Here is a 144,179-nt window from a genome sequence, read left to right on the forward strand (position 1 = left end):
GTCAGATCAAACACGAGAGGGGGGAGGGGCGAGTTATGGGGGGGAGGGAAGGGGGTTTTGGGGGAGAATGCCGCGGCTTACCCGTCAGTCTGACGGTGTCTTCACCCTGAAAATCAACTCAACCCGACGCGGATGTAAAATGTACAAATAGAAATATTTATTACGCGATGGAAGAACTAAAACGTTGATTGGGATCCCACTCACAGACTTCAAATACAGCACAGGGGAATGAAGAATAAAATAAAACGTTGTGTCCGTGTTTGTGTTGGGCTTATCTCGGTCTGTGTCTCGGGTCGATCATGCTCCGTCCGACGTGGCTCCGGTCGGCACGAATCGCTTGGCTCGTCTGCTGGTGTTCCACCGGCCCTCCCAACGACTAGAACGAGTCGACTGCAGCTCGCTCCTCCGGCTGTGCCCGGACTCGTCTAGCGGAGTCGCCCCCTTGTCTGCCTCTAAATCTTGTGTCCCAAATCCATCCCTCTCTTTACCCACCGTACGCAGTCGTACCCAGCTGCTCCTGGACTCCGTGTCCTTTCCTCCTGACAAGGTGGAAAAGTTTCTGTCAACCCTCGACTCTGATTCTGCAACTGGACCTGACGGCATCAGCCGACGGGTCCTAAAATCCTGTTCTTCCACTCTTTCACTCCCTCTCTCTGTTCTCTTCACCCTCTCTTTTGCTCAAGGTCAACTGCCATCTGCTTGGAAATCAGCCAACATCACAGCTTTGCACAAAAAAGGTGAAAAAACTGATCCTAGCAACTACAGACTAATCAGCCTTCTCCCAATTATCAGCAAAGTCATGGAATCCATCATTGCTTCGGATATGAAATCTTTCCTCTTCTCCAATGGCTTGATCTCTGATCATCAATTTGGTTTCAGACCAGGTCACTCTACTCTGGACATGCTGCTTCTGCTGTCTCAACAATGGATGGAGGTCCTCAATGCCAAACAGGAAATTAGAGCTGTCTCCCTCGACATATCACGTGCCTTCGATACGGTCTGGCACCCCGCTCTGCTCACCAAACTCTCCTCCTTTGGTATCCATGGAAATCTCCACGCATGGCTGGCGTACTTCCTCTCTCGTCGTAGTCAACGTGTGGCCCTGAATGGGTTTCTCTCATCTCCTATTCCTGTTCAGGCTGGAGTTCCCCAAGGCAGTGTTCTGGGCCCTGTGCTTTTTCTGGTCTTCATCAATGATCTCTCTGACTCTCTTGAAAATCCTCTCTATCTCTTTGCTGATGACTCCACTCTCTGCCGCTCCATTCCTCATCCCTCAGATCGGCAGTCTGCAGCCTCCTCACTCTCTGCAGACCTGGACAAAATCACAGACTGGGCAAACAAGTGGAACATGTCTTTCAATCCTGACAAATCTCACACTCTTACGATGTCTCTCCGAAAAGACCGACTGGACAACCCTCCCATCTACTTTCTGAATAATCCTCTCTAAGAAGTTCTGTCACTCAAGCTTTTGGGTCTCACTATCTGCCATGATCTTTCCTGAGAAAACTACATTTCCAAGCTGGCCTCCAAAGCCAGTCGCCGACTGGGCATCCTCCGTCGTGTGAAGTCCTTCCTTGGCACACCTGAGCTCCTCACCACATACAAGGCTTTCATCCGCAGCTCAATGGAATACTGCTGTCCCCTCTGGGCTGGTGCTCCTGCCTCACACCAAGTTCGTCTTCACGCTGTTGAAACCAAAGCGTTTAGAATCATTGGAATCTCCCGCGATGACGCTATCTCCGAGGGCCTTTCAGTTACTCACCGCAGGCAGGTTGGTGGTCTTTCCATCTTCTACCGACTCCTCTCGGGCCTTGCTCCCCCAGCTCTCTCTGGGCTCTGTCCCCCAAATATTCCTGCAGGTCGCACAAGATCTGCCAGCAACCCTCTTCTGGTGAAACTGCCAAAATCAAGACTCTCTGCTCACCTTCACTCCTTCACTCCTCTTTTCTCCCGCCTCTGGAACAAACTCCCTCACTCTCTTCAATCCCACTCCTCCCTCCAGGTCTTTAAAACAGCTGTTCACCACCATCTCTTATCTTCCCCCATCCAAAACCTTGATCTTTTCTACCCCTGTTAATTCACCCCATACCCACTTTTTTGAAATACCGACTTCTTTCCTGGAAGACCTAGCAGTGTCCATGTGTTTTTTATTACCTCTCCCACCCCCTCCCCCACCCCCTTCCCATGCCTCCTCCCCCCAAGCCTTCACCCTCCCACAGATCTCCCGATATCCCTGCTCTCCATGTTGTCTCCTGCTCCCTTTATCATACGTTTTATGTGTCAGTTTGTCTTTTTGTGATGAATGTTAGCTCTTACACGAACCTCGATCTTGTACACAAAAAAAATAAAGAAAATAAACAGTCAGGTGGAGGTATGTGTGCCCTTCCTTGTGATGATCTCGTTTATTATTGTGATTTCATGACTGTTCGGATGAAGATTCATCAGAAATGAATATTTGCTGCATCATTGAACAGACAATTGATTTAACCTTTCAAATGATATGCAACAATCAACGAAAGGTTTATTCAAATTGAGGCAGGAGGTTGCTGAGCAACCATATTGCCGAAATTTCAGAGTATGAAGTTCACGTCACGTGACTATGGGCACCTATCAACAAGGTACCTGAAGTACAAATATCCAACCCAAGATATTTTATGTTAACATCGTATTACTCACGCAGGACATCCAAAGGAATCAAAAGGTGCCACCCAGGTATGGTACTGGGGGTGGGGGTGCACGACCAGCCGGCGGACCATGTGGGCCTCAATTCCCAGGGTGTTCCGTTAGCAAGCAGCTCGCTTACCGCTCGCCAAGCGGCTCGCTTGATTCAAAGCGCTCAAGTGAACACTCCAAGGTAACAGAGCGGAGTGTTCGACACCTGTTATTATCGTCATTACAAGCGGCTTGCTGATGGAACACGTCCCTGCTGCTCACATCATTCTTTCATCCTTCACTCTTCTCCCTCATTCCTTCGAAGATCTGTCTCAAAACCCGTTGCTCGGCAACGGCAGAGGCGGAAGTGGAGGGCAAACGATCAGGGGTGAAAGTGGAACTTGGTCAAAGAAGAAATGTGAATATTTCCGCAGACAGAGAGCAGAATGGCTGAATTATGAATGAAACATTGTTAAAACCAGGACGACTTTACTTCTCTATAACACAATAATTCACCTTTTGGGCGTGGTCAGCACTCCAAGCACCTGTGGATCGCATGAAATGCTCGTCCTGGCTTCTTCCTCAGCTGAGGTAAATGTTATTTTAAAATCAGTGGAAGATAATAACAAGAGATCGCTTGAGGATTACTCACCGGAGCTTTCAGATTAAATCATTTCAATTAATTTAACTCCTGCTTGGTCAAAAGACACGACCAGCGGCGGGAGAAGTTCAAGAGAAAACACACAACGGGCAAGAAATCTAAACGGTGTTTCCTACGACGTCCGCGTTTAGTTGTTAAATGTTGTACATTTCGCTTTTCACATCAGAATATAGGAATCTAGTTCAAGTGAACGGTCGCAGGCAGAGATGTCGCGTTTGTGTCAAGGACGAAATGATTAGATTTTGGTAAAGATCTGGATTCGGTGACTAGAATTTTTAAGTGATTCTTCACCATTGGGAGATGGGGCCAAAAACGATACATAGCAGGATATCTCAAAAAGTTGTGGACGGATTTGGACGAAACTTCGGGGACCGGTTGGGGGTCCGGCAAGGTCAAATAGATTCGAAGTTAAGCCTTGACTGGTTATTCAGTTGAGGATTCTGTGTTTGGGGTTCACAGATCTGCGAACGTCCCCCATTACATGGCTTGTTTGTTTATTATTTTTAATACCTCAGCAGATGCCCCCTACTATACGCCCTGAACTTGGCCCTCGAGTGTCCATAGTGGTGTATAGTAGAGGATTGTGAAGCGCCAACCCATTGCTTTCAAGGGCATTATCTGCTTATTTGGGGCTTTTGTAATTCTTGTCAATAAAATGAACCCAAGATTTCTTCCCCATTCAAATCATATAATTTATAGGTCCAAGGGACGGTATTCATTACATCAACGATTTTAAAAGTTAAATAGTCCATTCATTCATTCATTTCGGTTTATTGAAATATTTAAACACTGGGCAAGGCAGTTCGAATACTGAAATTTGTCAAGTTTACAATAATAAAACTGTTTCATAAAACTTACAAATGTACATAAAAATAATATTAATCATATAAAATTACATTCATAAATTTAATAAATAGAAAATTAAATCAATCAAAATGTCAAAATAAGTATATGGAATAAATAAACATGTGGTATGTTGGTTGGGTCAGGCATATATAGATCCAGGTAGATCTGCATAGGTCGGTGCTTCGCCTGTCGGGAAAGGGAATCTCGATGTAATACGTTCTGTAGCCCGAATGTCGGATTAAGTGTGCAGCTGTGATCATGCGAGGATGATCGGGTGATAGGTAGAAGAGGGATTAGGCTCACTCCCCGGTATGTCAAACCTCTGTGATCATTCGGTGTCCCTTATGGCAACACATCACATGTGTTGTTAGATCCATTAGTGCACACACGAATTAAATTCCCCTCCGCCACAAGACGATAAAACTGACCGGAAGAGCAGACAGCAACACATCACATGCATTAATTAGATCCATTAGTGCACACACTAATTAAATTCCCCTCCGACACAAGACGATAAAACTGACTGGAAGAGCAGACAGCAACACATCACATACATTAGTTAGATCCATTGGTGCACACACTAATTAAATTCCCCTCCGGCACAAGACGATAAAACTGACTGGAAGAGCAGACAGCAACACATCACATACATTAGTTAGATCCATTAGTGCACACACTAATTAAATTCCCCTCCAACACAAGACGATAAAACTGACCGGGAGAGCAGACAGCAACACATCACATACATTAGTTAGATCCATTGGTGCACACACTAATTAAATTCCCCACTGACACAAGACGATAAAACTGACCGGGAGAGCAGACAGCAACACATCACATGCATTAGTTAGTGCTACGGGCTACCCCCCCTTGCCCCTGGTCTCGGTGGACCTCCAAACCCCGAGAGGGTCCCCAGCAGAAAGATGTGTTATCCTTGGTTGAAACCCAGCAAATAATGTCCCTCAATGGAACCAGCGAATGAAACAGTCGAATCAATAATGCAACCACACCAGGTAATAAACAAACCATAATATATTGTAGATCACACCCAAAGAGCCATACAACAATGGGGGCAATCACCCCGACTTTCAAATCTTACGATAATATCCTTGTCAAGCCCCTTAACCCCACACTCACGGCACCTCCCCCAATGTCTCTGCGCCCCTCCAAGGCGAAGTTCCAATGTCTCTGTGCGTTCCCGCGATCGGGGAGTCAAAGCCCGATGGTCAATTGAGGCGCAGATGAGCGAGACGACCCCGAGGTCACATGCTCAGCCCCCAGCAACACAGCGGTGGAGAGGAACCTCACAAAGACGCCCTCCGACGTACACGTTGCGGTTCAATCCGTGAGCCTCTGTATAATTTTCACGTGCCCCTTTCTTGCACAGCCATCCCCGGCAAACCACCAGGGAATAATGCCCAGCCGACACGACAAAAGCCTGTCCACTGCAGGTTGCTCGCATGGCGAAGATGGCGGACGGCTTTCGCTCCAACCTGGACTTTGAGGCCTGGATCCTCCGGAACCTCAATGAGAATACCCGACGACACAGGCTCCATGCACTCCGGCGATATTTCTCATCGCCCGAACTTCCCTTCAAGGACGCAAAGTTCACTCGCACTGTACGTCGAACGCTCGGGCCGGAGCTTCAACAAACACGTCTCTTTTCGATGTCCTCCCACCTCTTTTTTCCTCGCTCCACCTCTTCCGGACACGATTCGGATTTCCGGCCACATTTTACCAGGAACGCTTTTAAATCTTTTCACCACAACAACGCTTTCCCTTAAGTCACAATAAGCATAATATCTAGAACCAACAATGAAAACAACAACCATAATGAGGGCCTAATCCGTAACAGTTAGATCCATTAGTGCACGCACTAATTAAATTCCCCTCCGGCACAAGACGATAAAACTGACTGGAAGAGCAGACAGCAACACATCACATACATTAGTTAGATCCATTCGTGCACACACTAATTAAATTCCCCTCCGGCACAAGACGATAAAACTGACAGGAAGAGCAGACAGCAACACATCACATACATTAGTTAGATCCATTGGTGCACACACTAATTAAATTCCCCTCCGCCACAAGACGATAAAACTGACCGGAAGAGCAGACAGCAAGCGACCGCACACTACGGCGCCATGGCAAGCAGACATCGCACAGGCTGGCTGAGAGTCACGCCTCGGAGAACTCGTGATTGACAGGAGGGGGAGGGGCGAGCAACAACCTGAGCACCGGTTGGAGAATAGGGAGGATGAAGGACGCGCAACACTGATTGGACACCACAAGGACGTGCGACCGTTGCACGGTCGGACGAGCTTCCAACAAACGACGCGCTGATTGGAGGAAAAAGACCAGGACGTGAGGAAGGCGCAAAAAGCCGCAAGGAAACGACGCACTGATTGGCAGAGATAGAGAGCTGACATCAGAAGACGTCTGATAGAGGTAAACGGAGACGGATATTTTTTCCTCTTCTCGCTTCCCTCTTCGCCTCTGCCTCTTCCTGCCTTCCCGCAATGGAGACCATTCCTTTCTTATTTTGTTGCCCTTTGCGCGTTCCTGTGCTGGCGGACCTCTCATCTTGGTTCCGGACAAGGGGGCGACTCCGCTAGACGAGTCCGGGCACAGCCGGAGGAGCGAGCTGCACTCGACTCGTTCTAGTCATTGGGAGGGCCGGTGGAACACCAGCAGACGAGCCAAGCGATTCGTGCCGACCGGAGCCACGTCGGACGGAGCATGATCGACCCGAGACACAGACCGAGATAAGCCCAACACAAACACGGACACAACGTTTTATTTTATTCTTCATTCCCCTGTGCTGTATTTGAAGTCTGTGAGTGGGATCCCAATCAACGTTTTAGTTCTTCCATCGCGTAATAAATATTTCTATTTGTACATTTTACATCCGCGTCGGGTTGAGTTGATTTTCAGGGTGAAGACACCGTCAGACTGACGGGTAAGCCGCGGCATTCTCCCCCAAAACCCCCCTTCCCTCCCCCCCATAACTCGCCCCTCCCCCCTCTCGTGTTTGATCTGACATTGCATTGGAAACGCCTCATCTTACTATAATTCACCAAATGTCCATCTGTCTGTTCGAAGGTACCGCAAAAACTGCTGAACCGATCGCAAAGATATTTTGGGTGGGTAATCCTGGGACCCCTGGGAGTAAAATAGACCATTTAGTTTTCCCAATTTCAGCTTTCGTCTCCAGCATTCTCAGGTTTGGACTCCCGCATAACATACACATAACGTTCGTTGTGACGACGTTCTCGTTGTGACGATGTTGTGGCGATGTATGTGTTCACGGTCGTGTTTGACGTGATGGTGTGAACGTAATTTCATAATGTTTTTCGTTTCGTAATCCTTTAATGAACGTTTAATGTTTAATGAACGTTTAATGCCCTTCGGTGTCCGGGGCCGCACGCGCGCTACACTGGACGGGCCTGTGTGGACCTTGCCCTTCGCCGTCAGACTCGGGTAAACCGCTGAGCCCCATCCGTGATGGGGACTGGGGCTTGAGACAGTGTCCCACGAACGAGGAATTCCCAGTAAGCGCGAGTCATCAGCTCGCGTTGATTAAGTCCCTGCCCCTTATACACACCGCCCGTCGCCGCACAAACATCACAATGAAACAATCACAATTCACATATTCGTGCAATTCGAGAAAAGGAACTTTTATCAGCAATGTCGTCTATCCTGAAGTTCTAAGCTGAAGAAGAGGTACAAAATCATGCAATTATTTTCCCTAAAGAAAAGCGTACAGTTGATATTAAAGCGCGGCGTTACGCGCGCTGCTTGCGAGCAAGGAGGAAGCGGACAAGCGGTAACTTATAAGCGTCTTTATTTCAGGAGCTCACTGTAACACTGGCGCGCTCCGGGCTGCGCGCCCGGTGTATATCATGAGGCCACGCCTACCCCTCGGGCGTGGCCACCGCCCACTTGGTGCGTGGAATGATGTCACCACGCCAGTGGGCTTTTGTGTCCGCCACACGCGCCCCCCCAGAATTCCAGCGCACCTGGAGGGCCAGTTTGCGGGGCAGACGAATGACCCGGCCGAAGCGCCCCCTGGCGATCGGCGGTGTCCGGGGTGCAGGGATGCCAGGTGGGATGCCCCTGGCTGCCCCTGGGATGGGTGCAGGACCGGGGGGCGGCGTGGCGGTGGGGCTGGGCAGTGCCGGGGGTCCGCCCGCAGGAGGGCGGCCCCGACGTGGGGGTCGGGCCACTGGCGGTGGATGGTCCACGTCGAGGTGGGCCGGCTTGAGGCGGTCTACCGAAACGTGGTCAGGAGTACCGCCGATGTCCAGGGTGAAGTGCTTCGCCCCGGTCTCCAGCACGCGGAAAGGCCCATCGTACGGGGGCCGCAGTGGTGTCCGGTGGGCATCGTGGCGGACGAAGACGTACTCCGCCGTGCGAAGCTCCGGGGCGACGTGCGTCGGTGGGTGCCCGTGGCATGCCGTTGGCACCGGGGCGAACCTCTGGGCGGTCTCTTGCAGAGCGGAGCGCTGCTGTGTCGCGGACCATGGTGCCGTGGAGTCGGGGAGGAACTCGCCCGGCACCCGCAGCGGTTGCCCGAAGACCAACTCCGCCGCGGATGCACGCAGGTCCTCCTTGGGCGCCGTCCGGAGGCCGAGCAGGACCCAGGGGAGCCTGTCGACCCAGCCGCCGTCGCGGAGGGTGGCCCGGAGCGCGGCCTTCAATGAGCGGTGAAATCGCTCACACAGGCCGTTAGCCTGGGGGTGGTAGGCCGTGGTTCGGTGCAGCGGGACCCCGAGCCCCTGCGCGACCGCCCCCCAGAGCTCCGAGGTGAACTGGGGGCCGCGGTCGGACGAGATGTCTGAGGGGGCGCCGAACCGGGCGACCCAGGTGGCGATGAAAGCCTGCGCGACATCGGCCACCGTTGTCGACGCCAAGGGCACGGCCTCCGGCCACCGGGTGGTGCGGTCCACCATGGTGAGGACGTAGGTGAAACCCCGCGAGGGGGGCAGAGGTCCCACCAGGTCCACGTGGATGTGGTCAAACCGGCGTTCCGGCACCGTGAACGGGGCCAACGGGGCCTGGGTGTGCCGGTGCACCTTGGCGCGCTGGCACGCGAGGCACGTCCTGGCCCAGCCGCGGACGGCCTTCCGGAGGCCATGCCAGACGAACTTGTCGGCGATCAGCCTTTGGGAGGCCCTCGCGCCCGGGTGGGACAGGCCGTGGATGGTGTCAAACACCTGGCGCTGCCAGCCCGCGGGCACGATGGGGCGAGGACGCCCGAGGGAGACGTCGCACAAGAGGGCCGCGCCCGCGCCGTCGAACGCCACCTCGGTGACGCGGAGGCCCGTGACGGTGGTCCGCAAGGCCTGGACGTCGGGGTCAGCGGCCTGGTCCACTGCCATCCGGGCATAGTCGATGCCGAGGTGGACTGCGTGGGCGACGGCCCGGGAAAGGCAATCCGCCAACGGGTTGTCCTTCCCCGCGACGTGCTGGATGTCCGTCGTGTACTCGGACACGGCCGAGAGGTGACGCTGCTGCCGGGCCGACCACGGCTCGGTGACCTTGCCCATCGCGAAGATCAGCGGCTTGTGGTCGACGAAGGCAGTGAACGCACGGCCCTCGAGCAGATGGCGGAAGTGCCTGACCGCCAAGTGAAGCCCGAGCAACTCGCGGTCGAAGGTACTGTAACGTCGTTCGGGCAGGCGAAGCTGCCGGCTAAAGAACGCCAGCGGTTGCCAAGCTCCACGCACCCATTGCTCGTGCACCGCCCCCACCGCGTAGTCCGAGGCATCGGTGGTGAGGGCGATCGGTGCATCGGGCGCCGGGTGCGCGAGCATGGTGGCGTTAGCCAAGGCGAGCTTCGCGCCCGTGAACGCCGTGTCCATCTGCTCGGTCCAGGTAACGTCGCCTTTGCCCGGCTTACCTCGGAGAGCTTCGTGCAGGGGGCGCAGGAGCTGGGCGATACGGGGCAGGAACCGATGGTAAAAGTTCACCATGCCCAGGAACTCCTGCAGCCTCTGATCGTGCGGGGGCGCGGAAACCCCTTCACCGCCTCCACCTTGGCCGGCAGGGGGACGGCTCCGTGCCTGGTGACACGGTGCCCCAGAAAATCGATTATGGTGGCGCCGAACCGGCACTTTGCGGGGTTCACGATCAGGCCATGCTGGCCCAGGCGTTCGAAGAGCGTGCGGAGGTGGCGTAGGTGCTCTTCGCGGGACACGCTGGCGACGAGGATATCGTCCAGGTAGACGTAGACAAAATCCAAGTCACGCAGGACGCTGTCCATCAGTCGCTGGAACGCCTGAGCCGCATTCTTCAGACCGAAGGGCATGCGCAGGAACTCAAAGAGTCCGAATGGCGTGATGACCGCCGTCTTCGGGACGTCCTCCGGCCTGACGGGGACCTGATGGTAGCCGCGTATGAGGTCCACCTTCGAGAAGAAGGACATGCCCGCCAAACGGGCGGAAAAGTCCTGAATGTGGGGGACGGGGTAGCGGTCGGGAGTCGTGGCGTCATTGAGACGGCGATAGTCCCCGCACGGTCGCCATCCCCCGCCGGGCTTCGGCACGATGTGCAGCGGCGACGCCCAAGCGCTCTCTGAGCGCCGAACGATGCCGAGTCGCTCCAGGGTAGCGAACCCCGCTTTTGCCACCGCCAGCTTCGTCGGCTCGAGGCGGCGTGCCCGGGCGTAGACCGGTGGCCCGACGGTGGGGATGTGATGGGCCACCCCGTGCTTGACGGCCCCCGCCGAGAAGGTGGGCCGCGTGAGGGCCGGGAAGCCGGCGAGGAGGCGGGTGAATGCGTCCGCTGCCGGAAGCGTACAGACCAACGTGGCCGGAACCGAACCGTTCGGCAAGCCGCTTGGCAAGCCGCTCGTTGAGCTGGGCAACGCACAAGCGAGCGAGCTGAACGTCTCGGCCTGGACAAGACGTCTGCGCTTGACGTCGACCAGGAGCCCATTAGCGCACAGGAAGTCCGCGCCAAGCAGTGCCATGGGCACGTCGGCGGTGACGAACGTCCATCGGAAAACCTGCTCTCCGAACCGCAGAGAGAGGCAGCGTTTTCCGTACGTACGGATGGGCGTCCCGTTCGCGGCAAGCAGCGCGGGGCCCCCACCCGCGGCGTGCTTGTCTGACGTGCCGGCGGGAACGACACTCACCTGCGCTCCCGTGTCGCACAGGTAACGGCGCCCGGAGAAGGTGTCCGTTATGAACAGCAGGCTGCTCGAACGGCCGGCGCTCATCGCCACTATTGAGCGCCGGCCCGGGCGTTTCCCGACCTGTTGAAGGAGCATGGCGGATGACACTGCCGAGCTTCGTGGCCGAACTTGGCGTGGAACCAGCACCAGGTGGTGGAGCTGGAGGAGCGCGGCTGGCTCCACCAGGCCGGTGGAGTTGGCGGGTTTCCCCGCGGTGGCGGTTTTCGCCGCGGCGGTGGGCGGGGCGTGGCGGCGGTCACGAGGTGCGTATCAGCATGCTGCGTATGCTGTATAAGCTGATGCTGTGGATCAGCAGCATCAGCAGCAGCATCAGCAGCATCAGCCACGAGGGCCGTGACGGCCACGCCGACTCTCGCCCGCGTGTCCGAAGCGGCGAAGTACTTGTCCGCCTCGGCTGCCAATGCTCGGGGTTCCGTTAGCCCGGTCCCGGCCAACGCGAGGCGAACCTGCGCTGGGAGTTGGCGACGGAAAAGCGCCCGGAATAGAGAACCGGGGGCTTCGTCGCCCAACAGTGACAGCATATGGTCCATTCGGACCGACGGGCGCGTGTCACCGAGCTCGGGGAGATCCAGGAGGCGGTCGGCCCGTGCGTCGTCCGTGAGGCCGAACGTGGCTAGGAGTAGCCGCTTGAGTGCCTCGTACTTGTGGCCGTCCGGTGGGTGGCGAAGGACGGACACAACTCGAGCGGCCGTGCCGGGCCCGAGGGAGGCGACGACATGGCAATAGCGCGTGTCATCGCCGGTGAGGCGCCGAAGCTGAAATTGGGCTTCGGCCTGGACGAACCAGACTTCGGCCTGAGCCTCCCAAAATTCGGGAAGTTTGATTAAGTTGGCCATGGCAATGGCGTCGTGTGTGGAAGGATCGCTCCGGCAGATCCAACGTCGAGGGTCACCAGTAAAGCGCGGCGTTACGCGCGCTGCTTGCGAGCAAGGAGGAAGCGGACAAGCGGTAACTTATAAGCGTCTTTATTTCAGGAGCTCACTGTAACACTGGCGCGCTCCGGGCTGCGCGCCCAGTGTATATCATGAGGCCACGCCTACCCCTCGGGCGTGGCCACCGCCCACTTGGTGCGCGGAATGATGTCACCACGCCAGTGGGCTTTTGTGTCCGCCACAATATCATGATTTGAAACACGATGGAATAATATTTACCGATATGAACAGTGATGTGGCTTTTAATGAAATTCTAAATACTAGGGCATGCCCGTACTATATATATATCTAAAATTATATCCCCCCCCCTCTATTTACATGAAATGGTTTGGTCCAAAGCGAACGGCTTGCGAGTACGGTGACAATCCCCCCCCCTCTATTTACATGAAATGGTTTGGTCCAAAGCGAACGGCTTGCGAGTACGGTGACAATCCCCCCCCCTCTATTTACATGAAATGGTTTGGTCCAAAGCGAACGGCGGAGTTTGGTAAAGAAATCGCCATAGCGTGCACAAATGCGCAGGAAAGCGAAAGAATCGCAAATTAGTTTTAATTAGTTTTAAAACATAGTTTAACGCCAACATAGCGGCAACATAGTTTGCCAACGTGAAATAAATGAATACGCTCTCAAATGTGCCGTCCGAGGCAGAGTCTGTTCGCCACGTTCGGCACACGTGATAACTCGCTGCTCTCTGATTGGTTGAATCGTTTTTTGGACATAGCTCGGTAACTACTTGTCCGATTAATATGAAACCTTGAAAAGGCACATCCTCGGGTCCCCAGCAATATACCTGGCAAGTTTCAAGTATATCGGACCGGTAGTTGTCGAGAAACAGCGGTCGCATACACACACACACACACACACACACAGAGATTACTGGAATTATAGATAGATACTGTTTTGATTTTGATGATTTAGGTGTGATATGATTTGACGGATGTTTATATGAACTGGCAACGGCACCCGCCCAATGGGCGGGGCTTCAATTGGGAAGGCCAAATGAAAAGGAAAAAAAATATCAGAAATTGAAGGTTTTATTTTATTTTAAACGATTCATGTAAACATCCGTTGAATCATATCACACGTAAATCATCAAAAATTTAACAGTATCTTTAGAATTTCAATAAAAGCCACATCACTGTTCATATCGGTAAATATTATTCCATGGTGTTTCAAATCGTGATCGATACACTATGATCGTGATGATCGTGATCGTGAATCGTGCTCGATAATAGTGTTCACAATCGCTATGTCATATGTACTCCCGATACGTGTACCAAATTCCCGATACGTGTAACTGTACCAAATCAACAGTTAAAAGGATTTTGAGCCGATAGCTGTTACGGCCTTGGCAAGATCGATGGAGACAGCGTTTATTGTCCTCCGTCGCACCACGGAGCGAAAGGGGTACTATGGTTTTCCCCTCCTTCCGTGTGTCCGTCCGTGCGTGCGTATGTACATGCGTGCGTGCGTAGGCGAAGGACCGAATTCTAATTTGGTGTGTGGGTGCAACCCACGTCAAAATCCAAGATGGCCGCCGCCATTTATGTCTGACCCCATGTATGTCTGAACCTTGTGAGCGGAATATCTTGAAAAATAAGCGAAGTACCAACTTCTAATCTGGTGTGTGGGTGTATCTATACACAAGGGAGAACGCTATTGAAAATTGGGTCGCCACGTCAAAATCCAAGATGGCCGCCTTGTTATACTTTTAATGAAGTACACTGTCTCAAGCCCCAGTCCCCATCACAGATGGGGCTCAGCGGTTTACCCGACCCTGACGGCGAAGGGCAAGGTACACGCTGGCAAGTCCACTGTAGCGCGCGTGCAGCCCTGGACATCGAAGGGCATTAAACGTTCATTAAACATTAAACGTTCATTAAACATTAAACGTTCATTAAACATTAAACGTTCATTAAAGGATTACGAAATGAAAAACATTACGAAATTACGTTCACACCTTCACGTCAAACACTACCGTGAACACATACATCGTCACAACATCGTCACAATGAGAACATTATCACAATGAACATTACGCGAACGCGAATGTTATGTGGGAGTCCAAACCTGAGAATGCTGGAGACGAAAGCTGAAATTGGGAAAACTAAATAGCCTATTTTACTCCCAGGGGTCCCAGGATTACCCACCCAAAATATCTTTGCGATCGGTTCAGCAGTTTTTACGGTTCCCTCCGAACAGACAGATGGACATTTGGTGAATTATGGTAAGATGCACCTACGTAACAGAATTAAGCATTTCAATCAAAAAAGGAATTGTTGACTTCTTGTATCTCTGAGTCTTACACCGAGGTAGGTCAAGATGTTGAGCATTCCTGAGTTGCATATGATATCGAGACACGGATTGTCGGGTCGGAGGAAGAATGTCACGGTGACGATCACATTTTAAAAGACCAAGACCAAAACGCAAGAGAAGACAATTCCTGCGTTTGCTCAACAACTGTAAACCAGAATGACGAAGTTGTTGAGCATAGGACTGAATAGATGGGTACGCAATAAAACGATTGGGTGTAGTACAAACGCAATCCTCCCCATCTCTTTGCTGATGACTCCACTCTCTGCCGCTCCATTCCTCATCCCTCAGATTGGCAGTCTGCAGTCTGCAGCCTCCTCACTCTCTGCAGACCTGGACAAAATCACAGACAATTCTATCCCTCTCTTTCATTGACAGACATACACACACACACACAAACACACACACACACACACACACACACACACACACACACACACACACACACACACTCGGACACGAGTGAATGCATTACTCCCTGGCGTGAGTAAAAATAGCCTTTGCAGCCAAATCACCTGGTCATTGGCATGTCCAAATATCAGCTTGTTACTTGCTCCTCCCCAAACCCCTTTCACGGTGTACCTCCGAGCCCCGAGAGGAGTCACGGCAGAAAGATGTGATATTCTGTGTGTCAAAGATCAATGGTGAAACCACACCAATTGCTACCAACAAACAAGTATTGTGTTAAGGTCACACAAGAATAACAGCAACAACAATATTAATCAATTGTACAACCAATATATCATTCCTATGATGGTACCATCAGTTTCGTACAATGTAACTCACTGTGCTCCAAGTGAGCGAAAAGAACATTCCCAATGTCTCTATCCCGCATCCTGGCATCAAGCCAAAGTCGATGTTGAAGCGATCGTCAGAACGATGTTGTATCGAGACCAGAATCCCGCTCGGTTGACAGTCACACTGCCAAAGATAGGCAAAAGTGTCCTCAAGAGGCGACTGGGAAATCACTCCTTCGGGTATGGACGTTCGATGGCTCACAGACGGCGAACCGCAAATTCCCACTCAAATTCCACGCTACACACACACACAACAGATTAACGTCTGGATGGTTGTGAAAATGGTTGAAGCGAGGTGAAGAACCTGGATCGATGAGAAATCAGGCGCAAGGTAGAATGGCCAACAGTCCGTTCTCGGGACATAACGGCACTCTAATGATTCTCTTCGGAATCAACTGCAAAACATGTCACGCAGGTTTATCTGTCACAGCGATAACAACTCTGTCGCAGGAATCCTTTTCCCAGGAAACCCCAAAGTTCGCTAGTGACCTCCGTTCGCCAGCGTTTGCTCCAGACCTCCAAACAGCTCGGCTCCTTCTCCGACCTCACTCGCTCTGCCTCATTCTCCTCTTCTTCTTCCTCGTCTGGTTCCCGATCCGGTTTCCGGTTTCTTTTAAAACACTAACTTTTTTACCTTTTGAAAACAGTTATTTCTATCTCACTTAAACAATAACAATAATAGTACATGCAACCAAAAATGTTTACAGTGGATGAGAGCCACAACAACAGAAGTGACGAATCCGTAACACTTCCCCCCCTTCAAGAAAGAAAGTTGGAACATAGTGAAAACTTTGTTTGCATACAAAAACACTTTTAACAAACAAAAGTAAAACTCACCCCCAAATTATCAATTCACGTGAGCAACAATAATTAATATTCCCCAAAATAAAGCAACAAAACTTCCAAACAACCTACAGGAATTTCCAAAGTTAGTTCACTCTGGATAAAGCATCAGCAACGATATTGTCCCTGGCCTTTACATGCTCAATTTCCAAGTTGAACTCCTGCAAAGCCAAACTCCATCTCATCAACCTCTAATTTTTATTTTTCATTTTGTGAATGAAGGTTAAGGGGTTGTGATCAGTGAAGACTTTTATAGGAAAGGTTCCGAGATACACCTCATAATGCTAAAGTGCTAGCAGGAGAGCAAGGGTCTCTTTTTCCATGGTGGCATAATTTGCCTGGTGTTTGTTAAACTTTTTGGAATAGTAGCACACCGGGTGATCCACTCCATCCTCATCTTCCTGTTATAGAACTGCCCCAGCCGCCACATCACTTGCATCAATGGCCAACTTGAAAGGTGCTTGAAAATCCGGGGCTGCTCGGACAGGAGAGCTCATTAATATTGCTTTGACGTGGGCAAAGGCAGCTTGACATTTGTCATTCCAAATAAACTTGGTCTCTTTCCTCAGCAAATTCGTTAAAGGGGCTACCACATCAGAAAAATTCCTGCAGAACCACCGGTACCAACCAGCCATACCCAAGAATCTCATAAGCTCCTTCTTCCCTTTTGGAACTTGGAAGTGATCAATGGCTTCTATCTTGGCTGTCACTGGTTGCACCTGACCCTGACCTACTACATGGCCTAGGAACACCACTTGTGCCTTTACAAACTCACTCTTAGATAAGTTGATGGTCAACCCTGCCTCGGTCAGTTTCTTGAAAAATGCATGGATTTGTTTAATATGATCTTCCATGGTCATGGTGTGGATGATGACATCATCCAGATAAGCCTCCACCCCCTGAAGGTCTGCAATGAGCTTATTAATCAGCCGTTGAAATGTAGCAGGCCCGTTTTTCAATCCAAAGGGAAGAACCTTGTACTGATACAACCCATTTGGTGCGACTAAAGCCGAGATTTCCTTGGCTCTATCAGTAAGAGGAATCTGCCAATGCCCTTTCAGCAAGTCAAATTTAGTTACAAATTTAGCTGGGCCTATTCTATCAATACAGTCATCAATCCTTGGGATGGGATATGAGTCGGTCTTGGTCACTCCATTAACCCGTTTTAAATCCGTACAACAATGAAAACTGCTGTCGGGTTTTGGAACCAACACACATGGTGAGCTCCATTCACTGCTGCTTGGTTCGATGATGTCATTCTCCAACATATACTGAACCTCCTTCCGAAGATACTCCATCTTCACAGGGTTCATCCGATAGGGGTGTTGCTTCACAGGAGTGGCTTCCCCCCGCCTCAATATCATGATACACCAAGTCAGTACGACCAGGTACATCTGTGAACAAATGTGCAAACTCAAAAATTAGGCTGGATAGTTGTCCTTGTTGTTCCCGAGTCAAATGACCTAATTTCTCATCTAAATGACTCAACACTTCCGTGTTCGTCAATCTGGGACAAGCCTGGTCATCAAAGTTATCAAACTTCAAACTGGCCTCAACCTCTGGATTCTCTTGCACCCCGACTACAGGCACGACAGGTGAGACAGGAACCATTTTTCCCACAGGCTTCCTCTCATAACATTTCTTCAGTCGGTTGACATGACCCAGCTGCCGCTTTTTCCGTCGGTCGGGAGTTGTCACCACGTAATCTGTTTCATTAACCCTCCTTTCGATTGCATCGGGACCAAAATATCTAGCCTGTAGTGGCTGACCTGGAACAGGAAGCAACACTAACACTCGGTCCTCAGGACTGAAATTTCTTACCTGAGATTTCTTGTCATGTCTCACTTTCATTTTATCCTGTGTCACTTTCAAGTTTCTTCTTGCAACTTCACAAGCCTTTGCCAATCTGTGCCCAACCGTTGACACATACTCTACCACTGTTGACTGTGACTCCTCCTGTAGCCACTGTTCTTTCACTAATTTCAATGGTCCTCGCACTGCATGTCCAAACACAAGTTCAAAAGGACTGAATCCCAATGACTCCTGAACAGATTCCCTCGTAGCAAACAACAATAAGGGTATTCCTTCATCCCAATCCTTGTCACATTCAAAACAATACCTACTGATCAAATTCTTCAATGTCTGGTGAAACCTTTCCAAGGCCCCTTGGCTCTCGGGATGGTAAGTACTTGATCTTACTTGCTCCACTCCCAACAGGTGTACCACTTGCTGAAAAAGCGTTGACATCAAATTGGAACCCTGATCAGACTGGATGACCTAAGGTAGGCCAACGAAAGTGAAAACTTTAATCAAGGCCTTCGCAATAACTGCCGCAGTAATTTTTCTAAGAGGCACTGCCTCTGGGAACCTTGTGGAAGTGCACATTATGGTCAGCAAATACTGATGTCCAGCCTTAGTTTTAGGTAAAGGGCCGACACAGTCAATAATGACTCGGCTGAATGGCTCTTCAAAAGCTGGAATTGGTTTTAAAGGTGCGGATGGGACTTTCTGATTAGGTTTTCCGACCAGCTGGCAAGAGTGGCAAGATTTAAGGAACTCCGCCACATCACGTCGCAATCCTGGCCAGAAAAAATGTACCAATATTCTGTCACAGGTCTTGTTCACTCCAAGGTGCCCGGCCAAAGGTGTCTCTAGCGCCAAACTCAATATCTCCTTCCGGTACGGCGGTGGCACCACAATTTGGTAATGAACTTTCCAATCATCGTTTGCTGGCACCTCCGGTGGTCTCCATTTTCTCATGAGTATTTCCCCTTTCATGAAGTAACCAACAGGTATCTTCATAGCCTCTTCCTCTGTAACGGCTTTAACAATTAAACTCCGGATCTCCGAATCTCCGTGTTGTTCTTCAACAAGTCTCTTTCGGACCAGCACTGTTTGTTCAACCTCGTTCCCAGATGTCTCCGACGGACACTCCATTTCCTCTTTTGTTCCAGATGCCACCTTTTCCTTCGGTTCCTTGATGTCACTCCCTTTCCTATTACCTCTTTCAGAATTTTCCTCCAATACCTCAAAGGAACCCAAATCCACATCGCCCTCCTTTTCCTTCTCTTCAGAGCGCTTCCTACCCATAGCACGAGTCACTGCACAGGATGGAAAGATACCCGGAATCTCCTGTTCTAACTGTGCGGTGTTATTTTCCATACTGGGCTTTTCAACCAACATCGGATTAGCAGAAACTCGACCACCGGCCAAATCATTCCCGATAATAAAAGAGATTCCCTCGACAGGAAGAGTGGCTTGTAACCCCACAGTGACCGGTCCCGACACCAAATCAGACTTCAAATGGATGACATGAAGAGGAGCTTTAACATAGCCACCAACGACCTGTAAAAGAACACTAACACCAGTTGCCGTCTTCTCTGACAATGACAAAATGCCTTCAAGCATCAAAGATTGATGTGCTCCTGTGTCCCTCAATACCCTAACAGGTCTCTGGTTCGTTAAGTCTCCATCCAGTGACACAAACCCCCCCTGAAATAAAAGGTTTGTAACCCTCTTGAACAAGGTCGTTCTGTGATGCCGTAACTTTGGTATGGGAACCTTCACAAGGCACTGTCCTCCAAGGACGATTTCTCGCATTGGCCAATGCATTCGGAGTTGCACTAGTTTGACTCAGCTCCTGATTTTTCCTTTTCAGGGCGTAACATTGGGACATCAAATGCCCAGGTTTCTTGCAAAAAGCGAAAGTCGGCCCGGAGGAAAAACTCGTGGTCTGCCTCGGGCCCCCCGGAAGATAAGTCTGTCTTGGAACTGTAGTCTTCTGACCCCTAAAAGTCGCGGTATCAGATTTGTCCCCATAGTCCTCTCTAGGCCGCCTCCATGAAAATCTGTTCTCCAAATCTGATTTACTATATCTCCCCTATAAAACTCTAGGTGGGAAGTTAGGTTTGTGGAACCCCATCCTGTGTGTCATGGCATAGTCATCTGCCACGGTTGCTGCCTCATACAACTCTGGTACTTTCTTCTCATCCAGATGTACTTTAATGTCCACGTGGACACACTGTTTGAATTCCTCCACCAAGATCAATTGTCGTAACAGGTTGAAGTCTTTCCCAATCTCCTTCGAGTCACACCACCTATCAAACATGGTTTCCTTCATTCTGGCAAACTCCACATGGGTCTCACTCTCCCTCTTCCTGGCATTCCTGAATTTTTGCCGGTAAGGTTCAGGGACCAATTCATAGGCTTTGAGAATGGCTTTCTTCACTATCTCATAATCTGCATATTGATCAATCGGTAAAGCCGAATAGATATCTTGAGCTTTACCCACCAGAACACTTTGCACTAACATAGTCCAGGACCTCACAGGCCATTTTAGCATTTGAGCCACTTTCTCAAAATGTAAAAATGACTTGGCCACCTCCTTTTCATTGAAGGGTGTAACCAGCCTCACATGCCTACCAACATACCAAGAGTTCTCAGTAGTTGTCGAACTAGCCGGCATGGATACTACTTCTCTCCGTTCTCCCAGTAATTCCAGCTCCTTGAGTTTAAGTTCCTTCTGATACTCCATGTCACGTTCCTTTAACTCCCTTTCGGCTCTCCTTTCCTCTGCTCTTCTTTCCTCGAGTTCTCGTTCCTGTTCTGCTCTTTCCTTTGCTCTTCTTTCCTCGGCTTTCCATTCCAATTTCCAATTTCGATTTCACCAAACCCTCCTCCTTTGGTATCCATGGAAATCTCCACGCATGGCTGGCGGACTTCCTCTCTAGTCGTAGTCAACGTGTGGCCCTGAATGGGTTTCTCTCATCTCCTCTTCCTGTTCAGGCTGGAGAGTTCAGGCTCTTCCCATGTTCCTTGTCCCACTAGAGACTCTACCACCAATGTCTGCATCTCTGCTTTCTTCATACTAACTCGGACCTCCAAGTTAAAATATTTGGCCAATATCATGAGTTCCGATCTTTTTAATGCCTGGAACTGTGCCTCATTAGGGGACGCTGAAAACTTTTCTGCGTCAAACACCATGGTGACTATCAGTTAGCACCTATTAACCTTCACACAAAAATTTTCAATTTTTTAGAAAAATTTGGGAATGTTAGAAAATTCCAAATTTGGGAATTTTGGGAATGTTGCGGAATTCTATCCCAGACGAGCCCTAAATTTCTGTTACGTGCTCCTCCCCAAACACCGGTCACGGTGTACCTCCGAGCCCCGAGAGGAGTCACGGCAGAAAGATGTGTTATTCTGTGTGTCAAAGATCAATGGTGAAACCACCACGGATTGTCGGGTCGGAGGAAGAATGTCACGGTGACGATCACATTTTGCCGCTTCCGGTCTTGCCGGCGAGGTTTTCGTTTATTCGCAGCTGTCCACACTCTCCATCGAAATCGAAGTTAAGTAATTGTTCCCATTTGTATTTTCGTTATAACTGTATTTATTTTATGGTGTTGTACGTATCGTGTGTCCCGAGGAAGATTTTCGGTGCAAATCTTTCATACCTGTATAGAAAATCGTGTTAAATCGTGCCGTGTCTTTTGAGGCCTTGTACAGTGTCCAACCTTGAGGCTTCGTTTTTCTCTCAGCGGTCCGTCTTTTGTGCTCCAATAACTTTCGTTCTCTGCTTTTCCCAGTCTTTTCACCCCATAGCCTACTTCCTTGTTTAAAATCAACTAAAAAAACAAAAACAAAAAAACATTTCCTTCTCTGTTCTTATTCTTTGTTCTCATTCGTTTATTCATTCTTATTCGTTCGTTCGTTCTTCGAACGACGTTCACTGTTATTACTGTTACTGTAATAACAGTTATTACTGTTCACTGTTAACGTTCACTGTTATTAACCTTATAATGTTTACACTTTCCCCTCAAGTTCTGTATTCCATCATATATTATAACACCTTTTTCTTCTTCTTCTTTAAAAGGTTGCTTTCGACTTGCTCACCAAATCTATCCATCCCCCCAAAAAATTCCATCTCTTTCAGTGCCTCTTTTCTACATTCCCTAAACTCTCCTGCACTCCATCCTCCCTCCAGCGTCCTTAAACGTATTTTTGACTCGAAGGTCACAAGAAACTCATTTTGCAATAAATGTTCGTTTCCCATTAATCGTACACTTTCTAAAATCCAATCTCACCCCTCCCCTCCAAATCTTCCCCATAACCCCTCCCATCCAAATCTTCCCCATCACCCCGCCACCCCAAATCTTCCCCCTGGCCACTCCCCTCCTAATCCTCCCCATCACGCATCCCTTTCAAATCTCCCCCCCTTCCCCTTCTCTCCTAAACTCCCCCCACACCCCTCCCCTCCAAGACTCCCCCTCGCCCCTCCCCTCCTTGACTCCCGCCTCACCCCTCCCCTCCAAATCTCCCCCATATCCCATCCCTTTCAAATCCCTCCCCTTGTGCATTCCCTCCTAAACTCCCCCCTCGCCCCTCCCCTTCAAATCTCCCCACCCTCATTTCTTCTCAATTTCCCCCCTCTCACTCCCCTCCTCAAAGCGTCCTCCCCACTTCTTCCCTCTTCCAACTCTCACCTCCATCTCCCCCAACCTTCTGCCTCACTCTTCCCCCTCCTCAAATAACACCTTATTGTGCCTCACCCAATCACCATCAAACCTTTTGTCCGCCCCATCCTTCCCTTTCTCCGAGCTATTCTGAAATCTCTGACACACCTTCAACAGCTCTCCCTACCTCTTCCACCTCTTCCACATCTTACCCTACCCCTCCTCCCCCCTGTTCTGTATCCGATGCTCCCCCTCCCTCTTCATTAACGGTATGGACCTCAAACATCCGGGGCCTTCGTTCAAACTCAACTGATCTCTCCATACAGGTTGCTTCTGTCAAACCAGACGTGATCTGCTGAACAGAAACTTTCCTCCTTCATGATGTCTCTGATTCCTTAGTATCTCTCCCGGGTTACTCCCTCCTCCGGTATGAGACCTGAGCCTCGTCCTGGAGGTGGGGTTGCTATCTTTATCAAAAACTCTCTTCCTCACTCGCCCTGCACTGCACTCTCTCCACCTCACCCCCAGGAAAACCTCTGGCTACGGCCTCCCCTTCGCTCCCACCTCTTGTTCATATGTGTGTTGTACCGTCCACCAAACAGTGATGACTCCATCTACATCTCGCTGTCTGATAATATGGACCAACTTCTGTCTACTCATCCTAACTCTCTCTTCCTCATATGTGGTGATTTCAATTGTCACCATGCCAGTTGGCTGGGTGTGGGTCCCTCTCTCACCAGCCATGGCTCCTCAGCAAAGGACTTCTGCGACTCACTGGGACTGGCACAATCTGTCAATTTCCCGAACCGGATCTCAGTCAACGGAGCATCTTCTCTTCTGGACTTGGTTATGACTAACTTCCCTGAAAATGTCTGCTGCTCTTCTTCTGCTCCAATCGGCTCATCTGATCATGTGCTTGTTAAAGTGGGCATCTCACTGACCATTCTCAGGGCGCCTCCTCAGCATCGACGAGTCTGGCATTTCACTCAGGCCAACTGGCACGGTCTTCAAGCAGCCATCAATCATCTGGACTGGTCTCCCATCTCTACCACCTCTGACATCAACTCATCCTGGGAATTCTTCCAAAGTAAATTGCTCTCTCTCATGCACAGATTTATCCCATCTCGTCTTCAGTTGTCATACCCTTCCTCCCATCCATGGTACACGGAATCTTGTGGTGAGGCTGTTGCCCAGAAACAACTTGCCTTCGTCTCCTGGAAAGCAAATCCAACGGAAGGAAATCTCATTTCCTTTCACAAAGCCCGAAACAAGTGTGTGTCCACCCTCAGGAGAGCCAGGAAACAATATCTCTCCGTTCTCAAGACCGAACTCTCTTATCTGTCTCCCTCTTCCAAATCCTGGTGGCGTCTGGTCAAATCTGTTTCTGGTGTTTGTTTCCCCCTCCATCCCCTCCCTTACCTCAAACGGCTACACAGCTGACTCCGCACGTGAAAAAGCTGAATGCCTAAACTCTGTGTTTGCCTCTAAATCTTGTGTCCCAAATCCATCCCTCTCTTTGCCCACCGTACGCAGTCGTACCCAGCTGCTCCTGGACTCCGTGTCCTTTCCTCCTGACAAGGTGGAAAAGTTTCTGTCAACCCTCGACTCTGATTCTGCAACTGGACCTGACGGCATCAGCCGACGGGTCCTAAAATCCTGTTCTTCCACTCTTTCACTCCCTCTCTCTGTTCTCTTCACCCTCTCTTTTGCTCAAGGTCAACTGCCATTTGCTTGGAAATCAGCCAACATCACAGCTTTGCACAAAAAAGGTGAAAAAACAGATCCTAGCAACTACAGACTAATCAGCCTTCTCCCAATTATCAGCAAAGTCATGGAATCCATCATTGCTTCGGATATGAAATCTTTCCTCTTCTCCAATGGCTTGATCTCTGATCATCAATTTGGTTTCAGACCAGGTCACTCTACTCTGGACATGCTGCTTCTGCTGTCTCAACAATGGATGGAGGTCCTCAATGCCAAACAGGAAATTAGAGCTGTCTCCCTCGACATATCACGTGCCTTCGATACGGTCTGGCACCCCGCTCTGCTCACCAAACTCTCCTCCTTTGGTATCCATGGAAATCTCCACGCATGGCTGGCGTACTTCCTCTCTCATCGTAGTCAACGTGTGGCCCTGAATGCGAATGGGTTTCTCTCATCTCCTCTTCCTGTTCAGCCTGGAGTTCCCCAAGGCAGTGTTCTGGGCCCTGTGCTTTTTCTGGTCTTCATCAATGATCTCCCTGACTCTCTTGAAAATCCTCTCTATCTCTTTGCTGATGACTCCACTCTCTGCCGCTCCATTCCTCATCCCTCAGATCGGCAGTCTGCAGCCTCCTCACTCTCTGCAGACCTGGACAAAATCACAGACTGGGCAAACAAGTGGAACATGTCTTTCAATCCTGACAAATCTCACACTCTTACGATGTCTCTCCGAAAAGACCGACTGGACAACCCTCCCATCTACTTTCTCAACAATCCTCTCCAATAAGTTCTGTCACTCAAGCTTTTGGGTCTCACTATCTGCCATGATCTTTCCTGAGAAAACTACATTTCCAAGCTGGCCTCCAAAGCCAGTCGCCGAATGGGCATCCTCCATCGTGTGAAGTCCTTCCTTGGCACACCTGAGCTCCTCACCACATACAAGGCTTTCATCCGCAGCTCAATGGAATACTGCTCTCCCCTCTGGGCTGGTGCTCCTGCCTCACACCAAGCTCGTCTTCACGCTGTTGAAACCAAAGCGTTTAGAATCATTGGAATCTCCCGCGATGACGCTATCTCCGAGGGCCTTTCAGTTACTCACCGCAGGCAGGTTGGTGGTCTTTCCATCTTCTACCGACTCCTCTCGGGCCTTGCTCCCCCAACTCTCTCTGGGCTCTGTCCCCCAAATATTCCTGCAGGTCGCACAAGATCTGCCAGCAACCCTCTTCTGGTGAAACTGCCAAAATCAAGACTCTCTGCTCACCTTCACTCCTTCACTCCTCTTTTCTCCCGCCTCTGGAACAAACTCCCTCACTCTCTTCAATCCCACTCCTCCCTCCAGGCCTTTAAAACAGCTGTTCACCACCATCTCTTATCTTCCCCCATCCAAAACCTTGATCTTTTCTACCCCTGTTAATTCACCCCATACCCACTTTTTTGAAATACCGACTTCTTTCCTGGAAGACCTAGCAGTGTCCATGTGTTTTTTATTACCTCTCCCACCCCCTCCCCCACCCCCTTCCCATGCCTCCTCCCCCCAAGCCCTCACCCTCCCACAGATCTCCCGATATCCCTGCTCTCCATGTTGTCTCCTGCTCCCTTTATCATACGTTTTATGTGTCAGTTTGTTTTTTTGTGATCAATGTTAGCTCTTACACGAACCTCGATCTTGTATACAAAAATAATAATAAAAAATAAACAGTCAGGTGGAGGTATGTGTGCCCTTCCTTGTGATGATCTCGTTTATTATTGTGATTTCATGACTGTTCGGATGAATATTCATCAGAAATGAATATTTGCTGCATCATTGAACAGACAATTGATTTAACCTTTCAAATGATATGCAACAATCAACGAAAGGTTTATTCAAATTGAGGCAGGAGGTTGCTGAGCAACCATATTCCCGAAATTTCAGAGTATGAAGTTCACGTCACGTGACTATGGGCACCTATCAACAAGGTACCTGAAGTACAAATATCCAACCCAAGATATTTTATGTTAACATCGTATTACTCACGCAGGACATCCAAAGGAATCAAAAGGTGCCACCCAGGTATAGTACTGGGGGTGGGGGTGCACGACCAGCCGGCGGACCATGTGGGCCTCAATTCCCAGGGTGTTCCGTTAGCAAGCAGCTCGCTTACCGCTCGCCAAGCGGCTCGCTTGATTCAAAGCGCTCAAGTAAGCACTCCAAGGTAACAGAGCGGAGTGTTCGACACCTGTTATTATCGACATTACAAGCGGCTTGCTGATGGAACACGTCCCTGCTGCTCACCTCATTCTTTCATCCTTCACTCTTCTCCCTCATTCCTTCGAAGATCTGTCTCAAAACCCGTTGCTCGGCAACGGCAGACGCGGAAGTGGAGGGCAAACGATCAGGGGTGAAAGTGCAACTTGGTCAAAGAAGAAATGTGAATATTTCCGCAGACAGAGAGCAGAATGGCTGAATTATAAATGAAACATTGTTAAAACCAGGACGACTTTACTTCTCTATAACACAATAATTCACCTTTTGGGCGTGGTCAGCACTCCAAGCACCTGTGGATCGCATGAAATGCTCGTCCTGGCTTCTTCCTCAGCTGAGGTAAATGTTATTTTAAAATCAGTGGAAGATAATAACAAGGGATCGCTTGAGGATTACTCACCGGAGCTTTCAGATTAAATCATTTCAATTAATTTAACTCCTGCTTGGTCAAAAGACACGACCAGCGGCGGGAGAAGTTCAAGAGAAAACACACAACGGGCAGGAAATCTAAACGGTGTTTCCTACGACGTCCGCGTTTAGTTGTTAAATGTTGTACATTTCGCTTTTCACATCAGAATATAGGAATCTAGTTCAAGTGAACGGTCGCAGGCAGAGATGTAGCGTTTGTGTCAAGGACGAAATGATTAGATTTTGGTAAAGATCTGGATTCGGTGACTAGAATTTTAAAGTGATTCTTCACCATTGGGAGATGGGGCCAAAAACGATACATGGCAGGATATCTCAAAAAGTTGTGGACGGATTTGGTCGAAACTTCGGGGACCGGTTGGGGGTCCGGCAAGGTCAAATAGATTCGAAGTTAAGCCTTGACTGATTATTCAGTTGAGGATTCTGTGTTTGGGGTTCACAGATCTGCGAACGTCCCCCATTACATGGATTGTTTATTTATTATTTTTAATACCTCAGCAGATGCCCCCTACTATACGCCCTGAACTTGGCCCTCGAGTGTCCATAGCGGTGTATAGTAGAGGATTGTGAAGCGCCAACCCATTGCTTTCAAGGGCATTATCTGCTTATTTGTGGCTTTTGTAATTCTTGTCAATAAAATGAACCCAAGATTTCTTCCCCATTCAAATCATATAATTTATAGGTCCAAGGGACGGTATTCATTACATCAACGATTTTAAAAGTTAAATAGTCCATTCATTCATTCATTTCGGTTTATTGAAATATTTAAACACTGGGCAAGGCAGTTCGAATACTGAAATTTGTCAAGTTTACAATAATAAAACTGTTTCATAAAACTTACAAATGTACATAAAAATAATATTAATCATATAAAATTACATTAATAAATTTAATAAATAGAAAATTAAATCAATCAAAATGTCAAAATAAGTATATGCAATAAATAAACATGTGTTATGTTGGTTGGGTCAGGCATATATAGATCCAGGTAGATCTGCATAGGTCGGTGCTTCGCCTGTCGGGAAAGGGAATCTCGATGTAATACGTTCTGTAGCCCGAATGTCGGATTAAGTGTGCAGCTGTGATCATGCGAGGATGATAGGGTGATAGGTAGAAGAGGGATTAGGCTAACTCCCCGGTATGTCAAACCTCTGTGATCATTCGGTGTCCCTTATGGCAACACATCACATGTGTTGTTAGATCCATTAGTGCACACACTAATTAAATTCCCCTCCGGCACAAGACGATAAAACTGACTGGAAGAGCAGACAGCAACACATCACATGCATTAGTTAGATCCATTGGTGCACACACTAATTAAATTCCCCTCCGGCACAAGACGATAAAACTGACAGGAAGAGCAGACAGCAACACATCACATACATTAGTTAGATCCATTGGTGCACACACTAATTAAATTCCCCCCGGCACAAGACGATAAAACTGACAGGAAGAGCAGACAGCAACACATCACATACATTAGTTAGATCCATTGGTGCACACACTAATTAAATTCCCCTCCGCCACAAGATGATAAAACTGACAGGAAGAGCAGACAGCAACACATCACATACATTAGTTAGATCCATTAGTGCACACACTAATTAAATTCCCCTCCGCCACAAGACGATAAAACTGACAGGAAGAGCAGACAGCAACACATCACATACATTAGTTAGATCCATTGGTGCACACACTAATTAAATTCCCCTCCGCCACAAGACGATAAAACTGACCGGAAGAGCAGACAGCAAGCGACCGCACACTACGGCGCCATGGCAAGCAGACATCGCACAGGCTGGCTGAGAGTCACGCCTCGGAGAACTCGTGATTGACAGGAGGGGGAGGGGCGAGCAACAACCTGAGCACCGGTTGGAGAATAGGGAGGATGAAGGACGCGCAACACTGATTGGACACCACAAGGACGTGCGACCGATGCACGGTCGGACGAGCTTCCAAAAAACGACGCGCTGATTGGAGGAAAAAGACCAGGACGTGAGGAAGGCGCATAAAGCCGCAAGGAAACGACGCACTGATTGGCAGAGATAGAGAGCTGACATCAGAAGACGTCTGATAGAGGTAAACGGAGACGGATATTTTTTCCTCTTCTCGCTTCCCTCTTCGCCTCTGCCTCTTCCTGCCTTCCCGCAATGGAGACCATTCCTTTCTTATTTTGTTGCCCTTTGCGTGTTCCTGTGCTGGCGGACCTCTCATCTTGGTTCCGGACAAGGGGGCGACTCCGCTAGACGAGTCCGGGCACAGCCGGAGGAGCGAGCTGCACTCGACTCGTTCTAGTCGTTGGGAGGGCCGGTGGAACACCAGCAGACGAGCCAAGCGATTCGTGCCGAACGGAGCCACGTCGGACGGAGCATGACCGACCCGAGACACAGACCGAGATAAGCCCAACACAAACACGGACACAACGTTTTATTTTATTCTTCATTCCCCTGTGCTGTATTTGAAGTCTGTGAGTGGGATCCCAATCAAGGTTTTAGTTCTTCCATCGCGTAATAAATATTTCTATTTGTACATTTTACATCCGCGTCGGGTTGAGTTGATTTTCAGGGTGAAGACACCGTCAGACCGACAGGTAAGCCGCGGCATTCTCCCCCAAACCCCCCTTCCCTCCCCCTCATAACTCGCCCCTCCCCCCGCTCGTGTTTGATCTGCCATTGCATTGGAAACGCCTCATCTTACTATAATTCACCAAATGTCCGTCTGTCTGTTCGAAGGTACCGCAAAAACTGCTGAACCGATCGCAAAGATATTTTGGGTGGGTAATCCTGGGACCCCTGGGATTAAAATAGACCATTTAGTTTTCCCAATTTCAGCTTTCGTCTCCAGCATTCTCAGGTTTGGACTCCCGCATAACATTCACATTCACATAACATTCATTGTGACGATGTTCTCGTTGTGACGATGTTGTGACGATGTATGTGTTCACGGTCGTGTTTGTCGTTATGGTGTGAAAGTAATTTCGTAATGTTTTTCGTTTCGTAATCCTTTAATGAACGTTTAATGTTTAATGAACGTTTAATGCCCTTTGGTGTCCGGGGCCGCACGCGCGCTACACTGGATGGGCCAGTGTGTATCTTGCTCTCGGGTAAACCGCTGAGCCCCATCCGTGATGGGGACTGGGGCTCGAGACAGTGTCCCACGAACGAGGAATTCCCAATAAGCGCGAGTCATTAGCTCGCGTTGATTAAGTCCCTGCCCCTTGTACACACCGCCCGTCGCCGCACAAACATCACAATGAAACAATCACAATTCACATATTCGTGCAATTCGAGAAAATGAACTTTTATCAGCAATGTCGTCTATCCTGAAGTTCCAAGCTGAAGAAGAGGTACAAAATCATTCAATTATTTTCCCTAAAGAAAAGCGTACAGTTGATATTGTGGCGGACACAAAAGCCCACTGGCGTGGTGACATCATTCCACACACCAAGTGGGCGGTGGCCACGCCCGAGGGGTAGGCGTGGCCTCATGATATACACCGGGCGACCAGCCCGGAGCATTTCAGTGTTACAGTGTAGTCTTACAATAAAGACGTTTATATGTTACCGCTTGTCCGCTTCCTCCTTGCTCACAAGCAGCGCGCGTAACGCCGCGCTTTACTGGTGACCCTCGACGTTGGATCTGCCGTAGCGATCCTTCTGAACACAACGCCATTGCAATGGCCAACGACAAGGCAATGGCGATTAAACTTCCCGAATTTTGGGAGGCCCAGGCCGAAGTCTGGTTCGTTCAAGCCGAAGCCCAATTTCAGCTTCGGCGCCTCACCAACGACGACCTGCGCTACTGCCATGTCGTCGCCTCCCTCGGGCCCGGCACGGCCGCTCGAGTTGTGTCCGTCCTTCGCCACCCACCGGACGGCCACAAGTACAAGGCACTCAAGCGGCTACTCCTAGCCACGTTCGGCCTCACGGACGACGCACGGGCCGACCGCCTCCTGGATCTCCCCGTGCTCGGTGAGACGCGCCCGTCGGTCCGAATGGACCATATGCTGTCACTGTTGGGCGACGAAGCCCCCGGTTCGCTATTCCGGGCGCTTTTCAGGCGCCAACTTCCAGCGCAGGTTCGCCTCGCGTTGGCCGGGACCGAGCTAACGGAACCCCGAGCATTGGCCGCCAAGGCGGACAGGTACTTCGCCGCTTCGGACACGCGGGCGAGCGTCGGCGTGGCCGTCACGGCCCTCGACGCTGATGTTCAGCAGCATGTTCCACAGCATCAGCTTCTACAGCGCGCTGATGTTCAGCAGCATGCTGATACGCACCTCGTGAACGCCGCCACGCCCCGCCCACCGCCGCGGCGAAAACCGCCACCGTGGGGAAACCCGCCAACTCCACCGGCCTGGCGGAGCCAGCCGCGCTCCTCCAGCTCCACCACCTGGTGCTGGTTCCACGCCAAGTTCGGCCACGAAGCTCGGCGGTGTCATCCGCCGTGCTCCTTCAACGGGTCGGGAAACGCCCGGGCCGGCGCTCAATAGTGGCGATGAGCGCCGGCCGTTCGAGCAGCCTGCTGTTCATAATGGACACCTTCTCCGGGCACCGTTACCTGTGCGACACGGGAGCGCAGGTGAGTGTCATTCCCGCCGGCACGTCAGACAAGCACGCCGCGGGTGGGGGCCCCGCGCTGCTTGCCGCGAATGGGACGCCCATCCGTACGTACGGAAAACGCTGCCTCTCTCTGCGGTTTGGAGGGCAGGTTTTCCGATGGACGTTCGTCACCGCCGACGTGCCCATGGCACTGCTTGGCGCGGACTTCCTGTGCGCTAATGGGCTCCTGGTCGACGTCAAGCGCAGACGGCTTATCCAGGCCGAGACGTTCAGCTCGCTCGCTTGTGCGTTGCCCAGCTCAACGAGCGGCTTGCCAAGCGGCTTGCCGAACGATTCGGTTCCGGCCACGTTGGTCTGTACGCTTCCGGCAACGGACGCATTCACCCGCCTCCTCGCCGGCTTCCCGGCCCTCACGCGGCCCACCTTCTCGGCGGGGGCCGTCAAGCACGGGGTGGCCCATCACATCCCCACCGTCGGGCCACCGGTCTACGCCCGGGCACGCCGCCTCGAGCCGACGAAGCTGGCGGTGGCAAAAGTGGGGTTCGCTACCCTGGAGCGACTCGGCATCGTTCGGCGCTCAGAGAGCGCTTGGGCGTCGCCGCTGCACATCGTGCCGAAGCCCGGCGGGGGATGGCGACCGTGCGGGGACTATCGCCGTCTCAATGACGCCACGACTCCCGACCGCTACCCCGTCCCCCACATTCAGGACTTTTCCGCCCGTTTGGCGGGCAGGTCCTTCTTCTCGAAGGTGGACCTCATACGCGGCTACCATCAGGTCCCCGTCAGGCCGGAGGACGTCCCGAAGATGGCGGTCATCACGCCATTCGGACTCTTCGAGTTCCTGCGCATGCCCTTCGGTCTGAAGAATGCGGCTCAGGCGTTCCAGCGACTGATGGACAGCGTCCTGCGCGACTTGGATTTTGTCTACGTCTACCTGGACGATATCCTCGTCGCCAGCGTGTCCCGCGAAGAGCACCTACACCACCTCCGCACGCTCTTCGAACGCCTGGGCCAGCATGGCCTGATTGTGAACCCCGCAAAGAGCCGGTTCGGCGCCGCCACAATCGATTTTCTGGGGCACCGTGTCACCAGGCACGGAGCCGTCCCCCTGCCGGCCAAGGTGGAGGCGGTGAAGGGGTTTCCGCGCCCCCGCACGATCAGAGGGCTGCAGGAGTTCCTGGGCATGGTGAACTTTTACCATCGGTTCCTGCCCCGTATCGCCCAGCTCCTGCGCCCCCTGCACGAAGCTCTCCGAGGTAAGCCGGGCAAAGGCGACGTTACCTGGACCGAGCAGATGGACACGGCGTTCACGGGCGCGAAGCTCGCCTTGGCTAACGCCACCATGCTCGCGCACCCGGCGCCCGATGCACCGATCGCCCTCACCACCGATGCCTCGGACTACGCGGTGGGCGCGGTGCACGAGCAATGGGTGCGTGGAGCTTGGCAACCGCTGGCGTTCTTTAGCCGGCAGCTTCGCCCGCCCGAACGCCGTTACAGTACCTTCGACCGCGAGTTGCTCGGACTTCACTTGGCGGTCAGGCACTTCCGCCATCTGCTCGAGGGCCGGGCGTTCACTGCCTTCGTCGACCACAAGCCGCTGATCTTCGCGATGGGCAAGGTCACCGAGCCGTGGTCGGCCCGGCAGCAGCGTCACCTCTCGGCCGTGTCCGAGTACACGACGGACATCCAGCACGTCGCGGGGAAGGACAACCCGGTGGCGGATTGCCTTTCCCGGGCCGTCGCCCACGCAGTCCACCTCGGCATCGACTATGCCTGGGTGGCAGCGGACCAGGCCGCTGACCCCGACGTCCAGGCCTTGCGGACCGCCGTCACGGGCCTCCGCGTCACCGAGGTGCCGTTCGACGGCGCGGGCGTGGCCCTCTTGTGCGACGTCTCCCTCGGGCGTCCTCGCCCCATCGTGCCCGCGGGCTGGCAGGGCCAGGTGTTTGACGCCATCCACGGCCTGTCCCACCCGGGCGCGAGGGCCTCCCAAAGGCTGATCGCCGACAAGTTCGTCTGGCATGGCCTCCGGAAGGCCGTCCGCGGCTGGGCCAGGACGTGCCTCGCGTGCCAGCGCGCCAAGGTGCACCGGCACACCCAGGCCCCGTTGGCTCCATTCACGGTGCCGGAACGCCGGTTTGACCACGTCCACGTGGACCTGGTGGGACCTCTGCCCCCCTCGCGGGGTTTCACCTACGTCCTCACCATGGTGGACCGCACCACCCGGTGGCCGGAGGCCGTGCCCTTGGCGTCGACAACGGCGGCCGATGTCGCGCAGGCTTTCATCGCCACCTGGGTCGCCCGGTTCGGCGCCCCCTCAGACATCTCATCCGACCGCGGCCCCCAGTTCACCTCGGAGCTCTGGGGGGCGGTTGCGCAGGGGCTCGGGGTCCGGCTGCACCGAACCACGGCCTACCACCCCCAGGCTAACGGCCTGTGTGAGCGATTTCACCGCTCATTGAAGGCCGCGCTCCGGGCCACCCTCCGCGACGGCGGCTGGGTCGACAGGCTCCCCTGGGTCCTGCTGGGCCTCCGGACGGCGCCCAAGGAGGACCTGCGCGCATCCGCGGCGGAGTTGGTCTTCGGGCAACCGCTGCGGGTGCCGGGCGAGTTCCTCCCCGACTCCACAGCACCATGGTCCGCGGCACAGCAGCGCTCCGCTCTGCAAGAGACCGCCCAGAGGTTCGCCCCGGTGCCAACGGCATGCCACGGGCACCCACCGACGCACGTCGCCCCGGAGCTTCGCACGGCGGAGTACGTCTTCGTCCGCCACGATGCCCATCGGACACCACTGCGGCTCCCGTACGACGGGCCTTTCCGCGTGCTGGAGACCGGGGCGAAGCACTTCACCCTGGACATCGGCGGTACTCCAGACAGCGTTTCGGTAGACCGCCTCAAGCCGGCCCACCTCGATGTGGACCATCCACCGCCAGTGGCCCGACCCCCACGTCGGGGCCGCCCTCCTGCGGGCGGACCCCCGGCACCGCCCAGCCCCACCGCCACGCCGCCCCCCGGTCCTGCACCCATCCCAGGGGCAGCCAGGGGCATCCCACCTGGCATCCCTGCACCCCGGACGCCGCCGATCGCCAGGGGGCACTTCGGCCGGGTCATTCGTCTGCCCCGCAAACTGGCCCTCCAGGTGCGCGGGAATTCTGGGGGGGGCGCGTGTGGCGGACACAAAAGCCCACTGGCGTGGTGACATCATTCCACGCACCAAGTGGGCGGTGGCCACGCCCGAGGGGTAGGCGTGGCCTCATGATATACACCGGGCGACCAGCCCGGAGCATTTCAGTGTTACAGTGTAGTCTTACAATAAAGACGTTTATATGTTACCGCTTGTCCGCTTCCTCCTTGCTCACAAGCAGCGCGCGTAACGCCGCGCTTTAATATCACGATTTGAAACACGATGGAATAATATTTACCGATATGAACAGTGATGTGGCTTTTAATGAAATTCTAAATATACTGTTTTGATTTTGATGATTTACGTGTGATATGATTTGACGGATGTTTATATGAACTGGCAACGGTACCCGCCCAATGGGCGGGGCTTCAATTGGGAAGGCCAAATGAAAAGGAAAAAAATATCAGAAATTGAAGGGTTTTTTTTATTTTAAACGATTCATGTAAACATCCGTTGAATCATATCACACGCAAATCATCACAATCTAAACAGTATCTTTAGAATTTCAATAAAAGCCACATCACTGTTCATATCGGTAAATATTATTCCATGGTGTTTCAAATCGTGATCGATACACTATGATAGTGATGATCGTGATCGTGAATCGTGCTCGATAATAGTGTTCACAATCGCTATGTCATATGTACTCCCGATACGTGTACCAAATTCCCGATACGTGTAACTGTACCAAATCAACAGTTAAAAGGATTTTGAGCCGATAGCTGTTACGGCCTTGGCAAGATCGATGGAGACAGCGTTTATTGTCCTCCGTCGCACCACGGAGCGAAAGGGGTACTATGGTTTTCCCCTCCTTCCGTGTGTCCGTCCATGCGTGCGTATGTACATGCGTGCGTGCGTAGGCGAAGGACCGAATTCTAATTTGGTGTGTGGGTGCAACCCACGTCAAAATCCAAGATGGCCGCCGCCATTTATGTCTGACACCATGTATGTCTGAACCTTGTGAGCGGAATATCTTGAAAAATAAGCGAAGTACCAACTTCTAATCTGGTGTGTGGGTGTATCTTGGCATAAGGAAGAACGCTATTGAAAATTGGGTGACCACGTCAAAATCCAAGATGGCCGCCGCCATGTATGTCTGAACCTTGTGAGCGGAATATCTTGAAAAATAAGCGAAGTACCAACTTCTAATCTGGTGTGTGGGTGTATCTATACACAAGGGAGAACGCTATTGAAAATTGGGTCGCCACGTCAAAATCCAAGATGGCCGCCTTGTTATACTTTTAATGAAGTACACTGTCTCAAGCCCCAGTCCCCATCACAGATGGGGCTCAGCGGTTTACCCGAGCCTGACGGCGAAGGGCAAGGTACACGCTGGCAAGTCCACTGTAGCGCGAGTGCAGCCCTGGACATCGAAGGGCATTAAACGTTCATTAAACATTAAACGTTCATTAAACATTAAACGTTCATTAAACATTAAACGTTCATTAAAGGATTACGAAATGAAAAACATTACAAAATTACGTTCACACCGTCACGTCAAACACTACCGCGAACACATACATCGTCACAACATCGTCACAATGAGAACATCACAATGAACATTACGCTTACACGAATGTTATGTGGGAGTCCAACCCTGAGAATGCTGGAGACGAAAGCTGAAATTGGGAAAACTAAATAGCCTATTTTACTCCCAGGAGTCCCAGGATTACCCACCCAAAATATCTTTGCGATCGGTTCAGCAGTTTTTACGGTTCCCTCCGAACAGACAGATGGACATTTGGTGAATTATAGTAAGATGCACCTACATAACAGAATTAAGCATTTCAATCAAAAAAGGAATTGTTGAATTCTTGTATCTCTGAGTCTTACACCGAGGTAGGTCAAGATGTTGAGCATTCCTGAGTTGCATATTATATCGAGACACGGATTGTCGGGTCGGAGGAAGAATGTCACGGTGACGATCACATTTTGCCGCTTCCGGTCTTGCCGGCGAGGTTTTCGTTTATTCGCAGCTGTCCACACTCTCCATCGAAATCGAAGTTAAGTAATTGTTCCCATTTGTATTTTCGTTATAACTGTATTTATTTTATGGTGTTGTACGTATCGTGTGTCCCGAGGAAGATTTTCGGTGCAAATCTTTCATACCTGTATAGAAAATCGTGTGAAATCGTGCCGTGTCTTTTGAGGCCTTGTACAGTGTCCAACCTTGAGGCTTCGTTTTTCTCTCAGCGGTCCGTCTTTTGTGCTCCAATAACTTTCGTTCTCTGCTTTTCCCAGTCTTTTCACCCCACAGCCTACTTCCTTGTTTAAAATCAACTAAAAAAACAAAAACAAAAAAACATTTCCTTCTCTGTTCTTATTCTTTGTTCTCATTCGTTTATTCATTCTTATTCGTTCGTTCGTTCTTCGAACGACGTTCACTGTTATTACTGTTACTGTAATAACAGTTATTACTGTTCACTGTTAACGTTCACTGTTATTAACCTTATAATGTTTACACTTTCCCCTCAAGTTCTGTATTCCATCATATATTATAACACCTTTTTCTTCTTCTTCTTTAAAAGGTTGCTTTCGACTTGCTCACCAAATCTATCCATCCCCCCAAAAAATTCCATCTCTTTCAGTGCCTCTTTTCTACATTCCCTAAACTCTCCTGCACTCCATCCTCCCTCCAGCGTCCTTAAACGTATTTTTGACTCGAAGGTCACAAGAAACTCATTTTGCAATAAATGTTCGTTTCCCATTAATCGTACACTTTCTAAAATCCAATCTCACCCCTCCCCTCCAAATCTTCCCCATAACCCCTCCCATCCAAATCTTCCCCATCACCCCTCCACCCCAAATCTTCCCCCTTGCCACTCCCCTCCTAATCCTCCCCATCACCCATCCCTTTCAAATCTCCCCCCCTTTCCCCTTCTCTCCTAAACTCCCCCCACACCCCTCCCCTCCAAGACTCCCCCTTGCCCCTCCCCTCCTTGACTCCCGCCTCACCCCTCCCCTCCAAATCTCCCCCATATCCCATCCCTTTCAAATCCCTCCCCTTGTCCCTTCCCTCCTAAACTCCCCCCTCGCCCCTCCCCTTCAAATCTCCCCACCCTCATTTCTTCTCAATTTCCCCCCTCTCACTCCCCTCCTCAAAGCGTCCTCCCCACTTCTTCCCTCTTCCAACTCTCACCTCCATCTCCCCCAACCTTCTGCCTCACTCTTCCCCCTCCTCAAATAACACCTTATTGTGCCTCACCCAATCACCATCAAACCTTTTGTCCGCCCCATCCTTCCCTTTCTCCGAGCTATTCTGAAATCTCTGACACACCTTCAACAGCTCTCCCTACCTCTTCCACCTCTTCCACATCTTACCCTACCCCTCCTCCCCCCTGTTCTGTATCCGATGCTCCCCCTCCCTCTTCATTAACGGTATGGACCTCAAACATCCGGGGCCTTCGTTCAAACTCAACTGATCTCTCCATACAGGTTGCTTCTGTCAAACCAGACGTGATCTGCTGAACAGAAACTTTCCTCCTTCATGATGTCTCTGATTCCTTAGTATCTCTCCCGGGTTACTCCCTCCTCCGGTATGAGGGACCTGAGCCTCGTCCTGGAGGTGGGGTTGCTATCTTTATCAAAAACTCTCTTCCTCACTCGCCCTGCACTGCACTCTCTCCACCTCACCCCCAGGAAAACCTCTGGCTACGGCCTCCCCTTCGCTCCCACCTCTTGTTCATATGTGTGTTGTACCGTCCACCAAACAGTGATGACTCCATCTACATCTCGCTGTCTGATAATATGGACCAACTTCTGTCTACTCATCCTAACTCTCTCTTCCTCATATGTGGTGATTTCAATTGTCACCATGCCAGTTGGCTGGGTGTGGGTCCCTCTCTCACCAGCCATGGCTCCTCAGCAAAGGACTTCTGCGACTCACTGGGACTGGCACAATCTGTCAATTTCCCGACCCGGATCTCAGTCAACGGAGCATCTTCTCTTCTGGACTTGGTTATGACTAACTTCCCTGAAAATGTCTGCTGCTCTTCTTCTGCTCCAATCGGCTCATCTGATCATGTGCTTGTGTCGAGATCATGCCTTTTATTGTGCCTTATGTAATTGTGGTTTGCATTTAATAATGCTTGCTTTGTGAAAAGGATTAAGCTTACTATGTTCCCTCTTGTTTTGAACTATGTTTTATTGTCCAACTGTGCCAAAAAATGTAGAAAGATAGTGAAACCGCTTGCTCTGTTAGACCCCCTCGTGAAAACGCATCTGTCTGTCCTTGACCAAAAGCCAACATGGAAGATAAGTTTTGAGAATGTCACGGTGCTCTTGTGCTCGTTCTCCCCATGCCAAATAAGATAGGGTTTCGGTGGGAGATGTCGAGCCAGTTTTCCTTTGTTCGTGCTCATTTTTCAGCGGAGATTTTTTGTATAATTCTGTGTATATAAAGAAACTCTGGGTTGCCAATTTTCTAGGAGTGTATGTGGCCATGCTGTTCAATTGTGAATGGTATGACTCTTACACCCTCCACAGCGCTGTGATATTGGTTCATCATTAAATCTTGTTATCTCTTGAACTCAAGGTGTGGAACATGGTTCTATTCTCCTCAGTTTGGTGTCAGAAGTGGGATCCGACTCTGAGCGATATTTGGGAGGCAGACCCTGTGGGGACACAGCGGAGAGGCTGGCCAGCACTGATTCGATTAACGTGAGCTTTCATACTGAGGGGTCTTTCCAAATTGAGCTCCGTTTACTCACTCAGGCTGTCTGTCTTCCATTTCGTCGTTCCGTGCTTGGATCACGAACAAAATTGGAATCTGGTGTGTAAGTACAGGCCTATTTGGCTCGGGTAACAAGTCGTCTATTGATGAACCAAGAAATGGGGGTCAGTTAGCAAAAAGGGGGGACTTCTTGGTAAAGCCAAGAACTTCCCAGGCAGGGCAGTCTAGAGACAAGATGGAGTTGATGGGGTTGATAGTAACCAGAGAAAGTATTGGCTGCGGGCTAACGAAGACCCAAGGAGGATGGCCAGGATAAGCTAGATAAGTTAGAAGCGCTATACAAGCATTGACCGCGAGTTAGCGCCGCGGGAGGACCGGATTAGTAGTGGGGCGGCTTAGCCCAAATATTCAAAAGAATTGTGCATTTTGTGATACAAGCACCAAATTTGGCACAAATGTACATTAATATGTTGCGAACATTTTCAGATATTGGGCCACTTGAAATTCTCTCTTTATGTCCGCCATATTGGATTTCAAAATGGCCGCCACTTGAAATCTACATTTGCTATTATCTCTGGACGTAATGCAGCTATTGACTTGATTCTGGTATCTAAATGTATGTTTTTGGGGGCAAGGAATCCAATGGTACCAATTTCAACTTAATATTATCTATCACAGTCTGTTATATAATTTTATTTGGAAATTATCTAGGCAAATATTGGATTCAACACAATACTTTGAAAAGAATGTCTTAGTTCTGTAAATATAAATAAATAAAAAAACTATACTAAATCACTAGTAACAACTCAGACAAGCTCATATATACTGGCAGTCTAAAATATAAATTCATATCCCATTAGGAAACAAAGTGACCCATTCATTTGTGTTTTTCATATGCATATTTTATGTAACATTACATTCATATTGTCAATAAATACCAAACATGCATAATCCCCTTTTCCTAGACCCTTTAAGCCATCTTTTGTGTTTCTAGAGTACAGAAATTTCTTGTATAGGTTTCCATCTGTCTTGTTTCCTTAACAATGCACTGTAGCATGTCTTTAACAATGTTTACAAACATGACTCCACTACATGTCTTTAATCACAGCCCTGACCCAAATAAAAGAGTAGAGAGGCTGCATGTGTGTTGACCCACATCAACTGTGTTCTTTGTGTGTGGCTGTGTTTAAATCACCTTGTGACTCCACATAAATGAGTTAATTACATACAATCTGGGCTCAGCTAGACAACATTGTGTGGTCAGCAATGAAGACGAGAGTCTGAATTACATGTATGCAAAAGACTTTGTGAACCAGTGAAGCAAATACACGGGTAAGCATGAATTAAATCTAGGGCATGATATAATTTCCATGATGTTTACCTCTACACTCAATGGTGGAAGGAGGTAATGTTTTGATCCCAGCTTGTCTGTATGTCTGTTTGTCTGTTAGTCCACAAAATTCCAGACAAAGCTTGTAGTAGTGGTAGTTGTAGTGGTAGTGGTGATAACAGAAATTGTTATATAGAACTGAACTTATATTATTATTATATGCAGAAAATAACTTCATTTCTACATGCCCTGCAGTGGACAGGTTAATTGGTTTATGCACTGAAGGGGTCACCCTGGAACACCTGAATCCTGGACAGACACCAGTGGTCACCGTTGATCAGCCACTGTTTGCTTTGGCCAAGCAGATACAGTGGAAGTGGCCAGAGAGCTATGGTGAAGACCAGATAGTGGTGATGTTTGGTGGCCTCCACATAGAGATGGCAGCACTGAGGACACTGGGGGACTGGCTGAAAGGGAGTGGTTGGGTGCAAGCACTTGTGCAAGCCGAGATTGCGACAGCAGGGACAGCAGACTCATTCCTGCGAGCATCCCATGTCTTGCGCACAAGAAGAGCACATCAAGTGACTGCAGCAGCACTGTACATCCTGCAACACCGTGCCTACAACCACTACTGTCTGGGAGAAACCAGGGATGCAGAGGACCTTCCGGAGTTTGAAGACTGGTGTTGCCAGAGAGGAGAAGACATCCCCCAGTTTCACTACTGGGCAACCGTGCTGGAACTAGAACTGTTGGTTCTAGTGTATGTGCGTTCTCTCAGGCAGGGATCGTTAATGATGTACCTCGATGCTCTGACAGAGCTGGTCCCCTGGTTCCATGCACTGGATCACACCCACTATGCTAGGTGGATACCAGTGCACCTGAAGGACATGGCCGAACTCACCATCAAACACCCAGATGTAGCCAGGAAATTCAGGGAAAGCCACTTCACCGTTCAGAAAACACAGAGGGTGTTCTCTTCAATCCCGATTGACCAGGCACATGAGCAGAATAATGCCTGCATCAAAGGAGACGGTGGAGCAGTTGGGCTCACTGACAACCCTAGTGCCCTACGTCGCTGGATGGTTGCGGGACCAGAAGTTGCCAGGGTGATCGAAGAATTCCAGGATGGGAACCAACACTGGAGACGGCAAACAGCAGACACACGTCATCATGATCAGACGCCAAGTGTACAGGCCTCATTTGTGAAAGATGTTCGCTCTCTCGTCGGTGTCATAGAGGAGATGGGCAACCCATTCGAGGAGGAGAGTCAGGATGTAGTCAAACTGGACACAAAGGAGATCGCATATCCTGCTGCTGTGGAGACCGTGATGAATGCCAAGAGGATTGGCCAAGAGCAGTTCGAGGCTTTCACCAGAGAGTGTCTGTTGGACAGAACAAAGGCAGTGGACGCACCCATTCCTCGTAACAAGCTGAAGGTGTTCAGCACTTCCACTCCAAGAAGCCAGAGCAAAGGTCAGCAACAGCTCGCCTCCATCAAGAATGACTGTGAACTCTTCGCACGCCTGTACATTGGCTGCCAGACGAGGGATGGAAACCTTGAGGAGTTCTTTTGTCACGAGAATCAGGCATGTCCTCCTGCATTGTCTGATGGTGGAAGCCTCTGCACTGGTACCAAGAGTGATCTCCTCACATGCTTGGAAGAAGTCTCCGACGCAAAGACAGAGACTCCTGTCACGACCTGTATTGTGCTTGATGGAGCAGCCATCGTCCAGATGCTGAAGCCGGCTGCATCAAAGACCTTTGAAGAGTATGCACAACAGATCTTCATCCCATATATGTCCACGAAGCTGCAAACAGTGTCACGCCTGGATCTGGTCTGGGATACTTACCTTGCTGATTCACTGAAAGGTAGTACACGTGCAAAGCGGGGACAAGGTGTGCGGAGACGTGTGGTGGCTGCCGCAGCCATACCAGGAAACTGGCAGAACTTCCTACGAGTGGACAGCAACAAGACCGAGCTGTTCAGGTTCCTCTCAGCAGCTCTCATGGAATGGTTTGACCAGGAGGACAAGCAACTCGTCATTACTGATGGAGAGGCAGTGCTCAGCAAGCCACTACTGCCAGATCTGACCTCACTCGCCCCATGTAACCATGAAGAGGCTGACAGTCGGATGTTGCTGCATGCATCTCACGCAGTCCAGCATGGACACCATGCAATACTCATCCGGACTGTAGACACCGATGTTGTGGTGCTGGCAGTGTCCCTGGCACAGGAGTTGCAACCAGAAGACAAACTGTGGCTGGCATTCGGAACAGGCCAGAGTTTCCGATACCTAGCAGCACACGAAATAGCAGCTGGATTGGGACGAGAGAAGGCTCGTGCACTGCCAATGTTCCATGCTCTAACTGGATGCGACACTGTGTCTAGTTTTCATAGACATGGCAAGAACACTGCGTGGGCAGTCTGGACGGTACTGCCAGAACTCACTGAGGCGCTGCTGCTGCTGTCCTCTGCACCTCGTGACATACCAGACGATGCAATGCGCATCATCGAGAGGTTCGTGATCCTGTTGTATGATCGAACCAGCAAATGCACAGACATTGACAAGGCCAGGAGGAAACTCTTTGCAAGGAAGAACAATGTGCAGCTCATCCCTCCAACGAAGGCAGCTCCGGAGGAACATGTCAAGAGGGCAGTGTATCAAGGTGGACATGTGTGGGGTCAGATACTGCTGCCAGCACCAGAGCTCCCTCCACCAACCAACTGGGGTTGGTCAAGGACTGGAGAAGGACAGTACACACCTTACTGGACCAGGCTAACTGAGGCAGCTCACAGCTGCATTGAGCTGGTTTCTTGCAAGTGCAAGAAAGGGTGTGTGAGGCGCTGCAAGTGCAAAAAGGCTGCCCTTCAGTGCACAGCCCTCTGTGTGTGTGAAGGGGACTGCACATGACGATGAGTCAACAACATACATGTACTTGTGGCAATGCTGAACTTGTTAACATGACACTGTTTATGTACACGTATCTTCAGTACCGGTATATACCTAGCCTCAGATACCAGTACACCTAGCCTCAAATACTAGACCATGTAGCATGTCAGTATTATACCTAAGACATTTACAGAACTAAGACATTCTTTTCAAAGTATTGTGTTGAATCCAAGATTTGCCTAGATAATTTCCAAATAAAATTATATAACAGACTGTGATAGATAATATTAAGTTGAAATTGGTACCATTGGATTCCTTGCCCCCAAAAACATACATTTAGATACCAGAATCAAGTCAATAGCTGCATTACGTCCAGAGATAATAGCAAATGTAGATTTCAAGTGGCGGCCATTTTGAAATCCAATATGGCGGACATAAAGAGAGAATTTCAAGTGGCCCAATATCTGAAAATGTTCGCAACATATTAATGTACATTTGTGCCAAATTTGGTGCTTGTATCACAAAATGCACAACAGGTTTGCTATGCTGCTACACTATAGGGAAATATCGGCGCGGTAAATTAAAAGGCAGGATTTTTCGGTGGATGGCCTCGGGGCGCTTCCTTGCGCCTTGTACGCATCACGAGCTGCTTCTTGCAAATGGGGGTCGTGCTGCCGTGCGCTGGGAGCGACCGCCTGGGCGCATGGACGGGAAAATGTTCCGTGCACGTTAATTAAATATCTTAAGGGAGATTAAGGTATGTCGGAGTAATACTCAATCTGAAGTAAACTAGAATGATTTGAGTTCTGGAGACGGAGTGCGTGTATTCGACGCATTCGGGTGGCCGAGTCAGGCGAATAAAGGATTAAAATGAGCCAGGTAAGAAAATGATGCGACCAGCCGCATCGGGTGGTTGCACCTTTATGAAAAACTGAAGATGAGGGAAAGAATAACGTGCGGAGTTGCCGCATGGGGATGCAGCCCGGCTAGCATGGAGGCCGGCGAGATAAGCAGAAGATTGGGAGAGACCCAAAAATCCTGTGAACAGGTGCAGTTGGGATTGAGACGGACGAGTGTGGGAGAGCCGTCTGGAGAGAAAGGCGCATTATGGAACAGGAAGATGCGTGAGTACGGGGGAGAACCCTGCTATGAGGTTGCTTGGAGGATGTGTGCCCAAATGCATTGTGGGCCACTTCAACTTTCCTACACGTGAGTCGTTCATGCCTTGCCAGCAAGGTGCTTCATGCGGTGTGCTAAGCGCCATGTCGGTATAGTGGTCGCCTGTGAATCCTGCCATGCAATATCATGAGGAATACATTGTTTGATAATGGAATTATAAGAGGAATGCTGAATTAACGTTGATAGTAACGCGAAGTATATTAAATGAGGCGATTGACGTGGTTGAATGTAGGATTTCAAGACAATAATGAATTTCCGGTGCCAACAGGAAGTCTTGTTCTTGTCCATTGTCCATACAATGAATGATGTATAGTGTGGATGAGGTCTCTCTGAATGAGGTGAATGAGGTTGTCTACAGCGGATGAAATAGAGAATGGCAGTTACAAGACCGAGGTACGGATGAGATGCGGAATGGCAGCTGGACGATGCATCGGCACATTTGTGTTGATCAATGCGCCGGACAACGGCTTTCCAGGCAAGCGATGGTGGTATGATTTAGTTATGAAAATGCATATGGGTCTCAGGGCAGATAATGCGAGACAAGCTGCCCCACAGGCGGATGGGGGAAAGTATTGGAGAAGATAATGTGGGTCGAACGCTCATCCGAGGGATGAAAACGGTCGAGGTTTCAACTGTCGGTATATGATGTGGCTCACACCGTGCGAATGATGTGTGGATGGGTTGCGTAATGCATCCTGGAGATGCATTGGTGCAAAGACACAGGGAAGGTGCTGAGAGTGGCACGGAGTACGAGTTGGTTGTGGCAGGTGAGAAGGAATGCACACCTGGAATGGAGTGTGCGAACGACGAGTGTGTGCGGAAGGTGTGCACCAGGTAAAGGGTGCTGCATGATAGAGCACGCCTCCCTAGGAAGGCTGTGGGGAAGTTATTGGTTATTTTGAGGTCCATTTCGCTCCATTTCGGATTTTAGTGAGACCCCTCTTGCATAGGCAAGTTGTATTTTTTAAGATGACGTCTGTTTTAATTTGTTTTGGGATTTGACTTGGGATTGCGGAATGCGTTGAATAAAGGTAAGAATGACATGTGATGCTGGCGTGTGCCATTTATGGGTGCTGAGTGTACATGACTGGTGAGCGGGCGGCATGTGTGCTGAGTCCAATCGGAAGGATGGATGGTTATGGTTTCACCCGGTCTGTTTATCTGTCTGTCTGTCCGGAAACGGAGCTCTTGGGAGAGCCAGGATGGGTTGAGGTGACCAAGATGAATGTGGACAATATATTAATTGTTTGCCATTGTGAAAATTTTGCCCTCGATTTGAGACGAAGACATATGGCATTTGCTGTCCGGCTCAAGTTGGCTGGTTTCCTCAGCTCTGGAGGATCAGAGCGGGTGGATATTTTAAGCTGATACTCCTATGACAAATGTTGATACTCCTATGTGATGCGGGGTATGTGTGTGGTGATGGTGTCTGGGGCCTCGGGGTTTGCCCCTGCCTATTTGCCGGTCTGTCTGTCTGTTACATTTGACCCTCAGAAAAGGTTTCGTGAGATTTCAGAATTGGACAGCCCATGTGTTATGACATGCTTGGGTGTCTCAAAAATTTGCTGAACAGACGTGGTGCATCAGACAAATCGATTACATTTTCGTGGGAAAGATGACTGAGAAGGACTTCAAGGGCAGGTGGGTGGTCACCTGCTGTGAATTGTGGTGGAACATTCGAGATGTCCCCTAATACAACGAGGGGACGAATTGGTTTGTAAATGTGTTGTGCAAGTACTTTCTCTGTAGGTAGCCAAATTCTACCTGGGGTAAGTCCAGGTGGAGAGGGGAGTTGTCTCTGGTGCCTTGCTCCACGGAGCAGTCCTGGTGTTGAGTCTCATATAATCGTGGTTAAAGTACATGTGCAAACAAAAGTGTACTTTGGTTTTTATGACTGGAAAAAAAGACAACATGGGTTTGTTTTTGGGAATGCTAGCTTGGTGGGGGTGTGAAGGTCACGGCGTGCTGGGATATCTTTGTGTACTGTTGCTGGCTTGGACTGACTTGTGTGCGGGGGAAAAAGAAAAAAATTGGAACTGTTTCGGAGAAACAGTGGCTTGGTTGGAGGTTGGGATCCAGTATTCTGTTGGGAGCACGCAATCTGAACAGAATGGATTGCCATTGGCTATTTTTCAAATGATTTTATCAAAATGATGGCTCCTGAGTAAGGGGAGGGGGCAGGGGAAATATATTCACTGTAACAGGTGCATGTGATGCTGTAGGGAGGAATTGGAGGAAATCGGGTTAAATTTAAATTGAAATAAAGATTGAAAAATCCAGATGGGGCCATAACAGTGTATGGGGAAGCGTCGTTAAATGGTAGTAGGTTTAGACAGGTATTGAAAGGGTTCGTGCAATGTCATTTTGGGGGGTAACCATGCTCCAGGTGATGGGGCAGCCGGGATACAAATGGGGGTCAGCCAATTTAAGGATGTGGATGCGCACACACCTGGAACAAGGCATGTTCCTAAAGCTTAGGTGTAAATGTTGGTTAGAAAGGGGAATGAGTTCTGGGAAAATGAATTCACTTATTGGATGTTGTTGAATCTGTCTGTTTAAAAACATTGGGGCTTGTGGCTCGCCATTGTCTGTCTGCCAGTTATGGTGGGCAGAGGGAAGAGGGAGTAATGATGCTCCTGCCTCTTGCTTGGCAGAAGGTAGAGGTGGTGGTGGGCCAAGATGGGTCAGAATAGGCCATGGAACAAAATTGAGCTCTCAAGAGCTGAGGTGATTTTAACCTGAGGATGCATCTCTCAAGGGACCCCTGGCTGGTCCGAGGTGTGAAATATGGTGACGTTGTCTTGTGGACACTTTGTGAGTGGCTAGACACGCGCCTGAAAGGGGAAATTGTATTCATAACTCATGTGGGTTGTGTCTGAAGGAAAGGTTTGGGAGGAAGTGTGAAGAAGGTCGTGGAAAGTGCAAAGATGATTGGATTGGAAAGTCGACTCAGATGGATTATTTGTCAATGACAGGTGACTGCAGGAATTGTTGAGGAAGTAGAGGAAAAGGTTGTAAAAAGTTAATGGAAAAGACAGGAAATAAAGGAAAGTGGTTAGTTATGGACTGTTGTTTTTGTGATAAGAAGGTGATACAAGGGGTTGGCTTGCACTGGGGGGACCAATGAATGTAAAGTTGTGAATTTCGTTTAATAACGTTGCGTTAGATTGCTACATGCAGAATGACCCCAATCGAGGAGGTGATTGGGGGCTGGTGAAGATTGGATCACGGCTCTGCAGACCAGGTGAACAGAACTCCACCAGGTATGTGGGAATCACATCAATTGAATTATTGCTCAAAGGGAGGTGATAGAGCAAAATGAAGAAGATTGTCATGGGGACCGCAAGGCTAACCCCCGCCCTTGCAGGGAAATGGCTTTGGGAGGCTAGTTGTTGTTGTTTTGGTAGACTCTAGGTTCTAAAACCTAAGGGAAAATGCACAGGAGGGTAGAGTTGGTGATTGCGGATGGAGATTAGCGAGAGAACTTGGAGACGATTTCGTTATTTTTCAGATAATTTTTCCAGTGGGTTTATACTGGTGTGAAATTCGCGTATCTAGGAAGGAAGGGAAAAAATGTCCAGGTATTGATAGGATAACAGTGAAATTTTGAAGGGGAGAATACCGATTATTTCCATTGACCGATTATGGTTGGGGGGGAAATGGTTGGTAAATCATGTATTATTAGATGTAGGGAAGATGATTAAAAGGAAGGTATTTTCGGAAATTGGTGAAAGTAAATATGGCATTTGAATTTCCAGACACGACACAGGAAATGCGGCTATGAATAAGCCAACCATCTGAGAGATAAGGTAACTAAATGCCAATTGGTGGGACGGGGGGCTAGGAATTTGATCATGGTGTGTGTAAGAAAGTATTTTTCAGGATGGACGATGAAGAAACCGCCGTCGGAAGACCATGATCTTGACCGCCGAGGCCGTCGACCTGAACGAGCCCCTGGGCGATGCCGATGTGACCGGCGCATCAGAAGACTGTTGATTTATTTGATTTATTGTGATGATTTTGTTGTAAATCCCCTGCGGGAATTGGCTAATGCTTCTTATGTATTATAAGCACACAGCTGCACATCTCCGCTTGATTCGACTATGGATCTGACTGCAATGCTGGGTCTGGCTGCCAAAGGACCTGCCACAGATACTCTGGTTCCACAAGCTGATTATGCGTCCATGAACGTCTTTGACACAAAAGGAAGTCTCTCTCTTTACTTTGAATTGTAATGCTCTGTACTCTGACCAGGAACACGTGACACAAGATATTAATTACATTATGTATTCTTCAGAACAACAGCATGGACGTCGATTAACTTCGAAGATCGGCAAGGACCGGGTCTGTGCGAGGACGGGGAGCCCTTCGATTGGGGGGGATTTCAGCCGCACCTACGCTGCTCCAAGGGTGGGCTGTCAGACCCCCCCCCCCCCCCCCCCGGGCAACATCCTTGGCCGGACCAGGCGCCTTCGTTGCGGATCTGAAAAGTTAATAGATCTACATGTTCTGGACCTTCATGTTCCAAACACGCACAACATGACACCTTTCAAGCGTGCATGCGAGGTACTTTATGTGCGTGGCATGCCCTTGGAGGACACACATACAACACTCAATAAAGCCCGATGTGGCCACATATAACACTATTCTCTTTTGCTTTGCAAATAAAGCCGATGTGGCCTGGTCTCTGTGATACGTAGTCTCGTAGAGACCAAATGGGGGAATGTCGAGATCATGCCTTTTATTGTGCCTTATGTAATTGTGGTTTGCATTTAATAATGGTTGCTTTGTGAAAAGGATTAAGCTTACTATGTTCCCTCTTGTTTTGAACTATGTTTTATTGTCCAACTGTGCCAAAAAATGTAGAAAGATAGTGAAACCACTTGCTCTGTTAGACCCCCTCGTGAAAACGCGTCTGTCTGTCCTTGACCAAAAGCCAACATGGAAGATAAGTTTTGAGAATGTCACGGTGCTCTTGTGCTCGTTCTCCCCATGCCAAAGAAGATAGGGTTTCGGTGGGAGATGTCGAGCCAGTTTTCCTTTGTTCGTGCTCATTTTTCAGCGGAGATTTTTTGTATAATTCTGTGTATATAAAGAAACTCTGGGTTGCCAATTTTCTAGGAGTGTATGTGGCCATGCTGTTCAATTGTGAATGGTATGACTCTTACACCCTCCACAGCGCTGTGATATTGGTTCATCATTAAATCTTGTTATCTCTTGAACTCAAGGTGTGGAACATGGTTCTATTCTCCTCACTTGTTAAAGTGGGCATCTCTCTGACCATTCTCAGGGCGCCTCCTCAGCGTCGACGAGTCTGGCATTTCACTCAGGCCAACTGGCACGGTCTTCAAGCAGCCATCAATCATCTGGACTGGTCTCCCATCTCTACCACTTCTGACATCAACTCATCCTGGGAATTCTTCCAAAGTAAATTGCTCTCTCTCATGCACAGATTTATCCCATCTCGTCTTCAGTTGTCATACCCTTCCTCCCGTCCATGGTACACGGAATCTTGTGGTGAGGCTGTTGCCCAGAAACAACTTGCCTTCGTCTCCTGGAAAGCAAATCCAACGGAAGGAAATCTCATTTCCTTTCACAAAGCCCGAAACAAGTGTGTGTCCACCCTCAGGAGAGCCAGGAAACAATATCTCTCCGTTCTCAAGACCGAACACTCTTATCTGTCTCCCTCTTCCAAATCCTGGTGGCGTCTGGTCAAATCTGTTTCTGGTGTTTGTTCCCCCTCCATCCCCTCCCTTACCTCAAACGGCTACACAGCTGACTCCGCACGTGAAAAAGCTGAATGCCTAAACTCTGTGTTTGCCTCTAAATCTTGTGTCCCAAATCCATCCCTCTCTTTACCAACCGTACGCAGTCGTACCCAGCTGCTCCTGGACTCCGTGTCCTTTCCTCCTGACAAGGTGGAAAAGTTTCTGTCAACCCTCGACTCTGATTCTGCAACTGGACCTGACGGCATCAGCCGACGGGTCCTAAAATCCTGTTCTTCCACTCTTTCACTCCCTCTCTCTGTTCTCTTCACCCTCTCTTTTGCTCAAGGTCAACTGCCATCTGCTTGGAAATCAGCCAACATCACACCTTTGCACAAAAAAGGTGAAAAAACTGATCCTAGCAACTACAGACTAATCAGCCTTCTCCCAATTATCAGCAAAGTCATGGAATCCATCATTGCTTCGGATATGAAATCTTTCCTCTTCTCCAATGGCTTGATCTCTGATCATCAATTTGGTTTCAGACCAGGTCACTCTACTCTGGACATGCTGCTTCTGCTGTCTCAACAATGGATGGAGGTCCTCAATGCCAAACAGGAAATTAGAGCTGTCTCCCTCGACATATCACGTGCCTTCGATACGGTCTGGCACCCCGCTCTGCTCACCAAACTCTCCTCCTTTGGTATCCATGGAAATCTCCACGCATGGCTGGCGTACTTCCTCTCTCGTCGTAGTCAACGTGTGGCCCTGAATGGGTTTCTCTCATCTCCTCTTCCTGTTCAGGCTGGAGTTCCCCAAGGCAGTGTTCTGGGCCCTGTGCTTTTTCTGGTCTTCATCAATGATCTCTCTGACTCTCTTGAAAATCCTCTCTATCTCTTTGCTGATGACTCCACTCTCTGCCGCTCCATTCCTCATCCCTCAGATCGGCAGTCTGCAGCCTCCTCACTCTCTGCAGACCTGGACAAAATCACAGACTGGGCAAACAAGTGGAACATGTCTTTCAATCCTGACAAATCTCACACTCTTACGATGTCTCTCCGAAAAGACCGACTGGACAACCCTCCCATCTAATTTCTGAATAATCCTCTCCAAGAAGTTCTGTCACTCAAGCTTTTGGGTCTCACTATCTGCCATGATCTTTCCTGAGAAAACTACATTTCCAAGCTGGCCTCCAAAGCCAGTCGCCGACTGGGCATCCTCCGTCGTGTGAAGTCCTTCCTTGGCACACCTGAGCTCCTCACCACATACAAGGCTTTCATCCGCAGCTCAATGGAATACTGCTCTCCCCTCTGGGCTGGTGCTCCTGCCTCACACCAAGCTCGTCTTCACGCTGTTGAAACCAAAGCGTTTAGAATCATTGGAATCTCCCGCGATGACGCTATCTCCGAGGGCCTTTCAGTTACTCACCGCAGGCAGGTTGGTGGTCTTTCCATCTTCTACCGACTCCTCTCGGGCCTTGCTCCCCCAGCTCTCTCTGGGCTCTGTCCCCCAAATATTCCTGCAGGTCGCAGAAGATCTGCCAGCAACCCTCTTCTGGTGAAACTGCCAAAATCAAGACTCTCTGCTCACCTTCACTCCTTCACTCCTCTTTTCTCCCGCCTCTGGAACAAACTCTCTCACTCTCTTCAATCCCACTCCTCCCTCCAGGTCTTTAAAACAGCTGTTCACCACCATCTCTTATCTTCCCCCATCCAAAACCTTGATCTTTTCTACCCCTGTTAATTCACCTCATACCCACTTTTTTGAAATACCGACTTCTTTCCTGGAAGACCTAGCAGTGTCCATGTGTTTTTTATTACCTCTCCCACCCCCTCCCCCACCCCCTTCCCATGCCTCCTCCCCCCAAGCCCTCACCCTCCCACAGATCTCCCGATATCCCTGCTCTCCATGTCGTCTCCTGCTCCCTTTATCATACGTTTTATGTGTCAGTTTGTTTTTTTGTGATCAATGTTAGCTCTTACACGAACCTCGATCTTGTATACAAAAATAATAATAAAAAATAAACAGTCAGGTGGAGGTATGTGTGCCCTTCCTTGTGATGATCTCGTTTATTATTGTGATTTCATGACTGTTCGGATGAATATTCATCAGAAATGAATATTTGCTGCATCATTGAACAGACAATTGATTTAACCTTTCAAATGATATGCAACAATCAACGAAAGGTTTATTCAAATTGAGGCAGGAGGTTGCTGAGCAACCATATTCCCGAAATTTCAGAGTACTAGGACGTGCCCGTACGTGGCGTACCCGTAACCGTACCGTACCCGGTACCGTACCCGTACCGTACCCGTACCCGTGACGTGCCCGTAATGAATATGTACAAAATATAAATATGTATGTACTACAATCGATCGTACCTTACAACAATCAACACAGATTGCAACGTCAAATAAATGAATACGCTCTCAAATGTGCCGTCCAAGGCAGTGTCTGCTCGCCACGTTCAGCATCAGTTCAGCGTCACTATGACTATCCGTAAGTCCGGAAGTGACGTCCTCATTTGACTGTCCGGAAGGTCGCATATCGCAGGAAAGCGAAAGAATCGCAAATTAGTTTTAATTAGTTTTAAAACATCGTTTAACGCCAACATAGCGCCAACATAGTTTGCCGACGGGAAATAAATGAATACGCTCTCAAATGTGCCATCCGAGGCAGAGTCTGTTCGCCACGTTCGGCACACGTGATAGCTCGCTGCTCTCTGATTGGTTGAATCGTTTTTTGGACATAGCTCGGTAACTACTTCTGCGATTAATTTAAAACCTTGAAAAGGCACATCCTCGGGTCCCCAGCAATATACCTGGCAAGTTTAAAGTATATCGGACCGGTAGTTGTCGAGAAACAGCGGTCACAGACAAACATACATACAAACATACAAACATACAAACATACAAACATACAAACATACAAACATACAAACATACACACAGAGATTGCTGGAATTATAGATAGACTAGGACGTGCCCGTACGTGGCGTACCCGTAACCGTACCATACCCGGCACCGTACCCGTACCGTACCCGTACCCGTGACGTGCCCGTAATGAATATGTACAAAATATAAATATGTATGTACTACAATCGATCGTACCTTACAACAATCAATACAGATTGCAACGTCAAATAAATGAATACGCTCTCAAATGTGCCGTCCAAGGCAGTGTCTGCTCGCCACGTTCAGCATCAGTTCAGCGTCACTATGACTATCCGTAAGTCCGGAAGTGACGTCCTCATTTGACTGTCCGGAAGGTCGCATATCGCAGGAAAGCGAAAGAATCGCAAATTAGTTTTAATTAGTTTTAAAACATCGTTTAACACCAACATAGCGCCAACATAGTTTGCCGACGGGAAATAAATGAATACGCTCTCAAATGTGCCATCCGAGGCAGAGTCTGTTCGCCACGTTCGGCACACGTGATAGCTCGCTGCTCTCTGATTGGTTGAATCGTTTTTTGGACATAGCTCGGTAACTACTTCTGCGATTAATTTAAAACCTTGAAAAGGCACATCCTCGGGTCCCCAGCAATATACCTGGCAAGTTTCAAGTATATCGGACCGGTAGTTGTCGAGAAACAGCGGTCACAGACAAACATACATACAAACATACAAACATACAAACATACAAACATACAAACATACAAACATACAAACATACACACAGAGATTGCTGGAATTATAGATAGATGAAGTTCACGTCACGTGACTATGGGCACCTATCAACAAGGTACCTGAAGTACAAATATCCAACCCAATATATTTTATGTTAACATCGTATTACTCACGCAGGACATCCAAAGGAATCAAAAGGTGCCACCCAGGTATAGTACTGGGGGTGGGGGTGCACGACCAGCCGGCGGACCATGTGGGCCTCAATTCCCAGGGTGTTCCGTTAGCAAGCAGCTCGCTTACCGCTCGCCAAGCGGCTCGCTTGATTCAAAGCGCTCAAGTAAGCACTCCAAGGTAACAGAGCGGAGTGTTCGACACCTGTTATTATCGACATTACAAGCGGCTTGCTGATGGAACACGTCCCTGCTGCTCACCTCATTCTTTCATCCTTCACTCTTCTCCCTCATTCCTTCGAAGATCTGTCTCAAAACCCGTTGCTCGGCAACGGCAGAGGCGGAAGTGGAGGGCAAACGATCAGGGGTGAAAGTGCAACTTGGTCAAAGAAGAAATGTGAATATTTCCGCAGACAGAGAGCAGAATGGCTGAATTATAAATGAAACATTGTTAAAACCAGGACGACTTTACTTCTCTATAACACAATAATTCACCTTTTGGGCGTGGTCAGCACTCCAAGCACCTGTGGATCGCATGAAATGCTCGTCCTGGCTTCTTCCTCAGCTGAGGTAAATGTTATTTTAAAATCAGTGGAAGATAATAACAAGAGATCGCTTGAGGATTACTCACCGGAGCTTTCAGATTAAATCATTTCAATTAATTTAACTCCTGCTTGGTCAAAAGACACGACCAGCGGCGGGAGAAGTTCAAGAGAAAACACACAACGGGCAGGAAATCTAAACGGTGTTTCCTACGACGTCCGCGTTTAGTTGTTAAATGTTGTACATTTCGCTTTTCACATCAGAATATAGGAATCTAGTTCAAGTGAACGGTCGCAGGCAGAGATGTAGCGTTTGTGTCAAGGACGAAATGATTAGATTTTGGTAAAGATCTGGATTCGGTGACTAGAATTTTTAAGTGATTCTTCACCATTGGGAGATGGGGCCAAAAACGATACATGGCAGGATATCTCAAAAAGTTGTGGACGGATTTGGACGAAACTTCGGGGACCGGTTGGGGGTCCGGCAAGGTCAAATAGATTCGAAGTTAAGCCTTGACTGATTATTCAGTTGAGGATTCTGTGTTTGGGGTTCACAGATCTGCGAACGTCCCCATTACATGGATTGTTTATTTATTATTTTTAATACCTCAGCAGATGCCCCCTACTATACGCCCTGAACTTGGCCCTCGAGTGTCCATAGCGGTGTATAGTAGAGGATTGTGAAGCGCCAACCCATTGCTTTCAAGGGCATTATCTGCTTATTTGGGGCTTTTGTAATTCTTGTCAATAAAATGAACCCAAGATTTCTTCCCCATTCAAATCATATAATTTATAGGTCCAAGGGACGGTATTCATTACATCAACGATTTTAAAAGTTAAATAGTCCATTCATTCATTCATTTCGGTTTATTGAAATATTTAAACACTGGGCAAGGCAGTTCGAATACTGAAATTTGTCAAGTTTACAATAATAAAACTGTTTCATAAAACTTACAAATGTACATAAAAATAATATTAATCATATAAAATTACATTAATAAATTTAATAAATAGAAAATTAAATTAGAAAATTAAATCAATCAAAATGTCAAAATAAGTATATGGAATAAATAAACATGTGATATGTTGGTTGGGTCAGGCATATATAGATCCAGGTAGATCTGCATAGGTCGGTGCTTCGCCTGTCGGGAAAGGGAATCTCGATGTAATACGTTCTGTAGCCCGAATGTCGGATTAAGTGTGCAGCTGTGATCATGCGAGGATGATCGGGTGATAGGTAGAAGAGGGATTAGGCTAACTCCCCGGTATGTCAAACCTCTGTGATCATTCGGTGTCCCTTATGGCAACACATCACATGTGTTGTTAGATCCATTAGTGCACACACGAATTAAATTCCCCTCCGGCACAAGACGATAAAACTGACCGGAAGAGCAGACAGCAACACATCACATGCATTAATTAGATCCATTAGTGCACACACTAATTAAATTCCCCTCCGGCACAAGACGATAAAACTGACTGGAAGAGCAGACAGCAACACATCACATACATTAGTTAGATCCATTGGTGCACACACTAATTAAATTCCCCTCCGACACAAGACGATAAAACTGACCGGGAGAGCAGACAGCAACACATCACATGCATTAGTTAGTGCTACGGGCTACCCCCCCTTGCCCCTGGTCTCGGTGGACCTCCAAACCCCGAGAGGGTCCCCAGCAGAAAGATGTGTTATCCTTGGTTGAAACCCAACAAATAATGTCCCTCAATGGAACCAGCGAATGAAACAGTCGAATCAATAATGCAACCACACCAGGTAATAAACAAACCATAATATTGTTACGGACACGGCTGATTAAGATGTTATGATGGGCCGAGCGGAATGGCCGCCGTGTTCGCACAGTTTACCCGATTCCACCCGACGTTGACCAAATCGCGCTATGCTAAATCAATGAAGGAAAGGACACAACGGCTGGGATAAATGAAACGACACAAGGGGTACAGTTCTCAAGACCTCCGGAGGAGGATATAATTGGTGATGCAGAAAAGGGGTAGATTACAAGGTATGAGGTAAAGCACAGAAAAGATGGGCACTTAGTTACAGTCTTATCTTATCCCCGACAGACCACAGACAAACGGAACAAGACTGACTTACACAGGGATTGATGGCAGGGAAGGACAGGCAGTCGATAGCACAAGGTGCACCTTGGCTCAGGGACAGGATACAGCTCGGTCCAGTCCAGAGATGCGGGGAGGTATCGCAACGCTCGGAGGTGGCGTCTTCTCTCTCCAAGCTGAGGGCGCATCTGACGTCACCTCCCTCTTCCTGCGCATGCTCAGCGGGGAGTGACACGCCCTCGGCTCGTTGGCTCCGCCCCAGATGGGAGCGGTCCGCCGCTTCTATTGGGTGCGGGGGGTTACCGGGCTCCGCCCTTGACGAGGAGCTGACAGCGAGCCCCTACGTGGTAACCCCGTCGAGCACATGTTCGATGGCGGCTAACCAAGCCGGAGTGAGGACGCGCACTCCCCGCGCCGCCGCCGTTGTTGTTGCTGTTGTTGTTGTTGTTGCTGAACCGTGAGGAAAAGCTGCGGGGAGGTATTGGGAGGTCCTAAACTTCCTAACTGTGCCATACAATCACATTCTGGTGCAACGAAGAGTCAGAATTAATGGAAACGAGTCCTTAACTGACATAGACTAAGAATAACTAGCAAGATGTCCTATAGTTGTCTACGTGAGATGCGGTGGACCTGGATGCGACATTTAATGGGGGGTAATAGGGGAAGGTCGGGTCTACAGAGTGTTGTTTACAGAAAATGGGACTAGGGAATGGGGAATTGGGGATAGTTGGGAAGTACTGAGGAAATAGGGGAATATTTACAAGCGGATATGGATGGATGCCAATCTCATATCCGCAACATTGCACCCTTCTCTACCTCGGGGCGTCCCGACCCGATAAATTTTTATTTTACCTACGTTAGTGTGGCACTCAGATGTAGTTCCCTCTACTATTAACTCAACCCTGAGTGCGACAGTTTTACAGATGTTCACAAATGAGTAAATATGTCCCCCTGCGACGTTGCACCCTTCTCCTCACAGAAACACACCCACAGGATAACCGAATCGCGGAAAGAATCCTCAAACTAAACATACAGCCGGCAGGGAGCATCATTTATACAAGACTACACTGATATTTACACTACGATCCAGGACCTGTTCTTTGAGGAACACATGCAGATGTTATGCATAGAGAGAGAGCACGCATGCCAGCATCGATACACCAACCCACGAGTGCTCTGTGGCCTTACGGCCTTTAATAATGTGCAGAGCACCCCATCCAAGCACCAAAAGCACCACCCCATCATGTACAGTCAGCACCATCCGGTGCACCAATAAAGTGTTCATAGTCACCGGTGGTGTCGCAGCCGGCCGATGTTCTGCCGCTGGTCTTGCCTTCTTGGAGTGCCTTGGCCTTCTGGCTTCTTTAGAAATAAAGAAAGGCGCCAACCGCGTCCATTTCTAAACTGTGGCCGTCAGGGGGGCCAACTATAAGTGGTTCACCTGTATGGCATAGGTGCCACGTTGACCCAGAGGTCCATCAACGGGTGGTGCTTGCCCGCAAAAGAACTGCGGTCCATTGTGGGCGGCCACAAAAATTGCGGTCCATATGGTGTATCGATCCAGGCAGCAAGCAGCGAAAGTACAGGCCCACAACTGCGGAGCCAGCACCCCTCTCTCCTCTCTCTCTGCCCCAAAGCCAGATCCTCGGAGGTGGGAGACAAAAGAAAAGACAAGTGAGTAAGGTGGTAAGGGCGCAAAAGTGCACGCAATATTAGGTAATGCACACTAGGGGCACATGGGAACCAGGTGAGACAGGTACGTTCCTACCGTACGCCCCCCCCCCCCACCAGGTAACCTACATTGCTCCTCCCTTACCCCTTACTGTATCCACAAAACACAACACTACCCATAAACATCTACTTTACACATCAACAAACGTCCCTACTGTCTTCCCCGTTCCTCCCATAAACCAAATTCGTCTTCTCTCCCTCCTAACCAATCAAATTTGCCATTTCCAACTCTCATCAAAATTTGCCATCTCCAACTCAACATCAAAATTTGCTATCACCAATTCATCATCAGTCCCTCCTAAGGAGGAAGAGATGGAATCACCCCAATGTCTTATCCACGTCGTGATGCGTCTCACAAATCCACACAGCAATTCTCCTTTCCTGCAACACAAAACAAAGAAAACACAGGTGTGGAGTCATCATCACCACAGGTAAGTGGCTGCGTATGGTGCGACAGGTTCATCAATCCTAACTATTTCCTAAATGACTTTAACAACTTTACATTACCCGGGGTCTTTCCCTGCCAATCCATTGGCCAACTTACACTATGGGTTCTAAAAACCAATTCCCATTGACCAAACTGTGGTGCTTCTCAATTTGGGGTCTCACTCCCCGATTCATCTCCCGGTGCCCTCGCACAATTTCTGGGCTGCGACGTGTAGCTCTCCCAGCAGGTCTACCCACCTGCACACCTCCACCACTGTAGTTGCCACCCGAGCTTACCTGCTCCTCACCCTAACCTAACTAACTGGGGAAGGCCCTCTCGCACTCTCACCCCCTCAGTGCCCTCTCTGGCACGGGCTGCCCGATCCACACCCGGGATCCTCAGGCACCCACTGACACTAACGGCTCCCAGAGCCCACCTGCGGCCTCACCTGGCCGACATCCTCACAGTGGTGGAGTGCCCAAACCAACTACACACACTAACAGGCTACACGCCGAGTCATTTCCACAACACTAATGCACCCATCCACAATACCATTCTGCAACCGCACCACAAATGCCAATATCCAACCACAATTTACCTATACCCTCTACCTAACACTTACACTACCCGCCCCGGGTACTCGTGAAAGGGGTCCACTCTTCCCCCATCCACACCTTCGCACCATGCACACCACTCCGTACCACTTACTCCAACTCTCTCCACACACCTGTACTTGCACACCTGTGCTCTCATACTTGGTGCCGCCTGCACCCTTCTCTCCCCCAAGCGCATTTGCGCTGATCCACAACACTCACTACTCATACACTGCTCCACACACCTGTCCAGTTCTCACACAGCATCATCTCATCTAACTACTCCCCTCTGAAACTTGCGCTTCCCAGTCGTCCCTTTAAACTATTGCGCTCCCTCGTCATTATCATCCACTCTAATCTACCTGCATCCCCACTACAGGTATCAGTCACTATCTAAACCTTAACGTCACCTAATGTCATCTTCTAGGTCCCTACACACAATATAACCTAACCCACCCGGGCTAGTTTTCACTGCCATACACCCCATAAACTATAGCGCATTTGCCCCCACATGGGAAGGGTGGCAGGGATGCCACCCTTACCCACCGGGCCCATCGCTCATCAATCCCCCAGTCCTCTGGCACTAATAAGCCCCCCTTATTCAGAGGTACTGGGTCCCGCCTCGGCATCTAAAGCCGAGGCAATCCACGGGGGCGCCTGCTCGCCGGTGTAAGGCCTTCTAGTTTCCCGGGGTCTGGCGGGGGGGTGTCTGGGGTCGGCTAACCCGCTCCCCCCTGGGCGGAGTTGAGGACCTCCACCGCCGGGGATCATCCCGGCGCGTGGCTCGACAGTGCCACGCCAGGTGACCCAGACGGTTGCAGGTATAGCACCTCACCTGATAAGGTGCTTGTCTCCGGAATTCCAAATTTTCCCCCCTGAAGGTCCGAATTGGATTACCCGCTCGTGGTCCACCGCGGGCCACCTCCGGGGCCACCTGCCATGGTCCAGGTCCCGCCAGGCGCTGGTCCAACAGCCTCCGGACCATGCTCGCCAGGTCAGGACTCACGTCGGGGGCGGGCCCCCTAAGGGGTCCGTGCTCCATCGGGGGTCCCACCTGGCGGACCGCCATTGCGTGACGCTCGCTCCCCCGGGCCAGGGGCCTCGCTGCTTCCCAACGGGCCGCAGCGTCAGCCGCCTGGCTCAGAGTCTGCGGGCGCCACATGGCGAGCTGTTGCCGGAGCTCAATATCCGGGAGGGCCTGGATAAAATGGTCCAGCGCCAGGCTTTCCCGGGAGTCCGCTGCCATGCTAGCATGTGCGATCCCCACTGCGCGGCGAATGTCGTGGGTAAGTTCCCCGATGGCTTCCTGGGGCTTGCGTTTTCGCAGCGCGAGCTGAGCTTTAACAAGCTCGCTCTGCTGTTCAATGCTGAATCGATTAATTAGGGCGTCGCGGAGGGCTGGCAGGGTGAGAGCACCCGGTGGTAATGCCGTCAGCACCTCCACCTCCGCCGTCGCGCCGCGCAATGCGGCCACCAGGTGTACTCCACCTTCGTCTTCACCCCAACCGTTGCCCTTACACACACAGTCAAACTGCGCCAGGTACGCGCGTAGATCACTCTTGCCGTCATACGGCGCGAGTGGGACCTTGTGGGACCACCTCGTATGCGAGTCGTTGCCCGCCTGCCGGACCCCGTGCGTCGCCCCTTGCGGGGTCAGCGCGGGGCCGAACCGGCCGAGCCCCCACAGTACATTACCCCCAAGGGGCTCTCGTGCCTCCCCTGTCCCTCTAAAAACTACCCCTGTTGGTGTCGATGCATGGGTCACACTTCCGCAACCCGCTACCCATTCCATACCACCACAACCTTGCTCACCCACACCTCGCACCTCTCCCATCACCGGAACCTCTTGCTCGCACCCTCGTTCCATACCCTCCGGACCAGCCATACACCTCACTCTTGGCCTCTCACGAACATCCAGGTCTATCTCGACCCCCAAGCTTATTAAATCACCTGGCGCATCATACGCACGACCATATTGGTCACCACTTACACCGGGTCCTCTTTCTCTTCGCTTCTCCTCCATCACCTGCGAATCCCTCATCCGGTTAATGAGCACATCATCACGATCCGAACACAGACTTTGGACCAATTCTTTTACTTCCTCCTTTATCTCTTTCTAATCCTCTCTCCGTCGCTTCTCAATTTCGCTCACCCCTTCTTCCACTTCTTCTAATTTCTGCTTCACCTCCTTCATCTCCTCGTGCGCCCCCTTAAGTTCTTCCTCTAACTCCACCTTATTTTTTTCTATGTGCTCCCGCACCTCCCGCTCTTTAACCTCCATCACCTCTACCACCTTGTTCATTTTCCTCGTCAGGTCCTCATGTACCGTCTGACACTCTTTTTTAATTACCCCTACGTCCTTTTTCATCTCCTTCTGTGTCGATTTTAAACCCTCTATTACCGCTGTGTTCTTCTTTACCTGGTCCCCCAACTCCTTTTGTCCCACTGTCAGTTGTTCTACTCCCAGCGTCAACTCCTCTATGCCACCTTGCAATTTTACAGTCCCCTTTCTCACCTCCTTCTGCATGCGCTCCTTACAGTGCCTCACCTCCTCGCGCACTCCTCCGACCTCCTCACTCACCCCTCTTCTGATCTCTTCTCCCATCACTTGCATCTCCTGCCCAGATGCCACCCTCATCTGCTCCATTTCCTCCCTGTGAGCATCCAATTTAGTTTCTACCCCCATTCTGACCCCCTCTATCTGCTGCCCCATTTGTTTAACTTCCCTTTCCGCTTGGTCCCTCATGTCCCTCAATTTGCCTTCCATACTGTTTTCTAACCCCTCTAACCCCTCTTTCATCCCTTCCATTTGATTCTCCTGAACGGCCATTCTGTTTTCTACCCCCATTAACCCCTCCTGTATTTCCCCTAATCTATTGTCTAATCCCTCTATTCTACTCCCTAACCCTCCGATCTGGGCCCCCATCCTTTGTTCTAACCATTGGCTATTGGCCCCCATGTCCTCCCTCAATTTCTCGCTATTGGACCCCATGTCCTCCCTCAATTTCTCGCTATTGGACCCCATTACCCACATTTGGCCCTCCAATCGCTCACCCTGAGCATCCATCCGGTTCCCCATTACCCCCATTTGGCCCTCCAATCGCTCACCCTGAGCATCCATCCGGTTCCCCATTACCCCCAATTGCTCACACTCTGCAGTTTGAGGGACGCCTGCATTTGCACCATAAATTGCTCCATGAGGGCCTGCATTTGGGCCATCCCTCCCACTTGTGCAGCGGGTGCGGCCGCCGCAGCCATGTGCGAGGCGCCATTTTGCGAACCTGCCGCCCTCACTGCTTCGCTCTCCTCTTGTCCCTCAATTTGGTCCTGGATCGACCCTGCCTCACTCTCCTCTACCGGAACCCAGCCGTCTTGATCTGCCATAGCGCGACTTTCAAAATTCGGGTTTTTATTTTTGTAAAACAAAATCAAATTTCGCCGTTAATAATTTCGAGTGCGTGAAGCGCGCTTCGGGTCCAATCCCACTTCCCGACACCAATTGTTACGGACACGGCTGATTAAGATGTTATGATGGGCCGAGCGGAATGGCCGCCGTGTTCGCACAGTTTACCCGATTCCACCCGACGTTGACCAAATCGCGCTATGCTAAATCAATGAAGGAAAGTACACAACGGCTGGGATAAATGAAACGACACAAGGGGTACAGTTTTCAAGACCTCCAGAGGAGGATATAATTGGTGATGCAGAAAAGGGGTAGATTACAAGGTATGAGGTAAAGCACAGAAAAGATGGGCACTTAGTTACAGTCTTATCTTATCCCCGACAGACCACAGACAAACGGAACAAGACTGACTTACACAGGGATTGATGGCAGGGAAGGACAGGCAGTCGATAGCACAAGGTGCACCTTGGCTCAGGGACAGGATACAGCTCGGTCCAGTCCAGAGATGCGGGGAGGTATCGCAGCGCTCGGAGGTGGCGACTTCTCTCTCCAAGCTGAGGGCGCATCTGACGTCACCTCCCTCTTCCTGCGCATGCTCAGCGGGGAGTGACACGCCCTCGGCTCGTTGGCTCCGCCCCAGATGGGAGCGGTCCGCCGCTTCTATTGGGTGCGGGGGGTTACCGGGCTCCGCCCTTGACGAGGAGCTGACAGCGAGCCCCTACGTGGTAACCCCGTCGAGCACATGTTCGATGGCGGCTAACCAAGCCGGAGTGAGGACGCGCACTCCCCGCGCCGCCGCCGTTGTTGTTGCTGTTGTTGTTGTTGTTGTTGCTGAACCGTGAGGAAAAGCTGCGGGGAGGTATTGGGAGGTCCTAAACTTCCTAACTGTGCCATACAATCACATTCTGGTGCAACGAAGAGTCAGAATTAATGGAAACGAGTCCTTAACTGACATAGACTAAGAATAACTAGCAAGATGTCCTATAGTTGTCTACGTGAGATGCGGTGGACCTGGATGCGACATTTAATGGGGGAAATAGGGGAAGGTCGGGTCTACAGAGTGTTGTTTACAGAAAATGGGACTAGGGAATGGGGAATTGGGGATAGTTGGGAAGTACTGAGGAAATAGGGGAATATTTACAAGCGGATATGGATGGATGCCAATCTCATATCCGCAACAATATATTGTAGATCACACCCAAAGAGCCATACAACAATGGGGGCAATCACCCCGACTTTCAAATCTTACGATAATATCCTTGTCAAGCCCCTTAACCCCACACTCACGGCACCTCCACCAATGTCTCTGCGCCCCTCCAAGGCGAAGTTGCAATGTCTCTGTGCGTTCCCGCGATCGGGGAGTCAAAGCCCGATGGTCAATTGAGGCGTAGATGAGCGAGACGACCCCGAGGTCACATGCTCAGCCCCCAGCAACACAGCGGTGGAGAGGAACCTCACAAAGACGCCCTCCGACGTACATGTTGCGGTTCAATCCGTGAGCCTCTGTATAATTCTCACGTGCCCCTTTCTTGCACAGCCGTCCCCGGCAAACCACCAGGGAATAATGCCCAGCCGACACGACAAAAGCCTGTCCACTGCAGGTTGCTCGCATGGCGAAGATGGCGGACGGCTTTCGCTCCAACCTGGACTTTGAGGCCTGGATCCTCTGGAACCTCAATGAGAATACCCGACGACACAGGCTCCATGCACTCCGGCGATATTTCTCATCGCCCGAACTTCCCTTCAAGGACGCAAAGTTCACTCGCACTGTACGTCGAACGCTCGGGCCGGAGCTTCAACAAACACGTCTCTTTTCGATGTCCTCCCACCTCTTTTTTCCTCGCTCCACCTCTTCCGGACACAATTCGGATTTCCGGCCACATTTTACCAGGAACGCTTTTAAATCTTTTCACCACAACAACGCTTTCCCTTAAGTCACAATAAGCATAATATCTAGAACCAACAATGATAACAACAACCATAATGAGGGCCTAATCCGTAACAGTTAGATCCATTAGTGCACGCACTAATTAAATTCCCCTCCGACACAAGACGATAAAACTGACTGGAAGAGCAGGCAGCAACACATCACATACATTTATAGTTAGATCCATTGGTGCACACACTAATCAAATTCCCCTCCGGCACAAGACGATAAAACTGACTGGAAGAGCAGACAGCAACACATCACATACATTAGTTAGATCCATTAGTGCACACACTAATTAAATTCCCCCCGGCACAAGACGATAAAACTGACCGGGAGAGCAGACAGCAACACATCACATACATTAGTTAGATCCATTCGTGCACACACTAATTAAATTCCCCTTCCGCCACAAGACGATAAAACTGACCGGAAGAGCAGACAGCAAGCGACCGCACACTACGGCGCCATGGCAAGCAGACATCGCACAGGCTGGCTGAGAGTCACGCCTCGGAGAACTCGTGATTGACAGGAGGGGGAGGGGCGAGCAACAACCTGAGCACCGGTTGGAGAATAGGGAGGATGAAGGACGCGCAACACTGATTGGACACCACAAGGACGTGCGACCGTTGCACGGTCGGACGAGCTTCCAACAAACGACGCGCTGATTGGAGGAAAAAGACCAGGACGTGAGGAAGGCGCAAAAAGCCGCAAGGAAACGACGCACTGATTGGCAGAGATAGAGAGCTGACATCAGAAGACGTCTGATAGAGGTAAACGGAGACGGATATTTTTTCCTCTTCTCGCTTCCCTCTTCGCCTCTGCCTCTTCCTGCCTTCCCGCAATGGAGACCATTCCTTTCTTATTTTGTTGCCCTTTGCGCGTTCCTGTGCTGGCGGACCTCTCATCTTGGTTCCGGACAAGGGGGCGACTCCGCTAGACGAGTCCGGGCACAGCCGGAGGAGCGAGCTGCAGTCGACTCGTTCTAGTCGTTGGGAGGGCCGGTGGAACACCAGCAGACGAGCCAAGCGATTCGTGCCGACCGGAGCCACGTCGGACGGAGCATGATCGACCCGAGACACAGACCGAGATAAGCCCAACACAAACACGGACACAACGTTTTATTTTATTCTTCATTCCCCTGTGCTGTATTTGAAGTCTGTGAGTGGGATCCCAATCAAGGTTTTAGTTCTTCCATCGCGTAATAAATATTTCTATTTGTACATTTTACATCCGCGTCGGGTTGAGTTGATTTTCAGGGTGAAGACACCGTCAGACCGACGGGTAAGCCGCGGCATTCTCCCCCAAACCCCCCTTCCCTCCCCCCCATAACTCGCCCCTCCCCCCGCTCATGTTTGATCTGCCATTGCATTGGAAACGCCTCATCTTACTATAATTCACCAAATGTCCGTCTGTCTGTTCGAAGGTACCGCAAAAACTGCTGAACCGATTGCAAAGATATTTTGGGTGGGTAATCCTGGGACCCCTGGGAGTAAAATAGACCATTTAGTTTTCCCAATTTCAGCTTTCGTCTCCAGCATTCTCAGGTTTGGACTCCCGCATAACATACACATAACGTTCGTTGTGACGACGTTCTCGTTGTGACGATGTTGTGGCGATGTATGTGTTCACGGTCGTGTTTGACGTGATGGTGTGAACGTAATTTCATAATGTTTTTCGTTTCGTAATCCTTTAATGAACGTTTAATGTTTAATGAACGTTTAATGCCCTTCGGTGTCCGGGGCCGCACGCGCGCTACACTGGATGGGCCAGCGTGTATCTTGCTCTCGGGTAAACCGCTGAGCCCCATCCGTGATGGGGACTGGGGCTCGAGACAGTGTCCCACGAACGAGGAATTCCCAATAAGCGCGAGTCATTAGCTCGCGTTGATTAAGTCCCTGCCCCTTGTACACACCGCCCGTCGCCGCACAAACATCACAATGAAACAATCACAATTCACATATTCGTGCAATTCGAGAAAATGAACTTTTATCAGCAATGTCGTCTATCCTGAAGTTCCAAGCTGAAGAAGAGGTACAAAATCATTCAATTATTTTCCCTAAAGAAAAGCGTACAGTTGATATCACGATTTGAAACACGATGGAATAATATTTACCGATATGAACAGTGATGTGGCTTTTAATGAAATTCTAAATACTAGGGCATGCCCGTACTATATATATATCTAAAATTATATCCCCCCCCCTCTATTTACATGAAATGGTTTGGTCCAAAGCGAACGGCTTGCGAGTACGGTGACAATCCCCCCCTCTATTTACATGAAATGGTTTGGTCCAAAGCGAACGGCTTGCGAGTACGGTGACAACCCCCCCCCTCTATTTACATGAAATGGTTTGGTCCAAAGCGAACGGCTTGCGGAGTTTGGTAAAGAAATCGCCATAGCGTGCACAAACGCGCAGGAAAGCGAAAGAATCGCAAATTAGTTTTAATTAGTTTTAAAACATAGTTTAACGCCAACATAGTTTGCCAACGTGAAATAAATGAATACGCTCTCAAATGTGCCGTCCGAGGCAGAGTCTGTTCGGCACGTTGGGCACACGTGATAGCTCGCTGCTCTCTGATTGGTTGAATCGTTTTTTGGACATAGCTCGGTAACTACTTGTCCGATTAATATGAAACCTTGAAAAGGCACATCCTCGGGTCCCCAGCAATATACCTGGCAAGTTTAAAGTATATCGGACCCGTGGTTGTCGAGAAACAGCGGTCACAGACAAACAAACATACATACACACAGAGATTACTGGAATTAGAGATAGACTAGGGCATGCCCGTGCTATATATATATCTAAAATTATATCCCCCCCCTCTATTTACATGAAATGGTTTGGTCCAAAGCGAACGGCTTGCGAGTACGGTGACAATCCCCCCCCCCCCCTCTATTTACATGAAATGGTTTGGTCCAAAGCGAACGGCTTGCGAGTACGGTGACAATCCCCCCCCTCTATTTACATGAAATGGTTTGGTCCAAAGCGAACGGCTTGCGGAGTTTGGTAAAGAAATCGCCATAGCGTGCACAAACGCGCAGGAAAGCGAAAGAATCGCAAATTAGTTTTAATTAGTTTTAAAACATAGTTTAACGCCAACATAGTTTGCCAACGTGAAATAAATGAATACGCTCTCAAATGTGCCGTCCGAGGCAGAGTCTGTTCGCCACGTTCGGCACACGTGATAGCTTGCTGCTCTCTGATTGGTTGAATCGTTTTTTGGACATAGCTCGGTAACTACTTGTCCGATTAATTTCAAACCTTGAAAAGGCACATCCTCGGGTCCCCAGCAATATACCTGGCAAGTTGCAAGTATATCGGACCCGTGGTTGTCGAGAAACAGCGGTCACAGACAAACAAACACACACACAGACATACACACACACATACACACACACACACACACACAGAGATTAGTGGAATTATAGATAGATACTGTTTTGATTTTGATGATTTAGGTGTGATATGATTTGACGGATGTTTATATGAACTGGCAACGGTACCCGCCCAATGGGCGGGGCTTCAATTGGGAAGGCCAAATGAAAAGGCAAAAAAATATCAGAAATTGAAGGGTTTTTTTATTTTAAACGATTCATGTAAACATCCGTTGAATCATATCACACGCAAATCATCACAATCTAAACAGTATCTTTAGAATTTCAATAAAAGCCACATCACTGTTCATATCGGTAAATATTATTCCATGGTGTTTCAAATCGTGATCGATACACTATGATCGTGATGATCGTGATCGTGAATCGTGATCGATAATAGTGTTCACAATCGCTATGTCATATGTACTCCCGATACGTGTACCAAATTCCCGATACGTGTAACTGTACCAAATCAACAGTTAAAAGGATTTTGAGCCGATAGCTGTTACGGCCTTGGCAAGATCGATGGAGACAGCGTTTATTGTCCTCCGTCGCACCACGGAGCGAAAGGGGTACTATGGTTTTCCCCTCCTTCCGTGTGTCCGTCCGTGCGTGCGTATGTACATGCGTGCGTGCGTAGGCGAAGGACCGAATTCTAATTTGGTGTGTGGGTGCAACCCACGTCAAAATCAAAGATGGCCGTCGCCATTTATGTCTGACTCCATGTATGTCTGAACCTTGTGAGCGGAATATCTTGAAAAATAAGCGAAGTACCAACTTCTAATCTGGTGTGTGGGTGTATCTATACACAAGGGAGAACGCTATTGAAAATTGGGTCGCCACGTCAAAATCCAAGATGGCCGCCTTGTTATACTTTTAATGAAGTACACTGTCTCAAGCCCCAGTCCCCATCACAGATGGGGCTCAGCGGTTTACCCGAGCCTGACGGCGAAGGGCAAGGTACACGCTGGCAAGTCCACTGTAGCGCGCGTGCAGCCCTGGACATCGAAGGGCATTAAACGTTCATTAAACATTAAACGTTCATTAAACATTAAACGTTCATTAAACATTAAACGTTCATTAAAGGATTACGAAATGAAAAACATTACGAAATTACGTTCACACCGTCACGTCAAACACTACCGCAAACACATACATCGTCACAACATCGTCACAATGAGAACATCACAATGAACATTACGCTTACACGAATGTTATGTGGGAGTCCAAACCTGAGAATGCTGGAGACGAAAGCTGAAATTGGGAAAACTAAATAGCCTATTTTACTCCCAGGGGTCCCAGGATTACCCACCCAAAATATCTTTGCGATCGGTTCAGCAGTTTTTACGGTTCCCTCCGAACAGACAGATGGACATTTGGTGAATTAGAGTAAGATGCACCTACATAACAGAATTAAGCATTTCAATCAAAAAAGGAATTGTTGAATTCTTGTATCTCTGAGTCTTAAGCATCGAGGTAGGTCAAGATGTTGAGCATTCCTGAGTTGCATATTATATCGAGACACGGATTGTCGGGTCGGAGGAAGAATGTCACGGTGACGATCACATTTTGCCGCTTCCGGTCTTGCCGGCGAGGTTTTCGTTTATTCGCAGCTGTCCACACTCTCCATCGAAATCGAAGTTAAGTAATTGTTCCCATTTGTATTTTCGTTATAACTGTATTTATTTTATGGTGTTGTACGTATCGTGTGTCCCGAGGAAGATTTTCGGTGCAAATCTTTCATACCTGTATAGAAAATCGTGTGAAATCGTGCCGTGTCTTTTGAGGCCTTGTACAGTGTCCAACCTTGAGGCTTCGTTTTTCTCTCAGCGGTCCGTCTTTTGTGCTCCAATAACTTTCGTTCTCTGCTTTTCCCAGTCTTTTCACCCCACAGCCTACTTCCTTGTTTAAAATCAACTAAAAAAACAAAAACAAAAAAACATTTCCTTCTCTGTTCTTATTCTTTGTTCTCATTCGTTTATTCATTCTTATTCGTTCGTTCGTTCTTCGAACGACGTTCACTGTTATTACTGTTACTGTAATAACAGTTATTACTGTTCACTGTTAACGTTCACTGTTATTAACCTTATAATGTTTACACTTTCCCCTCAAGTTCTGTATTCCATCATATATTATAACACCTTTTTCTTCTTCTTCTTTAAAAGGTTGCTTTCGACTTGCTCACCAAATCTATCCATCCCCAAAAAAAATTCCATCTCTTTCAGTGCCTCTTTTCTACATTCCCTAAACTCTCCTGCACTCCATCCTCCCTCCAGCGTCCTTAAACGTATTTTTGACTCGAAGGTCACAAGAAACTCATTTTGCAATAAATGTTCGTTTCCCATTAATCGTACACTTTCTAAAATCCAATCTCACCCCTCCCCTCCAAATCTTCCCCATAACCCCTCCCATCCAAATCTTCCCCATCACCCCTCCACCCCAAATCTTCCCCCTTGCCACTCCCCTCCTAATCCTCCCCATTACCCATCCCTTTCAAATCTCCCCCCTTTCCCCTTCTCTCCTAAACTCCCCCCACACCCCTCCCCTCCAAGACTCCCCCTCGCCCCTCCCCTCCTTGACTCCCGCCTCACCCCTCCCCTCCAAATCTCCCCCATATCCCATCCCTTTCAAATCCCTCCCCTTGTCCCTTCCCTCCTAAACTCCCCCCTCGCCCCTCCCCTTCAAATCTCCCCACCCTTATTTCTTCTCAATTTCCCCCCTCTCACTCCCCTCCTCAAAGCGTCCTCCCCACTTCTTCCGTCTTCCAACTCTCACCTCCATCTCCCCCAACCTTCTGCCTCATTCTTCCCCCTCCTCAAATAACACCTTATTGTGCCTCACCCAATCACCATCAAACCTTTTGTCCGCCCCATCCTTCCCTTTCTCCGAGCTATTCTGAAATCTCTGACACACCTTCAACAGCTCTCCCTACCTCTTCCACCTCTTCCACATCTTACCCTACCCCTCCTCCCCCCTGTTCTGTATCCGATGCTCCCCCTCCCTCTTCATTAACGGTATGGACCTCAAACATCCGGGGCCTTCGTTCAAACTCAACTGATCTCTCCATACAGGTTGCTTCTGTCAAACCAGACGTGATCTGCTGAACAGAAACTTTCCTCCTTCATGATGTCTCTGATTCCTTAGTATCTCTCCCGGGTTACTCCCTCCTCCGGTATGAGAGACCTGAGCCTCGTCCTGGAGGTGGGGTTGCTATCTTTATCAAAAACTCTCTTCCTCACTCGCCCTGCACTGCACTCTCTCCACCTCACCCCCAGGAAAACCTCTGGCTACGGCCTCCCCTTCGCTCCCACCTCTTGTTCATATGTGTGTTGTACCGTCCACCAAACAGTGATGACTCCATCTACATCTCGCTGTCTGATAATATGGACCAACTTCTGTCTACTCATCCTAACTCTCTCTTCCTCATATGTGGTGATTTCAATTGTCACCATGCCAGTTGGCTGGGTGTGGGTCCCTCTCTCACCAGCCATGGCTCCTCAGCAAAGGACTTCTGCGACTCACTGGGACTGGCACAATCTGTCAATTTCCCGACCCGGATCTCAGTCAACGGAGCATCTTCTCTTCTGGACTTGGTTATGACTAACTTCCCTGAAAATGTCTGCTGCTCTTCTTCTGCTCCAATCGGCTCATCTGATCATGTGCTTGTTAAAGTGGGCATCTCTCTGACCATTCTCAGGGCGCCTCCTCAGCGTCGACGAGTCTGGCATTTCACTCAGGCCAACTGGCACGGTCTTCAAGCAGCCATCAATCATCTGGACTGGTCTCCCATCTCTACCACTTCTGACATCAACTCATCCTGGGAATTCTTCCAAAGTAAATTGCTCTCTCTCATGCACAGATTTATCCCATCTCGTCTTCAGTTGTCATACCCTTCCTCCCGTCCATGGTACACGGAATCTTGTGGTGAGGCTGTTGCCCAGAAACAACTTGCCTTCGTCTCCTGGAAAGCAAATCCAACGGAAGGAAATCTCATTTCCTTTCACAAAGCCCGAAACAAGTGTGTGTCCACCCTCAGGAGAGCCAGGAAACAATATCTCTCCGTTCTCAAGACCGAACTCTCTTATCTGTCTCCCTCTTCCAAATCCTGGTGGCGTCTGGTCAAATCTGTTTCTGGTGTTTGTTCCCCCTCCATCCCCTCCCTTACCTCAAACGGCTACACAGCTGACTCCGCACGTGAAAAAGCTGAATGCCTAAACTCTGTGTTTGCCTCTAAATCTTGTGTCCCAAATCCATCCCTCTCTTTACCAACCGTACGCAGTCGTACCCAGCTGCTCCTGGACTCCGTGTCCTTTCCTCCTGACAAGGTGGAAAAGTTTCTGTCAACCCTCGACTCTGATTCTGCAACTGGACCTGACGGCATCAGCCGACGGGTCCTAAAATCCTGTTCTTCCACTCTTTCACTCCCTCTCTCTGTTCTCTTCACCCTCTCTTTTGCTCAAGGTCAACTGCCATCTGCTTGGAAATCAGCCAACATCACAGCTTTGCACAAAAAAGGTGAAAAAACTGATCCTAGCAACTACAGACTAATCAGCCTTCTCCCAATTATCAGCAAAGTCATGGAATCCATCATTGCTTCGGATATGAAATCTTTCCTCTTCTCCAATGGCTTGATCTCTGATCATCAATTTGGTTTCAGACCAGGTCACTCTACTCTGGCCATGCTGCTTCTGCTGTCTCAACAATGGATGGAGGTCCTCAATGCCAAACAGGAAATTAGAGCTGTCTCCCTCGACATATCACGTGCCTTCGATACGGTCTGGCACCCCGCTCTGCTCACCAAACTCTCCTCCTTTGGTATCCATGGAAATCTCCACGCATGGCTGGCGTACTTCCTCTCTCGTCGTAGTCAACGTGTGGCCCTGAATGGGTTTCTCTCATCTCCTCTTCCTGTTCAGGCTGGAGTTCCCCAAGGCAGTGTTCTGGGCCCTGTGCTTTTTCTGGTCTTCATCAATGATCTCTCTGACTCTCTTGAAAATCCTCTCTATCTCTTTGCTGATGACTCCACTCTCTGCCGCTCCATTCCTCATCCCTCAGATCGGCAGTCTGCAGCCTCCTCACTCTCTGCAGACCTGGACAAAATCACAGACTGGGCAAACAAGTGGAACATGTCTTTCAATCCTGACAAATCTCACACTCTTACGATGTCTCTCCGAAAAGACCGACTGGACAACCCTCCCATCTAATTTCTGAATAATCCTCTCCAAGAAGTTCTGTCACTCAAGCTTTTGGGTCTCACTATCTGCCATGATCTTTCCTGAGAAAACGACATTTCCAAGCTGGCCTCCAAAGCCAGTCGCCGACTGGGCATCCTCCGTCGTGTGAAGTCCTTCCTTGGCACACCTGAGCTCCTCACCACATACAAGGCTTTCATCCGCAGCTCAATGGAATACTGCTCTCCCCTCTGGGCTGGTGCTCCTGCCTCACACCAAACTCGTCTTCACGCTGTTGAAACCAAAGCGTTTAGAATCATTGGAATCTCCCGCGATGACGCTATCTCCGAGGGCCTTTCAGTTACTCACCGCAGGCAGGTTGGTGGTCTTTCCATCTTCTACCGACTCCTCTCGGGCCTTGCTCCCCCAGCTCTCTCTGGGCTCTGTCCCCCAAATATTCCTGCAGGTCGCAGAAGATCTGCCAGCAACCCTATTCTGGTGAAACTGCCAAAATCAAGACTCTCTGCTCACCTTCACTCCTTCACTCCTCTTTTCTCCCGCCTCTGGAACAAACTCCCTCACTCTCTTCAATCCCACTCCTCCCTCCAGGTCTTTAAAACAGCTGTTCACCACCATCTCTTATCTTCCCCCATCCAAAACCTTGATCTTTTCTACCCCTGTTAATTCACCGCATACCCACTTTTTTGAAATACCGACTTCTTTCCTGGAAGACCTAGCAGTGTCCATGTGTTTTTTATTACCTTTCCCACCCCCTCCCCCACCCCCTTCCCATGCCTCCTCCCCCCAAGCCCTCACCCTCCCACAGATCTCCCGATATCCCTGCTCTCCATGTCGTCTCCTGCTCCCTTTATCATACGTTTTATGTGTCAGTTTGTTTTTTTGTGATCAATGTTAGCTCTTACACGAACCTCGATCTTGTATACAAAAATAATAATAAAAAATAAACAGTCAGGTGGAGGTATGTGTGCCCTTCCTTGTGATGATCTCGTTTATTATTGTGATTTCATGACTGTTCGGATGAATATTCATCAGAAATGAATATTTGCTGCATCATTGAACAGACAATTGATTTAACCTTTCAAATGATATGCAACAATCAACGAAAGGTTTATTCAAATTGAGGCAGGAGGTTGCTGAGCAACCATATTCCCGAAATTTCAGAGTATGAAGTTCACGTCACGTGACTATGGGCACCTATCAACAAGGTACCTGAAGTACAAATATCCAACCCAATATATTTTATGTTAACATCGTATTACTCACGCAGGACATCCAAAGGAATCAAAAGGTGCCACCCAGGTATAGTACTGGGGGTGGGGGTGCACGACCAGCCGGCGGACCATGTGGGCCTCAATTCCCAGGGTGTTCCGTTAGCAAGCAGCTCGCTTACCGCTCGCCAAGCGGCTCGCTTGATTCAAAGCGCTCAAGTAAGCACTCCAAGGTAACAGAGCGGAGTGTTCGACACCTGTTATTATCGACATTACAAGCGGCTTGCTGATGGAACACGTCCCTGCTGCTCACCTCATTCTTTCATCCTTCACTCTTCTCCCTCATTCCTTCGAAGATCTGTCTCAAAACCCGTTGCTCGGCAACGGCAGAGGCGGAAGTGGAGGGCAAACGATCAGGGGTGAAAGTGCAACTTGGTCAAAGAAGAAATGTGAATATTTCCGCAGACAGAGAGCAGAATGGCTGAATTATAAATGAAACATTGTTAAAACCAGGACGACTTTACTTCTCTATAACACAATAATTCACCTTTTGGGCGTGGTCAGCACTCCAAGCACCTGTGGATCGCATGAAATGCTCGTCCTGGCTTCTTCCTCAGCTGAGGTAAATGTTATTTTAAAATCAGTGGAAGATAATAACAAGAGATCGCTTGAGGATTACTCACCGGAGCTTTCAGATTAAATCATTTCAATTAATTTAACTCCTGCTTGGTCAAAAGACACGACCAGCGGCGGGAGAAGTTCAAGAGAAAACACACAACGGGCAGGAAATCTAAACGGTGTTTCCTACGACGTCCGCGTTTAGTTGTTAAATGTTGTACATTTCGCTTTTCACATCAGAATATAAGAATCTAGTTCAAGTGAACGGTCGCAGGCAGAGATGCAGCGTTTGTGTCAAGGACGAAATGATTAGATTTTGGTAAAGATCTGGATTCGGTGACTAGAATTTTTAAGTGATTCTTCACCATTGGGAGATGGGGCCAAAAACGATACATGGCAGGATATCTCAAAAAGTTGTGGACGGATTTGGACGAAACTTCGGGGACCGGTTGGGTGTTCGGCAAGGTCAAATAGATTCGAAGTTAAGCCTTGACTGATTATTCAGTTGAGGATTCTGTGTTTGGGGTTCACAGATCTGCGAACGTCCCCCATTACATGGATTGTTTATTTATTATTTTTAATACCTCAGCAGATGCCCCCTACTATACGCCCTGAACTTGGCCCTCGAGTGTCCATAGCGGTGTATAGTAGAGGATTGTGAAGCGCCAACCCATTGCTTTCAAGGGCATTATCTGCTTATTTGGGGCTTTTGTAATTCTTGTCAATAAAATGAACCCAAGATTTCTTCCCCATTCAAATCATATAATTTATAGGTCCAAGGGACGGTATTCATTACATCAACGATTTTAAAAGTTAAATAGTCCATTCATTCATTCATTTCGGTTTATTGAAATATTTAAACACTGGGCAAGGCAGTTCGAATACTGAAATTTGTCAAGTTTACAATAATAAAACTGTTTCATAAAACTTACAAATGTACATAAAAATAATATTAATCATATAAAATTACATTAATAAATTTAATAAATAGAAAATTAAATCAATAAAAATGTCAAAATAAGTATATGGAATAAATAAACATGTGATATGTTGGTTGGGTCAGGCATATATAGATCCAGGTAGATCTGCATAGGTCGGTGCTTCGCCTGTCGGGAAAGGGAATCTCGATGTAATAAGTTCTGTAGCCCGAATGTCGGATTAAGTGTGCAGCTGTGATCATGCGAGGATGATCGGGTGATAGGTAGAAGAGGGATTAGGCTAACTCCCCGGTATGTCAAACCTCTGTGATCATTCGGTGTCCCTTATGGCAACACATTACATGTGTTGTTAGATCCATTAGTGCACACACGAATTAAATTCCCCTCCGGCACAAGACGATAAAACTGACCGGAAGAGCAGACAGCAACGCATCACATGCATTAATTAGATCCATTAGTGCACACACTAATTAAATTCCCCTCCGGCACAAGACGATAAAACTGACTGGAAGAGCAGACAGCAACACATCACATACATTAGTTAGATCCATTAGTGCACACACTAATTAAATTCCCCCCGGCACAAGACGATAAAACTGACTGGAAGAGCAGACAGCAACACATCACATACATTAGTTAGATCCATTCGTGCACACACTAATTAAATTCCCCTCCAACACAAGACGATAAAACTGACCGGAAGAGCAGACAGCAACACATCACATACATTAGTTATATCCATTGGTGCACACACTAATTAAATTCCCCTCCGACACAAGACGATAAAACTGACCGGAAGAGCAGACAGCAACACATCACATACATTAGTTAGATCCATTGGTGCACACACTAATTAAATTCCCCTCTGACACAAGACGATAAAACTGACCGGGAGAGCAGACAGCAACACATCACATGCATTAGTTAGTGCTACGGGCTACCCCCCCTTGCCCCTGGTCTCGGTGGACCTCCAAACCCCGAGAGGGTCCCCAGCAGAAAGATGTGTTATCCTTGGTTGAAACCCAGCAAATAATGTCCCTCAATGGAACCAGCGAATGAAACAGTCGAATCAATAATGCAACCACACCAGGTAATAAACAAACCATAATATATTGTAGATCACACCCAAAGAGCCATACAACAATGGGGGCAATCACCCCGACTTTCAAATCTTACGATAATATTGTAACGAATTTGAGAAGTGTAACGGTTTTGAGAAGGGTAACGGTTTTGAGAAGTGTAACAATTTTGGAGAAAGTGTAACGAATGTGAAAAGTATGGTTTTGTTGTGTGTAACACCCTCGTAATGTAAATAATGGTCGCAGCCGTCCTCCTAGTTAATTCCATGAAACTTACACACAGGCCACGATATATCTTTTTAAATAGTTTATTTCCTTATTCCATGTAGGCTAAATTTGTGTTTCCCACTAGATTGACTCTGCATTGTATCAAACGAAATAAGCGTAGGCCCCTTTCAATTTCCCCAATCATCTCCGCTCTCCAAAGTTCCTTTCAAAAGCGGTGCGAGTGGTGTTCAATCCCGCAAGCCGCCATTGCCCATGTGCTCATCTCGGAGAAGAGGGGGGTAGGAGCCGCCAACTCACAGGCGTGGCACGTCGTCATGATCAAAGGAGGAATCGGACAGCCCTAACAGCCAACCAGCACCGCGGTTAGCGACCCGGTAGGCGTGCCCTCGCAGCCGGCGGCTTGATTCCGCCCCGAGTAATAAAAGCGACTGGAAGGGACTGCTTCAAGAGATGAGAGAAGAGATGACATGAAGAGATGAGAGAAGCGATGACATGCGAGAGGAGCTGTGAGCTGAGCTGTGAGCTGTGAGATGAGAGACGCTCCAAGCCAAAAAGGAGAGGTACTTGGAGAGGAAACCAGCTTTGGAGAGACGCGCTGAGAGGAGGGAGACGGCTCCACCAGAAGGAGAGGAGCAGGTGTGACCGAGCCAGCGCGTGACGTCTACAGCATCAGCAGCGTCGACGCGACCGAGGGTTTTCCCGCCAAAAACGCGAAGAATTGGGAGCTGCTACCTCCAGCCCTGCCGGTTGCAGGGACCTGACCCTGCATCCCTCTCCAGCAACCCACCTCCGCCATTCCAGCCTGCAATTTCCCCCGTGTAAGTGTGAACGTCGTCTGTCTTGAATGTTGTCCTGGGGTTAAGTAAATTGAATAGTATAAGTTAACGATTCACTGTGTGACTGCTTCTTCCATCCATTGCTTGTGTGTGTATAATAAATCTGTTCTTCCTCCGTACTCTGTCTTCTTCTCTTTTCCTTCTCTTTCGGTCGCTTTAGAGGTTTCACGATTGAATATCTGTGGTGCGATCTGGTCAACGTCGGGTAGAATCGGGCCAATTGGGGATCCTGTAACGGTCGCGGTTGGACCATCCGCTCGGCCCATCATAACATCTAAACCGCGATCCGTAACAATTGGTGTCAGGAGTGGGATACGGACCCGAAGCGCGCTTAACGCGCTCAAAATTACAAGCTGCCGAAATTTGTTTTTTTAAAGAAAAACCCGAATTTTGAGATCGCGCCATGGAAAATCAAGGCGATCGGATGTCGGTGGGGGAGATAGACGGGTTAGGGGTAACCCAGGACTTAGGGGAAGAAAGGGAGGAGGAGAGCAATGGCAATGTGGTTGAGGGAGTATCAGGCGCACAAAATGGCGCCCTCGCGCACGAGGTTACGGGCGCGCAAAATGGCGCCTCGCACATGGCCACGACGCCCGCGACCGTAGCAGCGCCGCTGGTGGATTCGAACCTTTTTTTCCTGCAAATGAGGGCCCTTATGGGACAAATGGGAGACCAAATTGGAGGTTTGAAAAACAGTATAGAGGCTCAGGGTGAGCGATTGGAGGGCCAAATGGGGGTAATGAGGGACGAAGCGAGGGGTACCGGTGAGGGGTTAGACAAGAAATTTGGGAAGTTAGACAAAAATTTTGAGGGGTTAGACAACGGGATAAAAGAGGTGAAAAATGGGTTAATGGGGTTAGAAAATAGGATGGAGGACAAATTGCGGGAAATAGGGGAACAATCTGCCAGGGAAATCAAATGAATGGGGAACCAGATAGAGGAGGTGCAAATCGGGTTAGAAAGTAAACTGGATGCTCAGAGGGATGAATTGGGACAGATGAGGGTGGCATCTACAAAAGAGATGGAGGAGATACGACGAGGTGTAAGTGAGGAGGTTTCGGGGCTACGCGAGGAGGTAAAGCGAGGTGAGAAGCGTATGGAGAAAGAGGTGAGGAATAATACGGCTAGGTTACAGGGGGGCATAGAGGGTCTGACGAAGGGAGTAGAACAGCTGACAGTCGGACAAAGGGAACTAGCGGACCAAGTGGAAAAGAACACTGCAATCATCGGGGGTTTAAAAGCGACACAAAAGGACATTAAAAACGAATTAATAGCAACACAAAAGGAATGTCAGATGGTACATGAGGGGTTGACGAAGAAGTTGGAGGAGGTGACAGAAGTAATGGAGACGAAGGACCGAGAGGTGAGGACGCACATAGAAACGGTTAAGGTGGCGTTAGAGGAAGAGATAGAGGGGGCGCACCGGGAGATGAAGGAGGTAAAGGAAAAATTAGAGGAGGTGGAAGAGGGGGTGAGTGAAATTAAGAAGAGACGGAGGGAAACTAAGAGGGAGATAAAGGAGGAAGTCATGGAATATGTACAAGGTCTGTGTTCAAATCATGATGAGGTTCTCACTAACCAAATAAAAAGTTTGCAGGTGGCAGAGGAGGTGCGACGACGAGGTACGGAGGTGAGTGGCAATGTATATGATGTGAGGAAAGCTTCAGTCGGCTTGGGGATTGGTTTGGATCCGGGTGTTCGTGAAAGGCCGTTGGTGAAGTGTGCGACAGGTCTGGTGTGTGAATAAAGAGGTGTGCGAGAATGTCCGACCATGGGGTGTGTGACGAAAAAGTGCGCGCCGACCAGTGAGTGTGCTGTCGAGAGTGAGTCGGTCGTAGCGCGTGTGCGAGGGAGCACATGGAAGCGCGGTGTGGTAAGTGTTACGGAGGAAGTAACGAAAGAGTGTGCGCAAGAGGATGCGCGAGAAAGGTGTGTAACGGACAGGTGCATGGGGAAAGAGTGCGCTGTCAAGAGTGAGGGGGAATGCGCGCCTGTGGTGAGTGTTACAGAGGGTGTAACGGGAGAGTGTGTGCAAGAGTGTGCGCGAGAAAGGTGTGTAACGGACAGGTGCATGAGGAAAGAGTGCGCTGTCGAGAGTAAGGGTGAGTGCGCGACCGAGAGTGGAGGTGAAAGTAGTGAGAGTGACACGGAGCGTGAGTTGGTTGTGACAGGTGAGCGAGGATGTACACCTGGCATGGAAGGATGCACACCTGGAATGGTAGAGCGTGTGTGGGAATGCACACTTGAGTTGGTCGTGAGGCACGTGGTTGGGTGTGCGAGTGAGAGCACACCTGTAATTGTCACAGAGGAGGTGACCGAGGAAGGGGTGCGAGGAGGTGTGTTGGTGAGGTGTGCGAGCGACGAATGTGTGCCAAGGTGTTCGGTGGTCAGGTGTGTGACCAAGTCTGTGAGCGGAATGAGTGTACCGAGGTGTGTAAGGAAAGGTACGAGGAGCATGGGAACAGCTGGAGGTATGAGCAAGAAAGGGGTAGCGTATGCGTGTAAGCATCCAGGTGAGGCATCGACGGTAACCGGGTTAGCGGTTAGAGCGACTTATAGCCGAATCGGGCCCTCGGTGTGTGCCGGGCTTCGTGTGCCGTGAGAACCAGCGGGGATCCGAGCCACGGCGGGTTCAAAAGGACCGCCGTACGCGATCCACGCTGGGCCTCGCTTGGAACGGCCGCGTCCGTGCTCCACGATGCGGAGCGGGCAGCTCGATAGGAAGGGTCGTCATGGCGACCACTTTTTATTGAGACGTTCCGGCAGGTCGAGATCGGGCAATTGGATGGCTCCGCGCCGAGGTGGTGCGTGGGATCTCGGCCCGGGTAAGCCCCCGTCCCTGCCCCGAATCCGGGACGTATCCAGCCGCTGGCACAAAAAAAAAAAAACCCGCGTTCATTGCTCGGCTGTACGAAGCCGAGCTTTAGGAGGGAATTGGCGCACCGAGAGGATCTAATAAGTAGACGGGTGATGAGGATAGTGTTTTGGACCCAAAATTAGAAAAAGGCAAAATTTGATGATTGGTACGGTGATTGGCAGATGATTGGCAAAATTTTTGATTGGCTGGAATTTGGTGTACCAAATTGATAGTAGGACCTCCCCGATGTGGTGGGATGGCAACTCTGTCATCCCTCACAGAGGGGGCAAAGGAGCACTAGTTTATGGGGTTGATGGCAGTGAAAACTAGCCCGGGTGGGTTAGGATATATCGTGTGTAGGGATCTAGCGAAGATGACATTAGGTAACGTTAAGGTTAGTTAGTGACTGATACCTGTAGTGGGGACGCAGGTAGTTTAGTGTGGATGATAATGACGTGGGAGCACAATAGTTTAAAGGGACGACTGGGAAGCGCAAGTTTCAGAGGGGAGTAGTTAGATGAGATGATGCCGTGTGTGTGAGGATTGAACAGGTGTGATTGCACAGGTGTGCAACTGAACAGGTGGATGGAGCAGTGTATGAGTGAGTGATGGTGATGTGTATTGTGATGACCAAATGGTCCAGGAAGAAAGGAGGGTGCAGGTGGCACCAGGCATGAGGGCACAGGTGTGCAACAACAGGTATGGAGAATGGTAGTGTGGAATAAATGGAGTATTGGAATGGATGGTCGTGGAGTGAGTATGGTGGAAATTGTGGAGTGGAGTGGATGGTGCGAAGGTGTGAATGGGGGAAGAGTGGACCCCCATCACGGATACCCGGGGCGGATAGAGTAAGTGTTAGGTAGAGGGTACAGGTAAATTGTGGTTGGATATTGGCATCTGTGGTGCGGGTGAAAGAATGGTCTTTGGATGGGTGCATTAGTGTTGTGGAAATGGCTGGGCGTGTAGCCTGTTAGTGTGTGTAGTTGGTTGGGCACCCCACCACTGTGAGGATGTCGGCCAGGTGAGGCCGCAGGTGGGCTCTGGGAGCCGGTAGTTGTAGTGGATGGGGCCCGAGGATCCGGAGGACGGACCCGGGTAGCCCAGTGCCAGAGGGCACCGAGTGGGGTGACAGAGCCAGGAGGGGTCTTCCCCAGTTAGTTAGGTTAGGGTGAGGAGCTAGGTAAGCTCGGGTGGCAACTACAGTGGTGGAGGTGTGCAGGTGGGTAGACCTGCTGGGAGAGCTACACGTCGCAGCCCAGAAATTGTGCGAGGGCACCGGGAGATGAATCGGGGGAGTGAGACCCCAAATTGAGAATCACCACAGTTTGGTCAATGGGAATTGGTTTTTAGAACCCATAGTGTAAGTTGGCCAATGGATTGGCAGGGAGAGACCCCGGGTAGTGTAAAGTGTGTTAAAATCATTTAGAGGATAGTTAGGATGAAGGATCTCCTCGCACCATCTGCATCCACTCACCTGAGGTGACAGGAACTCCACACCATGCCATGTTTTAATTATTTTTGATGCAAATGTTTTGGATTGTGAGACGCATCATGACGTGGGTGTGACATTGTGCTTGATGTTCCATCTCTTCCTCCTTATGAGGATTGAAGACGAATTGGGTGATGGCAAATTTTGGATAGTGCGATTGTGGAGACGAATTTGGTAGGGGAAATAAGGGGAAGACGTGACAGTACCCCCACTAATTCACCCCAGTTCCACCTTGTTTGTAATTCCAACTTCTTTCCTGGTAGTCCTGGCAGTGTCCATATGTTTTATGCCTCTCCCACCCCCTTTCCCATGCCTCCCCCCCAAAGCCCTCTCCCTCCCACAGATCTCTCGATGTCTCCATGTCTCTCGGTTCCTGCTCTAAAATGTTGTGTTGTGTTGTGTTGTGTTGTGTTGTGTTTGTGTCCTTCCCCCTCTCTCCCCATCTTGTCTACCGCTCCCGATGTTATTTGTTCTATGTGTCGGTTTGTCGGTTATGTGTCGGTTTGTCGGTTTGTCTTTCTGTGTGATAAATGTTCGCTCTTTCACGAGCCTCGATCTTTTATACAAAAAAAAAAAAAAAAAAAAAAAGTAGCGACGGATTTGTAAAGGTGTAAATTGTTGTAAATATGGGGTAAGGGCAAGGGTAGTGTAGGTGACAGGGGGGGTGACGTACGGTAGGGACGAGTTTTTCTCACTTCGCTCTCCGTACGCACTTCACCCTGCATTGCCTTTATTGACGTGTACCCTTGTGACCTTACCCCTCGCTCATTTGCCTTCCCCCCTTTTGTCTCCCACTTGAGGACCTGTGCGCCATTGGGTGCCGAGGGGAGCGTGCGTGAGGTGGCCATTGTGCGCACGAGATTCCCAGAACCAGCATGCATTGCGTTGATGTACCACTTTATGGACCGCTGTTCTGCGGCCAAGAACCACTTGATGGACCCCAGGTTCTGGGGCAGGGCACCTCTGTTGGAGACCGGCCATAGTGGCCAGGGAATCTTGCTTGCGGACCTCGGTAAGGTGGCACCTATGCCAAACAGGTGGACCACCCTTAGTTGGCCCCTGAGGCCCTAAATAAAAATGAACACAAGTTGTGCTTTTTATTATTTCCAAGTAGGCCGCATGAAGCCAGAAGACGTCGGGAAGAACATCGGCCCAGCAGAGAAAGAGAATACCACCACCAGTTGTTTTGTTGTGTTTATTATGAACCGTGGTGACTGTGCACCGAGTGGTGCTTTTGGTGCTTTGTGGTGCTTTTGGTGCTTTGTGGTGCTTTTGGGTGCTTTGGTGGTATTGGTACTGGTGCATCGATGCAATGCATGCTGTCTCCTCCCTCCCAACAGGAATTTCTTTTTCTTGTTCCCTAAAAAGAAAAAAAAAACACAGGTCCTGGGTTGCGTTGTAAATAAGAAATAACGTCATTGTAAATAATGCTCCCCACCGCAAAGGTATAGTTTGAGAACAATTCCGTAATTCGGTTAGCTGTGGGCTTGAGTCTGTTAGACAGGGTGCAATGCAATAGGGGGACATACTTATTTGTGTTTTAAGATTGTCACACTCAGGGTCAGGTTAATTGTAGAGGGAATTACACCTATGTGTCACACTAAGTTAAAGTTTTGTAGGCCCGAGCACGGGCCTGAAGAAAGGAGGGTGCAGTGTAACGAATTTGAGAAGTGTAACGGTTTTGAGAAGGGTAACGGTTTTGAGAAGTGTAACAATTTTGGAGAAAGTGTAACGAATGTGAAAAGTATGGTTTTGTTGTGTGTAACACCCTCGTAATGTAAATAATGGTCGCAGCCGTCCTCCTAGTTAATTCCATGAAACTTACACACAGGCCACGATATATCTTTTTAAATAGTTTATTTCCTTATTCCATGTAGGCTAAATATGTGTTTCCCACTAGATTGACTCTGCATTGTATCAAACGAAATAAGCGTAGGCCCCTTTCAATTTCCCCAATCATCTCCGCTCTCCAAAGTTCCTTTCAAAAGCGGTGCGAGTGGTGTTCAATCCCGCAAGCCGCCATTGCCCATGTGCTCATCTCGGAGAAGAGGGGGGTAGGAGCCGCCAACTCACAGGCGTGGCACGTCGTCATGATCAAAGGAGGAATCGGACAGCCCTAACAGCCAACCAGCACCGCGGTTAGCGACCCGGTAGGCGTGCCCTCGCAGCCGGCGGCTTGATTCCGCCCCGAGTAATAAAAGCGACTGGAAGGGACTGCTTCAAGAGATGAGAGAAGAGATGACATGAAGAGATGAGAGAAGCGATGACATGCGAGAGGAGCTGTGAGCTGAGCTGTGAGCTGTGAGATGAGAGACGCTCCAAGCCAAAAAGGAGAGGTACTTGGAGAGGAAACCAGCTTTGGAGAGACGCGCTGAGAGGAGGGAGACGGCTCCACCAGAAGGAGAGGAGCAGGTGTGACCGAGCCAGCGCGTGACGTCTACAGCATCAGCAGCGTCGACGCGACCCAGGGTTTTCCCGCCAAAAACGCGAAGAATTGGGAGCTGCTACCTCCAGCCCTGCCGGTTGCAGGGACCTGACCCTGCCTCCCTCTCCAGCAACCCACCTCCGCCATTCCAGCCTGCAATTTCCCCCGTGTAAGTGTGAACGTCATCTGTCTTGAATGTTGTCCTGGGGTTAAGTAAATTGAATAGTATAAGTTAACGATTCACTGTGTGACTGCTTCTTCCATCCATTGCTTGTGTGTGTATAATAAATCTGTTCCTCCTCCGTACTCTGTCTTCTTCTCTTTTCCTTCTCTTTCGGTCGCTTTAGAGGTTTCCTGATTGAATATCTGTGGTGCGATCTGGTCAACGTCGGGTGGAATCGGGCCAATTGGGGATCCTGTAACGGTCGCGGTTGGACCATCCGCTCGGCTCATCATAACATCTAAACCGCGATCCGTAACAATTGGTGTCAGGAGTGGGATACGGACCCGAAGCGCGCTTAACGCGCTCAAAATTACAAGCTGCCGAAATTTGTTTTTTTTAAGAAAAACCCGAATTTTGAGATCGCGCCATGGAAAATCAAGGCGATCGGATGTCGGTGGGGGAGATAGACGGGTTAGGGGTAACCCAGGACTTAGGGGAAGAAAGGGAGGAGGAGAGCAATGGCAATGTGGTTGAGGGAGTATCAGGCGCACAAAATGGCGCCCTCGCGCACGAGGTTACGGGCGCGCAAAATGGCGCCTCGCACATGGCCACGACGCCCGCGACCGTAGCAGCGCCGCTGGTGGATTCGAACCTTTTTTTCCTGCAAATGAGGGCCCTTATGGGACAAATGGGAGACCAAATTGGAGGTTTGAAAAACAGTATAGAGGCTCAGGGTGAGCGATTGGAGGGCCAAATGGGGGTAATGAGGGACGAAGCGAGGGGTACCGGTGAGGGGTTAGACAAGAAATTTGGGAAGTTAGACAAAAATTTTGAGGGGTTAGACAACGGGATAAAAGAGGTGAAAAATGGGTTAATGGGGTTAGAAAATAGGATGGAGGACAAATTGCGGGAAATAGGGGAACAATCTGCCAGGGAAATCAAACGAATGGGGAACCAGATAGAGGAGGTGCAAATCGGGTTAGAAAGTAAACTGGATGCTCAGAGGGATGAATTGGGACAGATGAGGGTGGCATCTACAAAAGAGATGGAGGAGATACGATGAGGTGTAAGTGAGGAGGTTTCGGGGCTACGCGAGGAGGTAAAGCGAGGTGAGAAGCGTATGGAGAAAGAGGTGAGGAATAATACGGCTAGGTAACAGGGGGGCATAGAGGGTCTGACGAAGGGAGTAGAACAGCTGACAGTCGGACAAAGGGAACTAGCGGACCAAGTGGAAAAGAACACTGCAATCATCGGGGGTTTAAAAGCGACACAAAAGGACATTAAAAACGAATTAATAGCAACACAAAAGGAATGTCAGATGGTACATGAGGGGTTGACGAAGAAGTTGGAGGAGGTGACAGAAGTAATGGAGACGAAGGACCGAGAGGTGAGGACGCACATAGAAACGGTTAAGGTGGCGTTAGAGGAAGAGATAGAGGGGGCGCACCGGGAGATGAAGGAGGTAAAGGAAAAATTAGAGGAGGTGGAAGAGGGGGTGAGTGAAATTAAGAAGAGACGGAGGGAAACTAAGAGGGAGATAAAGGAGGAAGTCATGGAATATGTACAAGGTCTGTGTTCAAATCATGATGAGGTTCTCACTAACCAAATAAAAAGTTTGCAGGTGGCAGAGGAGGTGCGACGACGAGGTACAGAGGTGAGTGGCAATGTATATGATGTGAGGAAAGCTTCAGTCGGCTTGGGGATTGGTTTGGATCCGGGTGTTCGTGAAAGGCCGTTGGTGAAGTGTGCGACAGGTCTGGTGTGTGAAGAAAGAGGTGTGCGAGAATGTCCGACCATGGGGTGTGTGAGGAAAAAGTGCGCACCGACCAGTGAGTGTGCTGTCGAGAGTGAGTCGGTCGTAGCACGTGTGCGAGGGAGCACATGGAAGCGCGGTGTGGTAAGTGTTACGGAGGAAGTAACGAAAGAGTGTGCGCAAGAGGATGCGCGAGAAAGGTGTGTAACGGACAGGTGCATGGGGAAAGAGTGCGCTGTCAAGAGTGAGGGGGAATGCACGCCTGTGGTGAGTGTTACAGAGGGTGTAACGGGAGAGTGTGCGCAAGAGTGTGCGCGAGAAAGGTGTGTAACAGACAGGTGCATGAGGAAAGAGTGCGCTGTCGAGAGTAAGGGTGAGTGCGCGACCGAGAGTGGAGGTGAAAGTAGTGAGAGTGACACGGAGCGTGAGTTGGTTGTGACAGGTGAGCGAGGATGTACACCTGGCATGGAAGGATGCACACCTGGAATGGTAGAGCGTGTGTGGGAATGCACACTTGAGTTGGTCGTGAGGCATGTGGTTGGGTGTGCGAGTGAGAGCACACCTGTAATTGTCACAGAGGAGGTGACCGAGGAAGGGGCGCGAGGAGGTGTGTTGGTGAGGTGTGCGAGTGACGAATGTGTGCCAAGGTGTTCGGTGGTCAGGTGTGTGACCAAGTCTGTGAGCGGAATGAGTGTACCGAGGTGTGTAAGGAAAGGTACGAGGAGCATGGGAACAGCTGGAGGTATGAGCAAGAAAGGGGTAGCGTATGCGTGTAAGCATCCAGGTGAGGCATCGACGGTAACCGGGTTAGCGGTTAGAGCGACTTATAGCCGAATCGGGCCCTCGGTGCGTGCCGGGCTTCGCGTGCCGCGAGAACCAGCGGGGATCCGAGCCACGGCGGGTTCGAAAGGACCGCCATACGCGATCCACGCTGGGCCTCGCTTGGAACGGCCGCGTCCGTGCTCCACTATGCGGAGCGGGCAGCTCGATTAGGAAGGGTCGTCATGGCGACCACTTTTTATTGAGACGTTCCGGCAGGTCGAGATCGGGCAATTGGATGGCTCCGCGCCGAGGTGGTGCGTGGGATCTCGGCCCGGGTAAGCCCCCGTCCCTGGCCCGAATGCGGGACGTATCCAGCCGCTGGCACAAAAAAAAAAAACCCGCGTTCATTGCTCGGCTGAACGAAGCCGAGCTTTAGAAGGGAATTGGCGCACCGAGAGGATCTAATAAGTAGACGGGTGATGAGGATAGTGTTTTGGACCCAAAATTAGAAAAAGGCAAAATTTGATGATTGGTACGGTGATTGGCAGATGATTGGCAAAATTTTTGATTGGCTGAAATTTGGTGTGCCAAATTGATAGTAGGACCTCCCCGATGTGGTGGGATGGCAACTCTGTCATCCCTCACAGAGGGGGCAAAGGAGCACTAGTTAATGGGGTTGATGGCAGTGAAAACTAGCCCAGGTGGGTTAGGATATATCGTGTGTAGGGATCTAGCGAAGATGACATTAGGTAACGTTAAGGTTAGTTAGTGACTGATACCTGTAGTGGGGACGCAGGTAGTTTAGTGTGGATGATAATGACGTGGGAGCGCAATAGTTTAAAGGGACGACTGGGAAGCGCAAGTTTCAGAGGGGAGTAGTTAGATGAGATGATGCCGTGTGTGTGAGGATTGAACAGGTGTGATTGCACAGGTGTGCAACTGAACAGGTGGATGGAGCAGTGTATGAGTGAGTGATGGTGATGTGTATTGTGATGACCAAATGGTCCAGGAAGAAAGGAGGGTGCAGGTGGCACCAGGCGTGAGGGCACAGGTGTGCAACAACAGGTATGGAGAATGGTAGTGTGGAATAAATGGAGTATTGGAATGGATGGTCGTGGAGTGAGTATGGTGGAAATTGTGGAGTGGAGTGGATGGTGCGAAGGTGTGAATGGGGGAAGAGTGGACCCCCATCACGGATACCCGGGGCGGGTAGAGTAAGTGTTAGGTAGAGGGTACAGGTAAATTGTGGTTGGATATTGGCATCTGTGGTGCGGGTGAAAGAATGGTCTTTGGATGGGTGCATTAGTGTTGTGGAAATGGCTGGGCGTGTAGCCTGTTAGTGTGTGTAGTTGGTTGGGCACTCCACCACTGTGAGGATGTCGGCCAGGTGAGGCTGCAGGTGGATCTGCGAACGTCCCCCATTACATGGATTGTTTATTTATTATTTTTAATACCTCAGCAGATGCCCCCTACTATACGCCCTGAACTTGGCCCTCGAGTGTCCATAGCGGTGTATAGTAGAGGATTGTGAAGCGCCAACCCATTGCTTTCAAGGGCATTATCTGCTTATTTGGGGCTTTTGTAATTCTTGTCAATAAAATGAACCCAAGATTTCTTCCCCATTCAAATCATATAATTTATAGGTCCAAGGGACGGTATTCATTACATCAACGATTTTAAAAGTTAAATAGTCCATTCATTCATTCATTTCGGTTTATTGAAATATTTAAACACTGGGCAAGGCAGTTCGAATACTGAAATTTGTCAAGTTTACAATAATAAAACTGTTTCATAAAACTTACAAATGTACATAAAAATAATATTAATCATATAAAATTACATTAATAAATTTAATAAATAGAAAATTAAATCAATAAAAATGTCAAAATAAGTATATGGAATAAATAAACATGTGATATGTTGGTTGGGTCAGGCATATATAGATCCAGGTAGATCTGCATAGGTCGGTGCTTCGCCTGTCGGGAAAGGGAATCTCGATGTAATAAGTTCTGTAGCCCGAATGTCGGATTAAGTGTGCAGCTGTGATCATGCGAGGATGATCGGGTGATAGGTAGAAGAGGGATTAGGCTAACTCCCCGGTATGTCAAACCTCTGTGATCATTCGGTGTCCCTTATGGCAACACATTACATGTGTTGTTAGATCCATTAGTGCACACACGAATTAAATTCCCCTCCGGCACAAGACGATAAAACTGACCGGAAGAGCAGACAGCAACGCATCACATGCATTAATTAGATCCATTAGTGCACACACTAATTAAATTCCCCTCCGGCACAAGACGATAAAACTGACTGGAAGAGCAGACAGCAACACATCACATACATTAGTTAGATCCATTAGTGCACACACTAATTAAATTCCCCCCGGCACAAGACGATAAAACTGACTGGAAGAGCAGACAGCAACACATCACATACATTAGTTAGATCCATTCGTGCACACACTAATTAAATTCCCCTCCAACACAAGACGATAAAACTGACCGGAAGAGCAGACAGCAACACATCACATACATTAGTTATATCCATTGGTGCACACACTAATTAAATTCCCCTCCGACACAAGACGATAAAACTGACCGGAAGAGCAGACAGCAACACATCACATACATTAGTTAGATCCATTGGTGCACACACTAATTAAATTCCCCTCTGACACAAGACGATAAAACTGACCGGGAGAGCAGACAGCAACACATCACATGCATTAGTTAGTGCTACGGGCTACCCCCCCTTGCCCCTGGTCTCGGTGGACCTCCAAACCCCGAGAGGGTCCCCAGCAGAAAGATGTGTTATCCTTGGTTGAAACCCAGCAAATAATGTCCCTCAATGGAACCAGCGAATGAAACAGTCGAATCAATAATGCAACCACACCAGGTAATAAACAAACCATAATATATTGTAGATCACACCCAAAGAGCCATACAACAATGGGGGCAATCACCCCGACTTTCAAATCTTACGATAATATTGTAACGAATTTGAGAAGTGTAACGGTTTTGAGAAGGGTAACGGTTTTGAGAAGTGTAACAATTTTGGAGAAAGTGTAACGAATGTGAAAAGTATGGTTTTGTTGTGTGTAACACCCTCGTAATGTAAATAATGGTCGCAGCCGTCCTCCTAGTTAATTCCATGAAACTTACACACAGGCCACGATATATCTTTTTAAATAGTTTATTTCCTTATTCCATGTAGGCTAAATTTGTGTTTCCCACTAGATTGACTCTGCATTGTATCAAACGAAATAAGCGTAGGCCCCTTTCAATTTCCCCAATCATCTCCGCTCTCCAAAGTTCCTTTCAAAAGCGGTGCGAGTGGTGTTCAATCCCGCAAGCCGCCATTGCCCATGTGCTCATCTCGGAGAAGAGGGGGGTAGGAGCCGCCAACTCACAGGCGTGGCACGTCGTCATGATCAAAGGAGGAATCGGACAGCCCTAACAGCCAACCAGCACCGCGGTTAGCGACCCGGTAGGCGTGCCCTCGCAGCCGGCGGCTTGATTCCGCCCCGAGTAATAAAAGCGACTGGAAGGGACTGCTTCAAGAGATGAGAGAAGAGATGACATGAAGAGATGAGAGAAGCGATGACATGCGAGAGGAGCTGTGAGCTGAGCTGTGAGCTGTGAGATGAGAGACGCTCCAAGCCAAAAAGGAGAGGTACTTGGAGAGGAAACCAGCTTTGGAGAGACGCGCTGAGAGGAGGGAGACGGCTCCACCAGAAGGAGAGGAGCAGGTGTGACCGAGCCAGCGCGTGACGTCTACAGCATCAGCAGCGTCGACGCGACCGAGGGTTTTCCCGCCAAAAACGCGAAGAATTGGGAGCTGCTACCTCCAGCCCTGCCGGTTGCAGGGACCTGACCCTGCATCCCTCTCCAGCAACCCACCTCCGCCATTCCAGCCTGCAATTTCCCCCGTGTAAGTGTGAACGTCGTCTGTCTTGAATGTTGTCCTGGGGTTAAGTAAATTGAATAGTATAAGTTAACGATTCACTGTGTGACTGCTTCTTCCATCCATTGCTTGTGTGTGTATAATAAATCTGTTCTTCCTCCGTACTCTGTCTTCTTCTCTTTTCCTTCTCTTTCGGTCGCTTTAGAGGTTTCACGATTGAATATCTGTGGTGCGATCTGGTCAACGTCGGGTAGAATCGGGCCAATTGGGGATCCTGTAACGGTCGCGGTTGGACCATCCGCTCGGCCCATCATAACATCTAAACCGCGATCCGTAACAATATCCTTGTCAAGCCCCTTAACCCCACACTCACGGCACCTCCCCCAATGTCTCTGCGCCCCTCCAAGGCGAAGTTCCAATGTCTCTGTGCGTTCCCGCGATTGGGGAGTCAAAGCCCGATGGTCAATTGAGGCGTAGATGAGCGAGGCGACCCCGAGGTCACATGCGCAGCCCCCAGCAACACAGCGGTGGAGAGGAACCTCACAAAGACGCCCTCCGACGTACACGTTGCGGTTCAATCCGTGAGCCTCCGTATAATTCTCACGTGCCCCTTTCTTGCACAGCCGTCCCCGGCAAACCACCAGGGAATAATGCCCAGCCGACACGACAAAAGCCTGTCCACTGCAGGTTGCTCGCATGGCGAAGATGGCGGACGGCTTTCGCTCCAACCTGGACTTTGAGGCCTGGATCCTCCGGAACCTCAATGAGAATACCCGACGACACAGGCTCCATGCACTCCGGCGATATTTCTCATCGCCCGAACTTCCCTTCAAGGACGCAAAGTTCACTCGCACTGTACGTCGAACGCTCGGGCCGGAGCTTCAACAAACACGTCTCTTTTCGATGTCCTCCCACCTCTTTTTTCCTCGCTCCACCTCTTCCGGACACGATTCGGATTTCCGGCCACATTTTACCAGGAACGCTTTTAAATCTTTTCACCACAACAACGCTTTCCCTTAAGTCACAATAAGCATAATATCTAGAACCAACAATGATAACAACAACCATAATGAGGGCCTAATCCATAACAGTTAGATCCATTAGTGCACGCACTAATTAAATTCCCCTCCGACACAAGACGATAAAACTGACTGGAAGAGCAGACAGCAACACATCACATACATTTATAGTTAGATCCATTGGTGCACACACTAATTAAATTCCCCTCCGGCACAAGACGATAAAACTGACTGGAAGAGCAGACAGCAACACATCACATACATTAGTTAGATCCATTAGTGCACACACTAATTAAATTCCCCCCGACACAAGACGATAAAACTGACTTCCGTTTCCGGTCTTGCTGGTGAGGGTTCGTTTTTTCGCAGCTCCACACGCTCTCCATCGAAATCGAAGTTAAGTAATTGTTCCCATTTGTATTTTCGTTATAACTGTATTTCTTTTATGGTGTATGTACGTATATTGTCCCGACAAAGATTTTCGGTGCAAATCTTTCATACCTGTATTGAAAATCGTGTTAATTCGTGTCGTCTTGAGGCCTTGTACAGTGTACACTGTACAACCTTGAGGCTTTGTTTTTCTCTCAGCGCCTGTCGTTTGTGATCCAATAACTTTCGTTCTCTGTTTTCGCAGTCTTTCCACCCCAAAGCCTACTTCCTTATGTAAATCTCAACTCAAAAAAACAAAAAAAAAAGACATTACCTTCTCTGTGCTCATTCGTTTATTCATTCTTATTCGTTCGTTCGTTCTTCGACCACGTGTTTCTCCCCCATTTCCCCAGATAGATTGTCAAATTTCAACTCGTTATTTTATCGTTCATGCGATATTGTTTGATTATAGTTAGTTTTGGTTTGAATTTCCTGTAACTCGTAATTAATTAATCGTGTTCTGCTCCTCGTGTGTGGCCTTGTAGTTGTACCCCCGTCGGTGTTTTGTTAACTTAAGCGTGTTTTGCTTGGCTCTTGGTTTTTTCCCTTCTACCCCGAACATAATACTGTCTAACGTTCTAAATCCCCACCCCCCCCCCCAAAAAAAACAAAAAAAAACAAAAACATTTATTTTATTTTCTCCACGTGTACTGTTGTCTCATCCTGTATTTTCTGTCCAGGTGTGCTGTTCGCCCCACCCCCATTATCTCCTTGCCATCCACCGTTTGCCCTGTTCACGTGACTCGTGGTGGTCCCTCTCGGCTCTCCCCCCGTTGGTATTTTTGTGCATATAAGATTGTTCATAGTTCTGTTTAAATATTTTTAAATATGTTTAACCTTTCCCCTTCTGTTTTTTATTCAGTGGTATATTACAACACGCTGTTTTTCTTCCTATTTAAAAGGCTTTTCTCAATTTCCTCTCCAACTCATTCCACTTCAAAAAAAAGAAATTCAATATCTTATACGTCTCCCTCATTACATGGTCTAAATTCACATTCATTCCATCCCTCCTCCATCATCCTGAACCGGATTGCTAACTTGAAAATCACAACAAACCCAATTTGTTATCAATGTTCGTCTTTCATTAATCATCCACTTTCTAAACTCCCCTCTTGCCCCTCCCATCCAAATCCCCCCCCTTGCACCTACACTCCGAAACTTCCCCCTTGCCCCTCCACTCTTAAACTCCCCCCTTGCCCCTCCACTCCTGAACTCCCCCCTTGCCCTTCCCCTCCTAAACTTCCCCTTTGCCCCTCCCCTCCTAATCCCCCCCCTTGCCCCTCCACTCCTGATCTCCCCCCTTTCCCCTTCCCTCCAAAACTCCCCCCTTGCCCCTCCCCTCCTAAACTCCCCCCTCACTCCTCCCCTTCAAAACTCCCCCCCAATCCCTCCCATTCAATTCTCCCCCCATACCATTCCTCTCCAATTCTCTCTCCTCCACCCTCCTCCTCCAAGCTGCCTCCTCCCCACTTCGTCTCCCTTCTATCTCATACCTCCACCCCCCCAAACCTTCTACTTTCCTCTGCCCCCCCTCAAACAACCCCTCACTGTGCCGCATCCCTTCACCAGCAAACCTTTCATCCTCCTCATCCTTCCCTTTCTTGGAACTCTTCTGCAACATCTGAAACACTATCAACTGCTCTCCCTACCTCCCCCTCTCATCCTTCATCTTACCCTACTCCTCCCCTCCCCTGTCCTGTACCCGATGCTCCCCCTCTCTCTTCATTAACGGTATGGACCTCAAACATCCGGGGCCTTCGCTCAAACCTGACTGATCTCTCCATACAGGTTGCTTCTGACAATCCAGACTTGATCTGCTTAACAGAGACTTTCCTCCTTCAAGATGTCTCTGATTCCTTAATATCTCTTCCTGGTTACTCCCTCCTCCGGTATGATAGACCTGAGCCTCGGCCTGGTGGTGGGGTGGCTATCTTTGTCAAAAACTCTCTTCCTCACTCTCCTTGCACTGCTCTCTTTCCTCCTCACCCGCAGGAGTACCTCTGGTTACGGCTTCCTCTCCGCTCCCACCTTTTGTTCATATGTGTTCTGTACCGTCCCCCAAATAGTGATGACTCCATCTACATTTCAATGTCTGACAACATGGACCAACTTCTATCCACTCATCCCAACTCTCTCTTCCTCATATGTGGTGACTTCAACTGTCATCATGCCACCTGGTTGGGTGTGGGTTCCTCTCTCACTAGTCATGGCACCTCAGCAAAGGACTTCTGTGACTCACTGGGATTGACACAATCTGTCAATTTCCCGACCCGGATCTCAGCCAATGGAGTATCTTCTCTTCTAGACTTGGTTATGACAAACTTCCCTGCTAATGTCTGCTGCTCTTCTTCTGCTCCAATCGGTTCTTCTGATCATGTGCTTGTCAAAGTGGACATCTCTCTGGCCATTCTCAGAGAGCCTCCTCAGCGTCGACGAGTCTGGCATTTCACTCAGGCCGACTGGGACGGTCTTCAAGCAGCCATCAATCGTCTGGATTGGTCTCCCATCTCCACTGCCTCTGACATCAATTCTTCCTGGGAATTCTTCCAAAGCAAACTGATCTCTCTCATGCACAGATTTATCCCATCTCGCCTTCAATTGTCTTACCCTTCCTCCCGTCCATGGTACACTGAATCTTGTGGTGAGGCAGTTGCCCTGAAACAACTTGCCTTTGCCTCTTGGAAGGCTAATCCAACTGAAGGAAATCTCAGTTCTTTCCACCAAGCTCGGAACAAGTGTGTGTCTACCCTCAGGAGTGCCAGGAAGCACTATCTCTCCTCACTCAAGAATGAACTCTCAAACCTGTCTCCTTCCTCCAAATCCTGGTGGCGTCTGGTCAAATCCGTTTCTGGTGTTTGTTACCCCTCCATCCCCTCCCTTACCTCAAATGGCCACACTGTTGACATCGCACGTGACAAAGCCGAATGCCTCAACTCTGTGTTCGCCTCGAAATCCTTAGTCCCAAACCCATCTCTCTCTGTTCCCACCTTTCCCAGTCGAACCCAAATGCTCCTGGACTCTGTGTCCTTCTCTCCTGACAAGGTGGAGGAGTTTTTGTCAAACCTCGACTCTGATTCTGCAACTGGACCAGACGGCATCAGCCCACGGGTCCTAAAATCCTGCTCTGCCGCTCTATCTCACCCTCTGTCTGTTCTTTTCACCCTATCTTTTGCTCAAGGTCATCTGCCAGCATCCTGGAAATCAGCTAACATTACCGCTTTACACAAAAAAGGTGCAAAAACAGATCCTTGCAACTACAGACCAATCAGCCTGCTCCCAATTATCAGCAAAGTCATGGAATCCATCATTGCTTCGGATATGAAATCTTTCCTCTTCTCCAATGGCTTGATCTCTGATCATCAATTTGGTTTCAGTCCAGGTCACTCTACTCTGGACATGCTGCTTCTGCTGTCTCAACAATGGATGGAGGTCCTGAATGCCAAACAGGAAATCAGAGCTGTCTCCCTTGACATATCAAGGGCCTTTGATATGGTCTGGCACCCAGCTCTGCTCACCAAACTCTCCTCCTATGGTATCCATGGAAATCTCCATGCATGGCTTGCGGACTTCCTCTCTGGTCGTAGTCAACGTGTGGCCCTGAATGGATTTCTCTCATCTCCCCTTCCTGTTCAGGCTGGAGTTCCCCAAGGAAGTGTGCTGGGCCCTGTGCTTTTTCTGGTCTTTATCAATGATCTCTCTGACTCTCTGGAAAATCCTCTCTATCTCTTTGCTGATGACTCCACTCTCTGCCGCTCCATTCCTCTTCCCTCAGATAGGCAATCTGCAGCCTCCTCACTCTCTGAAGACCTGGACAAAATCACAGACTGGTCAAACAAGTGGAACATGTCTTTCAATCCTGCCAAATCTCACTCTCTTACTCTGTCTCTCCGAAAAGATCGACTGGACAACCCTCCCATCTACTTTCTCAACAATCCTCTCCAAGAAGTTCTGTCACTCAAGCTTTTGGGTCTCACTATCTGCCATGATCTTTCTTGGGAAAACCACATTTCCAAGCTGGCCTCCAAAGCCAGTCGCCGACTGGGCATCCTCCGTCGTGCGAAGTCCTTCCTCGGCACACCTGAGCTCCTCACCACATACAAGGCTTTCATCCGCAGCTCAATGGAATACTGTTCTCCCCTATGGGCTGGTGCTCCTGCCTCACACCTGGCTCGGCTTCACGCTGTTGAATCCAAAGCTTTCAAAATCATTGGAATCTCCCGCGATGAAGCTATCTCTGAGGGCCTTTCACTCGCTCACCGCAGGCAGGTAGGTGGTCTTTCTGTCTTCTACCGACTCCTCTCCGGCCTTGCTCCCCCAGCTCTCTCCGTGCTCTGTCCCCCAAATATTCCTACAGGTCGCACAAGATCTGCCAGCAACCCTCTGATGGTTAAACTGCCAAAATCTCGGCTCTCTGCTCACCTTCACTCTTTCATTCCTCTTTTCTCCCGCCTGTGGAACAAACTCCCACACTCCCTTCAATCCCTCTCCTCCCTCCAGGTCTTTAAAACAGCTGTTCACCACCATCTCTTATCTTCCCCCATCCATAACCTTGATCTTTTCTACCCCCACTAATTCACCCCAGATCCACCTTGTTTGAAATTCCAACTTATTTCCTGGAAATCCTGGCAGTGTCCATATGTTTATACCTCTCCCACCCCCCCCCCCTTCACATGCCTCCCCCCCTTCACATGCCTCCCCCCTTCACATGCCTCCCCCCCAAAGCCCTCTCCCTCCCACAGATCTCTCGATGTCTCCATGTCTCTCGGTCCCTGCTCTCAAATGTTGTGTTTGTGTCCTTCCCCCTCTCTCCCCATCTTGTCTACCGCTCCCGATGTTATTTGTTTTATGTGTCTGTTTGTCTTTCTGTGTGATTAATTTTCGCTCTTTCACGAGCCTCGATCTTGTATACAAAAAAAAAAAAAAAAAAAAAAAAAAAAAAAAGTCCAAACCTGAGAATGCTGGAGACGAAAGCTGAAATTGGGAAAACTAAATAGCCTATTTTACTCCCAGGAGTCCCAGGATTATCCACCCAAAATATCTTTGCGATCGGTTCAGCAGTTTTTACGGTTCCCTCCGAACAGACAGATGGACATTTGGTGAATTATAGTAAGATGCACCTACATAACAGAATTAAGCATTTCAATCAAAAAAGGAATTGTTGAATTCTTGTATCTCTGAGTCTTACACCGAGGTAGGTCAAGATGTTGAGCATTCCTGAGTTGCATATTATATCGAGACACGGATTGTCGGGTCGGAGGAAGAATGTCACGGTAACGATCACATTTTGCCGCTTCCGGTCTTGCCGGCGAGGTTTTCGTTTATTCGCAGCTGTCCACACTCTCCATCGAAATCGAAGTTAAGTAATTGTTCCCATTTGTATTTTCGTTATAACTGTATTTATTTTATGGTGTTGTACGTATCGTGTGTCCCGAGGAAGATTTTCGGTGCAAATCTTTCATACCTGTATAGAAAATCGTGTGAAATCGTGCCGTGTCTTTTGAGGCCTTGTACAGTGTCCAACCTTGAGGCTTCGTTTTTCTCTCAGCGGTCCGTCTTTTGTGCTCCAATAACTTTCGTTCTCTGCTTTTCCCAGTCTTTTCACCCCACAGCCTACTTCCTTGTTTAAAATCAACTAAAAAAACAAAAACAAAAAAACATTTCCTTCTCTGTTCTTATTCTTTGTTCTCATTCGTTTATTCATTCTTATTCGTTCGTTCGTTCTTCGAACGACATTCACTGTTATTACTGTTACTGTAATAACAGTTATTACTGTTCACTGTTAACGTTCACTGTTATTAACCTTATAATGTTTACACTTTCCCCTCAAGTTCTGTATTCCATCATATATTATAACACCTTTTTCTTCTTCTTCTTTAAAAGGTTGCTTTCGACTTGCTCACCAAATCTATCCATCCCCAAAAAAAATTCCAACTCTTTCAGTGCCTCTTTTCTACATTCCCTAAACTCTCCTGCACTCCATCCTCCCTCCAGCGTCCTTAAACGTATTTTTGACTCGAAGGTCACAAGAAACTCATTTTGCAATAAATGTTCGTTTCCCATTAATCGTACACTTTCTAAAATCCAATCTCACCCCTCCCCTCCAAATCTTCCCCATAACCCCTCCCATACAAATCTTCCCCATCACCCCTCCCCTCCAAATCTTCCCCATAACCCCTCCCATCCAAATCTTCCCCATCACCCCTCCACCCCAAATCTTCCCCCTTGCCACTCCCCTCCTAATCCTCCCCATCACCCATCCCTTTCAAATCTCCCCCCTTTCCCCTTCTCTCCTAAACTCCCCCCACACCCCTCCCCTCCAAGACTCCCCCTCGCCCCTCCCCTCCTTGACTCCCGCCTCACCTCTCCCCTCCAAATCTCCCCCATATCCCATCCCTTTCAAATCCCTCCCCTTGTCCCTTCCCTCCTAAACTCCCCCCTCGCCCCTCCCCTTCAAATCTCCCCACCCTCATTTCTTCTCAATTTCCCCCCTCTCACTCCCCTCCTCAAAGCGTCCTCCCCACTTCTTCCCTCTTCCAACTCTCACCTCCATCTCCCCCAACCTTCTGCCTCACTCTTCGCCTCCTCAAATAACACCTTATTGTGCCTCACCCAATCACCATCAAACCTTTTGTCCGCCCCATCCTTCCCTTTCTCCGAGCTATTCTGAAATCTCTGACACACCTTCAACAGCTCTCCCTACCTCTTCCACCTCTTCCACATCTTACCCTACCCCTCCTCCCCCCTGTTCTGTATCCGATGCTCCCCCTCCCTCTTCATTAACGGTATGGACCTCAAACATCCGGGGCCTTCGTTCAAACTCAACTGATCTCTCCATACAGGTTGCTTCCAGACGTGATCGTATTTGCTGAACGTGATCTGCTGAACAGAAACTTTCCTCCTTCATGATGTCTCTGATTCCTTAGTATCTCTCCCGGGTTACTCCCTCCTCCGGTATGAGAGACCTGAGCCTCGTCCTGGAGGTGGGGTTGCTATCTTTATCAAAAACTCTCTCCCTCACTCGCCCTGCACTGCACTCTCTCCACCTCACCCCCAGGAAAACCTCTGGCTACGGCCTCCCCTTCGCTCCCACCTCTTGTTCATATGTGTGTTGTACCGTCCACCAAACAGTGATGACTCCATCTACATCTCGCTGTCTGATAATATGGACCAACTTCTGTCTACTCATCCTAACTCTCTCTTCCTCATATGTGGTGATTTCAATTGTCACCATGCCAGTTGGCTGGGTGTGGGTCCCTCTCTCACCAGCCATGGCTCCTCAGCAAAGGACTTCTGCGACTCACTGGGACTGGCACAATCTGTCAATTTCCCGACCCGGATCTCAGTCAACGGAGCATCTTCTCTTCTGGACTTGGTTATGACTAACTTCCCTGAAAATGTCTGCTGCTCTTCTTCTGCTCCAATCGGCTCATCTGATCATGTGCTTGTGTCGAGATCATGCCTTTTATTGTGCCTTATGTAATTGTGGTTTGCATTTAATAATGGTTGCTTTGTGAAAAGGATTAAGCTTACTATGTTCCCTCTTGTTTTGAACTATGTTTTATTGTCCAACTGTGCCAAAAAATGTAGAAAGATAGTGAAACCGCTTGCTCTGTTAGACCCCCTCGTGAAAACGCGTCTGTCTGTCCTTGACCAAAAGCCAACATGGAAGATAAGTTTTGAGAATGTCACGGTGCTCTTGTGCTCGTTCTCCCCATGCCAAAGAAGATAGGGTTTCGGTGGGAGATGTCGAGCCAGTTTTCCTTTGTTCGTGCTCATTTTTCAGCGGAGATTTTTTGTATAATTCTGTGTATATAAAGAAACTCTGGGTTGCCAATTTTCTAGGAGTGTATGTGGCCATGCTGTTCAATTGTAAATGGTATGACTCTTACACCCTCCACAGCGCTGTGATATTGGTTCATCATTAAATCTTGTTATCTCTTGAACTCAAGGTGTGGAACATGGTTCTATTCTCCTCAGTTTGGTGTCAGAAGTGGGATCCGACTCTGAGCGATATTTGGGAGGCAGACCCTGTGGGGACACAGCGGAGAGGCTGGCCAGCACTGACTCGATTAACGTGAGCTTTCATACTGAGGAGTCTTTCCAAATTGAGCTCCGTTTACTCACTCAGGCTATCTGTCTTCCATTTCGGCGTTCCGTGCTTGGATCACGAACAAAATTGGAATCTGGTGTGTAAGTACAGGCCTATTTGGCTCGGGTAACAAGTCGTCTATTGATGAACCAAGAAATGGGGGTCAGTTAGCAAAAAGGGGGGACTTCTTGGTAAAGCCAAGAACTTCCCAGGCAGGGCAGTCTAGAGACAAGATGGAGTTGATGGGGTTGATAGTAACCAGAGAAAGTATTGGCTGCGGGCTAACGAAGACCCAAGGAGGATGGCCAGGATAAGCTAGATAAGTTAGAAGCGCTATACAAGCATTGACCGCGAGTTAGCGCTGCGGGAGGACCAGATTAGGGAAATATCGGCGCGGTAAATTAAAAGGCAGGATTTTTCGGTGGATGGCCTCGGGGCGCTTCCTTGCGCCTTGTACGCATCACGAGCTGCTTCTTGCAAATGGGGGTCGTGCTGCCGTGCGCTGGGAGCGACCGCCTGGGCGCATGGATGGGAAAATGTTCCATGCACGTTAATTAAATATCTTAAGGGAGATTAAGGTATGTCGGAGTAATACTCAATCTGAAGTAAACTAGAATGATTTGAGTTCTGGAGACGGAGTGCGTGTATTCGACGCATTCGGGTGGCCGAGTCAGGCGAATAAAGGATTAAAATGAGCCAGGTAAGAAAATGATGCGACCAGCCGCATCGGGTGGTTGCACCTTTATGAAAAACTGAAGATGAGGGAAAGAATAACGTGCGGAGTTGCCGCATGGGGATGCAGCCCGGCTAGCATGGAGGCCGGCGAGATAAGCAGAAGATTGGGAGAGACCCAAAAATCCTGTGAACAGGTGCAGTTGGGATTGAGACGGACGAGTGTGGGAGAGCCGTCTGGAGAGAAAGGCGCATTATGGAACAGGAAGATGCATGAGTACGGGGGAGAACCCTGCTATGAGGTTGCTTGGAGGATGTGTGCCCAAATGCATTGTGGGCCACTTCAACTTTCCTACACGTGAGTCGTTCATGCCTTGCCAGCAAGGTGCTTCATGCGGTGTGCTATGCGCCATGTCGGTATAGTGGTCGCCTGTGAATCCTGCCATGCAATATCATGAGGAATACATTGTTTGATAATGGAATTATAAGAGGAATGCTGAATTAACGTTGATAGTAACGCGAAGTATATTAAATGAGGCGATTGACGTGGTTGAATGTAGGATTTCAAGACAATAATGAATTTCCGGTGCCAACAGGAAGTCTTGTTCTTGTCCATTGTCCATACAATGAATGATGTATAGTGTGGATGAGGTCTCTCTGAATGAGGTGAATGAGGTTGTCTACAGCGGATGAAATAGAGAATGGCAGTTACAAGACCGAGGTACGGATGAGATGCGGAATGGCAGCTGGACGATGCATCGGCACATTTGTGTTGATCAATGCGCCGGACAACGGCTTTCCAGGCAAGCGATGGTGGTATGATTTAGTTATGAAAATGCATATGGGTCTCAGGGCAGATAATGCGAGACAAGCTGCCCCACAGGCGGATGGGGGAAAGTATTGGAGAAGATAATGTGGGTCGAACGCTCATCCGAGGGATGAAAACGGTCGAGGTTTCAACTGTCGGTATATGATGTGGCTCACACCGTGCGAATGATGTGTGGATGGGTTGCGTAATGCATCCTGGAGATGCATTGGTGCAAAGACACAGGGAAGGTGCTGAGAGTGGCACGGAGTACGAGTTGGTTGTGGCAGGTGAGAAGGAATGCACACCTGGAATGGAGTGTGCGAACGACGAGTGTGTGCGGAAGGTGTGCACCAGGTAAAGGGTGCTGCATGATAGAGCACGCCTCCCTAGGAAGGCTGTGGGGAAGTTATTGGTTATTTTGAGGTCCATTTCGCTCCATTTCGGATTTTAGTGAGACCCCTCTTGCAGAGGCAAGTTGTATTTTTTAAGATGACGTCTGTTTTAATTTGTTTTGGGATTTGACTTGGGATTGCGGAATGCGTTGAATAAAGGTAAGAATGACATGTGATGCTGGCGTGTGCCATTTATGGGTGCTGAGTGTACATGACTGGTGAGCGGGCGGCATGTGTGCTGAGTCCAATCGGAAGGATGGATGGTTATGGTTTCACCCGGTCTGTTTATCTGTCTGTCTGTCCGGACACGGAGCTCTTGGGAGAGCCAGGATGGGTTGGGGTGACCAAGATGAATGTGGACAATATATTAATTGTTTGCCATTGTGAAAATTTTGCCCTCGATTTGAGACGAAGACATATGGCATTTGCTGTCCGGCTCAAGTTGGCTGGTTTCCTCAGCTCTGGAGGATCAGAGCGGGTGGATATTTTAAGCTGATACTCCTATGACAAATGTTGATACTCCTATGTGATGCGGGGTATGTGTGTGGTGATGGTGTCTGGGGCCTCGGGGTTTGCCCCTGCCTATTTGCCGGTCTGTCTGTCTGTTACATTTGACCCTCAGAAAAGGTTTCGTGAGATTTCAGAATTGGACAGCCCATGTGTTATGACATGCTTGAGTGTCTCAAAAATTTGCTGAACAGACGTGGTGCGTCAGACAAATCGATTACATTTTCGTGGGAAAGATGACTGAGAAGGACTTCAAGGGCAGGTGGGTGGTCACCTGCTGTGAATTGTGGTGGAACATTCGAGATGTCCCCTAATACAACGAGGGGACGAATTGGTTTGTAAATGTGTTGTGCAAGTACTTTCTCTGTCGGTAGCCAAATTCTACCTGGGGTAAGTCCAGGTGGAGAGGGGAGTTGTCTCTGGTGCCTTGCTCCACGGAGCAGTCCTGGTGTTGAGTCTCATATAATCGTGGTTAAAGTACATGTGCAAACAAAAGTGTACTTTGGTTTGTATGACTGGAAAAAAAGACAACATGGGTTTGTTTTTGGGAATGCTAGCTTGGTGGGGGTGTGAAGGTCACGGCGTGCTGGGATATCTTTGTGTACAGTTGCTGGCTTGGACTGACTTGTGTGCGGGGGAAAAAGAAAAAAATTGGAACTGTTTCGGAGAAACAGTGGCTTGGTTGGAGGTTGGGATCCAGTATTCTGTTGGGAGCACGCAATCTGAACAGAATGGATTGCCATTGGCTATTTTTCAAATGATTTTATCAAAATGATGGCTCCTGAGTAAGGGGAGGGGGCAGGGGAAATATATTCACTGTAACAGGTGCATGTGATGCTGTAGGGAGGAATTGGAGGAAATCGGGTTAAATTTAAATTGAAATAAAGATTGAAAAATCCAGATGGGGCCATAACAGTGTATGGGGAAGCGTCGTTAAATGGTAGTAGGTTTAGACAGGTATTGAAAGGGTTCGTGCAATGTCATTTTGGGGGGTAACCATGCTCCAGGTGGTGGGGCAGCCGGGATACAAATGGGGGTCGGCCAATTTAAGGATGTGGATGCGCACACACCTGGAACAAGGCATGTTCCTAAAGCTTAGGTGTAAATGTTGGTTGGAAAGGGGAATGAGTTCTGGGAAAATGAATTCACTTATTGGATGTTGTTGAATCTGTCTGTTTAAAAACATTGGGGCTTGTGGCTCGCCATTGTCTGTCTGCCAGTTATGGTGGGCAGAGGGAAGAGGGAGTAATGATGCTCCTGCCTCTTGCTTGGCAGAAGGTAGAGGTGGTGGTGGGCCAAGATGGGTCAGAATAGGCCATGGAACAAAATTGAGCTCTCAAGAGCTGAGGTGATTTTAACCTGAGGATGCATCTCTCAAGGGACCCCTGGCTGGTCCGAGGTGTGAAATATGGTGACGTTGTCTTGTGGACACTTTGTGAGTGGAGGTGATTGGGGTCTGGTGAAGATTGGATCACGGCTCTGCAGACCAGGTGAACAGAACTCCACCAGGTATGTGGGAATCACATCAATTGAATTATTGCTCAAAGGGAGGTGATAGAGCAAAATGAAGAAGATTGTCATGGGGACCGCAAGGCTAACCCCCGCCCTTGCAGGGAAATGGCTTTGGGAGGCTAGTTGTTGTTGTTTTGGTAGATTCTAGGTTCTAAAACCTAAGGCAAAATGCACAGGAGGGTAGAGTTGGTGATTGCGGATGGAGATTAGCTAGAGAACTTGGAGACGATTTCGTTATTTTTCAGATAATTTTTCCAGTGGGTTTATACTGGTGTGAAATTCGCGTATCTAGGAAGGAAGGGAAAAAATGTCCAGGTATTGATAGGATAACAGTGAAATTTTGAAGGGGAGAATACCGATTATTTCCATTGACCGATTATGGTTGGGGGGGAAATGCTTGGTAAATCATGTATTATTAGATGTAGGGAAGATGATTAAAAGGAAGGTATTTTCGGAAATTGGTGAAAGTAAATATGGCATTTGAATTTCCATACACGACACAGGAAATGCGGCTATGAATAAGCCAACCATCTGAGAGATAAGGTAACTAAATGCCAATTGGTGGGACGGGGGGCTAGGAATTTGATCATGGTGTGTGTAAGAAAGTATTTTTCAGGATGGACGATGAAGAAACCGCCGTCGGAAGACCATGATCTTGACCGCCGAGGCCGTCGACCTGAACGAGCCCCTGGGCGATGCCGATGTGACCGGCGCATCAGAAGACTGTTGATTTATTTGATTTATTGTGATGATTTTGTTGTAAATCCCCTGCGGGAATTGGCTAATGCTTCTTATGTATTATAAGCACACAGCTGCACATCTCCGCTTGATTCGACTATGGATCTGACTGCAATGCTGGGTCTGGCTGCCAAAGGACCTGCCACTGATACTCTGGTTCCACAAGCTGATTATGCGTCCATGAACGTCTTTGACACAAAAGGAAGTCTCTCTCTTTACTTTGAATTGTAATGCTCTGTACTCTGACCAGGAACACGTGACACAAGATATTAATTACATTATGTATTCCTCAGAACAACAGCATGGACATCGATTAACTTCGAAGATCGGCAAGGACCGGGTCTGTGCGAGGACGGGGAGCCCTTCGATTGGGGGTGATTTCAGCCGCACCTACGCTGCTCCAAGGGTGGGCTGTCAGACCCCCCCGGGCAACATCCTTGGCCGGACCAGACGCCTTCGTTGCGGATCTGAAAGGTTAATAGATCTACATGTTCTGGACCTTCATGTTCCAAACACGCACAACATGACACACCTTTCAAGCGTGCATGCGAGGTACTTTATGTGCGTGGCATGCCCTTGGAGGACACACATACAACACTCAATAAAGCCCGATGTGGCCACATATAACACTATTCTCTTTTGCTTTGCAAATAAAGCCGATGTGGCCTGGTCTCTGTGATACGTAGTCTCGTAGAGACCAAATGGGGGAATGTCGAGATCATGCCTTTTATTGTGCCTTATGTAATTGTGGTTTGCATTTAATAATGGTTGCTTTGTGAAAAGGATTAAGCTTACTATGTTCCCTCTTGTTTTGAACTATGATTTATTGTCCAACTGTGCCAAAAAATGTAGAAAGATAGTGAAACCGCTTGCTCTGTTAGACCCCCTCGTGAAAACGCGTCTGTCTGTCCTTGACCAAAAGCCAACATGGAAGATAAGTTTTGAGAATGTCACGGTGCTCTTGTGCTCGTTCTCCCCATGCCAAAGAAGATAGGGTTTCGGTGGGAGATGTCGAGCCAGTTTTCCTTTGTTCGTGCTCATTTTTCAGCGGAGATTTTTTGTATAATTCTGTGTATATAAAGAAACTCTGGGTTGCCAATTTTCTAGGAGTGTATGTGGCCATGCTGTTCAATTGTGAATGGTATGCCTCTTACACCCTCCACAGCGCTGTGATATTGGTTCATCATTAAATCTTGTTATCTCTTGAACTCAAGGTGTGGAACATGGTTCTATTCTCCTCACTTGTTAAAGTGGGCATCTCTGACCATTCTCAGGGCGCCTCCTCAGCGTCGACGAGTCTGGCATTTCACTCAGGCCAACTGGCACGGTCTTCAAGCAGCCATCAATCATCTGGACTGGTCTCCCATCTCTACCACTTCTGACATCAACTCATCCTGGGAATTCTTCCAAAGTAAATTGCTCTCTCTCATGCACAGATTTATCCCATCTCGTCTTCAGTTGTCATACCCTTCCTCCCGTCCATGGTACACGGAATCTTGTGGTGAGGCTGTTTCCCAGAAACAACTTGCCTTCGTCTCCTGGAAAGCAAATCCAACGGAAGGAAATCTCATTTCCTTTCACAAAGCCCGAAACAAGTGTGTGTCCACCCTCAGGAGAGCCAGGAAACAATATCTCTCCGTTCTCAAGACCGAACTCTCTTATCTGTCTCCCTCTTCCAAATCCTGGTGGCGTCTGGTCAAATCTGTTTCTGGTGTTTGTTCCCCCTCCATCCCCTCCCTTACCTCAAACGGCTACACAGCTGACTCCGCACGTGAAAAAGCTGAATGCCTAAACTCTGTGTTTGCCTCTAAATCTTGTGTCCCAAATCCATCCCTCTCTTTACCAACCGTACGCAGTCGTACCCAGCTGCTCCTGGACTCCGTGTCCTTTCCTCCTGACAAGGTGGAAAAGTTTCTGTCAACCCTCGACTCTGATTCTGCAACTGGACCTGACGGCATCAGCCGACGGGTCCTAAAATCCTGTTCTTCCACTCTTTCACTCCCTCTCTCTGTTCTCTTCACCCTCTCTTTTGCTCAAGGTCAACTGCCATCTGCTTGGAAATCAGCCAACATCACAGCTTTGCACAAAAAAGGTGAAAAAACTGATCCTAGCAACTACAGACTAATCAGCCTTCTCCCAATTATCAGCAAAGTCATGGAATCCATCATTGCTTCGGATATGAAATCTTTCCTCTTCTCCAATGGCTTGATCTCTGATCATCAATTTGGTTTCAGACCAGGTCACTCTACTCTGGACATGCTGCTTCTGCTGTCTCAACAATGGATGGAGGTCCTCAATGCCAAACAGGAAATTAGAGCTGTCTCCCTCGACATATCACGTGCCTTCGATACGGTCTGGCACCCCGCTCTGCTCACCAAACTCTCCTCCTTTGGTATCCATGGAAATCTCCACGCATGGCTGGCGTACTTCCTCTCTCGTCGTAGTCAACGTGTGGCCCTGAATGGGTTTCTCTCATCTCCCCTTCCTGTTCAGGCTGGAGTTCCCCAAGGCAGTGTTCTGGGCCCTGTGCTTTTTCTGGTCTTCATCAATGATCTCTCTGACTCTCTTGAAAATCCTCTCTATCTCTTTGCTGATGACTCCACTCTCTGCCTCTCCATTCCTCATCCCTCAGATCGGCAGTCTGCAGCCTCCTCACTCTCTGCAGACCTGGACAAAATCACAGACTGGGCAAACAAGTGGAACATGTCTTTCAATCCTGACAAATCTCACACTCTTACGATGTCTCTCCGAAAAGACCGACTGGACAACCCTCCCATCTAATTTCTGAATAATCCTCTCCAAGAAGTTCTGTCGCTCAAGCTTTTGGGTCTCACTATCTGCCATGATCTTTCCTGAGAAAACTACATTTCCAAGCTGGCCTCCAAAGCCAGTCGCCGACTGGGCATCCTCCGTCGTGTGAAGTCCTTCCTTGGCACACCTGAGCTCCTCACCACATACAAGGCTTTCATCCGCAGCTCAATGGAATACTGCTCTCCCCTCTGGGCTGGTGCTCATGCCTCACACCAAGCTCGTCTTCACGCTGTTGAAACCAAAGCGTTTAGAATCATTGGAATCTCCCGCGATGACGCTATCTCCGAGGGCCTTTCAGTTACTCACCGCAGGCAGGTTGGTGGTCTTTCCATCTTCTACCGACTCCTCTCGGGCCTTGCTCCCCCAGCTCTCTCTGGGCTCTGTCCCCCAAATATTCCTGCAGGTCGCAGAAGATCTGCCAGCAACCCTCTTCTGGTGAAACTGCCAAAATCAAGACTCTCTGCTCACCTTCACTCCTTCACTCCTCTTTTCTCCCGCCTCTGGAACAAACTGCCTCACTCTCTTCAATCCCACTCCTCCCTCCAGGTCTTTAAAACAGCTGTTCACCACCATCTCTTATCTTCCCCCATCCAAAACCTTGATCTTTTCTACCCCTGTTAATTCACCCCATACCCACTTTTTTGAAATACCGACTTCTTTCCTGGAAGACCTCGCAGTGTCCATGTGTTTTTTATTACCTCTCCCACCCCCTCCCCCACCCCCTTCCCATGCCTCCTCCCCCCAAGCCCTCACCCTCCCACAGATCTCCCGATATCCCTGCTCTCCATGTCGTCTCCTGCTCCCTTTATCATACGTTTTATGTGTCAGTTTGTTTTTTTGTGATCAATGTTAGCTCTTACACGAACCTCGATCTTGTATACAAAAATAATAATAAAAAATAAACAGTCAGGTGGAGGTATGTGTGCCCTTCCTTGTGATGATCTCGTTTATTATTGTGATTTCATGACTGTTCGGATGAATATTCATCAGAAATGAATATTTGCTGCATCATTGAACAGACAATTGATTTAACCTTTCAAATGATATGCAACAATCAACGAAAGGTTTATTCAAATTGAGGCAGGAGGTTGCTGAGCAACCATATTCCCGAAATTTCAGAGTATGAAGTTCACGTCACGTGACTATGGGCACCTATCAACAAGGTACCTGAAGTACAAATATCCAACCCAATATATTTTATGTTAACATCGTATTACTCACGCAGGACATCCAAAGGAATCAAAAGGTGCCACCCAGGTATAGTACTGGGGGTGGGGGTGCACGACCAGCCGGCGGACCATGTGGGCCTCAATTCCCAGGGTGTTCCGTTAGCAAGCAGCTCGCTTACCGCTCGCCAAGCGGCTCGCTTGATTCAAAGCGCTCAAGTAAGCACTCCAAGGTAACAGAGCGGAGTGTTCGACACCTGTTATTATCGACATTACAAGCGGCCTGCTGATGGAACACGTCCCTGCTGCTCACCTCATTCTTTCATCCTTCACTCTTCTCCCTCATTCCTTCGAAGATCTGTCTCAAAACCCGTTGCTCGGCAACGGCAGAGGCGGAAGTGGAGGGCAAACGATCAGGGGTGAAAGTGCAACTTGGTCAAAGAAGAAATGTGAATATTTCCGCAGACAGAGAGCAGAATGGCTGAATTATAAATGAAACATTGTTAAAACCAGGACGACTTTACTTCTCTATAACACAATAATTCACCTTTTGGGCGTGGTCAGCACTCCAAGCACCTGCGGATCGCATGAAATGCTCGTCCTGGCTTCTTCCTCAGCTGAGGTAAATGTTATTTTAAAATCAGTGGAAGATAATAACAAGGGATCGCTTGAGGATTACTCACCGGAGCTTTCAGATTAAATCATTTCAATTAATTTAACTCCTGCTTGGTCAAAAGACACGACCAGCGGCGGGAGAAGTTCAAGAGAAAACACACAACGGGCAGGAAATCGAAACGGTGTTTCCTACGACGTCCGCGTTTAGTTGTTAAATGTTGTACATTTCGCTTTTCACATCAGAATATAAGAATCTAGTTCAAGTGAACGGTCGCAGGCAGAGATGGAGCGTTTGTGTCAAGGACGAAATGATTAGATTTTGGTGAATATCTGGATTCGGTGACTAGAATTTTTAAGTGATTCTTCACCATTGGGAGATGGGGCCAAAACGATACATGGCAGGATATCTCAAAAAGTTGTGGACGGATTTGGACGAAACTTCGGGGACCGGTTGGGGGTCCGGCAAGGTCAAATAGATTCGAAGTTAAGCCTTCACTGATTATTCAGTTGAGGATTCTGTGTTTGGGGTTCACAGATCTGCGAACATCCCCCATTACATGGATTGTTTATTTATTATTTTTAATACCTCAGCAGATGCCCCCTACTATACGCCCTGAACTTGGCCCTCGAGTGTCCATAGCGGTGTATAGTAGAGGATTGTGAAGCGCCAACCCATTGCTTTCAAGGGCATTATCTGCTTATTTGGGGCTTTTGTAATTCTTGTCAATAAAATGAACCCAAGATTTCTTCCCCATTCAAATCATATAATTTATAGGTCCAAGGGACGGTATTCATTACATCAACGATTTTAAAAGTTAAATAGTCCATTCATTCATTCATTTCGGTTTATTGAAATATTTAAACACTGGGCAAGGCAGTTCGAATACTGAAATTTGTCAAGTTTACAATAATAAAACTGTTTCATTAAACTTACAAATGTACATAAAAATAATATTAATCATATAAAATTACATTAATAAATTTAATAAATAGAAAATTAAATCAATCAAAATGTCAAAATAAGTATATGGAATAAATAAACATGTGTTATGTTGGTTGGGTCAGGCATATATAGATCCAGGTAGATCTGCATAGGTCGGTGCTTCGCCTGTCGGGAAAGGGAATCTCGATGTAATACGTTCTGTAGCCCGAATGTCGGATTAAGTGTGCAGCTGTGATCATGCGAGGATGATCGGGTGATAGGTAGAAGAGGGATTAGGCTAACTCCCCGGTAGGTCAAACCTCTGTGATCATTCGGTGTCCCTTATGGCAACACATCACATTTGTTGTTAGATCCATTAGTGCACACACGAATTAAATTCCCCTCCGGCACAAGACGATAAAACTGACCGGAAGAGCAGACAGCAACACATCACATGCATTAATTAGATCCATTAGTGCACACACTAATTAAATTCCCCGCCGGCACAAGACGATAAAACTGACCGGAAGAGCAGACAGCAACACATCACATACATTAGTTAGATCCATTAGTGCACACACTAATTAAATTCCCCTCCGACACAAGACGATAAAACTGACCGGAAGAGCAGACAGCAACACATCACATACATTAGTTAGATCCATTGGTGCACACACTAATTAAATTCCCCTCCGGCACAAGACGATAAAACTGACCGGAAGAGCAGACAGCAACACATCACATACATTAGTTAGATCCATTAGTGCACACACTAATTAAATTCCCCTCCGGCACAAGACGATAAAACTGACTGGAAGAGCAGACAGCAACACATCACATACATTAGTTAGATCCATTGGTGCACACACTAATTAAATTCCCCTCCGACACAAGACGATAAAACTGACCGGTAGAGCAGACAGCAACACATCACATACATTAGTTAGTGTTACGGGCTACCCCCCCTTACCCCTGGTCTCGGTGGACCTCCGAACCCCGAGAGGGTCCCCAGCAGAAAGATGTGTTATCCTTGGTTGAAACCCAGCAAATAATGTCCCTCAATGGAACCAGCGAATGAAACAGTCGAATCAATAATGCAACCACACCAGGTAATAAACAAACCATAATATTGTTACGGTCCGCGGATTAGGATGTTATTTTTACCGAGCGGAGGTATAACCGCGGCCGAACTGTTCTTCCCCGATTCACCCGATTTACCCAAACGTAAAGCCGAATGCCTCAACTCTGTGTTTGCCTCAAAATCCTTAGTCCCAAACCCATCTCTCTATGTTCCCACCTTTCCCAGTCGAACCAAACTGCTCCTGGACTCTGTGACCTTCTCTCCTGACAAGGTGGAGGAGTTTTTGTCAAACCTTGACTCTGATTCTGCAACTGGACCAGATGGCATCAGCCCACGGGTCCTAAAATCCTGCTCTGCCGCTCTATCTCACCCTCTCTCTGTTCTTTTCACCCTATCCTTTGCTCAAGGTCATCTGCCAGCATCCTGGAAATCAGCAAACATTACCGCTTTACACAAAAAAGGTGCAAAAACAGATCCTTGCAACTACAGACCAATCAGCCTACTCCCATTTATCAGCAAAGTCATGGAATCCATCATTGCTTCGGATATGAAATCTTTCCTCTTCTCCAATGGCTTGATCTCTGATCATCAATTTGGTTTCAGACCAGGTCATTCTACTCTGGACATGCTGCTTCTGCTGTCTCAACAATGGATGGAGGTCCTCAATGCCAAACAGGAAATCAGAGCTGTCTCCCTTGACATATCACGTGCCTTCGATACGGTCTGGCACCCAGCTCTGCTCACCAAACTCTCCTCCTATGGTATCCATGGAAATCTCCATGCATGGCTTGGGGACTTCCTCTCTGGTCGTAGTCAACGTGTGGCCCTGAATGGATTTCTCTCATCTCCCCTTCCCGTTCAGGCTGGAGTTCCCCAAGGCAGTGTGCTGGGCCCTGTGCTTTTTCTGGTCTTTATCAATGATCTCTCCGACTCTCTGGAAAATCCTCTGTATCTCTTTGCTGATGACTCCACTCTCTGCCGCTCCATTCCTCTTCCCTCAGATCGGCAGTCTGCAGCCTCCTCACTCTCTGAAGACCTGGACAAAATCACAGACTGGTCAAACATGTGGAACATGTCTTTCAATCCTGACAAATCTCACACTCTGACTATGTCTCTCCGAAAAGATCGACTGGACAACCCTCCCATCTACTTTCTCAACAATCCTCTCCAAGAAGTTCTGTCGCTCAAGCTTTTGGGTCTCACCATCTGCCATGATCTTTCTTGGGAAAACCACATTTCCAAGCTGGCCTCCAAAGCCAGTCGCCGACTGGGCATCCTCCGTCGTGCGAAGTCCTTCCTAGGCACACCTGAGCTCCTCACCACATACAAGGCTTTCATCCGCAGCTCAATGGAATACTGTTCTCCCCTATGGGCTGGTGCTCCTGCCTCACACCTGGCTCGGCTTCATGCTGTTGAATCCAAAGCTTTCAGAATCATTGGAATCTCCCGCGATGAAGCTATCTCTGAGGGCCTTTCACTCACTCACCGCAGGCAGGTAGGTGGTCTTTCTGTCTTCTACCGACTCCTCTCCGACCTTGCTCCCCCAGCTCTCTCTGTGCTCTGTCCCCCAAATATTCCTACAGGTCGCACAAGATCTGCCAGCCACCCTCTGATGGTTAAACTGCCGAAATCTCGGCTCTCTGCTCACCTTCACTCTTTCATTCCTCTTTTCTCCCGCCTCTGGAACAAACTCCCACACTCACTTCAATCACACTCCTCCCTCCAGGTCTTTAAAACAGCTGTTCACCACCATCTCTTATCTTCCCCCATCCAAAACCTTGATCTTTTCTACCCCCACTAATTCACCCCAGATCCACCTTGTTTGAAATTCCAACTTCTTTCCTGGAAGTCTTGGCAGTGTCCATGTGTTTTATACCTCTCCCACCCCCCCCCCCCTTCCCATGCCTCCCCCCCAAAGCCCTCTCCCTCCCACAGTTCTCTCGATGTCTCCATGTCTCTCGGTCCCTGCTCTCAAATGTTGTGTTTGTGTCCTTCCCCCTCTCTCCCCATCTTGTCTACCGCTCCCGATGTTATTTGTTTTGTGTGTCTGTTTGTCTTTCTGTGTGATTAATGTTCGCTCTTTCACGAGCCTCGATCTTGTATACAAAAAAAAAAAAAAAAAAAAAAAAAAAAAAACGTTAGCCGTATCGCGCCACAGCTACTCAATCTGGAAAACTCTAAAGCGACCGAATGCAAAGAGGAAGAAGACGTACAGAAGAGTAACTGGGTTTATTATTATTTACACACATAAGCAAAAAGAAACCAGTCACGTTTATTTACAGGGGACATGAGACGCAGGTGACACAGTGAAAATTACTAGCTTATACAGACTTAGTTACTACCCAGGACAGCACGAACAAAACAAACTCACGTAGGCAAAATGGGGAACTTGCAGGCAGGAATGGCTGGAAAGGATGAGCAGGTGGGATCACAGGGCACAGCGAGCGGGTCCACTCCGGGCGGGAAGCGGGGGGGCCGGCGGCTCCTTGAAATCCGCTTTACAGCGCACACCGTCAGGGCTTCACGCGGCTGGTTGAAACGGGGCTGCACTCCTCTGCTGTATCTCTCGTGTAGCTTGCTTCGTAAAAGCTCCTCGGCTTTCCCTTGGACCCTTCCTTTTCGTGTACCTCTCCACGCAGCTCAGCTCAGCCTTTCTCTCACTTCTCTCCAGCCCATCTGCTTGTCTCCTCTCTTGGACTCATCTCTCTGGGAGACACCCCCGCGGCGGGTTATATAGGCCCCGCCCCTCAACCTTTTCGAACCTCCCCCAAACGCTCTTCCTCCACCCTCTCAAACCAAACCCCTCGTGCTCGGTTGGTTGTTCGGGGCTGGCTCACTCCTCCCCTCTATGACGAGGTGGAGACACGCCCTTCTTTCCCAACCCTGCCTCGTGGCCAATGGTGGTTGAAGAAAACCGCCCAAAATGCAGTTGGCCATTGAAATGAAATGAAAGGGGATCTACTCTTATTTCACTTGGTGCAATGGAGTATTTAAATTAATGGGAGACACAGCCTTACCCTAATACACATAATAAGATATAAGCTACTGAACAAGGGTTTTATCGTGTCCTGCAATGTGGTGTTTATGGAATAACTACCGAGACGCCATTTGACCTTCACACTACGGAGGTATTTACAAGGAATTATTACATTTTACAGAGGGTGATATTTACAACAATTTACTATACAATACAACACAATAAAAAAAACACAATCCTCATATCCGCAACACTGCACCCTCCTCCTCTTAGGCACGGCCCGGGCCTACAACTTTAATTTAGTGTGACACGTAGGTGTAGTTCCCTCTACTTTTAACCTGACCCTGAGTGCGACAGTTTTAAAACATAAATAAATGTGTCCCGCTGCTCCATTGCACCCTGCCTAGCAGACACGCCCACAGTTAACCGAATTGCGGAATGGTCTTCAAACTATACACTGACGGTGGGGAGCATTATTTACAATTGACGCTACTTTTATTTACAAAACGAACCCAGGACCTGTAATTGTTCTTTCTGGGGGGGAGACAGTCTGCTCTGCATCAATGCACCATGAAAGCACCTATAACGCACCAACACACCCTCAAGCACCAATCGGTGCAGTCACCACAGTTCAACAATGTTCAATAAAAATAAAATCAACAACCCCTAACCCTGCAGGTGGTCTCTTGCTCTTCGGCTCCCTCTGCTGGCTATTTACTATTTCTTTCAGTTGTCGTCTTTTCCTTTGCTGGCGGCCTATTTGTATTACAATAAAATGCACCCAACGTGTCCATGTTATTTTCTTTATTTATGGCCCACAGGGCCGACTAGTGTGGTTCACCTGTGGGGCATCGGTGCCCAGTGGCCAAGGTCCGCCAGCAAGATTTCGGGCCTTCATGGCCGGTTCCAGCAGAGGGGCCATGCCCCAACCCATGGGGTCCATACGTGGTGCTCGGCCACAGGCATGTGGCCCATAATGTGGTGCATCGATGCAGACAGCTGGTTCTGGGAATTTCGGGCGCACAATGGCCGACTCACGCACGCTCCCCTCGGCGCCCAATGTCGCACAGGTCATGTGGGAGACAAAAGGGGGAAGACAAATGAGCGAGGGGTAAGGTCACAAGGGTACACATCAAACAAGGCAATGCAAGGCGAAATGCGTACGGAGGGCGAAGTGAGAAAGCTCGTCCCTACCGTACGTCACCCCCCCTGTCACCTACACTACCCTTGCTCTTACCCCATATGTACAAAAATCTACACATTTACAAATCCGTCGCTACCGTCACGTCTTCCCCATATTTCCCCTATACCAAATTCGTTTTCACAATCCCTCTATCCAAGATTTGCCATCACCCAATTCGTCATCAATCCTCATAAGGAGGAAGAGATGGAACATCAAGCACAATGTCACACCCACGTCATGATGCGTCTCACAATCCAAAAGATTTGCACATAAAAATAACAAAAACAACCTGGCATGGTGTGGAGTACCTGTCACCTCAGGTGAGTGGATGCAGATGGTGCGAGGAGACTCCAATCCTAACTATCCTCTAAATGACTTTAACACACGTTACACTACCCGGGGTCTTTCCCTGCCAATCCATTGGCCAACTTACACTATGGGTTCTAAAAACCAATTCCCATTGACCAAACTGTGGTGCTTCTCAATTTGGGGTCTCACTCCCCCGATTCATCTCCCGGTGCCCTTGCACAATTTCTGGGCTGTGACGTGTAGCTCTCCCAGCAGGTCTACCCACCTGCACACCTCCACCACTGTAGTTGCCACCCGAGCTTACCTAGCTCCTCACCCTAACCTAACTAACTGGGGAAGGCCCCTCCTGGCTCTGTCACCCCACTCGGTGCCCTCTGGCACTGGGCTACCCGGGTCCGTCCTCCGGATCCTCGGGCCCCATCCACAACAACTCTACCGGCTCCCAGAGCCCACCTGCGGCCTCACCTGGCCGACATCCTCACAGTGGTGGAGTGCCCAAACCAACTACACACACTAACAGGCTACACGCCCAGCCATTTCCACAACACTAATGCACCCATCCAATCACCATTCTTCCACCCGCACCACAGATGCCAATATCCAACCACAATTTACCTATACCCTCTACCTAACACTTACACTACCCGCCCCGGGTATCCGTGATGGGGGTCCACTCTTCCCCCATTCACACCTTCACAACATCCACTCCACTCCACAGTTCCCATCCTACTCACTCCATGACCATCCATTCCAATACTCCAGATATTCCACACTACCATTTATTCCATATACCTGTTCCTCATACCTGTTGTTGCACACCTGTGCACTCACACCTGGTGCCACCTGCACCCTCCTCCTCTTCCTGGACCATTTGGTCAACACCACACGCAATCACCACTACTCCCTCATACACTGCTCCATCCACCTGTCCAGTTGCACACCTGTGCAATCACACCTGTTCCTCACACTCATTTACTCATACCCTGCTCAATACACTTGAATACACCTCCAACACTCACACGGCATCATCTCAACTACCTGTTGCCCTGCTAACTTAGTGCTCCCCGTCTTCCCTTTAAACTAGCACATACCACGTCATTATCATCCACACTAATCTAACTGCGTCCCCACTACAGGTGTCAGTCACTACCTAACCTTAACGTTACCTAATGTCAATCTCTAGATCCCTACACACGATATATCCTAACCCACCCGGGCTAGTTTTCACTGCCATCAACCCCATAAACTAGTGCTCCTTTGCCCCCCTCTGTGAGGGATGGTGGATTGGCCATCCCACCACATGGGGCATCTCTCACTATTAATTTTGCTCGTCCAAATCCAACAAATCAAAAATTTGCCAATCATCTGCCAATCACTGTACCATTACCAATCATCACGCTGCCAATCCTTTGCCAATCATCAAATTTTGCCTTTTTCTAATTTTGGGTCCAAAATACTAACCTCATCACCCGTCTACTTACTAGATCCTCTCGGTGCGCCAATTCACTTCTAAGGCTCGGCTTCGTACAGCCGAGCCATGAATGCGGGTTGTTTTGTGCCGGCGGCTGGATGCGTCCGGCACTCGGTGCAGGGAAGGGCGCTTACCCGGGCCGAGATCCCATGCACCACCTCGGCATGGAGCCATCCAATGTCCCGATCTCGACCTGCCGGAACGCCTCAACAAAAGGGGGTCGCCATGACGACCCTTCCTATCGGGCTGCCCGTTCCGCCAAGCGGAGCACGGACGCGGCCGTTCCAAGCGCGGCCCAGCGTGGATCACGTACGGCGGTCCTTTCGAACCCGCCGTGGTTCGGATCCCCGCTGGTCCTCGCGGCACACGAAGCTGCCCGACGCGCACCGAGGGCCCGATTCGGCTAAATGTCGTTCTAACCGCTAACCCGGTTACCGTCGATGCCTCGCCTGCATGCTTACACCCCGCAGCCCGTTCCTTGCTCATACATCCAGCTGTTCCCTTGCTCCTCGTCATTGCACCTTCTCTTACACACCCAGGTACACTCATTCCACTCACAGACTTGGTCACACACCTGACCACCGAACACCTTTGCACACTCTCGTTGTTCGCACACCTCACCAACACACCTCTTCGCGCTCCCTCCTCGGTCACCTCCTCTGTGACAATCACAGGTGTGCTCTCACTCGCACACCCAACCACGTGCCTCACTACCAACTCAAGTGTGCATTCCCACACACGCTCTACCATTCCAGGTGTGCATCCTTCCATTCCAGGTGTACATCCTCTCTCACCTGTCACAACCAACTCACGCTCCGGGTCACTCTCACTACTTTCACCACCACTCTTGACAGCGCACTCACCCTTACTCTCGACAGTGCACTCTTTCCTCACGCATCTGTCCATTACACACTTCTCTCGCGCACCCTCTTGCGCACACTCTCCCGTTACATCCTCTGTAACACTCACCACAGGTGTGCATTCTTCCTTACTTTTGACAGCGCACTTTCCCCATGCACCCGTCCGTTACACACCTTTCTCGCGCACACTCTCCTGTTACATCCTCTGTAACACTCACCACAGGCGTGCATTCTTCCTTACTTTTGACAGCGCACTCTTTCCTCATGCACCCGTCCGTTACACACCTTTCTCGCGCATCCTCTCCCGTTACATCCTCTGTAACACTCACCACAGGTGTGCATTCTTCCTTACTTTTGACAGCGCACTTTCCCCATGCACCCGTCCGTTACACACCTTTCTCGCGCACACTCTCCTGTTACTTCCTCCGTAACACTCACCACACCGCGCTTCCATGTGCTCCCTCGCACACGCGCTACGACCGACTCACTCTCGACAGCACACTCACTCCTCGGCACGCACTTTTTCCTCACACACCCCATGGTCGGACATTCTCGCACACCTCTTTTTTCGCACACCGTACCTGTCGCACACTTCACCAACGGCCTCTCACGAACACCCGGGTCCACATCAACCCCCAAGCCGACTGAAGCTTTCCTCACATCATGTACATTTCCACGTATATCGCCACTCACCTTGGCACCTCGTCTCTGCACCTCCTTCGCCACCTGCAAACTCTTTATTTGGTTAGTGAGCACACCATTATGAGTTGAGCACCGACCTTGCACATATTCCATCACCTCCTCCTGTATTTCTCTCTTAGTTTCTGTCCGTCTCTTCTTAATTTCACTCACCTCTTCTTCCACCTCCTCTAATTTTTCCTTTACCTCCTTCATCTCCCTCCTCGGCGCGCACTTCCTATCCCTGCACTGTATCCCGGTCCCTAAGCCCTCGTAACACCGGCGTAAGCTCGGCGTAACACCGTATCCCTGCGTGTCGTAAGAGACGACTAAGAGGGTTGGCGTCAGGAAGGGCATCCGGCCATAAAAACATTGCCTCAAAAAGAGAACCATTGTAGCGGTTACCGCTGGATGTACATAATCGCCTTGCACCGGCCAGAACACGGCCAGACGCGCCTCTCCCGGGCATGCCCGGACTCACTGTTCCCGGGTACGCCCGAACCTCCCGGGCACGCCCGGTCTCGTCTTTCCCGGGCATGCCCGCTCTCGCCTTTCCAGGGCTCGCCCAGAGCGTCCGGGCATGCCCGCTCTCGCCTTTCCAGGGCTCGCCCAGAGCGTCCGGGCATGCCCGCTATCACCTTTCCAGGGCTCGCCCAGAGCGTCCGGGCATGCCCGCAATCGCCTTTCCAGGACTCGCCCAGAGCGTCCGGGCATGCCCGCTATCGCCTTTCCAGGCCGCAGCCAAACACGCCCGGGCAGGTCCAGACTCGCCTTTCCAAGGCTCGCCCTTGATACCCGGGCATGCCCGGTATAGCTTTTGCCGGGCAAACTTCCCGACATAAATGTGTATATATATTGTTGCCCGAAAAACGGGCTTGTCAGAATACCTGAGCTGTTTTGTTTCAATAAAGCAACTCGGACGAATTCCGTCTTTGGTCGCGTCAATTCTTTCGACTCGCGTTGGAGCGCAGTTCCTTCACCATGACAATTACAACTACATATGGGCAGGGTGCAGCCCGAAGTGGAGATCGGTTTCTGAGGTTTGGGACATGGAATGTAGGGACAATGACAGGGAGATCAGGAGAAGTGGTGGAAGTATTGGTCAGAAGAAGAGTGGACATATGTTGTGTGCAAGAGACGAGATGGAAAGGAAGTGGTGTGAGAATGGTGAAGGGTAGGCAGGGACAGAAATACAAGTTTGTTTGGCAAGGGTGCCCGGAGGGCGTGAATGGTGTTGGTGTCCTGTTTTCTGAGGAGTTTGTAGACAGTGTGGTGAGTGTGACTAGAGTGAGTGATAGGTTGATGATGGTGAAATGATGATTGGAAAGCTCTTGGTGAACGTCATCTCGGGATATGCTCCGCAGGTTGGTCGAAGCGATGAAGAGAAGGACAAGTTCTGGTGTGCGATGGAGAAGCTGATGGAAAACGTGAAAGATGAGGAAGTTGTTGTGGTAGGAGGAGACCTAAATGGACATGTGGGAAGGAGTATGGATGGTTTTGAGGGAGTTCATGGGGGTTACGGATATGGTGTGAGAAATGGAGAAGGTGAAAGGATTTTGGAGTTTGCTGATGGAGCTGATTTGTTGATTTGTAATACTCAGTTCCAGAAAGAGGACAATAAGCTTGTTACATACACGTCAGGTGGGTCGACGACAACCGTTGACTACCTGATGGTGCGTAGGCGAGATAGGGGGCACCTCCGGGACACAAAGGTGATCCCGGGGGAGGAGGCTGTTTCACAGCACCACTTGGTTGTCTGCGACATAAGGGTGAAAGGTGCGAGGAGAGCTCGGCAGTTGAAGTACCAACCGAGAATGAAGGTGTGGAGGTTGAAAGAGGTGACAGTAAGGGAGGCATTAAAAGAGAGGCTGAGTAGGGTAGAGGATGATGTGGTTGAGCTTGAAAGTGGTTGGATGTCAATGAAAGATAGTCTGTTGGGAGCCGTTGGTGAGGTATGTGGATGGACAAAAGGACCACCGAGGCACTCGGAAACATGGTGGTGGGATGTTGAAGTTGGAAAGAGGATTGACGAGAAGAGGAAGAAGTTCAAAGAGTGGCAGAAGCCGAAGGGTACGGGAGCAGAAACAGCAGAGCATGAAAGTTATAAGGCAGCCAGGAAGGCTGCAAAGAAAGAGGTAGCAAAGGCGCAGGGGGCATGTAGGAAAATGTTCGGAGAACGCTTGGATTCAGAAGAGGGTCAGAAAGCAGTATTCAGGATTGCAAAGCACATAGCGAAAGAGAGGTGTGATGTGATGGGGTGAGTTGCTTGAAGGATGAAGTGGGACAAATCGTTGTCGACCCAGATGGAATTAAAAGAAGATGGAAAAGATATATGGAAATGCTGTTGAATACAGAGAATGAATGGGATGGCAACATAGAGAGTAACCCAGTTTTAGGACCGGCAGAGAAGATAACTGAGAAGGAAGTTGAGGAAGCGATAAAAGCAATGAAGAGTGGAAAAGCGGGAGGGCCGACGGGAGTTGTGGGAGATATGTTGAAGGCAGCAGGAAGTTGGGGTGTGAAGAGAATGACAGAGATCTGTAATCTGGTGGTGAAAGAAGGCCGCATTCCAGTGAATTGGGAACTGAGTACCCTCGTCCCTCTATACAAGGGGAAAGGTGACCCTCTGGAGTGTGGCTCGTACCGAGCGATAAAGTTATTGGAGCATGGAATGAAGGTATTGGAAAGGGTGTTGGAGAGGAGGATAAGGAAGAAAGTGAAGATCGACGAAATGCAGTTTGGATTTATGCCAGGAAGAGGAACGACAGATGCGCTTTTCATTGTGAGGCAGTTGCAGGAGAAGTACATGGATAAGAGGAAGAAGTTGTTTTTTGGGTTTGTTGATCTGGAGAAAGCATTCGATAGGGTTCCACACAAAGTATTGACATGGGCATTGAGGAAGTTAGGAGTGGAGGAATGGTTGATCAGAGTAGTGATGGCAATGTATAAAAGAGCGCGCACAGCTGTAAGGACGAAGGACGGGAACAGTGGTGAGTTTGAGGTGAAGGTGGGAGTGCATCAGGGGTCGGTACTAAGTCCACTACTATTTGTAGCTGTGATGGAGGTGCTGGCTCAGAACGTAAAGGAGGGTTTACCGTGGGAGTTGTTGTATGCAGATGATCTGGTGTTGATTGCGGAAAGTATGGATGGACTGAAGGAAAAGATGAACAAGTGGAAGGAATGTATGGAGACAAAAGGTCTGAAGGTGAATATCAGAAAGACAAAGGTGATGGCAAGTGGTAAAGCATGTGGTGAGGTGGAAAAAACTGGGAAGTGGCCGTGTGCTGTGTGCAGGAAGGGTGTCGGAGTGAACTCCATTCAATGTACAATGTGTGCTGAGTGGGTTCATCAAAAATGTAGTGGTCTGAGAGGGTCATTTACCAGTGTGGCAGCTACATTCAAATGTAAGGTGTGCACAGAGGGAGCTGCAGATGGAGGAAATGTTGAGTTGGATCTTGGAGACGGCGTGAAGCTGGAAGGTGTGAAAACATTTTGCTACCTCGGAGACATGCTGAATGGAGAAGGTGGATCAGACTCGGCAACGGTTGCTCGAGTGAGATGTGCATGGAAGAAGTTTCGGGAACTGAGTGGCGTGCTGATGAGGAGGAGAGTGTCGCTGAAGCTGAAGGGAAAGGTGTATGCTGCATGTGTGAGAAGTGTTATGATTTATGGGAGTGAGACATGGGTAATGAACGTAGAGCAGCAACGAAGGCTGGAAAGGGTGGAAATGCGAATGGTTCGATGGATGTACGGAGTATCGTTGAGAGAGAGGAAGCCAAATGATGAATTGCGAAAGATGAATGGAATATTGCCTGTGATTGATGCTGTGAAGAGGAACAGGTTGAGATGGTTTGGTCATGTTTTGAGGAAGGATGAAAGTGACTGGTTGAAAAGAGTGATGGAAGTTAATGTAGAAGGAAGTAGAGGACGGGGAAGACCGAGAAAGACTTGGCTAAAGATGGTGGAAGAAGAAATGCGGGCAAGGGGGTTAACAAGAGGAGATGCAGAAAATAGGGCAAAATGGAGAAGATTGTCATGGGGACCGCAAGGCTAACCGCCGCTCTAGCAGGGAAAATGGCCTTAAAATGCATGTTGTTGTTGTGTTCATCTCCCTGTGCGCCCCCTCTATCTCTGCCTCTAACGCCACTTTAACCATTTCTATGTGCGTCCTCACCTCTCGGTCCTTCGTCTCCATTACTTCTGTCACCTCTTCCAACTTCTTCGTCAACCCCTCATGTACCATCTGACATTCCTTCTGTGTCGCTATTAATTCAGTTTTTTATGTCCTTTTGTGTCGCTTTTAACCCCCCGATTATTGCAGTGTTCCTTTCCACTTGGTCCACGAGTTCCTTTTGTCCCACTGTCAGCTGTTCTACTCACTTCGTCAGACCCTCTATGCCCCCCTGTAACCTAGCCGTATTATTCCTCACCTCTTTCTCCATACGCTTTTCGCCTCGCTTTTCCCTCCTCGCGTACCCCCGAGACCTCCTCACTTACACCTCGTCGTATCTCCTCTTTCATCTCCTCCCTCTCTTTTGTAGATGCCACCCTCATCTGTCCCAATTCATCCCTCTGAGCATCCAGTTTGGTTTCTACTCCGATTTTCACCTCCTCTATCTGCTCTCCCATTTGTTTAATTTCTCGGGCGGATTGCTCCCCTATTTCCCGCAATTTGCCTTCCATCCTATTTTCTAACCCCATTAACCCGTTTTTCACCCCCTCTAACTGATTCTTCTGGGCAGCCATTCTATTTTCCACCCCCATTAACCCATTCTTTACCTCTTTTATCCCATTGTCTAACCCCTCAAATTTTTTTTCTAATCCCTCACCGGTACCCCTCGCTTCGTCCCTCATTACCCCCAATTGCTCACCCTGAGCATCCATCCGGTTCCCCATTTTGCCCCCCAATCGCTCACTATCAGCCTTCGCTTCGTCCCTCATTCGCTCACTATCAGCCCTCACTTCGTCCCTCATTCGCTCACTATCAGCCCTCAATCCCACAATTTGGTTTCCCAACTGCTCACTCTGAGCCCTCGCTTCGTCCCTTATTTGCTCACTATTCTTGTCCATAAGGGCCTTCATTTGTATCATAAAAAGGTTCAAATCCACCGGTGACGCTGCTACGGTCGCGGGCACGGCTAGATTTGGTGCCGCTGTGACCGCGTGCGCAAAGGCGCCATTTTGCGCGCCTGAAACCTCGTGCGCGAGAGCGCCATTTTGTGCACCTGATACCCCCTCAACCACATTGCCAATGTTCTCCTCCTCTCTTTCATCCACATACATTTCCTCGAGGTCCTGGGTCGGTTCTACCCCGTCTATCTGTATCTCTCCCACCGGCATCCCGTCGCCTTGACCAGCCATGGCGCGATTTCAAAATTCGGGTTTTGCTTTACAACACAAATTTCCAGCAGCTCGTAATTTTGAGCGCGTTAAGCGCGCTTCGGGCCTTGTATCTCACTCCCCGACACCAATTTGTTACTGTAATAACACAATTGGTGTCCAAAATTTGGGCTAAATAAATTTAGTCCCAGGTTCGAATCCCAACTCCTGACTACCAATTTGTTACGGTCTGCGGATTAGGATGTTATTTTTACCGAGCGGAGGTATAACCACGGCCGAACTGTTCTTCCCCGATTCACCCGATTTACCCAAACGTTGGCCGTATCGCGCCACAGCTACTCAATCTGGAAAACTCTAAAGCGACCGAATGCAAAGAGGAAGAAGACGTACAGAAGAGTAACTGGGTTTATTATTATTTACACACATAAGCAAAAAGAAAGCAGTCACGTTTATTTACAGGGGACATGAGACGCAGGTGACACAGTGAAAATTACTAGCTTATACAGACTTAGTTACTACCCAGGACAGCACGAACAAAACAAACTCACGTAGGCAAAATGGGGAACTTGCAGGCAGGAATGGCTGGAAAGGATGAGCAGGTGGGATCACAGGGCACAGCGAGCGGGTCCACTCCGGGCGGGAAGCGGGGGGGCCGGCGGCTCCTTGAAATCCGCTTTACAGCGCACACCGTCAGGGCTTCACGCGGCTGGTTGAAACGGGGCTGCACTCCTCTGCTGTATCTCTCGTGTAGCTTGCTTCGTAAAAGCTCCTCGGCTTTCCCTTGGACCCTTCCTTTTCGTGTACCTCTCCACGCAGCTCAGCTCAGCCTTTCTCTCACTTCTCTCCAGCCCATCTGCTTGTCTCCTCTCTTGGACTCATCTCTCTGGGAGACACCCCCGCGGCGGGTTATATAGGCCCCGCCCCTCAACCTTTTCGAACCTCCCCCAAACGCTCTTCCTCCACCCTCTCAAACCAAACCCCTCGTGCTCGGTTGGTTGTTCGGGGCTGGCTCACTCCTCCCCTCTATGACGAGGTGGAGACACGCCCTTCTTTCCCAACCCTGCCTCGTGGCCAATGGTGGTTGAAGAAAACCGCCCAAAATGCAGTTGGCCATTGAAATGAAATGAAAGGGGATCTACTCTTATTTCACTTGGTGCAATGGAGTATTTAAATTAATGGGAGACACAGCCTTACCCTAATACACATAATAAGATATAAGCTACTGAACAAGGGTTTTATCGTGTCCTGCAATGTGGTGTTTATGGAATAACTACCGAGACGCCATTTGACCTTCACACTATGGAGGTTGTGGTGAAATTGTACCAAAGTTGAACCCAGGTTTGGTGCTCACTTAAACCGCTGGGTGGTGTCTATAAGACCGCGGACGTCCGCGACTCGAGGCCACTCCTGCGACATCATTATACAATGCCATGTAGAATTGAATGGTACGTACCCGCCTATATTCTAGGTTTGCTTGCATTGACTGATATATTCAATCTTCTCATATGATGCCTAGATCCTGACATGTATGTTGCTTGATGTACTTTACAGGATGATGTACAGATCTGATTGAGATTAAACCATACATATGGAACACGTTGTGAATCTGGTTGATTTCCACAACAGAGGTATTTACAAGGAATTATTACATTTTACAGAGGGTGATATTTACAACAATTTACTATACAATACAACACAATAAAAAAAACACAATCCTCATATCCGCAACAATATATTGTAGATCACACCCAAAGAGCCATACAACAATGGGGGCAATCACCCCGACTTTCAAATCTTACGATAATATCCTTGTCAAGCCCCTTAACCCCACACTCACGGCACCTCCCCCAATGTCTCTGCGCCCCTCCAAGGCGAAGTTCCAACGTCTCTGTGCGCTCCCGCGATCGGGGAGTCAAAGCCCGATGGTCAATTGAGGCGTAGATGAGCGAGACGACCCCGAGGTCACGTGCTCAGCCCCCAGCAACACAGCGGTGGAGAGGAACCTCACAAAGACGCACTCCGACGTACACGTTGCGGTTCAATCCGTGAGCCTCCGTATAATTCTCATGTGCCCCTTTCTTGCACAGCCGTCCCCGGCAAACCACCAGGGAATAATGCCCAGCCGACATGACAAAAGCCTGTCCACTGCAGGTTGCTCGCGTGGCGAAGATGGCGGACGGCTTTCGCTCCAACCCGGACTTTGAGGCCCGGATCCTCCGGAACCTCAATGAGAATTACCCGGCGACACAGGCTCCACGCACTCCGGTGATATTTCTCATCGCCCGAACTTCCCTTCAAGGACGCAAAGTTCACTCGCACTGTACGTCGAACGCTCGGGCCGGAGCTTCAACAAACATGTCTCTTTTCGATGTCCTCCCGCCTCTATGTTCCTCGCTCCACCTCTTCCGGACACGATCCGGATTTCCGGCCACATTTTACCAGGAGCGCTTTTAAATCTTTCAACCACAACAACCCTTTCCCTTAAGTCACAATAAGCATAATATCTACAACCAACAATGATAACAACAACCATAATGAGGGCCTAATCCGTAACAGTTAGATCCATTAGTGCACGCACTAATTAAATTCCCCTCCGACACAAGACGACAAAACTGACTCGAAGAGCAGACAGCAACACATCACATACATTTATAGTTAGATCCATTGGTGCACACACTAATTAAATTCCCCTCCGGCACAAGACGATAAAACTGACCGGAAGAGCAGACAGCAACACATCACATACATTAGTTAGATCCATTAGTGCACACACTAATTAAATTCCCCTCCGACACAAGATGATAAAACTGACCGGGAGAGCAGACAGCAAGCGACTGCACACTACGGCGCCATGGCAAGCACACATCGCACAGGCTGGCCGAGAGTCACGCCTCGGAGAACTCGTGATTGACAGGAGGGGGAGGGGTGAGCAACAACCTGAGCACCGGTTGGAGAGTAGGGAGGATGAAGGACGCACAACACTGATTGGACACCACAAGGACATGAGACCGTTGCACGGTCAGACGAGCTTCCAACAAATGACGCGCTGATTGGAGGAAAAAGACCAGGACATGAGGAAGGCACAAAAGGCCGCAAGGAAATGACGCACTGATTGGCAGAGATAGAGAGCTGACATCAGAAGACGTCTGATAAAGGTAAATGGAGACGGACATTTTTTCCTCTTCTCTTTTTCCTCTTCTCGCTTCCCTCTTCGCCTCTGCCCCGTCCTGCCTTCCCGCGATGGAGACCGTTCCTTTCTTATTTTGTTGCCCTTTGCGCGTTCCTGTGCTGGCGGACCTCTCATCTTGGTTCCGGACAAGGGGGCGACTCCACTAGATAAGTCCGGGCACAGCCGGAGGAGCGAGCTGCACTCGACTCGTTCTATTCGTTCGGATGGCCGGTGGAACACCAGCAGATTAGCCGAACGATTCGTGCCGACCGGAGCCACGTCGGACGGAGCATGATCGACCCGAGACACAGACTGTGATAAGCCCAACACAAACACGGACACAACGTGTTATTTTATTCTTCATTCCCCTGTGCTGTATTTGAAGTCTGTGAGTGGGATCCCAATGAAGGTTTTAGTTCTTCCATCGCGTTCCTTGTTATCGGGTCCGTCAATAAATTTTTCTATTTGTACATTTTACATCCGCATCGGTTTGAGTTGATTTTCAGGGTGAAGACACCGTCAGACCGACAGGTAAGCCGCGGCATTCTCCACCAACACTCCCCTCCCCCCCCCCCCCATAACCGCCTCTCCCCCCGCTCGTGTTTGATCCGCCATTGCATTGGAAACGCCTCATCTTACTATAATTCACCAAATGTCCGTCTGTCTGTTCGAAGGTACCGCAAAAACTGCTGAACCGATCGCAAAGATATTTTGGGTGGGTAATCCTGGGACCCCTGGGAGTAAAATAGACTATTTAGTTTTCCCAATTTCAGCTTTGGTCTCCAGCATTCTCAGGTTTGGTCTCCCGCATAACATTCACATTCACATAACATTCATTGTGACGATGTTCTCGTTGTGACGATGTTGTGACGATGTATGTGTTCACGGTCGTGTTTGTCGTTATGGTGTGAACGTAATTTCGTAATGTTTTTCGTTTCGTAATCCTTTAATGAACGTTTAATGTTTAATGAACGTTTAATGCCCTTTGGTGTCCGGGGCCACACGCGCGCTACACTGGATGGGCCAGCGTGTATCTTGCTCTCGGGTAAACCGCTGAGCCCCATCCGTGATGGGGACTGGGGCTCGAGACAGTGTCCCACGAACGAGGAATTCCCAATAAGCGCGAGTCATTAGCTCGCGTTGATTAAGTCCCTGCCCCTTGTACACACCGCCCGTCGCCGCACAAACATCACAATGAAACAATCACAATTCACATATTCGTGCAATTCGAGAAAATGAACTTTTATCAGCAATGTCGTCTATCCTGAAGTTCTAAGCTGAAAAGAGATACAAAATCATTCAATTATTTTCCCTAAAGAAAAGCGTACAGTTGATATCACGATTTGAAACACGATGGAATAATATTTACCGATATGAACAGTGATGTGGCTTTTAATGAAATTCTAAATATACTGTTTTGATTTTGATGATTTACGTGTGATATGATTTGACGGATGTTTATATGAACTGGCAACGGTACCCGCCCAATGGGCGGGGCTTCAATTGGGAAGGCCAAATGAAAAGGAAAAAAATATCAGAAATTGAAGGTTTTTTTTATTTTAAACGATTCATGTAAACATCCGTTGAATCATATCACACGCAAATCATCACAATCTAAACAGTGTGGCGGACACAAAAGCCCACTGGCGTGGTGACATCATTCCACGCACCAAGTGGGCGGTGGCCACGCCCGAGGGGTAGGCGCGGCCTCATGATATACACCGGGCGACCAGCCCGGAGCAGTTCAGTGTTACAGTGTGCTCTTACAATAAAGACGTTTATATGTTACCGCTTGTCCGCTTCCTCCTTGCTCACAAGCAGCGCGCGTAACGCCACGCTTTACTGGTGACCCTCGACGTTGGATCTGCCGTAGCGATCCTTCCGAACACGACGCCATTGCAATGGCCAACGACAAGGCAATGGCGATTAAACTTCCCGAATTTTGGGAGGCCCAGGCCGAAGTCTGGTTCGTTCAAGCCGAAGCCCAATTTCAGCTTCGGCGCCTCACCAACGACGACCTGCGCTACTGCCATGTCGTCGCCTCCCTCGGGCCCGGCACGGCCGCTCGAGTTGTGTCCGTCCTTCGCCACCCACCGGACGGCCACAAGTACGAGGCACTCAAGCGGCTACTCCTAGCCACGTTCGGCCTCACGGACGACGCACGGGCCGACCGCCTCCTGGATCTCCCCGAGCTCGGTGAGACGCGCCCGTCGGTCCGAATGGACCAGATGCTGTCACTGTTGGGCGACGAAGCCCCCGGTTCGCTATTCCGGGCGCTTTTCCGGCGCCAACTTCCAGCGCAGGTTCGCCTCGCGTTGGCCGGGACCGAGCTGACGGAACCCCGAGCATTGGCAGCCGAGGCGGACAGGTACTTCGCCGCTTCGGACACGCGGGCGAGCGTCGGCGTGGCCGTCACGGCCCTCGACGCTGATGTTCAGCAGCATGTTCCACAGCATCAGCTTCTACAGCACGCTGATGTTCAGCAGCATGCTGATACGCACCTCGTGAACGCCGCCACGCCCCGCCCACCGCCGCGGCGAAAACCGCCACCGCGGGGAAACCCGCCAACTCCACCGGCCTGGCAGAGCCAGCCGCGCTCCTCCAGCTCCACCACCTGGTGCTGGTTCCACGCCAAGTTCGGCCACGAAGCTCGGTGGTGTCATCCGCCGTGCTCCTTCAACGGGTCGGGAAACGCCCTGGCCGGCGCTCAATAGTGGCGATGAGCGCCGGCCGTTCAAGCAGCCTGCTGTTCATAACGGACACCTTCTCCGGGCGCCGTTACCTGTGCGACACGGGAGCGCAGGTGAGTGTCATTCCCGCCGGCACGTCAGACAAGCACGCCGCGGGTGGGGGCCCCGCGCTGCTTGCCGCGAACGGGACGCCCATCCGTACGTACCGAAAACGCTGCCTCTCTCTGCGGTTTGGAGGGCAGGTTTTCCGATGGACGTTCGTCACCGCCGACGTGCCCATGGCACTGCTTGGCGCGGACTTCCTGTGCGCTAATGGGCTCCTGGTCGACGTCAAGCGCAGACGGCTTGTCCAGGCCGAGACGTTCAGCTCGCTCGCTTGTGCGTTGCCCAGCTCAACGAGCGGCTTGCCAAGCGGCTTGCCGAACGATTCGGTTCCGGCCACGTTGGTCTGTACGCTTCCGGCAGCGGACGCATTCACCCGCCTCCTCGCCGGCTTCCCGGCCCTCACGCGGCCCACCTTCTCGGCGGGGGCTGTCAAGCACGGGGTGGCCCATCACATCCCCACCGTTGGGCCACCGGTCTACGCCCGGGCACGCCGCCTCGAGCCGACGAAGCTGGCGGTGGCAAAAGCGGGGTTCGCTACCCTGGAGCGACTCGGCATCGTTCGGCGCTCAGAGAGCGCTTGGGCGTCGCCGCTGCACATCGTGCCGAAGCCCGGCGGGGGATGGCGACCGTGCGGGGAATATCGCCGTCTCAATGATGCCACGACTCCCGACCGCTACCCCGTCCCCCACATTCAGGACTTTTCCGCCCGTTTGGCGGGCAGGTCCTTCTTCTCGAAGGTGGACCTCATACGCGGCTACCATCAGGTCCCCGTCAGGCCGGAGGACATCCCGAAGACGGCGATCATCACGCCATTCGGACTCTTCGAGTTCCTGCGCATGCCCTTCGGTCTGAAGAATGCGGCTCAGGCGTTCCAGCGACTGATGGACAGCGTCCTGCGCGACTTGGATTTTGTCTACGTCTACCTGGACGATATCCTCGTCGCCAGCGCGTCCCGCGAAGAGCATCCGACCCCACCTCCGCACGCTCTTCGAACGCCTGGGCCAGCATGGCCTGATTGTGAACCCCGCAAAGTGCCGGTTCGGCGCCGCCACAATCGATTTTCTGGGGCACCGTGTCACCAGGCACGGAGCCGTCCCCCTGCCGGCCAAGGTGGAGGCGGTGAAGGGGTTTCCGCGCCCCCGCACGATCAGAGGGCTGCATGAGTTCCTGGGCATGGTGAACTTTTACCATTGGTTCCTGCCCCGTATCGCCCAGCTCCTGCGCCCCCTGCATGAAGCTCTCCGAGGTAAGCCGGGCAAAGGCGACGTTACCTGGACCGAGCAGATGGACACGGCGTTCACGGGCGCGAAGCTCGCCTTGGCTAACGCCACCATGCTCGCGCACCCGGCGCCCGATGCACCGATCGCCCTCACCACCGATGCCTCGGACTACGCGGTGGGCGCGGTGCACGAGCAATGGGTGCGTGGAGCTTGGCAACGGCTGGCGTTCTTTAGCCGGCAGCTTCGCCCGCCCGAACGCCGTTACAGTACCTTCAACCGCGAGTTGCTCGGACTTCACTTGGCGGTCAGGCACTTCCGCCATCTGCTCGAGGGCCGGGCGTTCACTGCCTTCGTCGACCACAAGCCGCTGATCTTCGCGATGGGCAAGGTCACCGAGCCGTGGTCGGCCCGGCAGCAGCGTCACCTCTCGGCCGTGTCCGAGTACACGACGGACATCTAGCACGTCGCGGGGAAGGACAACCCGGTGGCGGATTGCCTTTCCCGGGCCGTCGCCCACGCAGTCCACCTCGGCATCGACTATGCCCGGATGGCAGCGGACCAGGCCGCTGACCCCGACGTCCAGGCCTTGCGGACCGCCGTCACGGGCCTCCGCGTCACCGAGGTGCCGTTCGACGGCGTGGGCGCGGCCCTCTTGTGCGACGTCTCCCTCGGGCGTCCTCGCCCCATCGTGCCCGCGGGCTGGCAGCGCCAGGTGTTTGACGCCATCCACGGCCTGTCCCACCCGGGCGCGAGGGCCTCCCAAAGGCTGATCGCCGACAAGTTCGTCTGGCATGGCCTCCGGAAGGCCGTCCGCGGCTGGGCCAGGACGTGCCTCGCGTGCCAGCGCGCCAAGGTGCACCGGCACACCCAGGCCCCGTTGGCCCCGTTCACGATGCCGGAACGCCGGTTTGACCACGTCCACGTGGACCTGGTGGGACCTCTGCCCCCCTCGCGGGGTTTCACCTACGTCCTCACCATGGTGGACCGCACCACCCGGTGGCCGGAGGCCATGCCCTTGGCGTCGACAATGGCGGCCGATGTCGCGCAGGCTTTCATCGCCACCTGAGTCGCCCGGTTCGGCGCCCCCTCAGACATCTCATCCGACCGCGGCCCCCAGTTCACCTCGGAGCTCTGGGGGGCGGTTGCGCAGGGGCTTGGGGTCCGGCTGCACCGAACCATGGCCTACCACCCCCAGGCTAACGGCCTGTGTGAGCGATTTCACCGCTCATTGAAGGCCGCGCTCCGGGCCACCCTCCGCGACGGCGGCTGGGTCGACAGGCTCCCCTGGGTCCTGCTGGGCCTCCGGACGGCGCCCAAGGAGGACCTGCGCGCATCCGCGGCGGAGTTGGTCTTCGGGCAACCGCTGCGGGTGCCGGACGAGTTCCTCCCCGACTCCACGGCACCATGGTCCGCGGCACAGCAGCGCTCCGCTCTGCAAGAGACCGCCCAGAGGTTCGCCCCGGTGCCAACGGCATGCCACGGGCACCCACCGACGCACGTCGCCCCGGAGCTTCGCACGGCGGAGTACGTCTTCGTCCACCACGATGCCCATCGGACACCACTGCGGCCCCCGTACGACGGGCCTTTCCGCGTGCTGGAGACCGGGGCGAAGCACTTCACCCTGGACATCGGCGGTACTCCTGACCGCGTTTCGGTAGACCGCCTCAAGCCGGCCCACCTCAATGTGGACCATCCACCGCCAGTGGCCCGACCCCCACGTCGGGGCCGCCCTCCTGCGGGCGGAACCCCGGCACCGCCCAGCCCCGCCGCCACGCCGCCCCCCGGTACTGCACCCATCCCAGGGGCAGCCAGGGGCATCCCACCTGGCATCCCTGCACCCCGGACGCCGCCGATCGCCAGGGGGCGCTTCGGCCGGGTCATTCGTCTGCCCTGCAAACTGCCCCTCCAGGTGCGCGGGAATTCTGGGGGGGGCGCGTGTGGCGGACACAAAAGCCCACTGGCGTGGTGACATCATTCCACGCACCAAGTGGGCGGTGGCCACGCCCGAGGGGTAGGCGTGGCCCCATGATATACACCGGGCGACCAGCCCGGAGCAGTTCAGTGTTACAGTGTGCTCTTACAATAAAGACGTTTATATGTTACCGCTTGTCCGCTTCCTCCTTGCTCACAAGCAGCGCGCGTAACGCCGCGCTTTAACAGTATCTTTAGAATTTCAATAAAAGCCACATCACTGTTCATATCGGTAAATATTATTCCATGGTGTTTCAAATCGTGATCGATACACTATGATCGTGATGATCGTGATCGTGAATCGTGCTCGATAATAGTGTTCACAATCGCTATGTCATATGTACTCCCGATACGTCTACCAAATTCCCGATACGTGTAACTGTACCAAATCAACAGTTAAAAGGATTTTGAGCCGATAGCTGTTACGGCCTTGGCAAGATCGATGGAGACAGCGTTTATTGTCCTCCGTCGCACCACGGAGCGAAAGGGGTACTATGGTTTTCCCCTCCTTCCGCGTGTCCGTCTGTGCGTGCGTATGTACATGCGTGCGTGCGTAGGCGAAGGACCGAATTCTAATTTGGTGTGTGGGTGCAACCCACGTCAAAATCCAAGATGGCCGCCGCCATTTATGTCTGACTCCATGTATGTCTGAACCTTGTGAGCGGAATATCTTGAAAAATAAGCGAAGTACCAACTTCTAATCTGGTGTGTGGGTGTATCTATACACAAGGGAGAACGCTATTGAAAATTGGGTCGCCACGTCAAAATCCAAGATGGCCGCCTTGTTATACTTTTAATGATGTACACTGTCTCAAGCCCCAGTCCCCATCACAGATGGGGCTCAGCGGTTTACCCGACCCTGACGGCGAAGGGCAAGGTACACGCTGGCAAGTCCACTGTAGCGCACGTGCAGCCCTGGACATCGAAGGGCATTAAACGTTCATTAAACATTAAACGTTCATTAAACATTAAACGTTCATTAAACATTAAACGTTCATTAAACATTAAACGTTCATTAAAGGATTACGAAATGAAAAACATTACGAAATTACGTTCACACCTTCACGTCAAACACTACCGCGAACACATACATCGTCACAACATCGTCACAATGAGAACATCATCACAATGAACATTACGCGAACGCGAATGTTATGTGGGAGTCCAAACCTGAGAATGCTGGAGACGAAAGCTGAAATTGGGAAAACTAAATCGCCTATTTTACTCCCAGGGGTCCCAGGATTACCCACCCAAAATATCTTTGCGATCGGTTCAGCAGTTTTTCGGTTCCCTTCGAACAGACAGATGGACATTTGGTGAATTATGGTAAGATGCACCTACATAACAGAATTAAGCATTTCAATCAAAAAAGGAATTGTTGAATTCTTGTATCTCTGAGTCTTACACCGAGGTAGGTCAAGATGTTGAGCATTCCTGAGTTGCATATTATATCGAGACACGGATTGTCGGGTCGGAGGAAGAATGTCACGGTGACGATCACATTTTAAAAGACCAAGACCAAAACGCAAGAGAAGACAATTCCTGCGTTTGCTCAACAACTGTAAACCAGAATGACGAAGTTGTTGAGCATTGGACTGAATAGATGGGGACGCAATAAAACGATTGGGTGTAGTACAAACGCAATCCTCCCCATCTCTTTGCTGATGACTCCACTCTCTGCCGCTCCATTCCTCATCCCTCAGATTGGCAGTCTGCAGTCTGCAGCCTCCTCACTCTCTGCAGACTTGGACAAAATCACAGACTGTTCAAACAAGTGGAACATGTCTTGCAAACCTGACAAATCTCACACTCTTACTATGTCTTTCCGAAAAGACCGACTGGACAACCCTCCCATATACTTTCTGAAGAATCCTCTACAAGAAGTTCTGTCACTCAAGCTTTTGGGTCTCACTATCTGCCATGATCTTTCCTGAGAAAACCACATTTCAAATCTGGCCTCCAAAGCCAGTCGCCGACTGGGCATCCTCCGTCGTGCTCAGTCCTTCCTTGGCACACCTGACCTCCTCACCACATACAAGGCTTTCATCTGCAGCTCAATGGAATACTGTTGTCCCCCCTGGGCTGGTGCTCCTGCCCCACACTGAGCTCGTCTTAACACTGTTGAAACCAAAGCTTTCAGAATTATTGGAATCTCCCGCGATGAAGCGAACTCCGAGGCCTTTCACCCACTCACCGCAGGCAGGTTGGTGGTCTTTCTGTGTTCTACCGAATCCTACCCGGCCGAGCTCCCCCAGCGTTGTCTGTGCTCTGTCCTCAAAATATTCCTACAGGTCGCACAAGATCTGCCAGCAACCCTCTGATGGTTAAACTGCCGAAATCTCGGCTCTCTGCTCACCTTCACTCTTTCATTCGTCTTCACTCCCACCTCTGGAATAAACTCCCTCACTCTCTTCAATCCCACTCCTCACTCCAGGTCTTTAAAACAGCTGTTCACCACCATCTCTTATCTTTCCCCATCCAAAACCTTGATCTTTTCTTCCCCCACGAATTCACCCCAGATCCACCTTGTTTGAAATTCCAACATCTTTCCTGGAAGTCCTGGCAGTGTCCACATGTTTTATACCTCTCCCACCCCCCCCCTCCCTTCCCATGCCTCCCCGCCCCAAAGCCCTCTCCCTCCCACAGATCTCTCGATGTCCCTGCTCTCAGACGTTGTGTTTGTGTTCCTCCCCCTCTCGCCCCATCTTGTCTACCGCTCCCCATGGTATATGTTTTATGTGTCGGTTTGTCTTTCTGTGTGATTAATGTTAGCTCTTTCACGAGCCTCGATATTGTATTCAAAAAATGAATAATAATAAATAAAAAAACCTGAAAATCGCAGAGCCAGAAACAGAATGATTTATTTGGTCCGGGAAGCCCATGCGAGGTTTCTTCTTCTTCAGCCACTCACAACCCTGGGTGAATATGCGATCTTTTTTTTTTAAAGTTGGAATTTTGCCAAATCTGTTTTATTTGTTTGTTAATATACCTCAGCCATTGACAAATCTGGAACTAAGTCTTTATAAGTTCATCAAATACTGACACCGCGAATGACATTCGCTGAGCTATTAAATGTTGATATCTCTTCTGAGGTAAAAAAAAAAAAAAAAAATAAATAAATAAAAAAAAAAAAACAGTTTTAAAGCATTATACGTATCAAACGATACATTTTATGAAACGTGAAAACCTAATACACACTTTGGTGATTTTAAAATGACAGAATGTCTTTATTAGAAAAAAAAAATGAACATTGAAGACGACGCTGCTAAAAAAAATACACTGCTCTAACGCATAACCACGAGTTTAAACTACATTTACAACAAATATGAAAACTATTTTCATATCACAATGTTAAATATAGAATAAATAGAAGATAATGTTAAAAGAAAATGAGCCCTATCTTCCAAAGGTAAAAAATCCTTCAAAAAATTCCTGGATCGGGAATAATATCCTGAGCTTCACCAAAAACTAATCAATTCTTCCTTATCCCAAGGGCTTTCATCCCACCAACTTTCATCCAAATCCGTTCAGAACTTTTCCAGATATCTTGTTCACCAACACACGAGCACACACACATCTCGTTTTTTCATTTCTGTTCCTCACAATTCTATCCCTCTTTCATTGACAGACATACACACACACACACACACACACACACACACACACACACACACACACACACACACACTCGGACACGAGTGAATGCATTACTCCCTGGCGTGAGTAAAAATAGCCTTTGCAGCCAAATCACCTGGTCATTGGCATGTCCAAATATCAGCTTGTTACTTGCTCCTCCCCAAACCCCTTTCACGGTGTACCTCCGAGCCCCGAGAGGAGTCACGGCAGAAAGATGTGATATTCTGTGTGTCAAAGATCAATGGTGAAACCACACCAATTGCTACCAACAAACAAGTATTGTGTTAAGGTCACACAAGAATAACAGCAACAACAATATTAATCAATTGTACAACCAATATATCATTCCTATGATGGTACCATCAGTTTCGTACAATGTGCTCCAATGTAACTCACTGTGCTCCAAGTGAGCGAAAAGAACATTCCCAATGTCTCTATCCCGCATCCTGGCATCAAGCCAAAGTCGATGTTGAAGCGATCGTCAGAACGATGTTGTATCGAGACCAGAATCCCGCTCGGTTGACAGTCACACTGCCAAAGATAGGCAAAAGTGTCCTCAAGAGGCGACTGGGAAATCACTCCTTCGGGTATGGACGTTCGATGGCTCACAGATGGCGAACCGCAAATTCCCACTCAAATTCCACGCTACACACACACACAACAGATTAACGTCTGGATGGTTGTGAAAATGGTTGAAGCGAGGTGAAGAACCTGGAGCGATGCGAAATCAGGCGCGAGGGAAAATGGCCAACAGTCCGTTCTCGGGACATAACGGCACTCTAATGATTCTCTTCGGAATCAACTGCAAAACATGTCACGCAGGTTTATCTGTCACAGCGATAACAACTCTGTCGCAGGAATCCCTTTCCCAGGAAACCCCAAAGTTCGCTAGTGACCTCCGTTCGCCAGCGTTTGCTCCAGACCTCCAAACAGCTCGGCTCCTTCTCCGACCTCACTCGCTCCGCCTCATTCTCCTCTTCTTCTTCCTCGTCTGGTTCCCGATCCGGTTTCCGGTTTCTTTTAAAACACTAACTTTTTTACCTTTTGAAAACAGTTATTTCTATCTCACTTAAACAATAACAATAATAGTACATGCAACCAAAAATGTTTACAGTGGATGAGAGCCACAACAACAGAAGTGACGAATCCGTAACACTTCCCCCCCTTCAAGAAAGAAAGTTGGAACATAGTGAAAACTTTGTTTGCATACAAAAACACTTTTAAAAAACAAAAGTAAAACTCACCCCCAAATGATCAATTCACGTGAGCAACAATAATTAATATTCCCCAAAATAAAGCAACAAAACTTCCAAACAACCTACAGGAATTTCCAATGTTAGTTCACTCTGGATAAAGCATCAGCAACGATATTGTCCCTGCCCTTTACATGCTCAATTTCCAAGTTGAACTCCTGCAAAGCCAAACTCCATCTCATCAACCTCTAATTTTTATTTTTCATTTTGTGAATGAAGGTTAAGGGGTTGTGATCAGTGAAGACTTTTATAGGAAAGGTTCCGAGATACACCTCATAATGCTAAAGTACTAGCAGGAGAGCAAGGGTCTCTTTTTCCACGGTGGCATAATTTGCCTGGTGTTTGTAAAACTTTTTGGAATAGTAGCACACCGGGTGATCCACTCCATCCTCATCTTCCTGTTATAGAACTGCCCCAGCCCCCACATCACTTGCATCAATGGCCAACTTGAAAGGTGCTTGAAAATCCGGGGCTGCTCGGACAGGAGAGCTCATTAATATTGCTTTGACGTGGGCAAAGGCAGCTTGACATTTGTCATTCCAAATAAACTTGGTCTCTTTCCTCAGCAAATTCCTGCAGAACCACGGGTACCAACCAGCCATACCCAATAATCTCATAAGCTCCTTCTTCCCTTTTGGAACTTGGAAGTGATCAATGGCTTCTATCTTGGCTGTCACTGGTTGCACCTGACCCTGACCTACTACATGGCCTAGGAACACCACTTGTGCCTTTACAAACTCACTCTTAGATAAGTTGATGGTCAACCCTGCCTCGGTCAGTTTCTTGAAAAATGCATGGATTTGTTTAATATGATCTTCCATGGTCATGGTGTGGATGATGACATCATCCAGATAAGCCTCCACCCCCTGAAGGTCTGCAATGAGCTTATTAATCAGCCGTTGAAATGTAGCAGGCCCGTTTTTCAATCCAAAGGGAAGAACCTTGTACTGATACAACCCATTTGGTGCGACTAAAGCCGAGATTTCCTTGGCTCTATCAGTAAGAGGAATCTGCCAATGCCCTTTCAGCAAGTCAAATTTAGTTACAAATTTAGCTGGGCCTATTCTATCAATACAGTCATCAATCCTTGGGATGGGATATGAGTCGGTCTTGGTCACTCCATTAACCCGTTTTAAATCCGTACAACAATGAAAACTGCTGTCGGGTTTTGGAACCAACACACATGGTGAGCTCCATTCACTGCTGCTTGGTTCGATGATGTCATTCTCCAACATATACTGAACCTCCTTCCGAAGAGACTCCATCTTCACAGGGTTCATGCGATAGGGTTGTTGCTTCACAGGAGTGGCTTCCCCAACCTCAATATCATGATATACCAAGTCAGTACGACCAGGTACATCTGTGAACAAATGTGCAAACTCAAAAATTAGGCTGGATAGTTGTCCTTGTTGTTCCCTAGTCAAATGACCTAATTTCTCATCTAAATGACTCAACACTTCCATGTTCGTCAATCTGGGACAAGCCTGGTCATCAAAGTTATCAAACTTCAAACTGGCCTCAACCTCTGGATTCTCTTGCACCCCGACTACAGGCACGACAGGTGAGACAGGAACCATTTTTCCCACAGGCTTCCTCTCATAATATTTCTTCAGTCGGTTGACATGACCCAGCTGCCGCTTTTTCCGTCGGTCGGGAGTTGTCACCACGTAATCTGTTTCATTAACCCTCCTTTCGATTGCATCGGGACCAAAATATCTAGCCTGTAGTGGCTGACCTGGAACAGGAAGCAACACTAACACTCGGTCCTCAGGACTGAAATTTCTTACCTGAGATTTCTTGTCATGTCTCACTTTCATTTTATCCTGTGTCACTTTCAAGTTTCTTCTTGCAACTTCACAAGCCTTTGCCAATCTGTGCCCAACCGTTGACACATACTCTACCATTGTTGACTGTGACTCCTCCTGTAGCCACTGTTCTTTCACTAATTTCAATGGTCCTCGCACTGCATGTCCAAACACAAGTTCAAAAGGACTGAATCCCAATGACTCCTGAACAGATTCCCTCGTAGCAAACAACAATAATGGTATTCCTTCATCCCAATCCTTGTCACATTCAAAACAATACCTACTGATCAAATTCTTCAATGTCTGGTGAAACCTTTCCAAGGCCCCTTGGCTCTCGGGATGGTAAGTACTTGATCTTACTTGCTCCACTCCCAACAGGTGTACCACTTGCTGAAAAAGCGTTGACATCAAATTGGAACCCTGATCAGACTGGATGACCTAAGGTAGGTCAACGAAAGTGAAAACTTTAATCAAGGCCTTCGCAATAACTGCCGCAGTAATTTTTCTAAGAGGCACTGCCTCTGGGAACCTTGTGGAAGTGCACATGATGGTCAGCAAATACTGATGTCCAGCCTTAGTTTTAGGTAAAGGGCCGACACAGTCAATAATGACTCGGCTGAATGGCTCTTCAAAAGCTGGAATTGGTTTTAAAGGTGCGGATGGGACTTTCTGATTAGGTTTTCCCACCAGCTGGCAAGAGTGGCAAGATTTAAGGAACTCAGCCACATCACGTCGCAATCCTGGCCAGAAAAAATGTACCAATATTCTGTCACAGGTCTTGTTCACTCCAAGGTGCCCGGCCAAAGGTGTCTCATGCGCCAAACTCAATATCTCCTTCCGGTACGGCGGTGGCACCACAATTTGGTAATGAACTTTCCAATCATCGTTTGCTGGCACCTCCAGTGGTCTCCATTTTCTCATGCGTATTTCCCCTTTCATGAAGTAACCAACAGGTATCTTCATAGCCTCTTCCTCTGTAACGGCTTTAACAATTAAACTCCGGATCTCCGAATCTCCATGTTGTTCTTCAACAAGTCTCTTTCGGACCAGCACTGTTTGTTCAACCTCGTTCCCAGATGTCTCCGACGGACACTCCATTTCCTCTTTTGTTCCAGATGCCACCTTTTCCTTCGGTTCCTTGATGTCACTCCCTTTCCTATTACCTCTTTCAGAATTTTCCTCCAATACCTCAAAGGAACCCAAATCCACATCGCCCTCCTTTTCCTTCTCTTCAGAGCGCTTCCTACTGTGGAAGTGTAACTCAGCGTAACTTATTAATTGGCACTGGTAACTTATTAATTAACCTGGTAACAAAGCAGATATATTTTACATGCAAACTCTGTGAAAGACGAGTTTGTAAATGAGTCAGGAATGCGCCCGAACATGATAATCTTTTGTCCACCTGGTCACAGCCCCTGGCTGAAGCACCCCCCTATCGTTTGGTAAACGGAACTCACAACAGGAGGGGAGCGAGCTGATACCAGGACTTGGTACATGCATGACCTCGGGGCACCAGCGGAGAGGGGATTAAAATCCAGTTTGTCCATATAACGGGAGCAAACGTGGAAGTCAGGAGGACTTGCTACGAGGAGCTCTGACGAACGGGACCATGGCGGAGGAACATCAGCCGAACGAGGACCATGCGAAAAGAGTTAACCTGATCCATTATATTATGCGGTATTATTTGGTAAATGGAATGAAGTGAAGAAGCAGTTAATAAACCAGACCTTTTGTAAACCTGTGTCCGGTCATTGGAGTCCTGTGAGTCTCTCAGCTACAAATTCCCCTACAATCTGGAGGCACCGCTGACATCAATTGTACAAACAAGTCTTCTTTAAAAGGTGAGTGTGTCTTGTTTTGTCCAATATGATTTACGAACTTGGAAGTTATGTGTACATACATGGGGGAGCAGGTGGTCTGGGGCTTCCTTGCGCACCGATGCCGCGATATAAGTGGCGTGACCCATCACGAATGGTACTTCGATAAACAACACGATGATAATTCGTTTTTTTTTCTAAATGATTTCTGTAAATACGTATTTTTGCGCTGGTCACTAAGGGTCTTACTGTGACCTGGAAGCAAACGGAGCAAGCGTGCACCTTGCGACCGTTTGCTTCCAGGACGTGTAAGGCCGGTACACTCGTTTACCCACCCGTACACATAAAGTACTTCTTTTTTTTTGCTCTTGTTCAAAGCACTCGACTTGCTCGGCGCTCGGCGAGCGACAGGGAACCGGGAAAGAGAATTATATTTATATATATATATATTTCCAATATGGTATTGCGACAAAAAGGCTTATATCTTTGGAAACGACTGGTCGGATTTAGACAAATTAAAACTCGTTCGATCAACAAATAAATTCATGACAGACAATCCCACCTAATGCCGGTCCAGAATTACTATGAAAGATGGCGATTGGATCAAAATTGCATAGCAACACTCCCTCACTGTCCCTCATTGTCCCTCATGTCCATTCCGGCACCCTGTCTCTTGCTCCCGTTTTTTTCCCTCCCTTTACTTCCCATTGGCGGACGTTTTGCGAGAAGCAAAGCGTTTTGCAGGAAGATAAATAGCATGGGTGAAACAAAACCAGTGCTGTTGTGTTTGTTTTTGTTTTTTTTGACGAAATTTGCCAGATAAATAGCATGGGTGACACGACGAAATGATTGGATTTTGGTTCAGGTCCGAATCCAGATCCGGCCTATCAGTGGGATACAAAACATAAACTGTTCACCAAGGCGGAGATATAATAATAATAATAATTCTGTATTATTTAGTTAACCAGTTTGTGTGAAACCTCAACCTAAATATAAAAATTGATCTGCTTGGT

This window comes from Myxine glutinosa, chromosome 6, assembly GCF_964187855.1.
Source record: "Myxine glutinosa chromosome 6, kmMyxGlut1.1, whole genome shotgun sequence".
NCBI classification, from domain to species: domain Eukaryota; kingdom Metazoa; phylum Chordata; class Myxini; order Myxiniformes; family Myxinidae; genus Myxine; species Myxine glutinosa.